This window comes from Chelmon rostratus, chromosome 17 (genome assembly GCF_017976325.1).
Source record: "Chelmon rostratus isolate fCheRos1 chromosome 17, fCheRos1.pri, whole genome shotgun sequence".
Lineage (NCBI taxonomy): Eukaryota > Metazoa > Chordata > Actinopteri > Chaetodontiformes > Chaetodontidae > Chelmon > Chelmon rostratus.
In genome coordinates, this window is record NC_055674.1 from 13,047,224 (window position 1) to 13,185,662 (window position 138,439).

General features: G+C 41.7%; 13 protein-coding genes across 38 annotated transcripts in view; 6 read left to right on the plus strand and 7 right to left on the minus strand.

Annotated features, from left to right (window-relative positions):
* Positions 1-18,813: 18,813 nt before the first annotated feature.
* On the plus strand, positions 18,814-41,287 carry tnrc6c1 (trinucleotide repeat containing adaptor 6C1). Of its 3 annotated transcripts, none has more exons than XM_041956287.1 (17): positions 18,814-18,899; positions 20,712-23,225; positions 26,052-26,246; positions 26,961-27,127; positions 27,217-27,294; positions 27,867-28,085; positions 28,447-28,596; positions 28,910-29,029; positions 29,334-29,417; positions 29,868-30,108; positions 30,195-30,359; positions 30,845-31,021; positions 31,370-31,519; positions 32,505-32,723; positions 33,408-33,481; positions 33,593-33,732; positions 33,833-41,287. In XM_041956287.1, exons 1-17 carry the CDS (start codon positions 18,875-18,877, stop codon positions 34,224-34,226), a joined length of 5,112 nt encoding a protein of 1,703 aa, XP_041812221.1. In that variant the 5' UTR covers positions 18,814-18,874; the 3' UTR covers positions 34,227-41,287. The 3 variants fall into 3 exon arrangements, with proteins under 3 accessions (XP_041812221.1, XP_041812222.1, XP_041812223.1); XM_041956288.1 differs by having other exon boundaries at positions 33,411-33,481; XM_041956289.1 differs by having other exon boundaries at positions 28,450-28,596.
* Positions 41,066-44,136, minus strand: cd7al (cd7 antigen-like). Its single transcript, XM_041956290.1, has 4 exons — positions 44,016-44,136; positions 42,919-43,266; positions 42,715-42,821; positions 41,066-41,685 (listed from the first exon to the last, which is right to left on the minus strand). The coding sequence occupies exons 1-4, from the start codon at positions 44,062-44,064 to the stop codon at positions 41,473-41,475; spliced, it is 717 nt and encodes a 238-aa protein (XP_041812224.1). The 5' UTR covers positions 44,065-44,136; the 3' UTR covers positions 41,066-41,472.
* Positions 44,137-45,772: 1,636 nt separating this feature from the next.
* LOC121620425 (zona pellucida sperm-binding protein 3-like) lies at positions 45,773-49,066 on the plus strand. Its single transcript, XM_041956464.1, has 10 exons — positions 45,773-46,135; positions 46,206-46,321; positions 46,407-46,510; positions 46,578-46,752; positions 47,638-47,755; positions 47,834-47,916; positions 47,993-48,162; positions 48,372-48,533; positions 48,698-48,799; positions 48,891-49,066. Exons 1-10 carry the CDS (start codon positions 45,773-45,775, stop codon positions 49,064-49,066), a joined length of 1,569 nt encoding a protein of 522 aa, XP_041812398.1.
* Positions 49,067-50,301: 1,235 nt separating this feature from the next.
* Positions 50,302-52,811, plus strand: LOC121621384 (zona pellucida sperm-binding protein 3-like). Its single transcript, XM_041957824.1, has 8 exons — positions 50,302-50,688; positions 50,808-50,923; positions 51,006-51,094; positions 51,169-51,346; positions 51,504-51,621; positions 51,727-51,812; positions 52,198-52,310; positions 52,665-52,811. The coding sequence occupies exons 1-8, from the start codon at positions 50,302-50,304 to the stop codon at positions 52,721-52,723; spliced, it is 1,146 nt and encodes a 381-aa protein (XP_041813758.1). The 3' UTR covers positions 52,724-52,811.
* Positions 52,812-54,790: 1,979 nt separating this feature from the next.
* On the plus strand, positions 54,791-62,695 carry LOC121621463 (sterile alpha motif domain-containing protein 9-like). The gene is made up of 5 exons (XM_041957939.1): positions 54,791-54,881; positions 56,245-56,306; positions 56,444-56,507; positions 56,594-56,634; positions 57,356-62,695. Exons 4-5 carry the CDS (start codon positions 56,610-56,612, stop codon positions 61,987-61,989), a joined length of 4,659 nt encoding a protein of 1,552 aa, XP_041813873.1. The 5' UTR covers positions 54,791-54,881; positions 56,245-56,306; positions 56,444-56,507; positions 56,594-56,609; the 3' UTR covers positions 61,990-62,695.
* A 164-nt stretch (positions 62,696-62,859) lies between these two features.
* Positions 62,860-70,077, minus strand: LOC121621315 (BUB3-interacting and GLEBS motif-containing protein ZNF207-like). Of its 4 annotated transcripts, XR_006007625.1 has the most exons (13): positions 69,968-70,077; positions 69,444-69,570; positions 69,211-69,349; positions 68,954-69,136; positions 68,425-68,500; positions 68,277-68,347; positions 68,018-68,172; positions 67,714-67,812; positions 66,292-66,519; positions 65,943-66,081; positions 65,528-65,715; positions 65,192-65,272; positions 62,860-64,599 (listed from the first exon to the last, which is right to left on the minus strand). XR_006007625.1 is itself a non-coding variant. In XM_041957736.1 (12 exons), the coding sequence occupies exons 1-11, from the start codon at positions 70,006-70,008 to the stop codon at positions 65,552-65,554; spliced, it is 1,422 nt and encodes a 473-aa protein (XP_041813670.1). In that variant the 5' UTR covers positions 70,009-70,077; the 3' UTR covers positions 62,860-65,272; positions 65,528-65,551. The 4 variants fall into 4 exon arrangements, 3 of the variants coding, with proteins under 3 accessions (XP_041813670.1, XP_041813669.1, XP_041813671.1); XM_041957736.1 differs by having other exon boundaries at positions 62,860-65,272; XM_041957735.1 differs by having other exon boundaries at positions 62,860-65,715.
* Positions 70,078-70,591: 514 nt separating this feature from the next.
* c17h17orf75 (chromosome 17 C17orf75 homolog) lies at positions 70,592-76,192 on the plus strand. The gene is made up of 10 exons (XM_041957867.1): positions 70,592-70,902; positions 71,374-71,448; positions 71,918-72,043; positions 72,242-72,370; positions 72,581-72,641; positions 72,758-72,877; positions 73,688-73,752; positions 73,916-74,055; positions 74,148-74,251; positions 74,571-76,192. The coding sequence occupies exons 1-10, from the start codon at positions 70,760-70,762 to the stop codon at positions 74,784-74,786; spliced, it is 1,179 nt and encodes a 392-aa protein (XP_041813801.1). The 5' UTR covers positions 70,592-70,759; the 3' UTR covers positions 74,787-76,192.
* On the minus strand, positions 75,821-80,967 carry LOC121621404. 6 transcript variants are annotated; one of them, XM_041957864.1, is made up of 14 exons: positions 80,830-80,967; positions 80,668-80,745; positions 80,419-80,451; positions 78,841-78,927; positions 78,423-78,520; positions 78,088-78,260; positions 77,854-77,943; positions 77,588-77,707; positions 77,411-77,500; positions 77,145-77,264; positions 76,968-77,057; positions 76,778-76,864; positions 76,635-76,700; positions 75,821-76,470 (listed from the first exon to the last, which is right to left on the minus strand). In XM_041957864.1, exons 1-14 carry the CDS (start codon positions 80,890-80,892, stop codon positions 76,322-76,324), a joined length of 1,344 nt encoding a protein of 447 aa, XP_041813798.1. In that variant the 5' UTR covers positions 80,893-80,967; the 3' UTR covers positions 75,821-76,321. The 6 variants fall into 6 exon arrangements, with proteins under 6 accessions (XP_041813798.1, XP_041813796.1, XP_041813797.1 ...); XM_041957862.1 differs by having other exon boundaries at positions 77,645-77,707; positions 78,031-78,260; XM_041957863.1 differs by having other exon boundaries at positions 77,202-77,264; positions 78,031-78,260.
* A 192-nt stretch (positions 80,968-81,159) lies between these two features.
* Positions 81,160-99,203, minus strand: rhot1a (ras homolog family member T1a). Of its 5 annotated transcripts, none has more exons than XM_041957962.1 (21): positions 98,480-99,203; positions 96,427-96,485; positions 96,130-96,211; positions 95,986-96,029; positions 95,830-95,883; positions 95,602-95,654; positions 94,906-95,014; positions 93,545-93,646; positions 92,671-92,769; positions 92,388-92,496; positions 92,118-92,238; positions 91,024-91,108; positions 90,670-90,815; positions 90,371-90,471; positions 90,007-90,137; positions 89,635-89,718; positions 89,365-89,487; positions 89,064-89,266; positions 87,191-87,313; positions 83,608-83,751; positions 81,160-82,318 (listed from the first exon to the last, which is right to left on the minus strand). In XM_041957962.1, the coding sequence occupies exons 1-21, from the start codon at positions 98,514-98,516 to the stop codon at positions 82,201-82,203; spliced, it is 2,127 nt and encodes a 708-aa protein (XP_041813896.1). In that variant the 5' UTR covers positions 98,517-99,203; the 3' UTR covers positions 81,160-82,200. The 5 variants fall into 5 exon arrangements, with proteins under 5 accessions (XP_041813896.1, XP_041813893.1, XP_041813895.1 ...); XM_041957963.1 differs by lacking the exons at positions 81,160-82,318; positions 83,608-83,751 and adding exons at positions 84,695-84,940; positions 85,910-85,996; XM_041957959.1 differs by lacking the exon at positions 83,608-83,751.
* A 380-nt stretch (positions 99,204-99,583) lies between these two features.
* adap2 (ArfGAP with dual PH domains 2) lies at positions 99,584-104,748 on the minus strand. 2 transcript variants are annotated; one of them, XM_041957964.1, is made up of 11 exons: positions 104,441-104,740; positions 103,756-103,880; positions 103,545-103,636; positions 103,197-103,285; positions 102,772-102,884; positions 101,789-101,938; positions 101,588-101,671; positions 101,306-101,368; positions 101,100-101,177; positions 100,763-100,991; positions 99,584-100,105 (listed from the first exon to the last, which is right to left on the minus strand). In XM_041957964.1, the coding sequence occupies exons 1-11, from the start codon at positions 104,526-104,528 to the stop codon at positions 100,077-100,079; spliced, it is 1,140 nt and encodes a 379-aa protein (XP_041813898.1). In that variant the 5' UTR covers positions 104,529-104,740; the 3' UTR covers positions 99,584-100,076. The 2 variants fall into 2 exon arrangements, with proteins under 2 accessions (XP_041813898.1, XP_041813899.1); XM_041957965.1 differs by lacking the exon at positions 100,763-100,991 and having other exon boundaries at positions 104,441-104,748.
* Positions 104,749-104,968: 220 nt separating this feature from the next.
* Positions 104,969-117,300, minus strand: atad5a (ATPase family AAA domain containing 5a). Its single transcript, XM_041956775.1, has 22 exons — positions 116,973-117,300; positions 116,334-116,397; positions 114,441-116,224; positions 114,068-114,152; positions 113,763-113,921; positions 112,904-113,048; positions 112,558-112,818; positions 112,014-112,162; positions 111,502-111,652; positions 111,009-111,356; positions 110,381-110,474; positions 110,104-110,186; positions 109,860-109,993; positions 109,598-109,775; positions 109,263-109,430; positions 108,906-109,133; positions 108,714-108,778; positions 108,249-108,438; positions 107,416-107,570; positions 106,424-107,307; positions 106,105-106,263; positions 104,969-105,880 (listed from the first exon to the last, which is right to left on the minus strand). The coding sequence occupies exons 2-22, from the start codon at positions 116,385-116,387 to the stop codon at positions 105,802-105,804; spliced, it is 5,553 nt and encodes a 1,850-aa protein (XP_041812709.1). The 5' UTR covers positions 116,388-116,397; positions 116,973-117,300; the 3' UTR covers positions 104,969-105,801.
* A 1,578-nt stretch (positions 117,301-118,878) lies between these two features.
* Positions 118,879-125,523, plus strand: LOC121620802 (far upstream element-binding protein 2-like). Of its 3 annotated transcripts, none has more exons than XM_041957013.1 (18): positions 118,879-119,079; positions 119,949-120,051; positions 120,225-120,284; positions 120,517-120,553; positions 120,693-120,745; positions 120,869-120,940; positions 121,064-121,121; positions 121,417-121,600; positions 121,775-121,873; positions 121,960-122,058; positions 122,147-122,249; positions 122,481-122,602; positions 122,718-123,011; positions 123,126-123,241; positions 123,374-123,462; positions 123,845-124,051; positions 125,053-125,240; positions 125,389-125,523. In XM_041957013.1, exons 1-18 carry the CDS (start codon positions 118,951-118,953, stop codon positions 125,395-125,397), a joined length of 2,022 nt encoding a protein of 673 aa, XP_041812947.1. In that variant the 5' UTR covers positions 118,879-118,950; the 3' UTR covers positions 125,398-125,523. The 3 variants fall into 3 exon arrangements, with proteins under 3 accessions (XP_041812947.1, XP_041812948.1, XP_041812949.1); XM_041957014.1 differs by having other exon boundaries at positions 121,432-121,600; XM_041957015.1 differs by lacking the exons at positions 125,053-125,240; positions 125,389-125,523 and having other exon boundaries at positions 123,767-123,985.
* Positions 125,524-129,207: 3,684 nt separating this feature from the next.
* rfx1a (regulatory factor X, 1a (influences HLA class II expression)) overlaps positions 129,208-138,439 on the minus strand; it is a 13,320-nt gene continuing 4,088 nt past the window's right edge. For 5 of the 9 annotated variants that reach the window (XM_041956995.1, XM_041956994.1, XM_041956991.1 and 2 more), the window contains exons 6-18: positions 138,167-138,439; positions 137,279-137,460; positions 136,394-136,513; positions 135,969-136,102; positions 135,635-135,753; positions 135,221-135,327; positions 134,937-135,088; positions 134,008-134,105; positions 133,229-133,378; positions 132,568-132,776; positions 131,698-131,851; positions 131,558-131,603; positions 129,208-131,473 (exon numbers count right to left, since the gene is read on the minus strand). The exon at positions 138,167-138,439 is cut by the window's right edge and continues 151 nt beyond it. In XM_041956995.1, the coding sequence (XP_041812929.1) occupies positions 131,313-131,473; positions 131,558-131,603; positions 131,698-131,851; positions 132,568-132,776; positions 133,229-133,378; positions 134,008-134,105; positions 134,937-135,088; positions 135,221-135,327; positions 135,635-135,753; positions 135,969-136,102; positions 136,394-136,513; positions 137,279-137,460; positions 138,167-138,439 (1,905 nt within the window). In that variant the 3' untranslated portion in view covers positions 129,208-131,312. The remainder of the gene's footprint in view (positions 131,474-131,557; positions 131,604-131,697; positions 131,852-132,567; positions 132,777-133,228; positions 133,379-134,007; positions 134,106-134,936; positions 135,089-135,220; positions 135,328-135,634; positions 135,754-135,968; positions 136,103-136,393; positions 136,514-137,278; positions 137,461-138,166) is intronic. The other 4 variants (XM_041956998.1, XM_041956996.1, XM_041956997.1 and 1 more) reach the window with 3 other exon arrangements.

Below are 138,439 nucleotides of genomic sequence, written 5' to 3' on the forward strand. Positions count from 1 at the left end.
ACTACTACCCTTCCTCCTCCTCACATTTTCCTTCAGTGGGTCATCTGTTTTCAGTGCTAGCTTAACACTTAGCCTGTTGCTCTTAGTAGAGCAAACAGATTTGTATCATTACATTATGGTTGGTATATCCAAATGAGCAATAGTAAACTTTCTTCATTTTGCCTGCACACAGATCTCCCTTCTCATTTGTGTGCATAAGTCCTGCTGGCTCCACGATTGTTGTGCGAACCACATATTGTGCTTCAACATTTTTGTACGCTTGCCTCCACACTAAGAGTGTATAAGTCAGATCTCTTTATCATGTCGAGAGAGGGGCAGCTCACCAAACTCAGATCAAACCATCAAAACTAGGCAGCACTGATCAAATATGAATGAAGATTCTGTTTTAGCATTGCATATCTCACCTCAAATGTTGTCAGCATATTTTAGTGTGAACAGGCAGCCACCATATTGTTTCCTGCTTCGACCTGCATGAGTCAAAACCAAGCGCCACCCAACTTGCAGTATGTCACCTACCAACGGGAGCGTGCGTTCTGCTTGTTGTAGGTTTGCTAGCAAAAGGGAATACCACCGTCCTATTTCTATGTTCTTTCTGGTCATTTAGCGCCAATTTCAAAAATATTGTGTCTTTCTATTGCATAGACAGCCCAGTTTTATGAAAAAAAAAAAATTCAGCTGTAAAATACTCCTTTAATGTATGAGAGGAGCATTTACGATATCTGTTTTACTCCCTCTCCAGCTAAATGCCCAAAGAACCCTTTCACCCTGTCGAGCTGTAGGAATGAACATGAACCTCTTAGCATTTCAATAGATGAGCAAAACCAGCCCCTGAACATTTTGTTCCGATTGCCCTGGCTAGTTTCTCCAACACTGTGGTGCAGCCGGTGAGCCAGCCAATACAATTCAGATGTTGATGCAGCATTAACATTTAGGCCCACAATTTTAACTTGTATATGGAAAAGCTGCTTATTTCTTCATTCTAGCTTACTCTGAGTCATCTTTCTATTGCTAATTTTTTTTCCTCCTTTTTTCAGGCCACAGAACAGATAACCAAAGGTGAGTTGTGCCTACTTGTATTAAACTATTCAGTGTGTTAAGTATGTGTTTTTTTGCGTGAAATGATGAATTCTCATTTGCTTTCTTGTGTTAAAACATGCTGAATATGCAATAACACAATATTTCTCAGGGCGGGCAAAGTTTTCTGCTATGAGTTTGTGACATGCTGTTTTCAAACAGTAGGGAGACACGTTGTGTGGGTGTGTTAAGTTGTGTATCCTCATAATTAGTTGGATAACTCATGTGCAAGATTGCTTTTTTTTTTTTTACCTCAGAGTCTCAATTTGCCCTCTGTTCACTGCTGTGCAATTTGGATATGAAGAGCTAGCTTCTATTAGAGTTAAACATCTTAAAGTCAAAACATTAGCAGCCAGGTGGTCCATGCTACCTGAGCCAAAATGGAGGCCAGGTGCTCATACAAGACTAATAAGGAGCATTGGGATGGTTCAGCTGCTCCTTGGGCCTCCCTGTGGGCTCCTCAGGCATACCTAGGAGGGTAGAGGTGAGGAGAAATCTCAGAAGAGAAGAAAATAGAGCAAAAGAACCACAAACCAAAGAGAGAGGTGAATGAAGTTGACTGAAAGGTGACTCGTGTGAGGACGAGTGTGCTCAACGTGCATGTTTTGAACTCCTCCGTTGTGGCAGCTGCAGACCCGCTCTTCACTGTGTCTCCCCAAGCCAATGCTCTGAATGACCGGAGAGAGGCGGGTAGACAGTCAGCCAGCCCAGGAACAGATCTCCTGGTCGAGATGAGCAGGCAGATGGGAGAGGGACTTAATGTCTCACATGGGATGGTCAGGGCGAAATCTGATTAGAACTTCTGGTAGACTTTGGCAGCATGGCCTAAATGGCAGCAAGAGGACACACACCTAATTACAGAGTGAGTGCCTTTGTGTTTTTGTGCCTAAAGCTGTGTTCAGACAAATGTGTTTGTTTAAGTTTGGTGGCTAATTTTGTTAAGATCAGTAAAAAAAAGAGTGAGTTGACGTGTGTTCTCCTCTTGTGGGTGCATATAACTGTGTACTCCCCATCATCAAGGGTCAGTGCCTTAACCTTCCACTCTCCCTGAAGGATGAGTTAATGAGGCTGTAATATCACAGAGGTGCCCCCCCCTATTCCTCTTGTCTGAGTCACCCTCAGCCCCTCACAGTTTGCTGCACTAATGAATGCGATCTGGGTTAGCTGTGTTAGTATTCCCTTTGTCTCTTATCTACTTTGTGTTGTTTCACAGCATCTACAATTTGACCTATATACTATGCTTTTCTCCTCATCTTCAAACTAGGCTGTGAGATGCACAATTATTTTCTTGGCTGCTGCTCATAACAGCAACATGCCATGACCTTATTTTACTGTGATCCTCACCATCTTAAATGTCACACTTGACTTTTAAGCACATGTTGTATATTTGGGCGCTCTTGTGTGCTCTTATCCACCGTCTTCGCTCACTTGCCTCTGTATTTCTGTATTACTATTGAAATACCACCTGAGGATTAATCAGTTAGTTAATTTGACTGTCTCACCACAGATACATTTCAATCATATGCAGAATCATCTCCTAATATCTAGATCTCATTTGAAATCGAAGAATATTTATAAATATTATTGTGATGCCAGAGATGTGTTATTTTATATTTGGCATCTAATGGCTTATTCACCACAAAAAGGCCATAAAAACAATAAATTGACAAAAAACTGATTAATTGACTCATCAAGCAAGAGAGGCAGATTGTTTCTGATACTAAAGCAGGGTACACTGGGAACTAATTAGGGAACAGGCATATCGCAGAGGCTGAATAAACAGGCATCGATACACAGGAGATCTCAGGGAAGACCCTAAGCGCCACAGTAACATTACACCACCTCCTGTCTGCTTTGGCAGAGAGGCCCAACCTGGGACCAGCAGGAGGGAAAAGGGAGCAGAAGAAGGTGGGCTGCAGGGAAAGAGATGAGGTGAACTGTTGTAGTTGCATTTGTGCAAAGTGTAGTAAGGCGGATGCTCAAACATGGTGCCTTTGGTTGATTTCAGAGGGCTAGAAAAAGGCATGCAAGAGCAAAAGAAACAGACAGAGCCATGTGAAACTGTGAGAATGCACAGCAGTTTCCTGTTTGCCGGCACAGCTGAGGGGGCCCTTTGTAGGATACTTCTACTGGCTCACTTCTCTGACACACACACAGTCACTCACTCACTCAACCAACCAGTCCCCTTTTGTCACAGGCAAACACAAGAAGCATATGCAACATTTTGTGCCTGTGCAAACACACACATGGTTTTGCTCATCGCTACTCACAAATACTACACAGACCCCTCTGCCTCACTGAAAATGTTATAAATTTCATTCGCAATTGTTGCATATTAGCCTCCAAAATACCTATAAGGGTGCTTTGATTGCTAAACATGTTCGGTTCAGTTAAGACGGTCTCAGGTGTGTTTGCCTGGTTAGTACGGCTTGTTTGAACCGTTCTGAAAGCTGTCTAGACACTGTACTAGACAATGAGTCCAAGACAGCCTGAAAAGGAGGTCTGGAGTCTCTGTCCAAATCCAGTGCAGTTCATTTTGTGGTTGAAAAGCAGAATGGACCAACCGCAGGAATTTATGATAGTAGGTATGTGTTTTTAGCATGAATTCAAAGGGTGCAAACAGCTATTAAATCCATCTCCTGACCATGAACTGTTCAGGAAGTGATACTATGAGATATCTCACGCATCCTGGAAAACCTGGAAAGCAGTTAAACAATTTTACAGTAATGGAAAACACATGGGAAATGAGAGCAAAAGTAAAATGTCCTGGAATATGTTGTGTTCTGCAAAATTATTTCAACATTCTCCTCTTTCCCTGTAGCTGAGAATGAACCACTACGCTATCTCGCAGAGCTCTCCAAAACAGATAACATTGTTATCTGAAAGGACTAAGTTGTGTTCAGGATCATAGTAGCACTAAAATAGTAGTTTATAGATGAGAGTATTTTGAATAGGCTGCTCTTGGTCTTCGTCATGGAAGCACTGTGAAAACACCTCAAAGTCGTTTTGTTTGGTTGCACATGCAGGATGGTTGAGATTAGAAAGTATGTATGTAATAGCTTGTTTTGCCAGCAAAGGTTTGAGGTTTTTGAGTCAGCTCTCTCGGAGCAACGGTTTCAAATGTGTGTTGAACATTGTTGAGAGAGTTGGATAATAATATATAGGAAGCAGGGGCATAACAATGAATGGGAACCAGACTGTAAGTGAGTTAAATCCTGGCTAACAGTTTTTTTTTTTTAACTTTGGTAGCATTGTCTCTTCAAATGCAGTACTGCATGTGAAGGCAACATGGACCATAACAGAACATGAAATATTTAACTTTTGCAGTGGTGGAGCCTAGTAAAAGACTCCACTTAATATTACTAGTAAAGGGGCTAATGTATGGTGTGATAAATCCAGGAAAGCTCAACTAACTTTGAATTGTACATGTAGGTGTGTAAAGTTCAGTCTAGAGGCAGGAACAGTAGGCATTGCAGGCTACTATTTGTGGTATTGGTGTTCAGGCAGTAATGGTTAACATAATACCTAAGAAAAAAAATGGATTCAGGTTATGAATTAATAATAATGATAAGGATAAATTGTATTATTTTATTAAAGCACTTGCCAAGCATAGACCACAAAGGTCTTTCTAAAATTGACAAACACTGTCAAAACATTGACAGATTACTAAAAAAAACAAAACCAAAATATAATAACAATATTAGTATTAAAACAAGGCAAGTTTAGCCCATGCTCTTTTAAATAAACTTCCACAGAAAGGCACATATTAATGTATGGCATGATCCCTGTCATACAACCTAGATCCACACTGAAATGTCCTGGAAAAGTCCTCCTAAATGATCTCTACAAGAGTGGGTCTCCTGTATCTCTATAAGTGATCTACATATTTATACAAATAATTAGCAACCATGGTGACACATGCGCATCAGCACATGGATAAAAACAAGTTCAAACAGGTGTGTTGAGCCTGTAACCTACTCAATGTGTTTTGGCAGTTCTTCATTAAAAGTGAGTGAAACACAGTGACCACTCAGTAACCATCCCCATGTAACAGTATTGTAAATGACACCTTTTTTTTCCTTTCCTCTTTCTACCTGGTCATCAGGAGGTCATGTAGCAGTCTCAACAATAATCAGTTATTTCCTTATGCGCTCTTTGTGGCAAAAATTAAACACATATGGCACAGTAAAATGCAGCATGACTCGCTGTCAGTGACCTGAACTGGGTTTTTCTCTGTGGGTCCATGTAGCACTGATGATATCCAATCAATGACTTACTTGTGAGTCTATGCAACTTGTTTACAGTGGTTGGATCATTTGTAAAAACACAGCCTGAACTCACACCGGACCGTCTGTTATGGACATCTACTAATGCATACGTTTTTTTCAACTTAAAACCCACACCTGAATATAGTTTGGTAGCATTTATGTAGCTTTTGCTCACTCTGTTTTCCAATCAGTGTTGAAGAAGTGTTGACCATCAGTGGAATATTTTGCCACCTTGAAGTATTTGTCAACCTCAGTTCACTACTTCTACAAACTCATGTCAGTAGTGGAGATGCTGTTTGTCACCACTGTGTCACAGTACAGGTCACTGTCACAGTAGAGCCAAACCTTGATAGTAATAGTGATAAGTATTGGCCCCGTGGTAGCTATTGTGTGCAAAGGCCTTCTGCCATCAACAAGCTGTGCTAGAGTTAATTTGTAAGGGTTAATGAGCTATTGTGTTTCTGTTCATGCTGTGCATTTATATCCCTATCAAAGACAGGGCACAACATACATACACATCAAGGCACACATTTACATAGTGCAATGAAAGATAACATTATTATAAAGTAGTGTCGTGGCAGTAATTTCATAACAGATTAATTTGCTGTTTCACATTCGCTTAATTACGCCCAGCGCTTTGTGTTGGAGAGTCATAAATTGCAGTGTGATCAGGGGGGAATTTATACCAATGTGCCTCTTGTCATCGTCACCGCCTCTTCTATGTCTTGAGCTTAAATGGATGCGGCAGTGGTGATTATAAACCACATTTTATGAGCAACGGAGGTAACGGCTGGATTCTGCTATTGTGGAGTGTTATGCTATAAATTGTGTATATGAGCTCATTGTCATTAAATTTATTGTCAGTTCAGTCATTTAAAACATCATGAACACAGCTTTCAGGTGGACCTGGTTTTGACACAAGGTCTTTTCAGGATAACCTGACCAAAAAAACAGCCATAAGGGCAACACGGATGTTAAAGAATAAAATTAATCTGGTGCCTCAGAATGATGGATCTGTTTTTTTCTTTTCTTTAACACAGTTAAGAGAAAACAGTTAGTGAGAAATGTAAAAGTGTTTGTGTATGTTACGGTAAGTGGTCTCATAAGATGTGAATTAAAGGATGTTATGAGAATTTGTGGAGCTGACTATAAAGGGAGCTGTATTGTGGAGGGATGATGCATTTGGTTATGGCAGAGAGAAGTTGGGTTACACAGGGCTAATCTACAGATTGACAAAAGTGGACCATTTTTCATTGCTTGCATGTAGGAAAAGGTCAAAGATATATTCCTACTTAAAAAGTTTGAACAAAGCAAGTATTTAACCATTAGGATATCTCATATGTGTGTGTGACATTCATCCTAAAAAGGCAGCCTCTTGCCGTTTCAATCATTTTTCAGTGAATTGTGTTGGCCAAGCATGTGCTGCCCAGGTCAGGAGGACAGGACGTTCCACTCTCTTTCACTCATCGCTTCCTCTAAATCATAACAGACAGTGGAATCTGGTCTGCCTGCAGCTGTTGGCACAATAGGCTAGGGACAGGGGAGTGAGTCCAGAGCTGTCTGTCTGTCTGTCCTCCACCTGTCTTCTGAGAACAGCGGGCATACAGGCAACCTTCCTATAATCTGTGATCCAGCTCTTATGGTGACACTTCTGCATGTTTAGAACAGGCTAGAAACCACTGATGAGAGAGATTTTGGTGATGATAGTAACCAGCAACCAGCGATACTAATTTAGAGCATATTTTACCACTCAGGTGTATGGCTGTGTTGCAGCATTGAGATATTGAGCTGCCATTTGTAAAATACTCTGACCTATATAGTCTTGTGTTCTTCACACTGTGCTGTCAGGCATCAAGTGCTTTTTAAAAAGCATTTTGTCTGTATTGAATGTGATGCAGTGAGGGAGGGTTTTCCCTCTTAAATACAGTGTCATATTTATTCACTTCTAATTAAGCCCTTTAATCTTCTCTCTTGTGAGACATTTTAAAGCCCACAGGAGGAAAGAGATGGAGAACCCTAAAGACATGCCTCCCTTCCTTGCTCATGATTCGTTGATAGTTTTTCTGCTGCCTCCGCTTTAATAGACGTCTGATAGGGATCTAGGTATTTCCATGTTTCCTTTTAGACTTCAATTAGCGAAGTGTACTGTGAGACTTGGGAAGCAATATCAGATCTACAGTACACTTGAAATGCAGTCCGCTAAGGAGATGGCGTGCATCATGGTGAATGTGTAAAACTTGGATACACATGAATGAAAGGCCTATATGAAATATGATGCGTTTTTGTGTTTATGTATGGGTTTTCATCTAGTGTAGTAACTAAATCTGCACCCTCCATTGCCCATGATAATGATGGTATCATGACACTGCAATTGATGGTTGATTCATTGCAAAACAAGAGGCAAAAGGCAAAAAGCGAGAAATATGTATTTGTTCACTGCATTGTGGTTTCAGTTTTGCAGACTTTGACAACTGAGATGAAACAATGTACAAAAATGTCTTAGCTTAGTGCCTGTTTAACACACACGCAGCTTCTCTATGTCCTCGTCTCGTGACTCAAACTGGCAGTGGAATCAATATAGAGCGCCTACATGTTGTAATAAAAATATCGATATTTGGCACAAGAGAAATTCATACGATACATTCCTGTATCTATATTTGGTCCCACCCCTAGTTTATGCAAAAGACCATGTCTTCATATTAATAGACTATTGTCTAATTTCTGTTGTTTGATAGAATGGCAGTAGCTGAAGCCGGCGAACCTGACGGTTAGAGTGGAGGTATGCTTCCTAATGGATTTTGAACAACAGCTCAAAGGCTCAGCTATGGAGAGCTTATAATCACTCACAAACTGAACTTGTGCATGTGTATCTGTTTACACTCCACCCAAGAGCAAGATCCACTTCACTGAATGGAAAGTAGTCTGCATAGTGCTATTATTAAACCTCAAGGTATAAGTGCACTGATAAGGCAGTAATCCGTCTCTCAAAAACTTGTAAATTTGAAGTAAAATTTGAAGGTTTGCCAGTATCAGTTGTTAAATGGCGTGCTCTCTGCAGAATATTGCATTTTCCCAGCATGAGGAAAGTGCATCCTGACTGCTTTATGAAGTTCATATGAGCGGCACCTTTTGTTTAGAAAAATCCCTTGCTAAGCAGGGTGTTCTGTTTTACTGTCATGTTGTTGTAAGCTATCAGAAGGCTTGCTTTCAATTTAATGTCAGTCATCACTAATGGTACTTGCATGGGCCAGTCTGCCTATGAAAGAATAGGTTTCTCTTGTGGGTCCTGAGCAGTTGTTATCTATGGACCTCCACTCATAAAACGCATGCACAGAAAGGATCCTTTACCTTCAAGCTCATGTGGTCTGTTTTTCTTTCACCCGAGAGGGAGCATCAATGTTTGTTTCCCCCTCCTTCTCTTCCATGTACCTTCAGCTCTCTGGTATCTTCCCAGACAACCTCTCCCCAACCTCTAGGTCTCGAACAGTCAGGCAAGCATGCTATCATCTTTTCTCTCAGAAAATTAAGTCCCCTTTTAAAGTGGAAAATGGGATGTCTTCCTCTGCGTGAAGCGCACACAGCCCCAAGGCCACGGTTTGATGTGTATCTTTGATGAACTGGGAATTCTCCTGCACACCCACACAGCTGAGGACTGTTTTTTGCAAATAGGCTGTCAGAGCAAGTGGCTCTGATCTCTTTTTACTCTTTCACTTTTTTCTGCAAGGCGCATTGTGCATTGTGGGACTCCTGCTTGATAAGCCACACCTTGTTAATGCTTGGGGTTTGTTTGTTTTTGTCGCCTGATCCCCCATATGATTTTTATAATCATAACTGCAATTATTGGAACACTTTGCTTTAATGCATCAGTCATTTTGATGTCACTAAATTTGTAGGACTTGCGTCCGAAAGTAGAATACAACACAGCTTGGCATACTATAGGCAAATAGTGTTCTAATTGTAAGCGGATTTAGACCCGAGCTGGTTTCAAGCACTGAGACGAGCTCACAGTGGAGCGCGCAAGGGGGTGGAGACCGTCTTACACGCACGCACACACACACATACACACACCATTCTCTTCATCACTTACCCTCCCTGGTCTACCTCTTTCCCTTCCTCCTGTACGTCAGCTCTCTCTTTCGCTCTCTCCCGCTCCCTCCCTCTCCCTCCTTGTCTCTTCCCTCTGATTGGCTGACAGAGCAGCCAGCCAGCTTTCCCCTTCCCCCAGCTTCCAGAAGAATCTACGTCACACACCAGAGAGTCCCAACTATATAACGATTGCCTTCATGACCATCATTACACATTGTGGCACAACCACAAAGTCCTCTGTTTTTAAGAGGAAATCTCCTCTTAAAATCAGCAGAGAGAATTGTTGTGTCCATCTGCCGCCCCTAATACAGTGATAATGACAAGAGGATAATAGTAGATCACAGTGAATGAAAGAGGAGAGAAGAGCACAGGACGGTGGGGAGGGATGAAGCACAAGAACGGAGAGGAAATGGAGCAGATGTAGAGAAATCCGATGAGAGGCGAGCTCAAGCTCTAGAGCTTCCCCTCCTGATTCCTGAGCTGAAGGGAGAGGGAGACACGCTGACAGATGCATGTGAAACTAGATCAGACCATGCAGTCAGTGGTTGTAGCCCATTGAGGGAATGTGGTACTGGGCAAAAATTACATAGGAAATCCCCACCCCTTCCACACACACACACACACACACACACACACACACACACACACACACACATGCAAGACATACACAGGAAAATGAGGAAGCGAAGGTGAGAGAACATGTCTGTCAGTATTTACAAGGCTTTGTGAATGTATATTCTACGACACCATCCTATCCTCTCCCCTCGGTGTGGGCCTCAGCATTACATAACTCTTTGTTTTCGTGTGTGTCGGGCTGGCCGCATGTGTGCGAGTTATTCATTGCTTCACTGCACACACTCGGGATGGCAGCCAATGGCGAAGCACTGCTCTTTATAACTCATTTAGGCCACACAAAGATTTTCTTCTTCTTTCGGTTGCTGCCTTTGCAAGGTTTTTTTTGTTCTCTCTGTCCCTCCTGTATTTTATTACCACCAAGTATTCAAATACCCTTTTGGACAAGTACGCATTATGTCCGATCAGCTGATGTTTTGGTTTGCTCTCGTACAGTATGTATAGGTTTTAAACACATTTTTTTACATCCTGTTTGCATTCTAGTTTACCAGCTTATTTGATTATGTAATGAAATGTGCTGAGGCGATTATCCAGTGTGCTTTGTGTCCCATAATGCATCACACCCAGCCACAGCTCTGTGAACCCAAGGTGATCATCCTGTTTGACTTAGCAGTGACCTCTAACCTTACACTGACACGTTCAGCTGCAGTATAGTGGCCTGGTGAGGCCTTTACACTTTACAGCTTCTCCTTTGTTTGTTTACAAAGTAAAGAAAGTAAAATTATAAAAGCTATACTCAACATTTTTATGCTAGCAATTTATGAAATGGTTATGTATGTATAATGATTGTGGTGATGAACCTATGGAGAATTATCACCTGATTCTGCAGCTCCCTTTGGCTTTACAGTGCTTTATAGTGAGTTACAGTTCATTGTTGGGCTCCTTGCTCAGCACCAAACAGCAGTAGACACAGTTGGGGACTAGCTGGGGGAAGTAGTGGAGCATTTAGCAGCTAAAGAACCCGATATTTCCGTCTGGAGTTTGCAGACACCAAAAATACAGCAAAAATATAGCAAATATTGAACTCAAATTCATCAGGTGACTGGAATCAGAACTCCAAATGAATGATAATGTTGCTGCTGGATGTGTAAATATGCAAATGTTAGCTAACAAGTTGTCCTTACCAACTTAAGAAGTGGTATGTCAGTGTTGTTTACACAACTTGTTTCTGCTGCCCCCAAGTGGCCAAAAAATCGGTTAGTACATGTTTAAGAAGGATGAGCACAGAAAACTGCATTGACTACTTGTGCCTCTCTTAAGTTTGGCTGCTTGGCTGAAATGTTGCAACAAGATAAGAGATCTCAGACAATGGGACATGGCTGGTCAGGGCCAATGTTTGTGTGTGTGACAGACAGACAATGAGAGACACAGTCTGGTGGTAGAGGTAAGCAAAGATAGTGGGACATTAGCACTTGGCTTGCACAGCTATATGAGCAGTTAATAACTAAACAGCTTTGGTTGAGCACTGAGAGGTGATCGTTTCAGAACCTATGACCTGCCACAAACCTTGAATAGCTTATGCTGATGGCACTTAGCACTCTTTGCAGTACTGTCCTGATGGAGACAATAGCCCACAATAATACAGCTAGCAGATCTTGGTCCATTATCTGGTACTTGACCTCCTCATCACTTCTAATCTGTGACCAGGCACCGTGGCAGCCTGTGAGAGTTGTGTGTCTTGGCCATTCCTAAAGGCTGAAGGTTTATTACGGTACCACCCTGAGATTATTACAGTCCTCTGTTTCTCCAAAGAGCAGTCATGTGTTTAGACTGACCACTGCCTAGAGTCAAGCTTCAGGCAGCCAGGAGAGTTGGCGAATCTTGTGCCTTTATAGACACCTCCTCATTTGCCTTTCTGAATTTAACATTATCCTTGTCCAAAAGTGACCGTGGCTTTGAAAAGAGGCAGTGGAGGGAATGCTTAGCCACAGCAGCTTTCTAGAAAAGACTTGTACTGGTGATTGTGCTGCACATATAGGGTATATAAAACAGCAGCTAACAGTAATCTATAGGTTTTTTTTAGCTGACAGATGACAAATGCAATTAAATAATCATTAAAAGTGCAACTCATCAACTAATGAGTCAATAATTGTTTTGGCACAAGTGTGCGCTCAACAGCTCTGCTTTGCCTAATGCTCCTTTACCTCCCTCATCCCTGCATTTATACTCTCTTGTTCCCTGTCTCCCCCACCACCACCACCCTCCCACCTCCACAGTGCCAGACTCTGCCAAGCTCGACCCCACCCCTCCTCTTCCCCCCGTCAACCCCAGTGCCGTCCCGTCTGTACCCACGAGCAGTGGCAATGGCAAGCGCGCTCCCTCCGGAGGTCAGCCGCAGACAGCACAGCAGCCCCAAACTCTGCTCCAGCAGCGCTACCCGCCCAGAGAGGTGCCCCCGCGCTTCCGCCAGCAAGAACACAAGCAGCTGTTGAAGAGGGGCCAGCCACTGCCCTCCGGGACCCTGCTTCTCACCACCACGGGACGTCCCACCGCTACTGAACCTGCAGCAGCAGTAGCCATACACTCCTCTCCCTCTTCCTCCACAACCAGCCTGCCTACAGGTCAGCCTAGACACTCTGTTGGCGAGTCATTATCTCTTACTCCTGTTTTTTTTTTTTTTTGCAGAAGGTATTCAAAGGGAATTGTTATTAGTGTAGTTGTAAGCTGTACAAATCTCTGTATCTCTGCACAAACCAACCGGGGGTTGGTTTGTACAGAGATAATTCTAATAAAGTTTATTCAAGCAAGAAGTCTGCAGTTTTAGCCCACATTTAAGATGTAAAATACTACTCAAAAAATAATAACGCAAGCTCACCACAGTTTGTCACTGATGCCTTGACAGCAGCATGTGGAAATTCAGATTGTGCAACTGCTCAGACTGACAGACAGCCGACCAGAATTTCTGACATGCCAGAAATCCAACTCACACACAGCTACACCGCTCCAGTAAATGAAAATGTTCTTCACTGTACTTCAGTAATTCCTTTATAGATAGATGCGTAGGGCAGTTGATAAAGGTCTCACACAGGGTATACACATAATGTCACCATTTTTTTTACAACTCATCCTGACAGCTGTTTGACTTATATTAGGAGTGCACAGAATAGTTGTTTTGCATATACTGGAATTGGCATTCTTAAATGACACTGGCTATATCTACTCTTGGTTTTTTGCATGGTACTGTGATTGTAACAGTGCAGTGTACCTGTAGAGCAGTGTGAAGACACTTGCATCACATGTGCTGCTGACTGTTGTTTATTTTCACTCAGCCTCTGCCTGGTTGGGAATTAGAAATGGGGATAGAGGAATACAGGGGTAGAGGATGGAGAGTAAACACAGCTGTGTGTGCGTGTGTGTGCGTGCGTGTTTGTGTGTGTCTGTGTGTGTGCGTGTCTTCCTGAGGCTCTGCATGTCACAGTAAACCAGGTTCTCATGAATTTCCATGTGATAAAGGTCTGTTCTTTTTTAATAAAAATAGTCATTAGCTCTTTGAAGATGATCATGTTGAAAATTATTTTTTAGGGCACTTGGCACTTCTCATTATCTGGAAAGGAAAATAAATTTCACCATAAGTGTGTTGTCTGAGTGTCGCCCAACCCCTCTGATGCTGTTTGAATGCAGCTCTATCTCCATGGAGATGAGATGTTTTTCCTGTCCTCTCTTTTTCCTCCTCCTCCCTCTCATCATCATCCTCCCACTCTTTGTTGAGCGCTGCTGACCGGCCCCTCGGTGTTTCCTGTTTTTGGAGGAGGAGCCTTATGAAGCGAGCTAGTTGGCTGGGCGCCTCAGTGGGCCTGACCTGGCGCTGATAGAAAGACTGAGTGAGAAGGAAAGAAAGAAAGAAAGAAGGAGAGAGCGAGCATGGCAGAGGTCCAGTACTGTGGGCTGAAGTGACTCATGGCTTACGGTAAAAGCTGCTGCTTCTCTCCGCCCCTCTCTGGCGGGCCCTCTCTGCTCTGCTTTTGCTCTCTGTACGTCTTTGAACTGATTGATTACATTCGGACAGACGAACATGAAGACCTTCCAGGCTGAAAGACAGTGGGAGGTTTTTGTGCCGTATATACCTCTACACATACTGAAACAACTCAAATGGGATCAGAGAGGTTTTGTAGATGACACTCCAGTGAATTTCCCTTTACAGTTCTTCATGGGTCTCTTAAGCCATCAAATGTCTCCATTTTAGAAACCTCACAGTTTCTTGTTTGTAAAATATGCCGAAATGTAATTTAACACACATGCAGTACGCCACAGGTAAACGCACCTCCATCACTCTGTCCCTACAGCCTTGTCTGCTGATTATCTCCCTGCTTTCATTTCTTGCTGATAGCTAACAGTAGAAGCACACTAGCTGCATTCATTCTCTCCCCTCTCCCTCTCCTCTCCATCCGCTGACTCCCCTTCACCTCTCCTCGTCTTTCATTACATGGTCACATGTCGGCTCTCTTGAAAACTAGGGCTGATAAAAGTGGTCTTTGTGTCCATATGTGTATACATGTGCCTGTATGTAAACACAAACATTCTCTTCCTCTGCCGGCTTAGCTTTCTGTGTCCCTGCTCAACTTGACACATGCAGCATTATTCCGCTGTAAAAGCAAGTAGCGGTAGCCACTGCTCGGTTTTGATGGCTGACGTTCATGACAAGATTTCAGATTTCATATCAATATTAATGGATACCCTTAATGAAGACAAACGTTATACTCATTGAGAGTTTTTAGTTTAATGACATATTAAAAATAATCTAATGAAAGAATTAGCTTGTTGTTCTATAATGTCTTGACTATAGCACTTAAGATTTATAGCTGATCCCTTTTTTATTTGTCTCACACTCCCTAGTTAAAGCTGATAAAGTAACAATAAAGGTTTTATATACCCACGGGCATTGTACTTGCTAAGCACAACAGGGACCGACACCAACTAAAAACATCTTAATGTAAACAGGCCTTGTCAAGTAAAAGAACAGTGCAGCTAAAGTGCTAATAGCTTGTCTTGTGGAGAACAGAGAGAGTGTATGCAGGCTAGACTTGATGTGCTCTTTAAGTCTGCTGATGATGCTGTAAAAGAGCCTTGGGAATCCCCTCAAAGAGGACTGGGACGTCTTGTGATGTGATTAAACATCAGCTCTCTGTTAACCACAAATGTTCAGCGCTCGCTCTTTCCTTTTTCTATCTCGTTTCTCTCGCTCCGTGCTACTGCTCCTCTGGCTTTCTCTGCCATGCTCGTCATTCTCTGATGCACGTGTTCGCCTCCTACACCTCTGCTATACCAACACCACAGCTCACTCAAACCCTCATTGGCCCCATGGCAGCGAAGACTAGTCAGGCGGTGCATACCTTATGTACCTATGTCTGTTGGTTTTCCCATTATTATAGCCCTCTCCCGATGTTGCCTTTTGCTTGGCTAACAATTCATATCCCAGGGCCCTTTCATGTAGAGGAGGCGTGAGAGAGCAAGCTATTTTAAGACTGGCATGCTGGAGAAAGCCCTTGACCTGGTTTATCCTTTAGAGGAGGAGGAGAAAGGGGATACTCGCAGGCAAACAGGACGACCAGATGTCTTAGATGTGTGCTTTTTTAAAAGACACGTTTTGTCCCTCTGTTTGTCTTTTCCCTTGAGATCATGTTGAGATGATAACATAGCATTAACAGCAAAGCAGCAGCAAGAAAAGCATCCATATGAAACAGAATTTCTTGCATATATTTCTGCACAGTCCCTGTCATTAAGCAGCTGTTGTTTGTCCCAGGAAGAATACAATTTAGCCAACATCCAACAATCTGTCTGTGCCACTTTAGCATTTTCCCAACAGTAGCAGTAGGATAAAATCAAGTGTTGTGTGTGTGCAGAACCTACAGAACTCTGTTGGTTCGGTGTACAGCTGATGGCTGCTATTCTGCTTTGTCATATTGCATCACGCTGGGCTGGCAAACAGGCAGTGCAGTTCGATTTTGTAATGCTGCCCTGACCCTACCTCACTCTCAGACCCTTAATCTTAGTAACATAAAAATCAGCTGGTTCGTTTCAGTGTTCAAGACACACTAGTAGTCGTAGTAACTTTTTTTATTTGCCCCGCAGGAATAATACTTCAGAAGACAAATGCTGTTTTGCAAAGATGTTTGACATTAGGGGTTGCACAATCGGATGATTATTTGATTATTCAACACTCTCATTCAGTGCCTAAGATTAAAAGCTGTGAAAAATGACTGTTATATTTCCCACATTCAAAATTGGTGTAGACAAGTTGCTTGTTTTTTATGACCAACAGAAGAAAAAAGAAAAAAAAAGACAATATTCATTTTACTATCATGTATGACAAAGAAATCATGATCATGTCTGCTCATTCTCTGATTAGTGCACCAAATCAAAAACAATTGAGAATTGTGACCATAAAACAGAGAGATAGCACATTCCTGGTAGGTGCATGTTCATGTGTGTATGTCTGTCCAAGAGCTCGTTCATCTGGCTGGCAGCATGCATTGTCAGGTCTGTACCATCCCATCTCTGCCCCCTCAGGGACTTCATTAAGCCGGGATCAGTCCAGCTGAGGCCCGCACAGCCCTCCTAGATTACTTCCTCCTTCCATCTCTCAACATCCATCCTGTCCTTCATTTTCTGTCCAGTCTGTCTTTGTTTTCCCATGCTTCAGAATCCCTCTTTACATGACCCTTGTACCCCCCCCCCCCCCCCCCCCCCCCCCCCCACACACACACACACACACACACACACACACACACACACACAGGCACACACACCTTACCACACCTGTATTTTGTACATACGTGTCGACTTACTATGGTAAATGTTATGAGGCTGCTGGAAAGCATGAAAGGAAGGTTTGCCTGCTGAGCATTCAGGAAGTAATGTGTTTGTTTTTTTTTCTGTTTGCCAGCATGTATGTATCCACACAGTAGATGCAGTGTCTGCACTGTGTGCACAGTATGTTAACACACAAAGGAGCGAGTGGCCATGCAGTAGCGCAGCATGACCTCACCACATGTTAGGTCCTCACAGTAAAGAGGCACAGTGGGCCGAACCTTAGCCATAAAGGGGCTCTTGTTCTCCACCAAACATTGACTTATTGTGTTGTTGCGTGGGCGCTGGGATCATTTGTAAACAATACCAGCCTTGATCCAGGGGACTGCTGCTCTTTTTTTCTTTCTTTTGCCAAACTCCCAACCCCTGCTATCCTCCTCCCTCCATATCCTCTATTAAATCTCATGCATGTCTTCCTCTGTTGTCTCTGTATACAACCTCTTTCCCCCTTGTAGTTCCAGTGCCATGTTTTGGATCAGATCACTGGCCCCTTTTCATGAACTATGTATAGATCCATATGAGTTTGCTCATCTCATGTCCTTGCCTTCTGCCCAGAGAGCCCCACAGTGAACTGGCAGTTTTCTGTCCAAAGCTTGCTGCTCAATCATGGCATTCCAAGCTAGTAACCATAGGCTACATCCACACTAATACATTTTGGTTTTTAAAATGCATAACTTCTGCTGCGTTTACACCGAGCATGCACACTACTACTCCAGTGTTTTAAAAATTTGAAGATGCTGCTGACAGCGTTCTAGTTTGAAAACTCTGGGGTTGCGTTTAAGTCTAGATGAGCAGAAATGGAGACATGGAAACCATGACTTATCAGTCGTGACGTGTCCGTCTTTACAGGAAGAAAATAAGCGACATTAGCTTGACTACTAATGGTTAATTCAACATAGATAATGAATTACAGGTGTTGCTGAAGCCATACCTGATGAAGGAATACCCTAATGGTGGAGTTACCCCACAGCAGAAATATTATGGGCCATCATTTTTCAAGGCACACATGGTGATCGAATGTTCATTCAGATGTTTGAATGCACGGTTTGCAACTTTGAAGAGGGCAAGAGACATAAACATGGACCGCCTTCCTTTTGTCATCTGTGCTTCTCTTGTTCTGCACAACTATTGTGAAACTATTGTAATCGAACAAAGCATAAATTCTGCTCTCCAGTATGACAGGAACTTCCAGGCACCCAGTACAACCACTAATAACATAACAGACAACAACGAACCAAGGGGAAATGAGTGAGATGTTTGTTCACCAAATAGATTTAGACAGAAAAATACATATGTCATCATGTGTAATCTGATGATATGCCTGCTCATACAACCACATGCATGTGTGAGAAAATTGTTATGCCAGCACCAGGGGTGCAGCAGGCCTTTGCGGGGTTTCTCTTGCTCTCTCTTGCCCACCACTGTTATTTAAGAGGCCTTCCATTGTGGGCAGCAGTGCTAATTGCAGATGGAGTGGTCTTGGCTAAATATTTAGTGACAGTTTTGAAAGGTTGAAAGATGTGAGGGTGGGGGGAGGTTAGAGGAGTCCCCCTTTTGTTTTGTTTTACCTCATGCCTTTTGTGTGCATAATGAAAGTCTCCAGGCTTTATCGTTCAGCTGTTAACCGAGCCCCCCCCCCACACACACACACCAATACTGCCCCCCATTTCTCCAGTGCTCCCATCCCCTCCCCCAATCAGCCTTCTTTCAGTGCTTTTCCACAGAGGGAGAATATCCTTCGTCAGGATAGGAATAGAGCACGATATAAATAAAGCCAGAGGGAGGCAATAGATAGAAGAGAAGAGACCCAGCCAAAGCAGTGTTGGTGGGAGGGACCGAGCATGAGGGGTGAGGAAGGAAGGGAGGGGGAGTTGTCTCATGCCGCGCAAGAGCTGTGCAACTTCTTGGCAGCATTTCAGAAACGAGCCTCAGAAGCTTGGCGAGCCGAGCAGACATATTGAGACAAGGATGGTCGCTGCGTCGCACAAAACCTAGCTCTTTACAGGATGGTTGGGAGGCACCTCTCCACAGGTATTTCACTACTGTGCTTCACATCTCCCCTCCTTCCCTCTTGGTCTCCCTGCTTTTCTCTCCTCTCTGCCTCTTCTGTGTTGTTTTGGTAGATCGTATTTGCACACTGTGTGGAAGAGCACTTTTAAACATTAAAGCTGCAGCGACAGTGCATTGTGGGCATGCAGTGTTGAGTTCTTATGTTTTGTGTTATTGCGAGTGAGACATGCGTGCTTTTAAAGCAACGATGTTCGAGATACAGATGGTAGCTCTGAGCTTTTTTGGCTGTAGTTCAGGACTGAGAAAATGGCGGTCCTGCACTTCTCAGTAGAGTGACGCTACAGAACGACAGCGCTGTGTGTGTGTCAGAAACACAGTGCCCTCTTTTTTCCCTCCTGCTCTCTCACTGCCTCCTCTCTCTCCTCTAGTTGCAAGCATTGAAGTAGCTTGAAAACAAGGGGTGGTACACAAATGCTGTCACTTCCCTCATGTAGTTGTGACACTGTAAGTCTTTGCATACAAACTAAGCATGCATGTGAAAGCACATGTAAACAACAAGCCGCTGCAGCAGCAGGGACAACAGAAATGAGGCAATGAGATGGTAGCAAGTTCATCAATGCAGCAATCATGATCTGCAGCTGGGCTTAGTGTGTACCAACACGATCCACATTCAGACTGGAACACCAGGGAGCTTGCTCAACTCACTCCACAGGGATCTAAGAGAAATAAGTCAAAGCATTACTCTGTATTGTCAGTGCAGTTGTGCAGGCAGATGGATGCTGACGTGTTGGTGAGGAGACATGCTGCCTTGGGCGAGTGTAGAGTTTTTGTGCTTCATGTCAAGCAGAGGACATAATTTCAGTGGTTAGGAGGTCAGAAGTTAAGGATGACTCAGCTGTATGGCCCCTGTCATTGATTACTTCCTCGTATGTGGTTCCCAAATGTCACAGTCCTTTCTGGGGTGACCTGTTATGAAGATACAGTACTTAGCTCTGAGGGCTTTTCATTTTGTACAGGACAATAGCATGCATTATTTAATGACTTACAACAGAAAATTTTGCATGTGGTACATATTCCCATTTGGTTCATTTTTAACCCTATTTACTTAAGATAGCCCCTAAATTTTACCTTTATTAGTATTAATAGTATTGTGTGCAATCTCAGTGAAATCTGAAGTTTTAATGTTCATTTTTGGTGTTAAAATTTGATTTTATATAGAATTTTCTAGTCTTTTCAGCACAAGCAATTGGACTACAAGCCCCTTCACAATTTGACAATATCTGCAGTGATGACTATAAAATAGCTTCAGGGATGTCTGACTTTCTCCAGTCTCAGCACAGTTGATTTTAAGAGTACAGACACAGCATACACTCTTGATGGCAAGTCAGATAAGAAAAAGCCAAATCAACCAAGCAGGTGGGACCGATGAATTGTGAATATCATCTTATCTTAGTTACATCATGGAGAGCATTGGTCCTGTCTTGAGTCATTGCGTATTTGGAAACATATATACGAAAACTGTGACCTATGAAAATATATAGTGTTCAAATGGAGTGCAGAAGTGTTGCATTTATTTTCTAATTAAAGGTCCCCCTGCTATCATATTAGTCATTCTCCTCTCAGTGTTTGAATTTTCAGTGTGGGTGGTATTTTCATTAATAAAGCATATTGTGAAATCTATGTACACATAAGTAGACACCTTACTGTTGCCATGGTATTTCAACCTTAATAAGCATACTGTATGTGGGTGTGATGACGTTTTAACTTATACCTCTCTTCGCTCATCCTCTTGCTCATGCTCATGTCCTGTTGTTTTTCTTTCCTCCCATACAGAACTGCCCCCACAGAGTGGTCAGGGAGCCCAGTATGATAATCCCCTCTGGGGACACCTGCCAGCCAACAGGAGTGCCACAAGTGCTGCATCTTCCACCAATCTCAGTGACTGGGATCAATTGATCATTGACCAGAAGGACACAGAGGCTTGGCCTTCAATTACCCTCAGCCAGAGCCAGGCCCCTCCAGGAGGATGCCCTTTGGACACTGACCCTGGTCGCCTGACCAGCAGCAGCAGCAGCAGCAGCAGCAGTAGTACTAGTAGTAGTTGTAGTGCAGTGAGTATGGCCACAGGGGCCAACAGCCAGACAGGCCACTTCCCTGCCAACCACCTTAGCAGCAAGGCCAACAGTGGGCCCAGCCCTGCCAATCATACTGGAACCAGCATGCTCTCTAGCCAGGTTGCATCCAATCGCAGCTGGGGCTCTGGGCCTGGACCTTCCCACTGCCCCCCTCAGTCCTCAGTGGGGAGTGAAGGGAAGAGTGACAGCCCAGTGGGGGTAGGAGGCAGCAGGGGCTGGGGCTCTTCTTCTTCATCCTCTGCCACCAACTTTAACTTGAACCTAAACCCTAATGCCAACCCTTCTGCCTGGCCCATGTTGGGGCATGATGGAGGTGGCACAGGGGGAGGCAGCTCAGGGGGAGCCAACACCATTTCACCTCCTCAACCTACACCCAACCTCTGTAATCCACCTGGCCCCCCACCAGCCCAGACCAGCACCTGTACCGGAGCCAACACTAACAGCAACTCCTCGGGGATTGGCAGCGCCTGGGGTAGCATAATGGCCTCTGACACTTCAGAGCCACACCCCTCCCCGTCCACGAATGTGTCTTTCAGTTCAGAACCTCAGAACCTTAAAACTGATGGACCAAATCACACTAATAAGCAGGAACCCCCCAGCCCCATCCGCAACTTGCCTGGCTGGGGTAGTGCACCTGTAGGCTTGGGTTCCATGGGGCAGCCCCCACAAGGGGGCCCACAGGTCAATGGAGAAGATGGTACCTCAGTATGGGGTAACAGTAGCGACTCAAAGGCACCTTCTTCTAAGGAAGCACCTGGCTGGGACTCTGCCTGGGGCCATGGAGGAGGTGGAGCAGGAAACTCTGGAGGCTGGGGTGACCAGTCTGGTGGAGGCTGGGGGAAGCAGCACACTGAAGAGGCCCAGGGAGGCTGGGATGCCCCCAGCTCTCCTCCCCAGGATCCACAAGCTAGTCCTTGGAGCAGAGCTGTGAGCACAGCTGGTGCCAGTGAGGGGAGCAGTGACAGCATGGAAGGACATCCCCGGCACAGAGACTGTTCATCCAGAGATAACCCAGCTCCTCTGCTGCCTGCCCAGGATCTAGACCCCAGGGTGTTGTGTAACACTGGCTGGGGACAGACCCCTGTTCGCCAGCACACCTCCTGGGACATGGACGATACTAAACGCAAGAATGATGTAGGCACTGAATCATGGGGATCTGGCCCAACCACTCCAAGCGATGCCCAGGGGCCCTCCAACACTAACATGGGCCCCTCTCAGAGGACTGAGCCTGGGAGCAAAAATGATGTGCCTGGTTCTCAGGGAGCTTCAGGTTGGGGTGGAAGTATAGCTGCTACCAACCAGCCTAGCTCTGGCTGGGGAGAGCCACCCAACAACATTAAGCCCCCAAGTGGCCCTGGTGGCTGGGGGACCCCTCCAACAGGAGGCTCTACCGCCAATATACCCAAGAATGGGGGTCAGTCCTGGGGAGAGGAAAAGTCAGCTGGGTGGGATGATTCTCACATCAAGGCAACATCCCAGGGCTGGGGAGAACAACCCAAAGCATCCCACAGCTGGGGCAATAGTGGAGGGAGCAATAATGCAGGGGACTGGAGAGAACCAGAGGAGAGCAAAAAGAGTCCCACCAACCCTGGGTGGGAGGGAGAAGCAGGAGGCTGGAAGGAAAAACCACGAGGCTGGGGAATGCCTTCTTCAGGACCTGGGATATCTGGAGCTGGAGGAAATGGGAGCTGGGGAGAGCCAGTTTGTCAGCGCCCCAGTGGCCCTCCCCAAGGTTGGGGGGGAAAGCCTCAGGATGGGCCCAGTGGTAGTAGTGGAGGAGGAAGCATGGGCTCTTGGGGTGGCTCAGGCACAGTGAAGCAAGGTGCAGGCTGGGTTGGCAGTAAGCAGGAGTCCTCAGCTGAGCCTACAGGCTGGGAAGAGCCCTCCCCACCATCAATCCGACGTAAAATGGAGATAGATGATGGGACTTCAGCTTGGGGTGACCCTGGTACCTACAACAAGGCAGTCAACCTGTGGGACAGAAACAATCCAGGAATGTCCCAGGCTAAAAGTACCACTGGAGGCAGTAACCCCCCGGGCCCCAACAACAACCATCCCCCCTCTCACAATCACCCATATCATGGCCCGCCTGCACCTTTACAGAATCACACCCAAAACTCCCAAAACCAAGGACCCAGCAGTGGGCCAATGGACCCTATTGTCCAACACCAGTCTGGGCCAGCTCACAACAGGGGTCCCCTGATAGCTCAAGGTAAGAAAACATAATCCTCTCATTTTGCAGTGTGTACAGCCTACACCTCCTATGTTGACTTAAGTTGGTCGCATTCAGTGGCTTATAGTAACAGATGAATCGTATTGTCAGCATCGAAACTTACAAGGTGTTTTGACTTCACTGAAACACTGACTTATTCAAAATGCTACTTAAAGTAAAGTAGATTTATTCTAAATTTTCCTTGTTTTCATTTCATCCTCTGTTCAAAGTTTGGATGTGAAACATTGAAGTTGGTTGTCGGTTAGTTAGCACAGTGCGCTGTTAAGCTCCAATCTGTTTATCCACTTAAAGGTAAAATCTTGACCTAGTTTACCCTTCTTTGGATTTACATCTAATCAACTATCCAAATGTGTTAAGCAGCGCCAGCCCTATCCTTCCATAAGGCTCCTCACACCGGACAAGTCTGTGTGGGTAACCCTGGCAACCTCTCATGGGTACCCAAAGGAAGCACGAGAATGCTGTTTACAAAGTCTCTCATGAAAATAGCGATTCGCCACAAACTGTTTGAGACTGATCGGAAGTGTGTGATTATATGGGAGCCACCATCTGTCAGTTGTTGAAGGGAGGAGGTGGAGCAAGCCCCTTTGAGCTGAGAGGGGTCAGACGCCCCCTGCTGTCCCTCACTTGACCCTGCATGCTGACTCCACCATGGATTCGTTTGCGTCCCAACCTGAATGGAGTCCCATTTGCCGGCATAATGGCCATTGAGCATATAGTGGGTCAAACAAAGAGGGTTAACTCCTTAATACTATTTTTAACTAAGGGCAGAAAGTTAGAGGGAAAAGTTTGTTTTATCACACTGTGCCATTTTTTAGATCAGTGTAGCACATCGGCCAGTCATACAACTAAAAGGTTGAATGTTAACTAGAATTTTGGAGCCTTTAGGACTTGACCTCTGCCTGGAGAGAGAGCTAAGCTGAGCCTGGCACTGCCACAGGCCCAGAGACAGCACTGTGTCTCTCATGCCAAGAGGGACCAGGCTACGCCAAATCTTAAACGGGCATCTTCTCCCTCTGTCAACCATTCTGCTGAGCCAAGCCCAGGTTCCTGCCATGTGTGGCACTTCACACTCCAAAACAGAAGGATAAACGGGGTGATGGTCTTTACCAGAGTCTCAGTTAGGTTTAAGGCTCAGTTTATATTAACAAGAAACAAAAAAAGAATTGAAGTGGTACGCTTTTGTAGGTTTAGCAGTTATATACATTGGAATTTAAGACATACAATTATTAAAGTGATTAAAATAAAAATTTTAATCCAATTTTGAACATGTGGAATATGCAGACAGACAATCTCGCTTGTCGGTCTTTTACGTCAGGCATACAGCAGGCATATCTAAACTAAACAGTCAACTAATCAGAAGGTTTTTTTTTCTACATATTTTATTTTTCTTTTATGTAGTCAAATTCCATTTTGCTTGTATAATATGTACATATATATAGTGTACTTTTTATTTTGTACTTTGTTTTCTCCGAATGTTCTCTACCTCTGCTGCTATTTTTTTTTCTTCCCACTGCTTTCAATGCTGCTGTAATGCCCAAATTTCCCCGACTAGGGATAAATAAAGTTTTATCTTATCTTATCTTGAAATTGCCTGATAGCATCTGTGGGTGGATAGCCATTTAGCAAAGAACAATGAAAAGAAGACTTCCTTTCTGGGAGAAAGAACTGTGATAAAGGCACTTACATTAAGTAAATGAAGATGATTTAGTCCTAAATACAGTATTCATGAGAGCATGAGCGCCACACACTCTTGTATTGAGCACAAAATTATGCTAATACGAGCCAGCACAAACAATTTGACCCAACACCTCATACTTTGCCATTAAAATTTGTTGTTTACATATTTAGTAAATTCGACAAACCAATAACAAAGCACTGTAAGGTTAGTCGGAAATGGCATGTGAAAATGCAGCAATCTTTTGATGGCTGTGTTTCTCAGTTCTTCTAATATTTGGAAAAAAAAAAGAAAAAGCAGGCTTATTTGTTTCTCTTAATGTTATCTTTTAAGTTTGTGATACAGTTATTTTAGGCTTTTACAATATATCTTTTGTTTTATGACAAAATCTAAAAATAGTCAAATGAGACAAAATGCTCGAGGGCCAAAGATAATATTAACAAGGTCTGTACCGAATAGATCAGAGCTTCAAAGCTTCATTCATGACGTTGACATTTTAATTCTAAACACCATTCAAATACTGGGCAGCTTTTTTTTATTATTATTATTGAAAAAATGTCTTTCGCACACAAAGGGAGGCACCTGTATTAACGGGACAGGATAACCAAAATAACAAAAAAGATAAATAAATCTGTTTAGGCTCTATCACTATTTAGTACATTAAAGTAGTAAGTGAATTAGATTACTTAAGTCATTACCAAAAAAAGCTCATTATGTGTCTGCATTCACCTGGCCCTCCATCAAGACATCATCACTGTCATACCAACAACGACTGTAGAAAGAGAATCACTAGTTGAGAAGCATTTTGTTTTATGCCTTTACTGGATTAACTTGCTTCCGACATGCATTTATATTCATTACAAAAAGAAAAAAAAAAAACTCATTTGATCCACTGATTCACTTCATTCAAATTGTGGATTTTGTTCAAAGATTTTATTTAATTTTTTTCTTTTAGGGTGATGGCGTCATAAAATATCAAGACAGACATTCAAAGCTTCTTTTGAAAACCTAGAAGCGTCAAATGTGAAAAAATGTTTTTGGTACAGCCCTAATATTAACTTGTTTTAGATGCTGGTATTTGTGCATTTAGTATTTTTGTTTAAGGGCTCTTATCCTTCTGTGTCTTCCAGGTTGGGGAGAAATATCCAGCTCCCACACAAAATCAGAGAGCTCTTGGGGGGAACCTGCACCCTCTCCGGTCAGTGTGGATAATGGGACATCTGCCTGGGGCAAACCTACTGGGAGCTGTGGAGGCTGGGGAGACAGCAACCCGGACAGCTATGGCAGGGGAAACCCGGCGATGGCATCTGCATCTTGCAAACCTGGTAAGTAGTATAGAATTATTATCAATTCAGTGTGTTAATCTTTGAGGAATGATGATACCACATGTGTGCACTACTGAAAAAAGTTTAGTAATACTCTCCTAATGAGTCAAATCAAATACGTCAATATGGTAGAAGGGAAGCAAGAGCACTGTAAATTTTACCCAGAAATCCACACTGACCCCTACTGGCCATCTAATATTAGTGTTCAGGTTACTTTTATGTAATAATGTGCAACATGTTACATTTTCAGTTTATGTAACCAATGGTTGATTATTTTTCCAGGCTCGAATTTTGTTGCTTTTATTTTCCTTCACCAAATAGCTGTTTTAACCTTAATATACATGTATTAAAAACTGAAAGTGCATTAGCAAAAGGACAACAGCTACACTTTAATGTGAACCAGCTGGAGCGGGTCAGATCTTCCAAAAGAATACATACATACACTCATGCAGCTGAGGTTATATCGCTGTTTTTAGGTTTTGTAACATATGGAAGTGAAGAAAAATATATAACGAATATACAACTAAACTCATTTGATGCTTTGAGTAATGTGTGTGATATCATATGCTCTGTGTTTTATTTAGTTTTTGCTTTTATTTAGTAGCTTTTTTGAATTAAAGTCTAACATCATAAAGTTAACACATAAGGCATGTGTCACAGTGTGTGTCCTCAACGCTGCTTGGTTTACATCCTCTCTTGTGGTTTGTTTTCCAGCCCCCAAACCTATGCAAGACGGATGGGGAGGTGGAGGTGAAGAGCTCAACTTGTCAGGGGGTCAGTGGGACGCTGAGGAGGGAGACATGTGGAACAGCACTGCCTCCCAGGAGAGCAACTCCTCCTGTAACTCTTGGGGCAATGCATCCAAAAAGGTCCCACAGAAGGTGTTAAGCAATTTTGATATAACATTTTTATTGTGAAATATTATTTAGTTAATGTGTTAATAATACGTTTCTGTCATTGTCTTTCCCAGGGAAAAGTCCCAGGGAAGCAAGAAGATGCCTGGATCATGAATCGTCTCATCAAACAGCTGACAGACATGGGCTTCCCTGTGAGTTTAAGTCACTAGAAAATGCTACACTTAGTCAGTTCTTAGAGGAAACACTGATTTCATTAAAGCGTTTTTGTTTTGTTTTTTTACCTTTTGATCAGTGATTGTTGTTACAACTTTTAAGAATTCCCCCTCTTAAAGTAGGGGAATTGAAATGGGAATTTGAACATTTCCAACATTGGTGCTGCTCAGAGTAAGCATAAAAACATAAAGAATCATTTTGAGTTGTTTTTGAGAGAAATGCTGCTATTGTTTAGTTCCAACATTTCAAATTGCACTATTTTCTGGTTTTGCTACAATTTTCTGACATTTTATAGACCAAATTATTAATCTGGAAAATAATCAACATTTCAATCAAAAATGAAAGTCATTAGTTGCAGCCTAATTAGGATTGGTCATTCAATGCACAGTGGGAGTATATGTGCGAGACCAGTAGCCCAAATCTACATATTCATCAGGCTAAAAGGTCTTATTTGTATTTATAACATTTCTAATCGTGAGAACGGAGGTTTTCCTCCGTTTTGGAATTGATTTGTTTCTTCATTCCTGATGCTTTTTGTTTTATTCTCCAGAGGGATCCAGCAGAGGAGGCTCTGAAGAGCAACAACATGAACCTGGATCAGGCCATGAGCGCCCTGCTGGAGAAGAAGACAGAGCTGGACAAGCGGGGGATGGGGATAACTGGCCATGACTACAACAACGGGCTCATCAACAAGCCCATGAGCTGCCCTCGGCCTCCGCTTCTTTCCAAAGACCCCTCAGCAGAACCCCGTTTGCCCTTCATTGATAAGGTGATTCATTCCTTTACTTAAAAAAAATATTTTAAATGAACTAGTTTTTCATTTTCATGGTGGTTAACAGTGTATATGGTGTAGAAAAAAATTTAACTGGTGTGTTTGAATGGTATCCCTGGCAAAATGTGTTCAAATCAGTGTCTAAACATTTATTTGACCACCTCTGCCTCAGTATGTGATGAAGGACAAAGTTGTTTTGGACATTATATATTTTGATGCAACTTGACATTTGAAACTCATGAATGTAGATAATTGATTTCAAGATTTTTTGAGGACTTGCTGGCACCGGTGGAAACAGCCTGTGTGTTTGACTGAAGCAGGGGTTGATTATCTCTCTTTTGATTCTTCCTTTGTCCAGCAGATGCAGAGTGGAATGTTTGGCGGTGGTGGAGCAGCACAAGCCCGGGCCATGCAGCAGCCGCAGCCGCCTCCTCAGCCGCCAGTGCCGCCTCTCGGTTCCTCTCAGCCTAGTCTACGTGCTCAAGTGCCTCAGTTTCTCTCCCCTCAGGTACACATACGCACACACAAACTACACTTGTAGCTTCATTTCTCACTTACTACGCAAACATATTAGTATCCAAAGCATTTTAATGTTTGTATATATAAATATTTTATGTTCACATTCCACTCAAAATGTTCCTCATTTATTATGTATCACTTCAGGACTCTTTGAACTTCTATAAATATCAATAAAGAGGCAGATTATTTTTGCCATTCAGACCTTATATTGTGTATGCACCAACCTTAAACACATGCTGTGTTTTTACATGTTAAATGTGTTAAAATATTGTGTTTTCAATGTTTTGTTACTTTGCCCACAGGTTCAAGCACAGCTCTTACAGTTTGCAGCAAAAAACATTGGTCTGAATCCTGCACTTTTAACCTCACCAATAAACCCTCAACATATGACCCTTCTGAATCAACTTTACCAGCTGCAACTGGTGAGTCTCATTTCTGCCGTCTCTGCTTTCACTTTATTTTGTACATCAGATATAACTGCAGTAGAGTGCACATGGGAAACATCTAGGACCCCAAACCTACAAAGACCAAATCCAGTAGGAGCATTTTTAATTGGACTGTAAATGTGTACTTTCATGTTTTCAGCACATTAAATCAAACCATTAGTTTAAACAGTTTTATTACATCACATTTTTATTATTTTTGGGTACTGTTGTGTTATAACTGCATATTCAGACACAGTGACGTCTTTTGATATTGAAACCATGCCTTATACCTGATTGACAGGCATACCAGCGTTTACAAATTCAGCAGCAGATGTTGCAGGCGCAGCGCAATGTTTCTGGCCCCATTCGACAACAAGAGCAGCAAGTAAGTTTACCCTCTTACCTTTCAGTTGTATTTTCTTCCCTGCTCTCTGTTACTCACTCTGATCACTGAAAAACCTGAATTTACTGACATTATTTTACATCATGTAAAAATGTCAGTTTTAACTTCATCTTTGTCACGAATTAGTGGTGATTTGTCAGTAAACACAGATGTAGTTCAGTTTCTGCTCTCGCAGTCAGTCTGTCAAATTTTCATGGAAAAACTAAGAATGTTGTTGTAATCCCAAATACATTTTGTACAAATTCTGTCTTTAACTGTCAATGTTTGTCTATTGACATGTAAAATAATGTCAGTTGTTCTATGCTGACTGAAGTGAAATCTATCAAGGCCAAGTTTGTTTCAGTTGTTCTACCTTGCACCTGCTTGCTATGGATCATATGTATATGCAGTGTATATAGATATAAATATACCTCCATTGTGATATCATTCCAGGTTGCACGTACAATCAATAACATGCAGCAGCAGATCCAACAGCACCAGCGTCAGCTGGCCCAGGCTCTGCTGATGAAGCAGCAGCAACAGCAGCCACCCCCCTCCCACTCGGGCCTGCATCCTGGCGGGGCCAAATCCTGCCTGGATTCATTTCCAGGTCACCCCCAGGCTCCAGGCCTCCCTGACCTGCAGACCAAAGAGCCGCAGTCATCTCCCAACACCTACAGCCCCTACTCTCTCTGTGAGTGGCATTAAACTTAATGGAAAATAGACAATGCTGCGTTAATCCTCATGGGCTTGTGTAGTAACATCTCTCTGTCTTCTCAGCTGGACTGAATCCAAACATGAATGTAAACTGCATGGAGGTGGGAAGTCTGTCAATGAAGGAACCCCCCCAGCCTCAGTCGCGCCTGTCACAGTGGACACATCCCCACTCCATCGAAAGCCTCTCTGGAAACTCCTCTCCTCTAGAGCCCAACATGGGCAAGCATGGTGAGAAAACAACGGGAATCCTGGGTAATGAAAAATCCCCACTAGGGAACACTTTGTTTCATATCTGAATGTATGTTCGTATTACAAAGTTTGTATTTATGATGACTGATCATTATCCTTTAAAAGCAACAATAACAAGGTATTCCTCTTTTAAATTAATCCTCATTTCCAATTTTCAAGCCCTGTTTTCACCTTTTACACTTTATACCTGTGTTCAACCTGCAAGATACAGATTTGGAAAGTGGGTCAGCCGGGAAGTTTCTACTTATTAGTGACCAGCACCATAACATATGCAAGAAAAAATGAAAAAATTTAAACATGTATCATAATCATAATTTTAATATAATCACACTACTAAATGGAAAGTATGGAAAGTAGTGTGAATAAGCAAAGTGTCTAAATGTTTAATTGGCTGGGAAAAATCCAAAACATTTCCCTCATTTCAATGATTTCCATCTCTACACCTTTAATTGAACTTTTCTCAGGTGCCAACCTGGGCCCCCCTGGTAAGCCCCATCAACTGGAGGACTCATACAGTCCCTACAACCTGATGCCCAGCTCAGAGTCACCTACCAGCCCACTGGTCCCCCCAGACAGCTGGGGGCAGGGCAAGAGCAGCAGTGACAAGATGGCCAATGGGACCAATATCAACTGGCCGCCAGGTTAGGAACACGTGAAGCACTCATTGTTCGTGATTTGTCAGTTTGGCTTCGGGAGACAGATGTAGATCACTGTCAGCCAGTTTGTTCATGTAGTCAGCCATATTGGCAACAACCATTATCACTTTCACTTTCCTGTCACTGAAATATCAGGTACAAGGGACTATTATCACTCCTCTGTAACAGTTGAAATGTAGGATCCATCCAGTTAAATGTCGGCAACCAAAACCTAATGCCTAATCACCAGCTGGTTGGTAGCTGTCCATTACTTACAGATTTTAGGTCATCAGTGGGTAATATTTAATACTGGTAAGAAAAGAATGTTTTTAAAATTTTTATTTTGATTTTCAGAGTTCTGCCCCGGTGTGCCCTGGAAGGGTCTCCAGAATATCGACCCTGAGACCGACCCCAACGTGACCCCTGGAAGTGTCCCCAGCGGGCCTACCATCAACACCAACATCCAAGATGTCAACCGCTACCTGCTGCGGGACAGGAGTGGAGGTGAGAGACCGGTCAAAGAGTTTCCAAGCAAGGGCTGAGAAGGTGTCCTAGTAAAAGACACCTAGTAAAAGACACTTAGTGAGAAGTTTTTGTGCTGTGGTCCTGGCCTACCAGTAAGGGGCAAGAGCCATGTCACAGTATAGCAAAACACAGTGAATCCAAGTAGAATTTTAAAAAAGTTTAGACAACAAGCTGTATCATCATGTATTGTAAACCCACTTAAATTGTCTGACAGTATCACGCAGCTGCTGCCACCAGAACGCCTGCTTCTTATTCTTTTGTTCTTCATTTTCCTACTTTAACTGCCTCTGTAATCATTGTCATTTACCAGTTTATCCTCTTCTCTTCTAAACGAGCTTACTATCATCATTTGTTGTGCATTTTCCTTTACTCCATTTTCTCTCTCTGCTATTTTTTCCTTATTTGTTTGTGTCTTGTCTATTTGTTTGTGTTGATGGCATCGGCTTAGGCTCCTCTCCCACTTCATCTCAGAACGAGGCTCTGCCTCCCTCCACTGATTGGCCAGTCAGTGCCTACACTAGCTCGTTCAGTCTGTCGTCCCCGGAGACGGACGATGCAGGTACATGGTTTGTCCATAACGTCCTTCCCCAATATTGCAGTACCTGAATCACTGCAAATCAACATTATCCTCTCCCTCCTGTTACTGTAACAACCAGAGCCTCAACCACTCACTGGAGAGCCATGTCTCCTGTTCATTCATGTCACTGCTCATGATTACATATGACCCTCGTTTGAGCTCTCTCCCTGTCAACTTTGCCTCTCATGCAGTGCATATTTCCTCTGTGGTGTTAGTGTATCTTTTTCCTCCTTGTGTGTGGCATGGGAAGTGTTGTCCTTTGGGCAAAAATGAGAGAACTTTTTAGTCTGATCATTTTGCTCTGCAGGACTCCCTCCTGTGGGATTAGCTGTCTTTTAGTCACTTGGTTTTTCATGCCAACCTTCCCCTCGCTTTTTATACATCCAGGTAAACTGTCAGAGATGAAATCTACTTGGTCTCCAGGCCCCATTTCTCACAGCCAGGCCTCTCTGTCCCACGAGCTGTGGAAGGTCCCCCAGGGGCCCCGGGGCAGCAACACGGCCCCTTCCCGCCCCCCGCCTGGCCTCACCAACACCAAGCCTTCCTCAACCTGGGGTGGCAACTCCCTGGGCCTGGCCCAAGGCTGGAGCAGCTCTTACACCACAGGTAGTCTTCTAGTGAAATATTTATGGTGAAATAGTGCAGGCTTAATAGAGCAATCTAAAAGGGCTCCATCATTAGTCAAAACTATAACTTTAGAATTCACAAGAAGTAGCTTTAAAAAGAAAATAATTTCAATGAAAAGCATCTGCTCTGAAATTATTTACAACACTATCACTTCATTACACAAGAAAAGCAGTTTGTTTGTTTTAGTGGTGAAAGAATAGGCTGTTTTTGCACACATATTACACATAAGTTAATGTTTTTCTCCTGTATATGAAACATAAAAATAAAAAAAAACTGAAGTAGCTGAGAAATACAGTACAGAATACCTATAGCACAAAGTTCAAGACATTTCTTTTGCTGTCATGAAATGTGAGTTGTCTAAAGGTCAGATTATGGAGCCAATGCGTTAGTGTATATGGTTATGACGTTTGCAGCGTGAGCGCACTTGAAGAGCAAGCAGCATCTTGATGCAGCGTGCAACCACATTCCAGTTTTGAAGTACAGTGCAGGCAGGATCGTCAGTGACTTAAGAAAATCTTGTGGTTAAACAGATGTCAACTGACACTGGCTGTTTCTCAGAAATCGACACCACCCATTGAGTTTAAGTAACTGATTTTGTTTTCAGACGAGCTTGGTTAGCATAAACTTCATGCTCACAAATGTCTGTGTCTCTCCTATGCACAGCAGGTACCACGTGGAGTACAGACAGCTCCACCAGGACCAGTAGCTGGCTGGTTCTGAGGAACCTCACTCCACAGGTAACAGTTTACAATCAGCTGCTTTCAGTTAGTGTTTAAGCTTTTAAGGCTCACAGAGAGTTAACTGTGTCTCTCCACTAATGACCCTCTGTGGGCATGTTTGTGTCCCAGATTGACGGTTCGACACTGCGTACACTGTGCATGCAGCACGGCCCCCTCATCACATTCCACCTCAACCTGACACAGGGCAACGCTGTGGTCCGCTACAGCTCCAAGGATGAAGCTGCCAAGGCTCAGAAGTCCCTGCACATGTATGTCTCCTGAAGAGCTGCATCAAAGTGTTTGGCTCGGTTGCTTTTCAAGAAGTTTTAACCCACACTCACCTGTGTTTTTCCTCTCATCTCCATCCAGGTGTGTGCTCGGGAACACCACCATCCTGGCAGAGTTTGCTGGGGAAGAGGAAGTGAACCGCTTCTTTGCACAGGGCCAGTTGCTTGGCGGAACAACCAGCTGGCAGGCCACACCAGGCACCAATCAGACAAGGATGGGTGGGGCCGGATCCGGAGCCTCCCATCCCATAGGTCACTCACCGCACTGGAACAACAACAACGGCAGCAGCAGCAGCAGTAGCAGTGGCCTGGGAACAGGCGGAGCAAAGACGGGTGGAGAGTTGCTGTGGGGTGGTGTGCAGCAGTATTCCAGCCTGTGGGGACCCCCGAGTGGAGAGGAGGGACGAGTCATGGGGAGTCCCACCCCAATCAATACGCTGCTGCCTGGGGACCTGCTGAGTGGGGAGTCCATGTAGGATGAAGAGCCCAGGCTTGACAGACACCAACAGGAGCAAAAACCTTGCAAATCATTGTGGAGATAATCAGTGTGGGTGTTAACGGTGAAAAGGAGAGACTAGAGGAGGACGAGGCTACATCCTCGCTGCTCACCCTCGCCAAACTCCTCTACTCCTTTTTGGTTTTTAATGACATTTCAGTCACAGTTCTTTTGTGAATCTCAGTGAGAGATTTTGCTCACAGTGTTCAGCTCTTACTTTTGGAGACGCAGGAAGGAGTCTTTCATTCAACAAAGAAAGAGAACTTTTCACAGAAATGAACTTTTGAGAACTCGCCGTGTGAAACATGTACTTTAGTCAAACTGACACAGTGACGAGCTGCCATCTTTAAACTTGCATAATCCCTCTCCGCCTTTTGAGGCAATCATACTGCACCTCAGAGATCCATTAAAAGGCATCATTCCCAAAGTAAAAAACTTTCAATCAGAGTGGTTGTCGAACTTTCAGCTGGTCCAGACTCCAGACTCAACATTTGTTTCTCTCAGCACTAATATTAGCCTTAACCTCTTTTCCTGCCCTGCTATCCTCACTCACTGTACTTGGTGAAGAAGCATACGGACACTTGCACACCCTTATTTCTGAGCCAGTGAAACCTGAGTGGAGAGTACATGCTGCTGAGGCTTATCATTAGCAACCACAGCTCACAACTCCAGTGCATTTTTGCAAGCAGACTGATTTCCCCACACGACGCTCAAAGGGAATGATGCAACTCTGTTCGCCGTGTTCAAGCCATTTATTTTTGTAGTGGTTTTGGGTTTTTTTTGTTTTTTTTTTTCTTAAACCATTGCAAACAAAGCTAAGAACTGATATTATTCAAACGTGTCTGTCAATCTTACCTGGTGGGGGGAGATTTTCGGGGGTCGTCGCATGTACAGTTATAGACGTGATGGATGACAAAATGAACCACTGCTATTACTATGGAACTGTAAAGACAAATACTTCAATGCACCTCAACTCATCTGCGGGGGAACTCGCAGTTTGGTCTCAGTCTCGGACCCTCTCACTGATGTTGTGGAAAACCTCAAGTCGTAAATGTTTCCCACCAGTGTGTAGTCATTGACCCCACCCCCCACCCCACCCCTGCTCCACCTGCAAAAACACAATTTCAAGTGACGTGCAATATAAGCCTACCGTCCAAGGCCATGGCCTCTCACAGAAAGAGAGGAGACTATAAGGAATGATTCAACTGCAAAAGCTCTATCTGCCCTGCATCCCCCCCCCCCTCCACCCTAAAACTGCCACTACTACCCTCTCATGCCCCCCCCCCCCCCCAAGAGTGTGTGAGCTCAGGAGAGTAGCAAGCTGGTCTTCAACCACCTTCTGTCCAAGATACAAGGACGTACACACAAAGCACTTCTTCAGCCAGCCTACTCTCCACACTTATGCCAGTGACAAGTTCTGGGGGAGAAGGAGGGACAGGTGTGTGTGTGTGTGTGTGTGTGTGTGTGTGTGTGTGGGCGCGTGTGTGTGCACGTGCGCCCGTGTGTGTGCGTGGGCCCGCGTGTGTGTGTGTGTGTGCGTGCTTGGGGAGAAGGCATCAAACCAAAATGAGAGGAGCCTGTTTTCCTTTTTACCCAGAAGACCAGATGACTTTTTTTCTTTTTGCCCAAATTTGCATATGTAGAAAGGTATGAAGCAAAGATTTGTGAATAGGTGGTCTATCATAGCACTTAGCAAGAGCGTTGCAGCTCGTTATACCCTTAATGCCAACGAATAGAAGAAAGGAGAAGCAACACTGGCAAATAAAAACTGAAAAAACAAGGACAAAAAAGCAATCTGCTTAGTGGCTTCTCTATATACTTATTTTTTAACTTAACATGGATGTGAAGATGTTTTTTTATTTTATTTTTTTCAATCCTTCCCTCTTCCCTCAAGTCGGTGGGACCAGGAAGGATGTCAAACATGGTAGCAAAGTGAAGGGAAATACAAAGAAAGAACTAACTCAACTGATCATGGGTGCAGCAGGGAAAGACCCCGAAGCACTCATCCTCACCCTCTTTATCAAAGTAAATATCACTGTTACATTGCATACTTTGAAATCTTTAGCCTTGGTGTCTGGAAACGCTCGACGTGTTTATGTTTTACTGGGTCCAGCAGGGAGGATCGCCATCTTTGTTGTCCTTTTTTTTTTTTTCTTTTTGTCTTCTTTCTATTGGAGGCCCTGCCAACCTGTGTGATAGTGTGGCCACTGAGTGCCTGCCTGCTGCAGAGTGCAGAGCTCTGCAGCAGCCCTCACCCCACCCTCCCGCTCGCTCGCTGCCTCCCTGCGGATCCCTACAGACTGGCTTCCCTCCTCTTCCTCCCCCCGGCCTCCAGGCCAAGAGCAGCTCTTTCAGAACTGGCCCACCTGTATTAAATTTACTACTACTGCTGCGCCAGAGTCTGTCCTCAGCAACCTCCAACTCCACTCTGTCTCTCTCCTGCAAGGATCACTTTAGCCAGAGATGGAGGTGTTTGATGTGTTGTTGTTTTTTTTCTTGGTTTCACTTATGGAATTGCCAGTGTGCATTTTTATTTTATTGTTGTCATGAAGTTTGCTGATATTGTTGCTGTTATCATTGATGATATAGATAATGATTGTTTTCTGATGATGATTTCATGGCTTTTTAACGTCGGTCTTTATGCAGTGTTCAGCTTCTCTCCTGCCCCTCCCACTGCCTCCGAGGCAGAAGCAGTGTGTAGTTTAGAGGTACGCCTCAGCTGTGCAGCAAGGCCATATGAAACACTGCAGATCTCAGTAGAAAAGGCTGTTTGGGGAGTTCCTTATGTGGGGTCGTTGGAGTCAGATGGGGTTTGAAGAGTCAAATCAGGTGGGAAGGGTTGTGTAGTCAAAGGTTCTCCAGGATAGTGAGCCAACTTCCTCTGTCCATCCTGGAGAACCCACCTCCACTCTATGTTTGTCTCCTAACACACACATCCATTAGTGTTGATGGGCCTCACTCACACTGGTGCTTTATGTTTAACTCTGGGAGCACTCAGTTACACTTAGAACCACCTCAACTGATAACAGCCTTCCATTTCTATGCAAAGACAAGGAGGTTCATTCACAGCCATCTAGAAAATCACAGCCATCTCCCACATCTGCCAATCTTCACTTATCTCTTGACCTTTACTACCAGGCAGCTTCCCTTGAAAACCCCCCTTGGATCAAATGAAAGGGACACTGAAAGAGCCTCTCTTCAAGGGTTTAGTCACCCACTGTGTGGACAGAGTTACTAGATGACACTAAATGACCTGCTGGAGGCATTAGTGGTTGGCAAACAGAGTCACATCTTCAGTCTTGTGCCAACTGATCTACAAATATCTTCTTCCACCTTGCCATATCCTAACTTATCTTTAAGGTGATGAGACTTAAGTTTCTTTTGTTGCTGCAGGGGCGTACACCACAAGCTCCAGCTGTAGGAGGCTTGAGGAGTTGAAGGGCAGGACAGATGAATGGTGCTGGTCTTTCACCAGCAGGGGACTGGAAATTTAGTGGAGAACCAGGCTGCAGGAGGAGGAGGAGGAGGAGGGGGTGGGGGTGGGGGTCCCTGTATGTGTCTGTGCACTGTTTATGGGTCACATCGGGTACATCTCTTTAAAAACCAAAAACATCTTTTTCTTTATCATCAAGATTTTCGCAAAAACTAGAAACAACGAAAAAAAAAAAAAGCTGTGTTTCAGCTGTGCACTCCGAGGCTGAGATGCCTGTGTTCTGTTTTTCTGCAAGCTGCCGCCTTCTCACCCCGTCTGGGCTTGTTCTCTGGGCCACAGGTGGGGAAGCTGTATCCAGGTGGTTCATTTTGGACCTCCAACCGGAAGGTCGCGCCAGCCAACATACAACAGGTCATTTCTGCACATCTGGCTTTGGGGTCAGGGTCCAAGCAGGGACCCAGTGTATCAGCAGAAATAGGGACACACCTCAAGTTTGGTACCAAGTCTTAAAACTTTTTGGGATTTGCCCTCTTCCAGAGTCACTTTAGACTCGCATCATTCAACAAAACAATCACTATTGCCTGTGTTGTCTGTTTGTGTGTTGTTGTTCCTGATAACCTGCATTTACTCCACACTGGACTTAAATCAAGGAACTGGCGTTGAAGTGGGGGAGTCGAATAGAGTGGGAGGATGGGTGACTGGGACGGAGGTCGAGTCTCAGATGTGCCCTGGACTTCTTGGCGCAGCACCAGCACTGAGAGCCTCAGCCCCTCCCACACCCCTCACCTGCACTCTTATCTACCTGTCTAGTGTTGGAAATCAGATGCTTTCCTTTTTTCTTTTTTTTCCTTTTTTTTAAGTCACGCGGACTCGAAGGCAACTGGAGCTTGAGCAAAATCTGCTTCTCAATCATGGATCAGACAAGGGTGTTGGGGCAGGGGCCCCAAAAAGAGTTGAATTAGCAAATCTCTCTTTAAAAAAAACAAAGGCCTGGGTTGAATATGCACATGCTAGTTCATATACAGTACACAACCAAGACTACATAATGGGTGTATATGTGTATATGGCTAGATCTTTCTGTTTTCCACTTAGCCTGAGCCCCCTCCCCTCCCTGCCCTGCCTTCAGCCTGTACCCTGTGTATCCTCCTCAACATTATATTTCCCAGAAGACAAGATCATAAACATATCAGAGTAATACAAAATAATGAAAACAAATACTTGAATCAAAAGAAGCGCCAATAATGTAATGTGAACACTTTTTGTAGTGGTTTTTTTGTCTCATTCATACACTTCAGAGATTTTTGATAGCATCGGTTCAGAGTGAATTAAATTTGAAATACGAGTGTTGTTGAGAACAAAGATCGATATAAAGGCAAATTTACATCTGTTGTATTTGAGTGTTTGCACAAGGCTGCTTGTACTGTATGTTGTATGAATGACTGTTTGGTGCGTGAGGTGAAAATATGTATGAGAGCTCGTGATTACAGCGGAGGATTTCCGCCTTGTGATTCTTTTTCAATTCAGTATACTTTTGTTGTTGATTTGTTTTTGTTGTTTTTTTTCTTTTTGCTTGTCAAAAATATATTCTGATGTTAATTGTTACTAGCCTCTAGCGTTGCACTGAGTGTCGGCCTCACCCCTCATCCAGCTAAACGAACAACATGATACAAGTACTGAGGGGAGACGGGGACAGTTCATGTGTAAATGTTTACTCAAGGACTAAAATAAGTGTGTTTTTAAAATGTAATGTTTATCTACCTTAGTGGCTTTCATTGTGGAATAATCCAAGAAAGTATGGATCATAATTGAGTATTGCACCATTTTTCAGACTGTAAACCTAAAAAAAACAAGAAAACTGAAAAAAAAAAATCACATATGTATAAAAAAAAATGCAGCAAAAAAAAAAAAAAGTATTTTGCAGACCTGTGGCCATAGATTGGGGTAGAAGGACTTCAGCTCTCCCGAATCTGAGCAACGGAGAGAGTGAAGGACAAGACATCAGACTGAGCCTTGGCTTCTAGGGCTCACTTCAGAGGTGCCTACCTTTTGGTTTGTTAGCTTTCGTTCTGTTTTCACTTATGTTCAATTCGCTCATGTTGTCATTTTGTTTTCCTGCAAGGCCACTGACAGTTTACAAACACTTTGTTTTTTTCTGGAGTTCAGAAAAAATCAGCAACACAAAAGAATTAAACCATGGGAATGTTGGATAAAGAAAAAAAGGACAAATGCTTCCATTTTTAAAAAAAAGTGCAACACTTCACAGAATGAAGATTTATTGTGCTACTTTCAGAACTCTGGGATTGAACAGTGTTGTCTTGTTCTGTTTAACCTTCTTTGCTCTGTGTTAATGTTGATTTCATGGACTATCTGAAGCCTGTATGTTTTATGTTGATTATATATATTTTTCTTTTATATAAAAAAAAGAAAAGAAAAAAAGACATAATTGCTCACTATCTTGCACACACACGAAAAAGTGGATCTTGTCTCAGGAAGGCCAGGGTTCCAGAGTACCAACTCCACGCCATTTTAATGTACATTTTTATGATGAGTTTAAAAAAAAAGAAAAAAAAAAAGAATGATTTAAAAGAAACAATTCTAAGCACTGAAAGTTATGGATTTCAGAAGAAGAGAAAATACCTTTTGTTTCTAAATCCGTAGCAGTTACATAATAACCAAATAATGGACTTTAAATGAAAATGGAGTGCTTTATATATAAATCTATATATTGAAATTGCTTTACATTTAAAAACAAAAAAGGTCAATGATTTTGATTGTTAAAAAAAGACCGTGAATAACATGCAAAATGCTGTATGTTTGAATCTTTATTGTGTTTTCTTAATGAGGTCCCGTCCTGACTGAATCAGGAACATTGTGCATTACTCTTTCTTTCCTCTTTCTCTCTTTCTCTCTTTCTCTCATTCTCCCACAGCGGGTATTATTACTAGATAAATCAGACTTTTGTGGAACATTTTTCACATTTTGGAGGATGTTTGTAAAACATGAGCTGGTTGTAAAGGATCATGAAACTATGCACAAGTGTTTGGGGGTGGGGGGTTGGAAGATGGGGATTTTATGGCCTACTTCTACATGGCTGATCTATTGCAGGGGTTTTTGGGATCCAATGTGTTTTTATTTGTTTTCTTTTTTAAGGGGGTGGAGGGGGGGGTGGAGAGGTGATTCATGTCGAGCCCCCCGCCTCCAACTTCCTTCCCCTGATTCAGATTGACCTAGCGCTACATCGCCATGCTGTGTATTCCTAAAACCAATGAGCGTCTCACTCTTTAGCACTGTGGGATTCTAGCCTGTCACCCTCAAGGGTTTTTTTTCTCAGTTGTTACGGTTTTCTTGGAGGGTGGGGTGGGGTGGGGAAATGGGATTAGGGCTGCTTTTTTTTTTTTTTTTTTTGGGCCTTTTTTTTAATATTAAGTAAAAATGTCTGTACTGAGATTTAATGAAAAGTCAGTGGCTTGTAATGTTTTATTTTTTCTCTGTATATCTCTTTCTCCTCATAGAATGTGATTGTTAAATGACATGCACCGAAACAAATGTTTTCATGAACTATGGAGCTTCTTTCAAATATTAATAAAATAGCTTTTTTTTTTCTTGGCTGTTAAAGATGTGCCGTTTGGTTATTTGGTGTCTGTCTTCCGTCAAACAGATCCTTCTTATTTCCTGAACGAGAAGTCCCCTCTCGCTCTCATACTTCTGCGGTAGAGCTGGTGTTGCTTGCTTGTTGCTTGCTTGTTGCTCAGTACATGTTTGCTGCACCATTAGGTCAATGCCAGAAGTCACGTCAGGCTCTGAGGGCGAGCTGTCTGGGACAGGCGTAGTAGTTGTCCTGTGGCTGTCGAATGTTGGGGTTAGTATACACGGGGAAGTTCACTTCCTCCAGGTGTGAGGGGGCCTCGTGGTTATTTTGGGAGATTCCGGCGCTCTGCTGCTTCCTGGTCATTTCCTCATAGATGGGAACAGAAGGTTGCCGTCTGTGATGATGCCTCACCTTCACCTACAACACATAACATTATTTCTTACTTGTTTAGAATTAATTTCTGTTCAGTATGGCAAATTAACAAGCTTCTGCACATTATACTGTATTTACCCCAGCGTGTATTAATTATTGTTAACTTTGGTGATTGGCAGTTAATCTGCAGATTGTTGTCCCGATTAATCCGCTAATCTTTATGTCTATAAAATGTGAAGATAGTGTGAAAAATGTGCATCACAGTTTTCGAGATGTCACATCTTAAAAACTCTTATTTTGTCCAGACAACACTCCAGAACCAAAAGATATTACGTTTACACTCATTCAAACAGTAATATTACCGTCATGTATTTATAGAGAAGCTGGATTCAGTCATTGTAGCATCTTTGCTTAAAAAATGGTTAATCGAAATTGTTGCAGATTAACTTTCTGTCAATGTTAGTGCATGTTAAATGGAGTGATAGCACTTTTTAGATTTTATTCTGTCAGATCAGCAACTTTGTCCTCTTCAGAGAAAAGACATTAACATGAACAAAAAGTCATTTGTCGTCTGTGGTCTACATAACACATTGTATGTCTGTCTGTCTGTCACTATTGGTGAGGTCTCGTGTGATTACTGATCATGTGTTGTGCATTGACTTTTCCTCTGGGATATTCAGATGGATTTTTACAGTGTTCTCTCTGCCACTTTACATAATGTCACAGATTTTTTGACTCATGCACCAACGATCCCAGCAGTAATTACCAGGCCTCAGTTGCTCACTCACTAAAGCAGATGTCGGCTTGTCAGGCCTCTATTAAAGCTGACACATTAATTGATAGTCAACTTAATATGTCTCACTTGTATGGCTGTCTGTGGCATTTTGATTTACAGCGGTTGCTGCCTGAAAAGCGAGTGAGTAACTCAGAAATGCTGCAAAATGATGTGACAAGAAGAAAAGACATGTCAGATATGAGAGAAATGTGGCACAGAGCCTGAGCAACAGCTGCTCACAGTACAACACAACCGCCCAGCAATCCATCGAGTTTAATCTGCTACGTCCAAATACTCACACATTTCTCTACAGCCAGGCAGCTGAGGGTGAGCAGAAGAAGCCCTGCTGCTGCAAAGACGGTGAAGAGCAGTGGAGGGTACCTGGGGGAGCACTGGCATGACCTCCCTGCAGTACAAATACACAAGTACACATTCAGATCTGAACTTGGATTTAACTGCAGCAGAATGTAAGCACTGAATCGTGAGGTGTGTGAGCCACGTACCTGTCCCTTCAACCAACAAGAAAACCTCTTCAGTGCTGAGGATGATCTGAGGATGATCTCTGTAGGTCAGCTCCCATATGTAGAGGCCAGTGTCACTGGGCTGTAAATGGGTTACGGTCACATTGACCTGCAGGGAGTCCAGCCCTCCACAGAGCTGCAGACGCCCCCTGTGCTCCGGGTCGACCCTGAGCTCTCCATCCTCAGCCATCGACAGCAGGGTCGTCTGGCTCTGGACACTTCGGTGGTAAAGGTGGAGGCCCGTCAGGCCGCCATGCTCCTGCTGAGGGGAGCAGGAGAGCTCCAGTGACTGGCTCTCTGTCAGCTGCCTGAAGGTCAGCTCTCCATGGACTGGAGGAGAAATAAAAACAGGTTTGAAGCTCTGGTGAAAATACACACAAGGAAAGGTGTTCTTGGATAGGAATGCCTGCTCACTGCACCACATTTACCCAGACTGAAATATTATTTGATGGATTGTCATGAAATTTGTGTCTATGGTCCCCAGATGACCAATCCTGTGGATTTTGGTTAATCCCTGGCTTTTCATTCAGTGCCAGCATGAGGTTCACATATATCCGAACAACAATTTGATGGATCGCTATTGAATTTGGTTCACACATTCATGTTCCCTTCAGGATGAATTGCAATCATTTTGTTGATCACCTGACTTTTTCATAGAGGCTGGAGCTGATATCAGCTCATATCAGCAGAACTCACGGGCAAGTGGGTTCTGACCCAGTCGACCATAGAGCTATAGAAAATGCACATCTGTGGTCTGTGGGAGGAAACCCATGCAGGCACAGGGAGAGCGTTCTCAGCGCTTGCCTCTTTGGCTTATGACTAAATACCAGCGAAACTAATGATTGTTAGGTGAAGAATAAAAAAAACTCAACATTTAAAGACATTGATGTTTAGTGCTAAATAGGAAATAGCAGCATACCATGGTTAACATTATACCTGCTAGCGTGCTGATGTTAGTATTAAGTTGTGCCTAAGTAAAGGCTACCTAAAAGTATACCCAAAATTCATGCTCTCATAAGCATGAATTGTTTAACAAAAATCAGTTTGCATAGTTTTTGTCGAATGTGAATTTTACTTACCTTCAAAGAGCTGAATGAAGATGAGAGTGCATGCGAAGCTCCACTTCATGGCCTTTTCAGTTATGAAAGCACTAAGATAAACCCAAGCTAAGTCATATTGTACTCCTCCAGTTTCCTTCAGTCTCTTGTGAGACGTTGTGGACAGCCTCAGTAGTTATTGTTCTCCACCTCAGAGCAGGAAGGGGACTTCAAAGCAAGAAATGCTGCTAAGATACTGTGGTTGGTCTTGGTACACACTGAGACTGTATGCATGAGTTTTTTAATGTTTTTCCACACTCGGGACTTTAAAGCCTCCTCCAGCTACAGGATGCACACCCCTAATGCACATAATTAAACAACATTTAAAAAATGTAATAACTTAATTACTTAATAATATCAACATTGTTCCACTGGCAGAGTACTTTACTTTTTCATTGAAGGCTTTGTTATATAGGCTGATTCTGAGAATTGTGCAAAAGGTTTAAGATGCAACTCTTCTGGCTGCTATCAACTGCCAGGTTGTGATATCATGTAGTTAGAAAGGAGAAAATAAGCATATCAGTTTCATTCTTCCTCACCACATATGTCTGGTGTGTGCAAGATCAGTCTGCACCTTAGAGACAGTCGTCAGCAGCAGCAAAGGGATGTCTGTTGGTTGTTGATCTTCGGGGTTTCACATAGACTGTACACACCTAGCAGTTACTTTCCAGCTGAATAGTTACTATTCTGTGAGAGTGTAGATAAATGCACTGACTCACAGTCCAATACAGCATTTATTCCATTTTTCTTTAATATATATATTCAAAATTTATTTTTCTTGTGTAATATGTACATATATATTATCTACCTTTTATTTTGTATTTTGTTTTTTTTTTTTAAATGTTCTCTACCTCTGCTGCTATTTTTCTCCCACTGCTATTAAATGCTGCTGTAATGCCCAAATTTTTCCGGCAAGTTTTATCTCATCTTAGCAGCCCTGCAATAAATATATAGTAGATAATAGATAAATATGTCTTTGTGAAGCTTATGATGCTTCATTTTTTTGTTTTCAGGCACTGTTTTTATTGTGTTCTTCTAGCAGAGAAAACAGAGCTCTTTGTAATACAATTCAACTCATATGAACAAAAAAAGAAAATGAAAGGAAAAAGAACAAGAGATAAATGGATAAGTGCATAGCTCAGCAAATGTGCTGACACCATCAGTACAACATTCATAGGATTTATTGCAGGATTGTTCTGTTGGATTCTTTAAATTGTACAAATGGGCCTGGCCACGCTGTGTCTTTGTGCAGTTCATGGTTCCTGGTGCTGCGATGACAGTGAGGACAGACAAACGTGATCCACATGTAAACACAGGTTTTAGCTCTCAAACTGCTTGACATGTCTATTCAGTCACAGACAAGCACAAGTAAATGGCTGAATATAAGTTCAAGACATCTGTATTAGTAATGTTTTTTTTTTCTAACTTCATACAGACTTCCTGAGTTTTTATTTCACAGAAACAGAACCAGATAACAATAAATTCAAAAACTACCAAAGAGTGGGAAAACACAAGGATTTTCACCCTCACTTTGCTTTGGAAAAACACACCGTCAATCAGGCTTTTGAGTCTCAGTTGGCGGCTGATTAGCAGAAGATCAGCCTCAGGTGTGCGGCGCTGCAGTCATGAAGCTGATTGCATAAAGTTTAAATGCTACCCTGCTCAGACCTGTTTGTTGCCTGGTGGCTCAGACGAGAGCTTTTACATTCAGAACCAGTTTGCTGTTTCGAGTTATATTCATGGAGAGCTTGTATTTGTGGGTTAACCTCCTTGCTGGACTCTTGCTGTCAGGAATCTGTGTGAGATCGTCTTTTGCTTTTCCACCCAAACATCACACACAACATGCTTCAAGACCTCAGATCACCAAACACCCGGCGCACAAGGCTGAGGGCCGAGTGCAGGTGAACACCGTCAGAGTGACCTGCCATCCAGACTCGTTGGAGGTTGTGATCAAAGCTGACTTGTTTGGATTTGGAGCTCCTGTTAACGGTGACGAGTTGCGCCTTGGAGTGGAGCACAATGACTTCTGCAGAGCAACGGTGTCTTCAAGAGACGTGTACAGAATCATTGTTGGACTAACAGACTGCGGCACCAAACACTGGGTACGTTAATTTATCGTAACACTCATTATACACTAGAATTTGTAGTTCTAAACATGTCTACTCTCTACAGATGACTGAAGACTCGCTGGTCTACACGAACCTCCTCATATTTTCTCCTATGGCCTCTCCAGATGGGCTGATTCGACTGGATGAGGCTGTAATTCCAATTGAGTGTCATTATGAAAGGTCTTCCTGCCTTTTTATAACGCTCTTCTTTAATGATCTGTAGGCAATGTCTCACTTACTAAAATGCTCGGTTGCTGTTTCATAGGAAGTACAGTTTATCCAGTTCTCCACTCATGCCTACCTGGATCCCCTTCATGTCTACTCAGGCTGCAGTGGAAACATTGGACTTTGACTTGAGAGTTATGACAAGTGAGTTTCATTCACTTGTTTTTTTGTTGTTTTTTTTCCTGTGCTTACTATTTTGATTTTTGTGCAGACGACTGGCTTTATGAAAGAAGCTCTAATGTGTTCTACGTCGGTGAGCCCATCAGCATCGAGGCCTCCGTCAGAGTTGGACACCACATGGGGCTGCGAGTATTTGTGAGCAGCTGTGTGGCCACTCTTTACCCAGATATATACTCTGTTCCCAGATACATCTTTGTTGAAAATGGGTAAGTGCTTGAAACACTTGAAGGCTCTAACTTGGAAGTTAAAGGATGACTTTCGTTTTTTACAACCTGGACCTTATTTCTAGCATTAAATATGACCATTTACTCACCCAGACAACTTTGGTGGCATTTGGAGTCGTTTTGAAGAAATTAGCCCCAGAGGAGAGGCGCGTATATCCGTATAATGCGAGTACTCGGGGCACCAATGCGTAGCCTCTATAAATGCATAATCTGCGGCGAAACTCATTCATATTCCAACATTTTGTTATGATATGCTGGTGCTATTCCCCTCTGAGCCCGTGGTGGCATGTTATCAACATCCAGCGTCTCTAGGCAACCATCTCTGACGTGGATGATGGAATTTCCAAAGCAGCCAGCCACAACACACGTGGTGTTCAGAAATGACATCAGCTTTTGTCCACATGAGTCAATGATCCAGGGTTGAATGTTCAAATGCATTTTAATTTTAGTTTAAAGGTAGCTTAACCACACAAGCCACAGACAGCTGCCACTGCTACTCTGCTAGGCTAGTTTCTTTTTTAGCAATGATTTCATTACAAAGGAAATGGGGGTCAGGGGTGGAAAGACGCTCGTTGTGACGAGCTGCATGTTTTTTTGTTTTTCCAAATATGAAGTTAAATGCATTTTCACGTTGAAGGGCAGACTAGCAGCTACTAGCATAACACATCTGACTGTGTAATCAAACTGTAGGTGCTCAAGTTGCATTGTGGGTAATGTTTGCAGAATGGAGTAAAATGAATGATCTCTTCTGAATCAGTTTTGATCCCTTTAAAACTCGAGTACAGTAATATAGCAGTGCAGTGATAAATCTGTAGTGTACTCTTCAGGCAAATGCACAGAAGTGACTTTTTTTACTCTCCTTCATAGGTGCTTGGTTGACTCCCAGCTTCCAGGTTCAAAGTCTCACTTCTTACCCAGGACACAGGATGACAAGCTCCACTTGGTCATTGATGCCTTTAGGTTTCATAATGAGGACAGAGGGGAGGTGAGGCTGTCCTGCAGCTGACTTAAGTCATAATTGCACATGTGCAGTTCTTCATACTTGCCTTTTCTTTTCTTACAGCTCTACGTCACATGTCACTTGAATGCTGTACCAGTAAACGATGCCGAGGCACCAAACAAGGCGTGCACTCTCATAAATGGAAGGCAAGTGTGACCCACTCTGCAAAGTGTCAAATTGCACTCGATATAAAAAGTTAATGGGGAAATGTGTCCTTTTCAGATGGAGGTCAGCTGATGATAATGACTACTTATGTGGCCACTGTCAAAACCTAAATGACCTTGGCCAAACCCACAACAAGCCCAGCAGCGTTGGCAAGTTTGCTCCTCGTGGGTTTGGGAAGCCGGCTGATTCCGAAACCTCCTGGAGGAGCGGACTGAAGACCAATAAAGGTAGAGTTTCTCATTCAAGGTAGGTCAGCTTACAACAAAAAGGTGTCATCCATCAGCTGGTCTTGTGTATCCAGAGTTGCATCACCTGCAACCAAGACCAGCCAATTTTAAACAAGGAATTCAGTTCATGTTTTTCACCGTTAGATGTCAGGCTTCACACGTGGGTTTGGGCTTTTAACTTTAAAGCTGCATCATGCTTGTCTGTTTAGTGTGGGAACAGGAGGCAAGAGTGGGTCCAATGCTGGTTTTGCCAGGCATGCAGAGAAGTGGGCCCATACCTGTGGAAGAGCTTCCTCCTGTTCTCAATAAAATCAGCAGACCTGCACTGTATGGCAGCCAGTGGAGGAGTGGAGTGAACGACAGAGGAGTTGGTAAGGGTTGAACTTTAAGTCAGAAGAACAAGGCGATTATCTTTGCCAATTTAAATCCTCTTCTGGCCACTATGATTTCGACTAAAGAACTTTCTGCCCAGAAAAGTGATTGAAAAAGGTTCAGCGAAGACAGATCTTGATGCTAAATTGTGTATTTATCCTAGATCTGCAGAAAGGACTGCTTCCATCCACAGCAGACCAGGTGGAGCTTCAGACTGTCGCTTCTGAACAGAATAAAGACGTTGAAAGTGGCACAGACCTCAAAGGTGAAGTGAGAAGAAATTTTAATGTTTAACAGTTTTTTTTTATTTTTTAAAAAAAAAAAAGCTGTTTCTCTAATTCCAGACGGAGATGCAGAAAGTCGCGTTGCCGCTCCTGTGGTCGCCTCGAACTCGAAGGCGGCAGCAGCGGTGGCCAACAACAGCACAGCGGCCCTCGGTGACGTCAGGCCCACTGCTCAGTTCACTGTGAACGTGACAAGTGCAACTGCTACACAATCTGCCCTTTCAGATACAAATGACCCAAAGAGATAATAAACAATTTAAACTACACGTGTTTGCTTTTTGACTACATTTGGGTCAACTGTCTTAATGACTGTAAAAGAGAAGTCTGCAGCATAAAAACTAGCTGCTTCTCTGGCAAAGTGGGTGTTGAAGAAGGGATTAAAACAGGTGTCCTTAATCCATGTCAGGATGTTGTTTTCACACTAGAAAAGCAACAAAGTACTCAATGCAGGCATTACTTACATGTATACTAAATACTTTTTTATAATGTACTTTTCTGATGGGGAAGAAATGGTGCAAAACTAAGACAAAAGATTTACATCTTAAACATTATGTCAACTGAACTTTGGACCTTCTGATGTCGCATGTACTGTGATGTCATTTCTATCCTCCAGAGCGGCAGCAAAATGTGCCACCTTACCTTTTTGTTTTTCTAGAGGTGTTTCACCATCAGTGCAATATGTTTTTCCAGCTGTAGTTTCCTGTTTCCACTCAACCGTTTTCAGTATGCTGAGTAAACTCTGCTGTCCATACTCATCCTGCTTCGAATTAAGTATTTGGGACACACCTAGTGGTCGTAGCTATTTTCCACTATGACTGTTCTGGAAGCAGATACAGGAGGAACACCAGAAGCCAAAGCTGCACAACAAACCCAACTGTCTGCAAGAAATGTGGTTCAGTAAAAACAATACATACAACAATACATTAACTTCCCTGTCTGCTTCCACCTGCTGTGCAAACACTGCAGGAATCCACAGGACCGCTCAGCAGTGGTACAAGGGGCAATATGAATATGTGGCTAACTGTTAGCATATTTGTCTCCTTAGAGATGTTCTTGTGCTTGATGTGGCCTCAATCCTGCTGGTCCTGGCCTTGTTCCTGACTGATTTCTGGACTAGATTTGAAGATTTTGATTAGTAGTCAAATCTGTGTGAGGGTAAGTTTGTCTAACATGATGAGTCAGGCCAAACCACTCAGGTTTATTATCAATAACAGAAACTAAATGAGGAGCTATAGTACAGCTGCATGAAAGATCTCCTAAGAAAATCAGACTAATTTTCTATACTGCGGGCCAATCATATGCATGTGTGTGATCAGACAATCAGTAATTGCTCCCAGCTGGGCTCTCTTTGTGATTTGATTGGTCTGAACTGGGAAGTGTTTGAGACACTGGGAGGATCTTCTCCTCTGCACTGTTTGAATCCTCAGCGTCTCACTGTAAATACAGTCTAATTTGGACTTTCCTGTTGTGAGAACTGAGCACGATGTTGATCGTAGCTCAATCGGCCTCTCTGGTGCTTCTGCTTTCGGTTGCTTTTGGTGTCACAGATGCCATTCGATCTTTAAAAGATGGCCCCATGATCGACGATGAAGGGAGGCAGTATAAATCTATGACATTAAGATTCGATGAGGAAGACGTGAGCGGACCACAACTCAGTGACAGATCCACTGTCCACGTACAGTGCACAGAAACGTCCATGATCATTGTGGTAAGGGCTGACCTGTATAAAAATGGCCGCCTTGTGTCTCCTGGAGAGCTTTTTCTGGGAGAAGCCGAGCACTGGCAGAGCAGTCAGTGCCGAGCTGTTGCTGCCGGTGACACAGAGTACGTCATTGAAGCTGGACTGCAAGACTGTGGCTCCAAATTAACCGTAAGTTGTTGATGCCTGATAGTATCACACTGGTGGATTAACCTGTGGCCCCTTTGAGTGAAAGTCTTGTCTTGCTGTCTTTCAGAAAGATTTTCATCTGCTTTTATGTTCACCTCTAGATATCTGAGGACTCTGTGATCTACTCAAACAAGCTGGTGATCTCACCTGCTGCCAATTACCATGGCATTACAAGAATGAGCCATGATGTAGTTCCTGTTTCCTGCCACTATCAAAGGTGACCTTTCTTGCAGGACGAGGACATGTTTCAGTGTTTTAGACTCCTTCATGTTGGCTGACGGGTTAACTCTCTGGGACAGGACACACTTGGTGAGCAGTGACGCTCAGCTTTCTGCTTCTGCACAGTCTCCAGCGGAGCACTCTGCTTTCTCCCTGAAACTGATGAGCGGTAAGTGTGCACTCTCTTGGCTCTAATGGCTTTTCTTTCGGTGTGCATGTAGTGACGTTTGTGTTTTCATGCAGATGACTGGACAAGTGAGATGTTCTCCACTGCCTTCTACCTCGGAGACCTCCTGCACCTCGAGGCATCTTACACTGCTCCTGATTCAGGACAAAGACGACTCTTCATCGATAGCTGTGTCGCCACTCTGTCGCCTGATGCTACATCAGTCCCCAGATACTACTTCATTGAAAACCATGGGTAAGAGTAGCTCAGTATACAGCATGAAACAAACTGACTTAATTGTTGAGTGAGTGGGCCTGTTAATATCAGGATCCACAGTAAATTAACTGCTAACACAAACTCCTGTAACTGAACTGTTGGCCTTTGCCATGCATGAGAAATTGATGTATGTCAGGTGCCTCACTGACGCAAAAGAGGGAGGATCAAACGCTCTGTTCCAGCCCAGAACGAGGGCTTATTCGCTTCAGCTGCAGCTCGATGCTTTCCTGTTTCGCCACGATTCGAGGAACTCTGTGAGTCACTGATAACCTATAACCTGCATGATTTAAAATGTTTGGAAATGCTTCAAGGTTGTATAATGACATTTCTGTGATCTCCTCCTGTATTTCTTTTATTAGGTATTTATCACTTGCCATCTGAAAGCTACTCCTAAATTGTGGGAAAGTAGCCTGGTCAACAAGGCCTGCAATTATGTACATTCAAGGTGATTTATTCCTTTTCTTTTGTAGCTCCTTACTTTACCATACAAAGCCCTGTACAGTTAAGCCTGCACTGTAGGCATTTATATGCTGACTCAGGATTACTGCAGATGACAATGCCCAGCCCTGAAGACCAAATCTGTTTTAATCAAAGGCTGATATTTGTTGCAAAATTAAACATCAACTATGTTAACAAGTTTTGTAAAACTAAAGTAACTAAGAGTTCCCAAAACAATTTTTAGATTTACAGATTATCTGCAGAGAAACCATGAACTGCAGGCAAATATTATGCTAAATCACAACTAGAGTATGTCTACTGCAAGTACATTAATAGCCAGATAGTCAAACTGCACAGCTTTCATAATTAGTTCTATATACTTTTCTCATCAGATGGAAAAATGTGGATGGGAGTAATAATGTGTGTCGATGTTGTGACACTAACTGTTACAAAAGTTCTCCCAAATGGAACGACAAGACAAATCTGAGACATCTGATCCGTGAAGGTAAGCTGTTGTTCCTGACTGTAGATCAGGCATGTCAAACTGATTCCATAAAGGGCCATGTGGCTGCAGGTTTTCGTTCCAACCAAGGAGGAGCACACCAGGCCAACCAATCAACATCAAGGGATCACTTAGTTATCAGCTGAAGACTGAGATCAGCTGATTAATTGATTCCAGCCTGGTGTGCTCCTCCTTGGTTGGAACAAAAACCTGCAGCCACACGGCCCTTAATGGAATCAGTTTGACATGCCTGCTGTAGATCCTCCTACTGAGTTTCATAACAAGCAGACACCTGTTATTTTTGTGCAAACATCCCAAAGAAATGCTCTCCTATTAACAGTTTGATTAATGTTTCAGATATCATGGCTTGTGGCACTGTAACTCTTGGACCTCTGATGATTTTCCCCAGCAAGTAGGCAAAGAACAAAAATCTGGACAATAAACAGTCAATATTTCAATCACATCATTTTAATTTTCTTGGCATGGTGACATTAAAAATCAGCTTTTCTGATGGTCAGTTTCAATACTGAGTAAGTTCTTTGTGGCCTTTTCAATAATTGCATTACATGTAATTCAATATAAGAGCAGACTAGTCTACAATGGCAAGAAATCCGGTCTTAACTTCTATTAACATACTTGGCAGTGGAGTATTTAAAAAAACTAGTCCTTTTTATATCGAAAGTTTATACCAGAAATAGGTGCTGGTAGGTAATGTGTCTGCCTCCGCTGGAATGCAATATATTACAATCGTGTGTTCACTGCCCTCCGGTGGTCATAGTGAAGAACTGCAATACTAAATTAGAATGTTCAATCAATTTTATACATATTGAATATTAGTGTGGTTCTTGCTATAAAATGCTAAAGTGCTTCTTGCTATAAACCAGGCATCTCAAACCGGTTCCATAAAGGGCCGCGTGGCTGCAAGTTTTCATTCCAACCAAGGAGGAACACACCAGGCTGGAATCAATTAATCAGCTGATCTCAGTCTTCAGCTGATAACTAAGTGATCCCTTGATGTTGATTGGTTGGCCTGATGTGCTCCTCCTGGGTTGGAATGAAAACCTGCAGCCTAACCAAAATCACTTGGTTTACTTTAATGAGTGTGCTGCCCTCTTGCGGTGACGTTGAGTAAGTACAACTGCACTCTAGTAGCATCAAGCTAGACATAATAGCACAGGGATACTTCCGGTTTTAACATTCAAAATAAAACTTCCATTAACAGCTGTAGTTACGCGCTTTGACATATCGGAGGGCAGTGTATATTCAGGATTACAATTATAAAACCCAAGTGGGTCTGATTACTCACAGGTTCACCTGAATAGCAGTTATCCCAGATGTATGTCGTGTGATGAAGACAAGTTATGTCGGCAACGACTGACACTGGTATGAATTTAGCTTCTCACAGCAGAAAAGACATAAGAACAACTCAAAAGTGCCACATATACTGATGATTGTTTGTGATACTGAAAGCATAATAAATAGTAAATATTCATAAAAATTGAGGTGAAAGGTAGTATATCCGCCCCTGCTTCCAGTCAGTCAGAACTTAAGAAGCCTTGGGTGAGAGGCGCAAGTCCAGCTGCACTGGATTCAACCTTCCTTCGATAACCATGACCTGACAACTGAATCTTCATTTGTTAACCGCGTTTGCAATCAAAATGTATTTCCTCACTGTGGCCACTAGATGGCAGTGAACACTCATAAGTTCTCACTCAATTGTTCAGACCTGGTAGTTGAAGCAAGACGTCCACCTGTCAAGGCGGACAACACTATAAAAAATACTTCCGGCGATAACTTCCAAAATAAAAGTCAATATACATACTGTTTATCACTACATCTGACAGGCGACCGCATGATTTAAGCTTTGTATGCCACCAACGTTAATTGAGGTTGAGCCTGGAAATAACTGCATTCAGAACAAATTAAAAAAACATTTTTGAAAAGTTAAACTGAAGGTAGCAGAATGGAAAGATGGGGTTTCCTCCTCAGTGGTTCAACTGACACTACAGACTTAATGGATTTTTTTTTTCATTGACATTGCATTTGACAGCTGATAAATATGGATAAGTGCATAGAAACGGAGGTAAATGGATTGTTAAACGATCGGTTCCAAGTTTCTCTGGCCAACAACAAACTGTAGAGCATCATAATGAGACGACTGACTGTATGTTGCAGACTGAGGAGACGCAGCTCCGCATAAGCATGTCACTTCAGTTTCTGTTAATTCAACTTCTGCCAACCGAGGAGTCTGATATGCATCTCATGTGTCTGCAATTATTATGATCAGAGTACTTTCCCTCTATACATAAATGCTGTTACTATTAGTTAAATCGAGCAGTTACTAATTAGTTTCCAGAAAAACGACGAGTCCGTAGTGGGAGAAATTACAAAGGCATCTAAATTATTGAAATGGTTAAGTTTCCATGAGGGAGTGGCAACAGAGCGGGTGACAAAGGAGGCTGCTGTTTTGTTTTTGGGAGAGGCAGCAACACCAGGAGGAGCGCAGCACAGACCCACAGAGGCATGAAGGAAGTGGGCTGTTGAACGCAGTCTGCAAGCGACATCACAGCACTGGTGAGAGTTATTCGTTATATAACCTCTGAATCTTAAATAACAATCTAAAAACCCTGTTGTGGATTTGTTTAATGTAAGTGGATTACTGGAGGCTACAGATGTAGAAGCTAAATGAGGCTATTGGGATGATACATTTAGATAATCACAAACAAATAAATAGCGGGTTTCCTGAAGTTCATACTATTATATTCTATATATTATATACTATATTGGTTCGTGCACTTTCTTCTATTACATTCTCTGAGGCTGGAAGTAGTATTTAAAGACTTGTTCAGATGGTTAGTGTGTTACATTTTCCTGGAAAGTAAGTGAAACTGCTTCGCATTTTGTTCACACAGTGACTTTAAATGCTGGTACCGAAAACAAAATTTGTCATAGAAAACAAAACGTGACCTGAAAAAAGGAAATACGGCCTCTGAAACAAACAAAGAGAGAAAGTCTCTTCTTTCTATTTCCGCGGTCTGTTTCTATCAGTGTTTTAGGTTTCGATTCTCTGTAACTGATCCGGACTAAGAGGAGGGGTTTGAGGTTTGAGGGGAGCAAGGAGAGAGTCATCTTCATACAATCTTTCAGTCTGCACGGCACTCCACCTGAACCTGCCGTCCAGGACCTCTGACGTCACCACGCACCTAGGGCCGTGGCATCCTCGCGCTCACCTGAGACTGCCGTTCTCTCGTTACTATGCAGATTATATGGAAATATCTCTCCTTACCCCTCCCCTCAAAGCCCTCCTTGAAAGTAGAAAACCACAGACACTGAATAGAAACTGTCCTCAAAAAAATGTTGGTGAAAAAAAGACTGAAGAGAAACGTCAGAGGATTGTCTTTGAAAAAACACCACAATGCAAAGCACATAAATAATAATATATATATATTTTTAACCTGTCTTTCAGTATAACTTTTTCAGTTTCAGCTTTTCAGTTCAGCTTTAGATTTCAGTGTCCTATTTAATTCCCCAGAAATGTTAAATCACTGTCCAGGCTCCACGGGACGCCTCTTGTCTCGCCAGGGCTGCAGTTAAATGCAGTATTACCGTATCTCAGTTCTGTCGTAGCAGGGCTGTTTCTTGTGAAACTAGATAGACTTATATGGCTCAGGAAGAGACACACCCAAGTGAAGCCTTAACCAGAGCATTATCTAAGTAATTCAGACATTCAGTCAAACACACCAAAGTATTCTTTAAGATGGTTAAGACGTGCACCGTTTAACAGTCAGTGTAAATTAGGCAGACTTTTTTGTTACCAGTAAATAATTGAATACTTTGTTTTGTCTTGCTGTGTCACGGGGAAGTAAGTGACTAATCCATCTCATGTTTTGTTTTTACTGGCTTCAATACTGATTTAAGAATTTTCATATTTTTGCAGAAAGCCATTTTCATTGCACCACCGTTTCTTCGGCTGCTAGGTTCTGTCTCAACTGTCTCTTGGTGAGTACATTTCCAGCATAACCAAGCATGATTGCCTTCAGACATGCAGAACGAACAAAACTGACAAAAAACTGATTTTAAAAACGCATCCAGTGTTAAGAAGTGAAGGTGTGTTAACGCTGCTTTGTCACCAACAGAGACACAGAAAGCCTGAACACTCATTAACAGTGATGCAGGTGGTCTAGTCTTGTGCTCCACATGGTAAGAGTGATCTTTGGTCTAGTGTGCATGTGCATGTCTAGTTACAATAATACAGATATTTAAGTTTGGTCTTTTACTGTCCTTAGAAACAACCATAACAAAATGGAAAGCGGCTCTTCGGAGGCAGGTGAGTATGAAATGCTGCATATCACTGTAGTTTAGCAGAAATATGGCCATGGTTTGGTGCCATTAGGAATCAGTGACAATTCAATTCTTCTGTGTCCAAAAGTTGTCAAATAATATTGATTAAACAAAGTAGCCATTGCTAATATAGTTTGTTTCACATGTCAATGTAAAGCCATCACGATGCATGTTTGTTTGTTTTTATCATTCTCATAAAAATAGAGAACAATTCAGAATAACTGACAGTAAAATAGTTGGCGGGTCAGTTCACCCAAATCACACAAGAACAAAAATCTCAAATGCAGCTAACTTAAAACTTTAGTAGATATGTTGCCAGATAGTGGATTTACACACTAATTTGGGTGAAGTAACCCTTTAAACCAAACAGCTACTTTTTAATACAAAACAACTTATACATCAGTAAAACCTGCTCACATTTAGCTTTCTAACCTTCCTTGTTCTCAAATTAGGAGGAATATAATGAAAATCATGTGTCTAATGAAAGTAACCAACAATGTGCCCAATTATGACGGTTTAGTATTGACACACAAAGATGTGGATCTAAAACTAAACTAGTTTTTACTGCAGCGCTTTAGCACTGTGTGTGTTGCAACAGAATTACGACCTGTAGTTACAGACGTTCTTCACAGTGAGATGCTCAAAGATACATTAAACTGCTTTTTTATGACCCTTTTATGACTTGACTTGAACATTTTCTTCTACAGGGTGGCGTGATCTGTCCTGTGACAGATGGACAGAGATTCATGTGAGCGCCTGGTTGAGATTCATTGGAATGAAAGACAAGTACGTTACAAAACTGGAAGAGGAGGAGGTGACAGGGCCAGTTCTCACAACTCTACAGAGCGAATACCTCAGCACCACAATTGGAATGAGAAGTGGCCAAATTGAACACCTACTGAAGAAAAGAGATGAGCTTTTACTGTCAGAACAGAAGAAACAGAAAAAAGGAAGTGATTTAAGTAGTGAAGGTGGAGGTGACATGAGAGAAAAGGTGTTACATCTAGGACAGGAACCGAACCCCCCTTCACAACAACCTGCTGACCCAGCAGAAAGGGAGGATATTCCTGTGGAGTGCAATGACAGCTCAGCGTCTGCAGGAGCACCTTTATCTTTCTGTGACTATCAGAACTTTGACCAGCCTGAAACAAACTGCAGATATGTCAAACACAATGTGCTACTTCCAGAGACAGGAATTGAAAACATGATGATTCCATGTCATGAATACAAGTCTCTAGAGACCGCGCACAAACTCGACTCAAAAAAGCTACAATCAAAAGTAGGAAGTGAGGTGTTAAGATTTGCGTGTGCATGCATGAACATGCGAACCAATGGGACGATCCATTTTGGGATTATGGATAAAATTAAAGGCAAACATAAGCATGGTGAAATAATAGGAGTGCCTGTCGGGAGTCTACATGATTATGTTGACGCACTAGACTACATTGAAAGATGCTTCAAAGATTCAAATCAACAATGCGATGCCAGGAAGTGCATAAGGAACCCCCGATTCGTTGAGGTCTTTGACAAGGAAGCTACAGAGAAAACATGGGTCATTGAATATGATGTCGTCCCAAAAGCAAGCATTGTGAAAGGCAAGCTTTACTCTGTCGGTGTCCCGAAATTCTCTGAGAAGGCCAACAAAGTCATCTATGAAAAGAAAGTTGCTTATTACAGAGTAGGAGCTAACACACCACAAATCACTGATGACAACCTCGTTCATTTCATTCAACAACTGAGCGAGAAAGACCAACAGAGAGAAGAGGCAGAATGTTCACGCAGTCAAACAACTGTTGAGTGTGTAGAGGATCAAAGCAGGAAACTTTCCATCCTCTTAACATGCGGGAAAACACACATGGACAACTCTCTGTTCTACATCATAGTGACCAACAAATTTCAGCCCGAGCATCTCGGCAGCATAAGCTTCCTTTTTCACATGAATCTATTCTGTGTGTTTGATTTTGACCCTGATTCAAAAACGTCTGGTCTTTGTGGTAAATATAAGGAGCAGAAGGTTGTAACCCTCCACTTTCTTGAAAACTATGCAAATAATGATGGGCTGAAAACTGCCGAATTCGTTAACAATTTGCAGCTGTTTGAGAGAACAAGCTGGATCTTCTGCAACGGGAGAAAAGACTTCCCTGGTGGCGAGGAAACCTGTGATGAAAAAACCTGGATCAAAACGAGAAAGAAGAAACTGAAAAAGGCAGTGTCCGTCATCTGCAATGACATCCTTCCCAGGAGTTCATTTGTAGTCCTCTTCCTGCTCATGTCTGACGTTGAGCAGCCACTTGTTGATACGTTTCATGAATTCTATGCAGAGATGAATGGACTTGATTTTTTGGCAGTCATATCAGAGTCAAAGGAAAACTACAAAAAGTGGTCAAGTCTTGCCAAGGCGTCTTGTGACACGTCTTCACTCAAAGACATCAGCATTGTTGAAATGCCACTGACTCACGTGGATGCCACTGTCCAAAGCATTCAGCTCTCGAAGAATCAACCCACGAGAACACTGCCAGTCTTAAATGGAGGAGTGTGCTTCCTAAAGTCCGTTGAAGAGGCCATGCTGGATTCTTTGGAAGTCATCAGTGTTGACCAGTGTGATGATACAAAGCTGGAGGTCATGAGTGAGGACGAAATCCAACAAATTGAGAGCTACTTCTATCGAGGTGGAAAGATAGACTGGATCAATTTCTGGCTCGCTGACAAACACAGATGTGGAAATATCATACAGAGGGATGCCTTTAACGAAGCAAGCACAATCCTGGACAAGATGGCACATCTTACCAAAGCCATACGTCCCATTGAGAGCGTGAACATATACCATCATCCTGGCAGTGGTGGAAGCACAGTGGCACGACAGATCCTGTGGAGTTGGAGAAAAAAAGTACGATGTGCAGTTGTTAAGCAGTGTAAGGAAATCACAACTGTGTGTGAGCATGCAGTGAGACTGAGAGAACATGACGAGAAAGACAAAAACAACTGTCTGCCAGTGCTCTTGCTCTTGGAGGACCGCAATGCAGATTACATATATGATCTCAGACGGGAGCTTGGAAATGTCATTGCGATCAAAAAAATAAGTCCCTCTGTGTTGTGCTTTATCCTCCTCATCTGCAACAGGTCGAATGATCCGGGAAGAATGTGCAAAGCATCACCTTCTCAAACAGTAGCAGTCACACATAAGCTTTCAAGTGTAGAGAAGCAGTTGTTCTCAAAAAAGCACGAGCAACTCAAGCTGCAGTTTGAACCAGACTTCATCCTCACGTTTGTGCTGCTGAGTGAAGGGTTCGAGCCGAGTTACATTGAAAATTTTGTGAAAAACCTCCTGGATAAGATTGATCATTCGTCACCTACCACTCGCCTCATCAGATTTGTGGCTCTCTTGAACAGCTATGTTGGAGATTCATACCTGTCAGTATCACACTGCGAGGCCTCTCTTGGCATGGCCACCCATGTGGACAGAGCTCGGTACCATGCATTTGTGGATCACCTCAGTGAGGAAGCTAGGCTTATTTTCATCCACCTCAAAGAGGGTTCGACACATATCTCATCAATACGGATTATTCACACGCTGGTGGCAAAGGAAATTCTGAGTCAGCTGTCCGCAAATTTGCCTCAGAGTGATATTGCCATGGATCTCATCAATGACAAAGTACTCATCAGTCATAGGTTTGGCAGAGATGAGTTCCTGAAGTTCATCAGAGCTCTTTTCATCAGACGCAACAAGAAGAGCAGAGGAGACCCTGTAGACACAACTTTTTCACCCCTTATTGAGCATGTCAGCACCGAAGGAGGCGGTGTTCAGAAGGCTGTTGATCTCATGAAAGCTGCCCACATAGCTTTGGGAAAAGATCCGTACGTGGCGCAACAGCTTGCCCGGCTGCTTTACACAAATTTGAGATTTGAAGAAGCCCTAGAATGGGCAGAGGAAGCAAAATCTCTTCTTCCATATGATACATTTGTCCTTGACACCCTTGGACAAGTTTACAAGTGGTGGTTTTACCACTTGTATGACACCCTTGAGGAGAAAGAACCATCCCCTGAAAGGGCAGTTGAAATCATAAGCACTGCACTCAAAGGAATTTCTGCCTTTCGGGCCTCAGAGAAAACACCAAAGAAAGAGACCGTCAGCCTCAACAGTTCATACCAGGGGGAAGTAGATGTTGGCTGCAGGCTGCTGAAATTTCTGTCAGGAGTAGATGTTTTTTTAAACAGTACTGGCAAATCAGAGTTGATGCAGTACTTGTTAACAGACTACATCCCAGCAGAGGTCAAACAGCCCTGGCAGAGGTTTCATCAGCAGTTGAAAGGATTACAGAGGAGCTTGGGCCACGCGCTTGAGTGCATTTCTGAAGACCTCAGCTACTTTCAAACTGACATCAGCGAAGAGGTCGAAGAGCTTGATGCAAGAGATCCAGAACAAGTATACAATCCTAGAGAATGGCTGACAAGGAAGAGTGCTGTATATGCTGGATTTTTTTGCGATACATCAGATGAGAGTGACCAAGGAGAAGAAAGCAACAGTGCTGACATCAGTTCACCTGAGAAGCTTTCTGCATTCCAGAGACAGATGAGGACCTATAAGCTTGGTGGAGGAAATTTTACATCCATCCTTTCATTACTTTATGACAAGAACCCGCAGAGGGCAGGAAAAAAACTTGAGACAATAATTGGCATGTACCCAGAAAACCTGACGAGGAATTGCTTGGACCAGAAAGAACTTGCAAACTATATCATTTGCCAGATAGCTCTGAACTGTACTCTACCTGGGTCCTTAAAGCTCATGTCCCTTGAAAAGCTTCAAGATCTCAGCAAGAGATTTATTACAAAGGGGAGAAACATGTCAACAGCAAGTGCTCTCTTCCTTCTTTCCCTTCTGTTTTGGCCTGAGACGAGAAATGAGCTCAATACTGCTGATACTCAGATCTTTTTATCAGCCATCGATGCACTTCAGAAACTCTGCTGGCAAAAAAGCCAAGATGCTTCTCAGAGGAAAAGTAAAATCATGACCCACTTCTTTCTGGCAAAGGCAAAAGGTCTCAACAAGATTGTCCACAGAACTGCCATCGAGAAGCAGATTAAAGGGACTCTAAGTGAAAGAAAACTGAAATGGCTTGGAGGGGAAGTATGGAAAACCAAGGAGGTTGTGCAGCTACTGCAACGCGTTGAAGGATGGACAGAAAACGGAGACTTGTTTGTGAAAGGGGGAACCAGAGACAACAAGATTAGGGTCTTTCCTCGTTATTCTGCCTCCTTGCCTAATGGAAATGAAAATGTCACCTTCTACCTTGGCTTTTCATTTGATGGAGTGCTTGCCTTTGACATCCGAGTAATGGAATAATGTTCCCAATCAGCAAATAATCAGTCATACACTGCAGTGGTCATTGTATAATCCTGAGCTACAAAAGCTGAGGCAGACCTTTGTTTCATATAACACATAAAAACAAATGAGGAGAAATGAAAATTCTAGAGACTTTTCAAAAAGAAAGGCCAGACTGAGGATGAAGATTGAAAAAAATGGGTCCCATATTTAAATGGACTATTAGACAGCTCTTACATGTAAATATGTTCTGCTATACTGTATATTCAAGGATGCTTCCAGTGACACAGCTTTCACTGGGATATGACTCTCAAACAGCACTACTGGTGGATCTAGCTGGTGGTGAAACTAAGAAGCACAATTTTTTCTCCAATTCAGAACAAAAGATTAAGAGCGGAACCTTGCACTGATGTAATGGAAGTATGTTTAGTATTAATGTTTTTTGTTTTTACATAGTATTTACACATTACCATGTTAGTTCAACAGTTTTATGTATTTGGAATGATCTGATAAGTGTAACTGAATTGCAACAGAAACAAACAGAAAGTCTGCCTCATGTTTCTATGTAATAAAAACCAGACAGTTTCAGGATGAGACTGCAAATGTTAGATTTTAAGATAATTTGAGGCAATACAGTTGTACAGATTATGTGAATATTGATGGAAGCCATATTTCATACTATCTCACAAGAATTTTGTATTTTTTTATGAATAAATATTTGATAACATTTTTCCTCTAATTACTTCATTTCTATTCATTCTATAATTAGATCTCAAAATCTAGATCTACATAAGTTTAGGAACAATGAAATAGAACTGCCACAGACTGAAACAGGGCTACACTGAGCCATAGCCTTTTTTAAGATGTATTTATTTTGCATTGACCATCAGACAGCATATAAATATCTACTCATGTTCAATGTTTCAGAGAAACTGACTGTTAAAATTAGACTTGTAGAAATGTAGAAGAGTGATACACCTGATCTGACTGAAATGTAGAAATACCTCATGACATACTTGTATTTACATTGAGTATGTTGCATGCTTTTGAATAACAGTGTTTGCAGTTAGTGACATCAATACTGCTTTGAAATATTCTGAGAAGTGCAGGGTAATGCAGTAAACACAGGTGAGATGACACATGCCAGCTTTCGGTAAATGATAGTTTTGAGGAAATTAAAATTTTCTGCACTAACAGGACTTTCAGTCATTTCAGCAATCCAGGGTTTTCTTTACCTTTATAAATAAACCGTCTCTGATGCTGTATGAGTTTTTATGTCTATAACAAAACATTCCAAGTTTATATTGAGTGCTTATATTCAAAACATTAAAAATACACATTAGAGTTTAAAAACTCATTTATTCAAGGAAAAGCAGTAAACATTCAGACTTTGGTACAGAAATCACAAATAAAATCCTGTAATGTGCTTTGATGGCTCAACTTAAAGGCAGAAAAATATCTTTTCCAAATCCAAGCTTTCCCAGTACCATCATATTCTCAGACAAGGTATGACAGAACTACATGTCGAATCTTTTCATAAACTGCATTGTTCAGCAGGTAAAAGCTTTACAGGCCTTTGTTGTGATATTCAATTAACCATATCATCTTAGCACATTTTCTTACACAGTGGAGAGTTTAAAGAAAAAATAGTTCAATATTAAATGGATTAGATAATTAACAAAAGTGATAATGGGCCCATACTTACCGGTGAAGACTCTGCCGGTATTACTTCCTTAAAGCATTTAATCATTAGTTTAAATCCTGGTTTGCACCAAAAACTATGGTGAGATGCTGATCGCATTAAGCAGAACTAGTGAAAATATGTTGCGCACTCAACTATGATTGGCCAGTTATTTCTCAAGGTCATACTGAATGATTGCCTATCATTATTGTGAAATGCTTGAGAGCTGTTGTGGGCTCACTGTATGTTTTTTCAAAAAATACTTCTGAGTGATCGCATTAATATCTCATATGGTGTGTGCACACAAAACACAGGTCGACGGATATTAAAATTGCAGCAGTGGTACTTACAGCTTTAACTAACCTGTTACTGGCAGAGATTCTCCTTCATGTAAGTAGTTAAATTCAAATGATCAAGTGAGGAAAGCTGATGAAACAAACAGGATTAAGTGGTAAAGCCATTTACAAGCATATGCAAAGTCATTTGTTCATCACAAACCTCCCAACAAACATTTCATGTATAAATGGCTGTAGGTGACAGACTGTTAATGGTGTCTGTATGTGGGACTCTTCACAAATGATTTGACTTTTGGCCAAGCCATCAATATTTCAGACAGTAAACTGCTGTGGACTGCAGGACTAGTTAATAAAGCATCAAAAGAAATAAAGTTTCATTTAATTGCTCTAGACCTTCAGCATAAAGTTATTAAATGAAAACAAGAGAAGAATTTACATGAATTAACATGCCTGAAGAAAATGGTGCCTCAACGCAACAACACAAACAAGGGCCTTCACCAAACTTGCTGCAAGTTTGGGGACATTGAGATCCAACAGCGTGTAAGCTGTGAGGGCCCCTGGCAATGAATGAGAAGACAGAAAATGGTGAGACTTGCCTCAGGCTGAAACAGGGCTACACTGAGACAGGGCCTCAGCCAGTCCCCCATGGCATCGCTACAGGGAGAAGAGAAATCTGGGTTTTAGCACTACAGCCATCAGCGACCCGGAAGTTATGCAGCTGTACAATACACTCAGTGCGTCAAAGGCTAGCCTGCCGGTGCCATGTACAGAGCATCAGTTTTAAAAAAATCAACACACTGCTTATACCAAAAAGAAAATATTTACCAACATTTGTAATTTCAACTCAGCAAAAACTTGAAAGCACAGATGCACATTTCTGTTGATATTGTTCATCTTCAAGACAACAAAAGGACAATCACCATGTAGTTTATAACTGGAGTACAAACCTGCCGTGACGTCTCTTTTCCCACCAACGTCCCGCAAAGAAGAGTCTTACATTTTTGCCACATTTTATTACAATACAGTTTTACAACAATACATATGCCATTTCATTTAGTATTTCATCTATTTAAGGTTGAGGGGGTATTTCCTCATTTAAACTATGAACATAAAACAGAATGAATGCATAAACAGTTATTTGAAGCCCTCACCAAACAAAGTTGGGGACACAAAGTCCAACAGCACTATGTGCTGTGAAGGCCTCACTGTTAAGCTGAGAACAGAAATGTATTTACATAAAACTTGCCTTGATACAGGGTGGGTACTGCCCATGTAACTCCAGCGCCTTCACAACACTACGAACCATATCTACTACACTTCTATACACCTAAATGAAACATGAGAAGGAAAAAAAGCCACAGAACAGAGATGGTTTGAAACAACAGTTCATAGTCTTGGTTAGGTACAGTGTAAATATTTCCCATGCGCTCTGTGATGCTTTTATAGCTCTTTTGTTTGCTGTTTATTCAGTGTCTCTTCCTCATAGCTCAGTAGTAGAATAAACAGTACGTCGTCGTACTAGAATACCAATTCTGGTTTGTCTAGCAGTTGAGGACATTAGAAAAGGGTTGAGTGTCCAAACCTATTGAAGAGAGGAAGGCAGGCTTCAGTAGCGGCCTCCAGGAGACATGACAGGGGGTCTCATACCCATGGGTGGCCGTGGAGGGGCTCCCTGGTACCCTGGGGGAACCACAGGAGGGGCCTGTCCGTATGGAGGCATCCCTCCTGGCACGTAGCCTGGCATCCCCTGGGGTGGACCACCATACTGACCTGCAAGAACACAGGTTCGTTAGCTTTTCATTTGGAAATCACTCGTTGTTCAGTAAAAATTATATCTATGGATGACATAGATGGGAAAGATTCCCATGTTAACGACTTGTGAGACTTCACGTCATCAAGATTGTTGTATGATTACAGAGTTAGTTGTGTGAGGATTAAAATACTTTGCATTTACAATAAAACACCATATGTCTGAGCTAGAGGCACACAGCGTATACCAGGTATGGGATGCCTCATGCCAGGCTGCTGAGGAGCCATCATGCCACCCACGGGACCCACTGATGGGGCTGCAGGAGTGGTCTGGCCTTGGCGTGGAATACTGCGTTGGTACCTGGGCAACTGCGCCCGCAACTCTTCCTACAGGACACAGGTAGGAAAGAAGGAAGTACAATTTGACACTGAAATTCTGTAGCTCAACCAGGAGAAATAAGCAAGAAAATTAATAAACCATTTTAATTTTTTAAAAAGCCATTGATTGACTTTTGCTATATCCAACCATCTCTTTTTATGAAAATGCTACTTACTGTAAAAACTATAAAGAGAGACTGTTGCAGCTGGACTACTTACCAGTGAGATATCCTCATCAGGGTGGATCAACTTACTGGTTGCACTGGAGGTGGTGAGGGTGGCGGGCTTACTGGTCACAGTAGAGGGAGGTTTGGAGACCGTACTGCTGCCAGAATTGGGGCTGGCCACAGCTACGGTGGCCTGAGTGTAGGCCGGGAATGTGGGCTTTGAGGGATCAGAGGAGGTAGAGGGAGGAGGGTGGGGGGACCCTGTCACTGTCTGCTGACTCTGATGGGGGAGAGAGGAAAACACATTATAGAGACTCTGCTAAATGGAATTTAAATTTGTCATGGGGACACCTTAAGTCATACTTTAAGGTTACTCCCATTATTTAAGTTTATACTTAATCCAGTTAAAGCTTGGCATTAACACTAATGTTTATACACAGGCTTAACATGGATTTGACTGGACTTCCTCTGGATTCATCTTTCCCTTGCACCTCATCTTTCCCTTGCTTTACAGTGTCAGTTCACCAGGGCTCCAGACTCACGGTGTCCTGTTATTCCAGGCAGGGTAGAACTGAGCCCAGCACTGACTACAACAGCGTGCGTCTTCTCATGCCGTTACCATAGTTACTATCACCAGCTGGCTACAAGACCAACGAAAAATATGATGCGTTAATATCCAAAAGGATGCAGTAAACTCACTATACACTAGGGCTGTCAAACGTGACCAAAACTGACGTTCAAATCTTCCTTCGGTTACAACTCATAGGTTCAAACCAATTTATATTGTGTACAAATTAAACAAAATGATGTCCTATAGCTTAACCTACATGTCATTTTCAATCAAGTGACATTGTGTACGCAGAGTTCAAGCTCATTACTTGGATTGCACGTCGCTGGACAGTACAAAGATTGTGTTTCGAGAGATTATAACGAATAAATCAAACTAAAACGTTAAAGGTGAAGGGGACATGTTGTGTGCCGTGCTGTGCCAATTTGTACTTCCACTACATAATGACACGTTAATGCCAAGTCTATAAACTGGAGTCTTAGTTATCTATGTAACATGTTAACACAACCATTGTTACCCAAATGGTAGAGTAACCACTCAGTATGACTGGAGTAAAACATGTTTCATCAAGCCTGCAAGAAAACAAATCCAAAAGAGCATGCTGTGCTATATTGCCCTACAGCAGTTCAGTGCAAAACCACTTTACAAATCTGCATAACTCTCCATTTTTTTTATTTTGTTGAGGTGTTGAAGCAAATTTTTTCAACAGTATTCTATTAATGCAGATTTGTAGCAAAGGAAAAAGCAAACAAAGGCATACTGCCAGAAATGAAAAAAACATTATATTATATAACAAAGTACTAATCTGACCAATTACGTCACAGGCAAACTATACACAATTGTGTGCATGCCAATTGCCGATAAAGCTGCAGGTTGCCAAAGTAGAGCAGACAGACAGCTCCATACTTGTGATGTGATAGGGAACAGAGCTTTAGGGGAGGCGGACTGAGCGTCTGCACTTGATGAGCCTGCACTTGTACTTGTACTTGCAACACGATTGCCCATCTGCAGCACAGAAAAGAGTAAAGAATAGGAAACGTAAATAAAATAATTCTGGGTAAAGTGCTGGGTAAAGTCTCCTTTTGATTAGCCTTTGTGATATACAGAGAGCTACTCATACATCCCTTTTTCAACAGGAGATGGCAATGTTCAGCCCCGTCGGAGAGCTGAGGGAGATGAAAAGTGGTAAATGGTGTCATAAAGATTTTACCTGTCCAGCAATGGGGAATAGAGGCTTTGTGACATCAGGCTGGGCTGAGGGGGCAGTGGCAGCAGGAACAGCAGGTCTAGTCAGCACGTTTGCAGCAGGGGGGACCTGAGCCATGTGTGTGATGCCTGGACGGTGGCCCACAGGGGGGGGCATGCCTGACACCAGCAGAAGAAATTCATTATATAGGTGAACAAGTCCTCACCACAGCAGTGTTACGACATATTTACAAACCTCCAGGTCTAAGCTGGCAGGGCATTACCTGGCGGCACACCTGGCATCATTGGAGGCATCCCTGGGCCCGGAGGAATCATGCCACCCATTGGAATCATCCTAAATGCATGGGGAAAAATATAATCAGGGCAGGACTCATAAAAAAAACTTCTTGATTAAGAATCTTAAGTATTTACCCTGGAGGCATTCCTGGCAGTACAGGGGGCATTCCTGGCATCATTGGTGGCACACCCGGCATCATTGGGGGTATTCCTAAAACAAAGAGATCAATTTTTACAAAATAAAGTGTGTTTCTACACAAAAAAATGTTCATGTAATTTTTATTGTGCTTTTGTTGACATCAATATTCCTATTTTAACATGACATAAGTGACACCTGAATTTTACAATGACGGTTGAAAGAACATATTCTTGTGATTTTAGGAAAAATACAGCAAGTGAGCTCGGCTCAAATATAAAGGGGAGAATACTTAATTTTGAAGCAGAGTAGTTAGGGACAATTCAAAGAAGATACAGCACAGGGGTCTGAGGTTAAATACTGGATAAAAGCAGGGGTTGTAAAAACATGGGCCTGCTTCAACAACAGTTGTGTATCGTGACCGGGGATACGAATAGCAAAGCTGTATAATCACTTCTATATCAGTACAACGTTATTAAGGACTAGCTGGATCATTTGCTTATCGCTGTTCAAGCCACTGTTTCCCACCTGAGTAGCTGCCCGGTGGTATCCCTGGAGCACCGGACCCCGGAGGCATGCCAGGCTGGGTCATAGGGGGGATGAAGCCTGCCTGGGTCTGGCCTGCAGCAGGCTGCTGGAAGGAGGGTCCAGGCTCATCATCCTCATCATACTCATCAGAGTCATCCTGGTTCTGCTTTTTCTTTTGAGTCTCTGAAAGTAGGGAAGAGCACAATATGAGATACACGATAACAAGACAGGACATTAAGATATTTTGATTCCAATACCTTGGTTCTTTTGTTCTAGCACTCTTCTTCTCTCTTCCATGTCTTTTTCGGGAATACCCTCCATGCCATATATTTCCAGCTCAATATCTGTTCTTCCAGGTATTGCATTAGGAACTCCATCAATTGTCTCTTTATGTACCTATGATAGAAGTAACACATCGAGGTAATTTTACCATATTAACAACTGATTTTCTTTGATTTTATGAAGATGGTTTGTATCATTGTTTCCTCACCTGCATACAGTGGATGGCAAGCCCAGGGCCAGTGTACAGCTTTTTATGACAGATGTGGCACTTGAAATGCTTGGCCTTCTGATGCTGAATGAGAATCTTTTCATCGTCGAAATCTCTGTTACAGTACCTTAGATTACGGTTTAGGAAACTATTCCTAAAAAAAGACTCGACCATTGTAATTCCAGTTACTTCACGGCTAAACGTGACGTGCATTTGCATACTCATTAACACCGTGCTAATATGACCAACACATCGTAGAATATCAAAGACTGACATCGCTTGTTTTTAATATCCTCATGTCATGTTTCTTCAGAGCTGTCCATTCAACTGAAGCAACACCAAGTTCAAAATCTGTCCTGCTGGCTACATACTGTAAGCACGCTAACATTTACGTTATACATTTATTATACAAAGCTCGGATTGCCTTACAATTGACATTAGCTCAGTAAACAGAGGATAACGCCATCAAAGACACAGCCCCCGATAACATTATAATATTGGAGCTAAAATATGGAAAAGGATACCAGCACCAAGGCTTCATTTGCTTTTTCTTCTTTCTTCCCATGATTTCTGTACTGTCAGTTCAGTGCCTGCTAAACCACTAAAATAAAACAGCTAGCATACCAACCAGAGCGGAAATGAAGCAAGTGAAGATGGCGTCAGGTCTCAAGCACCTCAACAAGGCTTTGCCGCCTCAGGCGCCCTCTGGTGGTCACAAAATATTGTTGATTTGTTTGTTTAATAAAAAATGCCTTATAATAAACTCAAATATGTTTGCTTTTACTACTACTAAATGAACCTCTGCACCTTCTCATGCTATATATACTTTTACCATATATATTTTCAGCCATACACAACTCAACTTTACAATGGATTTTGCAATGTTAAACGTTACATAGGTTCACAATTCATACGACAAGTCAAAGCACTTAAATTCAGATGTATAAGACTACATATTTACACAGCAATTTTAACGACGTAAACGTCGTAAATAAGAAAAATAATTAAACACACAGCCTGAAGGTTTACCATTAGCGATGACTGTCCTTGGAACCGGCATATCAGGTTAGTATCACAGTCGGACATTATTGAGAACGTACACGGACAGATCTTGCGCATGCGCATAGGGCATATAGCCGAGAACGTTTTATACTATTGCAGCTGTTGCAAATGTGCTTTGCAATTTTAATATCAGCCAGCGATCACAACGTCAATAAAAGCAATCCACCAGCATAGCACAGCTAAACGATACAAACACGCCCTTGTTATCTGCCATTTTAGCCGGCTCCTAGCTCACTCCGTGCAGCAGTAGGATCATGTTTACCTCCCAAACCTCGTCCTTCCAAGATTCAATTGACGTGGAAGAGAGGGACGACTTTGACAGCGAAGAAATTGCTGGATACAGCCAGAAAATACAACTGAACTGCTACTACACCATCTATCTCTATCAGGGCACAAGGTAATGGTTGATGTGACTTGTCCCAGTTTCTGTTTAAAAGATGCCTGAAAATGAAAGCAAATAACAGAAGTTTGCGTTACATCCACCGTGTAATGATAAATGTGTCAGAAATATTGATATTATGATGTAGTCAGTTTATAATGCGATTTTAATTTATTATCCAATTATTGTTTTTTTTATTGTTGGGTTATTTATTATTGTTCACAATTGTTACCTTATCCTCATCCTGCAGGACATCACCCTACTTTTTTCCTGAATACAGCCAGGTCCCTGGTGTATAATGAGTGCTTCCTTCTGTCTTACTGTTTTCATTTTTTTTTACAGTCTATGATTCCTCTTTACATAAAGCGCTCTTTAGTATTAGTATTTCCCTGTTCCTGAACCTGCTGATAGTGGCATCATGCAGGTAAAACCAGATTCATACAGTAAAAACTAAACAGGTGATGACGAGTGAACTGTCAATTGTCTTAGATCTGAGGCGTCTGGGGAAAATGTGGCATGGAACCAGAGACGAGCAGACTCCACAACAAGTCAGGATGACTTTAGGTAACAAAGGAGCCATCCACCTACCTTCTCGCTGCTTTCAGTGGTCGTTTCTCTTTGGCTTTCACTGTTGTGCATTGGTGTATCCACGGGCTGTCACTGGAAATCCAATCAACATGGAATCAATGCTGGTTTCATTCGTGATCTTGTTCTGATTGGTCTTCGCTGTGCTGCTGAGTTACATGGCCTTTAGGTCTCTCCTAATTTGAACTGGGCTCCACTTCCATGTGTCATGTGGAGTTGGCAAAAAGTGAATGAAATTCCTCTGAATGTCTGGACACAGTGTTGAGTGGTGGTGGTTTTTGACACCCAGCGAGGCGGCACAGTTGCAGCTATGTGACTCAGTTGTGTGTTGTGTTGATTGTGGCTAATGATCATCAGCTTTCTCCATCTGTTCTCCATTGACTTGAGTGGCTTCCAAATTATCCAGTGTACCCATAGTATCCATATTGACTTTCTGCCCTGCCCACAGCCTGACGTTAATTGACAGCAGCCTGCCATCAGAGGCAGAACCAGAGCTGCGGACCTACATTTCAAGGAGGCTGAGCAAAGGAGCACTGCTGGGAGGCATGGGCAACATCGCCACTGTGGAACTCAGGTAATAACTTTAGTCTAAGTCTTCTTGGACTAAAGCAGTGCAGTGCTTCATTATCATGTTACAAAGGTATAAATGTACAGTGGATGTAGCCTGTTTGACTCCATCACAGTAATAAAATGAATTTAGCAGGAAATGATGGTTCACATGTGGACAAATGAGTAAGTTGGTTCATACAAATGTATTATTTCCTCTTCACAGTATCCCAGAGCAGGCAGTTGGCTGCTACTGCTGTCTGCTGGAGCAGGAAAGGTCTCCTGAGCAGCCTGATGCTGATGGAAATGGTTATGTCATCTGCTTTATGGGTGGCTCTGAAAAAGGACTGAACCTATATCCTTTGCGCATAGTTGTCAATTGCATTGCGTCCTTCTAAAATCAACCTGAGTTATAAACATCATCCAAGGCCCTCCAGTATTAACTGTATACATAATTGTCGCCATTACAAAATGTTCTTTCCTGTATTGTTGTATTGTTTTCTGCATTGTCTGTAACTTTGTACAGAGAAACAGGCAATAGTTCTAACTCCTTGACCTGATACACATTTAGATTAGAGCTTGATAAATATGTCCAAGGCCTGCATAGCAGCCTGCAAACCCCAGAGGTATGAGAATATAATACCAGTGCAATTAAGTTAGATATATTTGTCATTATGTTGTTAATATTGATCTGTCTGTCTGTGTTTTTGTGTATGTGTGTGTGGGTGTGGGTGTGTGGCAGCTGCAGAACCTTGAGACAGTTGTGCGTCCCTATCTGAGCCGGTGGTACGAGGAGTCTGTGATGCACATCTATCGGGTGGTGCAGCTGGTCCAGAGCAACATCAGCTTCTTGCTGCATGCTGTGAGTCACTTTTCATCTCTAGATCATGTTCTATAAAAATAGGTGCCCACCAAAAAAAGCCTTGTCAGAGATATTGGAACTAAGTTACGTTAAATAATGACAGGAAAAGCATCCACACATTCTGAACTGCACAGTATTAATTTTATAATATATTTATAAATCAGTGAATGATTATTATTATTATTATTATTATAGCATATCAATATGCCATCATGACCCTGACTACAAACCCCTTCCCTGGAGCAGCAGCTCCTTTCGAGACCCTGTTAAAAAGACTGTAAACATTATTATTTAAGACTACCAAAAGTTGTAGTGTGAATATATGTCAATTTCTCTACATAGGAATTCTTTCGAGGGTTTTTGCTTCATAAAAAGATTCTGTCAATAAAAGAAATCTGCATAATATGAGAAACTAAAAATCATTTTAAAGGACTTAACAATTCCCTTTGATTAACTCAGCGCCAGTGTTTTTTTTATAAGACAGTTAATTTGGGCTCATTGTGAATGGTTTCTATTTCTTGTAGGAAAGTAATAGAAAGTGTACTACCAACGAAACTTTACAATATGTTTTCAAGCGGTACAAGCCTTGCTTAGTTACACCAAAACTATCTGGATGCATAGAGAGCGCCCTGGGTAGGAGCAAGAGTAAACATCATCGTGTTTTTTATTGAACTTTTTCTTGAAATTCTGTTGTATTAAAATGCTGTAATCCAGCTGATTTATTTTGTTATCACTCAAATTTTGCATATGTGCAAGACACAACTTCTTTCTAGAAAAATTCATTTCAGCCATTACAATTTCTGTATGCAGGCTCTGAGTCACACACATGTGGAGATTAATAATTCAGACGAGAGGACAAAGGCCGATGTCTCCAGGTGAGTTTGGCAACAGCCCCTCAGGGACTCACTAACACATCGATTAATCCTCAGACTACTAAAAAACAATAGCAGGTCAACCTGCCAGTTGTTTATTTCCATGTAGTACAGTATGTAATTATCTGTTTGTTAGCTGTTAAATGTCTGTTGAATTCTGTACTAGGTTCATCAAAGCAGCCAGTTTGCAGGGCCTGTCCCAACAAGACACTACAACAGCTTCTCTGTGTAAGGCTATCTCCGAGGACACACACTCTGACCTGATCATAGACTGCTCCACCAGCCCACCCACACTCTCTAACACTGGTAAGTCATGCTCCATGACTCCATGGCGTAATGAGGAAAAAACGATTTTGTATCTCAGTCTAACAGTCTAACAAAGCTGTTTTCTCTCCCAGTCAGTAATCGTTTCTGTGATGACTGGATTCAGGCATTTCTAAACGCTGCAGAGCGTTGTAATCCTTTCCTGCTCAGACAGATTCTGGAGAACTTCAAACTTAAGGTGAGAGAACTTACACACAGACAGAATATAATAGGGTTTCTTAAACTTTTTATGCCTCCGTGCCAGCCACAGCCATGCCCAGAGGCATTACGTTTTCAGGTTTTACGTCCATACCAATCTCATAAATGCGAAATTTTTAATTTCAGCCTTAAAAATTCCACAACCCCACAAGATAGAGAAACCCTGGACAATCTTTCAGTTCCTCTTTGCAGATACACACTATGACATTTTTTTCCTGCTGTCTCATTCCTTTATCCTGATTTCTTCCCCTTTTTAACTTGTTTCTTCTTCTCTATCAACCATCGCTTTCACTCCGCAGGCCATCCAGGACATGAACAGCCTGAAGCGTTTTGTGCGGCAGGCAGAGATGAGTCACTACGCCCTGTTTCGCTGCTGCCAGTTCCTACAGGGCTGCGGAAATGGGGATGTATTGCTGCAGAATGCCAGGGCGGAGCACAGCGACCTGCCTGAAGCCTGCAGCATCATCACTGTCCTGGAGGAGTTCCTCAAGGAACAATCTCAGGTCCATGCCTGATTCCATTACAACTCCTAACTCCAAGTTGTTGGAGCCTGAATACTTTCTCTGTAGCCAGTAAGACAGTCTTCTCTTACAGCCACAAAGTAGGTAACCTGGTACCATTCTAAACCTAGCACTACATCCTATGTTTAGCATCACATTGCCAGATAAAAATTTGGCAGTGGGCAAATTGTGAATCAACCAACTTCTCAATGGCATATTTAAACTTAAGTTATAACTCATAGGTTTTGTCTACTGGTACAACTGCTGCTTCTCAGCTTGAGGAGTGGTGGTCAGATCTTATAATATGTCGAAAAGGCTGACAACTTACACTCAGATTCTGTGTCTTTTTGGGAGCTATTTATAGTTGATTGACCTGACATCACTGCACTAATCTTAACAATTAAAGTTAGTTGTTAATTGGAGATGATTGTAAAGTGAGTGCAGATCTGGTTGTAGAGTGAAACTTTCCCAGTCTTTTCCTTTAGCAGTTTGTCTGCCGTGTGAGTGTGTGAAACATTACTGAACCAAATATTATTACTAGAGTTTTGGTAACTGAAAATGATCACAACACAGACCTGATCGAAAAGCTTCTCCTCATTGAAGTGGAATCATCTATTTCTCATTTGATGTCCAAATATTATTTTATTATTGTTTTGTATTGTATTTGATTGTACTAGGTTTATTTTAAGAAGAAACATATTGAGAATGCACAAATCACTTTCATGCATTGCTTGTTACATAGTCCTTTTTGCTTATATTTCAACCGAATACCTGCACTACTATATTGTTTTTGTTGAATGAATACTGCTAATGTATGTACGTATGTCTATCAAGTGATATTAGATGTCAGTGTGATCCTTCTCTGGGAATGCAGTGTTGTAGATATAGTGTGATTTTTGGATATCATTTTCTGTTTACAAAAATCCTCTCAGTGTCACCAGCTGAAGACCTCATGAGAAAAAAAAACAGCTCTGTGACCAGTCACTCACTACATTTACTAAGCATTTGTTTAGTTTAAAAGCTTCTGCAATGTTAGTACCCACAGAAAAGTGTAAGAAATTAAAATGTAAAACAAAAGTAGATGGTATATAAAAGTGCACACAGTAAATGTTAGCAATTTTCCTTTCATTGTGTACCTGCAAAACGTTTTTATTTCCTATTAAACCCATAAAGGGTTTTAGAACCAAGCTCAAACCATTCCCATTCAAACCAGTCCAAAGTGTGTAATACAGCAATATCAACTTGGTGTATACTTTCAAACTGTGAAGCAGGTGACATGTAAATGAGTCATTTTACTATTGTGAACCATAGTTTGACTGACCCACAGTGTGTAGATATTCCTGTACAGCGTGCTCCCTCTAGTTATAAATGTCTATGGGGTTTTCAGTCTTGTATAGGAGCTGTAATAAATACCACAGTTGAACCTTTTTGTTGCGGACGCACATGTTGTCTAGCACACAAAAGTTTCTCAAAGATGACAGCCATTATTTACACTTGTTCTATAAATACCATTTGTTTCTCATAAACGTGTAAGAGAGTTAAGCACAAAGCTACAGATGTGAGGCAGATACAGTCTTCGGTATTTGTGCCTGGTGAATCACTGGGGTCTGCTGCTCCAGTCTGTCATGTGTCATGTGACATGTGTCCTCAAACTGGACCTCATGTCCTCCAGCAGAGTCCGTCCAGCTGCTCTCCTGAGCTGAAAGCATGAGACATATAGATGAGAAAATGTTTGCAGCTGTTGCACATGTGGCTTTTGTTGCATAAATCATTCTGTGTACATTTAAGCAACTGTGGCTGAGAATAAGTGAGAGGAAAAAGACACATCAACAAGGTGAAACAGTAACATGAACCAGGATTTACCTTCAGTGTGATCAGACATCGTCCTCAAAAGAGAGCATGGTACATCATAGATGCTGTCTGTGCGGTCTGGAAAGCACCAAACAATTATTATTTTGGTATTTAAAAGCTAGCCACTGGAAAAAAACGCAAACATGTAATCTCACCTGGATGCTCAGGAGCCCTCCTGTAAGACAGAGGAACATCATACATGTCCTCATCCATCTCAGTTGAAGCATTGATTTCACATATCTCTACAGAGACATAACCCATGATAAGGCCAGTTTGGACCTTTAACCATCATCATGCAGTTTGTTATGTTATAAGAAATGGTAACTTTAAAGAGAGAGATCATACTTTGTCCAACTGGTAAAACATCATAGTCTCCTTCTTGTCCCTCTGCATTGCTCAACCCAGAAGACCACTGACAACTGCTGAGACTATCACCTGAAAACAGATTGGTTAGCACCATGTTGCTGAAAGTACAGCTCAACTGAAAACTTAATTAACAAATTAAATCAATTTTATGTCTACTCTTGTGATGCCAGCAGGTATAGACTGGCAGTGTGGTTTGGTACATGGTCTCCTCACTGTTCAGCTCCTCAGTCTGGTAGACGGGGGAGGCGATGATCCTGGTCTCATCCTGGATCTGGCCTGTTGGGGCAGAGAGGGGTCGAAGCATTGATCTCACATATCTCTACAGAGACATAACCCATGATAAGGCCAGTTTGGACCTTTAACCATCATCATGCTGTTTGTTATGTTATAAGAAATGGTAACTTTAAAGAGAGAGATCATACTTTGTCTAACTGGTAAAACATCATAGTCTCCTTCTTGTCCCTCTGCATTGCTCAACCCAGAAGACCACTGACAACTGCTGAGACTATCACCTGAAAACAGATTGGTTAGCACCATGTTGCTGAAAGTACAGCTCAACTGAAAACTTAATTAACAAATTAAATCAATTTTATGTCTACTCTTGTGATGCCAGCAGGTATAGACTGGCAGTGTGGTTTGGTACATGGTCTCCTCACTGTTCAGCTCCTCAGTCTGGTAGACGGGGGAGGCGATGATCCTGGTCTCATCCTGGATCTGGCCTGTTGGGGCAGAGAGGGGTCGAAGCATTGATCTCACATATCTCTACAGAGACATAACCCATGATAAGGCCAGTTTGGACCTTTAACCATCATCATGCTGTTTGTTATGTTATAAGAAATGGTAACTTTAAAGAGAGAGATCATACTTTGTCTAACTGGTAAAACATCATAGTCTCCTTCTTGTCCCTCTGCATTGCTCAACCCAGAAGACCACTGACAACTGCTGAGACTATCACCTGAAAACAGATTGGTTAGCACCATGTTGCTGAAAGTACCCCTCAACTGAAGACTTAATTAACAAGTTAAATCAATTTTATGTCTACTCTTGTGATGCCAGCAGGTATAGACTGGCAGTGTGGTTTGGTACATGGTCTCCTCACTGTTCAGCTCCTCAGTCTGGTAGACGGGGGAGGCAATGATCCTGGTCTCATCCTGGATGTGGCCTGTTGGGGCAGAGAGGGGTCGATATGGACCCAACTCCATCACACTGTTGCTGTGTGAGCAGGTGGGTGCGCTGCTATTTATTCTCTCAAGCTGCTCATGCACTTCAAAGCTGAGGAGAAGAGAAATAGTCAGTGCCTGGCATGAAGGTGACTATTATAACAAGAAAAATCACCTAAATGCATGTCAAGAGTTCAAGTCCAGTTGACCCAGCATGCATTATTTTAGGTTTAGTTCAGATCTGTAGTGAGAGGAAAATCATTGTCTTACTTACTGAGTGCTTCTGGGCTCAAAGATCCCAGAGGCAGAAAGATGCATGGCTTGCCATAGATGTCCTACCCACTCCTGTCTGAGAGCTGCTGTCTCTGCTGCCTACACAGACGTGCACGCACACACACGCAAGGCTGTGTTTCCATCACATCAGAGGACTTGCCTAACTCTAACCCTTACCTTAATCTAAACATAACCATAACCCAGGTCTTTACCCTGAAAGGAAATGACTTACATAATAGAGAGACTTGCATTTCATCCCCATAGGGACAGCAATGTGACTGTGTAAGCATTTTATCTATGTCCCCACAAAATAAGTAATAAACGTCTATATATACACATACATGAGTGGTTTGGCATATGTGGCCAGAGCTACAGATCTTAAATGACAACACAGCAGTCACACCACAGTGGTAACTCACCAACAGTTTTCTTTTTCCATTGGTCATGATGATCTCAAACATAAATCGCTTGCTGTCAGCTTTCTGAACCTCTCGCACTGACTGCACCTGCCCAAAGTGGTGGCCAGACAGGTGGATACGGCATTAATGTAATTCAAGTCTAATGTTTTCTGACTAGAAATAAAGCAACACGGGTGGAGGAACTTCGCTTTTACCTATGTAAACATAGCAATATCACAGTGACAAATAACTCGCCATGTATTAAAGTAGTAGTAGTAGTAGTCAAGTACATTAGAATTAGCGTCGGCATATGCTTAAAGTTCATAAAGTACCCAAAATGCAGTATGGCCCATTTCAGAGTAATACAGTATATTGTTGTGTTATAATCACTTTGTTGTAACATGTTGTAATGTTGCAGCTGGTAAAGGTGGTGCTAATATTAACAACTTTATAGCCTAATCTCTAATAATACACATAGTGTATTTGTTGATTGTATTTCATATTTATAATCTGAATAAGTACAATAACTGGTAACTAAAGCTGCCAAATAAAATGTAGCAGAGTAAAAATACAATTTGCCACTGACATGTACTGAAGTAGAAGTAGAAACTAGACAATTCTGGCGCCGCCGAAATTTTGACAGTGGCACGAGGGGGCTGCTGGTTTCTCAAGCCTGGTCCTGGAGTAACACTGCCCTGCGTGTTTTAGATGTATCCCTGCTCCAGTACACCTGATTCAAATGAATGGCTCGTTATCAGGCCTCAGCAGAGCCCAGTAACGAGCTGAGCATTTGAATCAGGTGTGTTGGAGCACGGACACATCTAAAACATGCAGGGCAGTATTGGCTTACATGGAGCAGCAGAGCAGGGCAACTGGTGCAAAATCCCTCTTTATTTAAATTTGGTGGGGGCTAACCCTTTAAAATTTAAATCAGAGGCGAGAAAAGGATCCAAAAATTATGTGTCTCCTATTCACCGTTTGGAGTTTAAATGGCAATTAAAAAAAAAAATTCAGGCAAATTCTCACTGCCTCTCCCACTCTAGCTGATGACATCACCCACTCTAGGGGCAGAAATTCTGAGCATTTTTTGAGAAACTTTATGGTCTTCAGATGGTCAGGGATTGAAAACGTAAGAGATATCAAAAAGTGAGCCGAGGTTCATTTTGAGCTGACAAAATTATCTACGTTTTAAAGTTTGAATGAAGTCTCTAGGAGAAAGTATGGCGAGGCAGCGGAAACTTGAAAAAGGCTGAAATTTGAGGAAATTTCCCATTTATTTCTTATGGGATATTTTTTGCAGTTTTTTTGTGAATAACTTTGCAAATTATTAACAAATCCTGTCATAAGTACAGAGTACACCATTCCCGATCGAGCCGCACGTTTTGATATATAGTTTGCGAGGGCTTTCTCAAAGCTGCGGGACTAGCGGAATATGAAAAATAAGAAGAAAAAATGCAAGAAAGCCGAGTGCCTCATGCATTGCCTCATGCCACTAATTAAGAATAATGACTTCAAATATGTAATTAAGTAAAAGTTCTACTTTCCACAGTTGCAAAGCAATTCCCATATATCAACTGTAATAAATGGTGGAGGACTTACTGTGTAAATGTAGTAATTGCCTCTCAAATGTGACTGTGAAGAGAGCAAAGTGAGTACAAAACAGTCATTCACATCTCTAAAAGGAAAAAAAAATAGAAATGTCAATTTGTCAATTTATTACTGCAACCATCCTTAAATTGATAATGTTGGGCTTCGGGAACTAACAGGACATTGACAAGAAATTTGATAGTCTGACTGTAATTCACCAGTGTGGAATTTAAGGAACTACACCACAGCATGTGTACTTACAGCGCTGCCATTCTTCTTTGTGTAGAAGAACAAAGTTGTATTTTGAAGTCTGAACCAATACGTCACCCATCTTATTTTCTAGAGACAGAAAACAAAATAAACTTTTTAATGTTTTTTTTTATAAACATACCCACATTAAATACCAGACAGTTTCTAACTTACCATTGTATCTTTTCTTTTCTGCAGGAAGCCCTCAAACAATAACTTAGTCCCATCTATAGACATGTTGGCCCTCACAGTGCTGATTTCACTGTGGCTGAGTCATTTAGAGTCTATTTGTGAATCTACCTGTGTGCGTGGTGTGACTTCCTCCTCACACAAGTTGATAGCAGTATTGTTCACAGCCACATCATTTACTCACTTCTCTATTCACTGGCTTCACAGAAGTCCCGGTTGTTCACACATTAATGTCACACATCTATTCTTGAAACAAGCACTTCTACTACTGGTGGTATCAAGGACACACAAGCACAGAGACATCATTGGGTGTAAATGTCATTTATTACAGATATTTAAAACCATTTTATTTTCCATGTTGCTGTTAAATTAGCTGTCATGTCACCCAATAACACGCATAAACAGCTGTGCCAGATATTTTTACTTGACTTTATTGTAAATGCTGGAAAAGAGAAGAATGAGAAGAAACACTTTCATAGTTTTTAAGGTGGGAGAGGTGTGCTGAATGGCTGTTAATAGCTTGCTCTACAGTGCCTCTAACTTCATAAAAATATAATGAGGGACAAAGCTCTATTTGAAAACCAGAAAATTAAAAACAGAAGCAGAAAGTCATGAGGACAGCTTTGATAATACTAAATACAAAAATACATGGAAAATGTAAATCCCTCCATCTGTTTCATGCAGTGCACTCAAAACAGACAAGAAAACAAAGAAACAGGTTAATAAATTAACACACAAAATAAACAAGTGCATGACATCCATGACCTTTCTAGTGTTAGATGAGCACTAACACCTCCTGCAGGTGTTGCTTCTGGCTTGTGATGCTGTCTACGAGTCCAATCCTAAAATTGTTGAGGAATACATACATAATATACTGCATATACACATCTATAAACAGAAGTCCCTTTGTGTCGTTTCTGTATATGGCTGCCTCTCTCTGGTCTCCAACCATCTAGCTAATAATACTGACCTGAGAAAAAAAGAGGACTGGATCAGTTGAAAACATCCAGTGACTAGTAGTGTCTGACCTGGACTAGACTAGACCAACAGATCACAGAATGTCAGCATTTACAAATTGACTGATGGACAAGTGATATTTCAAAAGTAACCCGTTCCTCTCCCCACAACATAAAAAAAACTAAACCACACTCTGTATTTTATAAAATGTACCTATGATTTTGCTCATTTGTTTCTTGCTCATGTTGTGGGAAGGAGATGAGGTGGAGTTGGGGGCTGAGGCAATGGGCCTGGTTGGTTGGTTGGTTTGTCTGCCACTTTGAGTCTTTCAGGTAGGAGGGAAGGGGCAGAGTCAACAGAGGGACCAGGGGGAGGAAGTAGCTGTCTCATGCTGTCCGATCACCGCTGCTTGAGAAGTGCTCTGTACATGGCGAAGCCCAGCACAGCACACACTGTGGCACCGACGCTCGCTCTCAGCCAGAAGGTGGAGTTCTTGAGGTCTGCCTGAGCCATGTGCCTGTGAGAGGAAGCAAGAGATGGAGGGCAGGTCAGGGGCAAAAATCACTATGAGCGCTGTGGCACTACTTCTGTTAAAACCACAGTGGGATGAGTTGCCAAATGACCAGACAAAGTCATGTGCTCTCTCTGATGGAAACTCCCTGCATCAGGACCATAAAGGACAAATATCAAGGCCCTGTGATACCATCTTGAAACAGGAACACATGCTTTCTCTTGACATTTGGTTTAGTTTTGGTTTTAGGAACAGGAAAGGAGAATAAAAGCAGTTGGTTGAAAAGAAGGAGAGGTTTTGGACCATGAGAAGGAGCTGCTCTGATTCGTGCTGGGAGGCGGATAGCTATAAAAAAAATATATATAACTAACGGTAATGGATCATTAATATTGGGTTAACACCTGCCCTACCAAACACAGATCCAGCTGATCAAAGATTGGGACACTATGCAGACTGCAATAAAAGCAAGCAATGAAAAAAGAAATGAAGGAGACAGCAAAGTGTAAAAAAAACGGAAGTCAAAGTGATTTATACTAGCTTCAACAGCAGTTTTGACCTTTAAATTAAATCCTTTCAGCAGCTGATTTAGGCTCAGCACTGACTGGCCTACAGCTAAGCCTGCAACACACACACCAGTGCCCTCATACTCAATTATGATCAGGAGAAAAGCCAGCCTAAAACACCAGTGTCACACAGGTTCCTCGTGCTCCCTTTACTGGGAAGAAAGAACGTCCTATAACTCAATCTGCCTTTAACCTTCAAGGAAGGCATTTTGAAAAATTTGCTTATTCACTTTCTGGTGGAGAGTTAGCAGAGAGGATCGCTATCACTCTTATATATGTTCATTAAATAAAACAACTGCTGGCTAGCTTAGCTTAGCACAGACTGGAGACAGGAAGACTATTTCTGGGCCCTGAGCAGCTGCCAGGCAACCAGTGGAGGTTCCAGGAAGTTATCCCTCCTAGTCAGTGAACAGTCCTTCACATACCTCACTATAAAATGTTGCTGTTCCCCCATTTCCTGGTGTTAAGCTAAGCTAACCTAACCAGGTTCATGGTGATATTGATCTTCCCCTCGAACTTGCCACCAGAACGTAATACGGAGCTGTTCCTGTATAGACTCCAGAGAGTCTCTCTGTAACGCTTCAGGATATAAATACTAACATCGGCAGTTGAAATATTGACAATCTTTTGCTGAACAGGGGTTGTTGAATATATCCAACACAGTCTCGCCCCCCCATCCACATGATTAAAATATAACATCCGTCTCTCTGTGGATGTGGTTTCTGGCTTTACCTTTCAGAGGGAATTAGCTGCTCAGCAGAGGCCTCCATAAAGATGGACCCCTCCACGTTGGAGACGGCTGAAACCTGCTGTGTCAGGTTGAAATCCTCCTCTGACAGCAGGTAGCCCCCCACAGCCTCCACCCAGCCCAGCAGCCTTCCACACATACACACACACCCAGTCACAGAGTTGCCCGGGGTGTGCTCACATATTCTCTGATACAGAAGGTAGAGCTGGGAGATACTTAATATGAAGTGGAATCTACTCTGATATCTGATTTCATCCATATCACCCAGCTCTACCCAGCCCGAAAACCACCCAAACCCTTAAAGCGCAAGCTCAACCATGACTGCATACCTGGTCAAACATCACCAAACACTTCAAACAATGACTGCGAAAAGGTACATACACACACACACACCACATACTGTACACACCACATGGCAGCCAGACTGGAAACGTTTAACTACTTTCAAAGTAAAAAAGTAAAAGTAAAATAAATGTCAGAAGATGTCATTTTCTTCTGCTTCCAGTTTCTTTGGAAACATCAATTTGTCTTCAATCAGTTTGTGTTTTTTTTCTACTGTCTCTGCTGCTGAAAATTCTTTTAAATCATTTTTAGTCATTGGATGGCAGCTTTCATATACTTGAATTTTCATTACAAATTAAACAATTGCAATAACAAATTAAAGCGAGAAATTATTAATTCACCCTGCACTGGCTTCCATTAAAGTCAAGTTTTTCAAGTGGCCTGATGCTTGTTTGTCTAGTGACCACAACACAACAACTTAATTTAACCCAGTCAATCAACCCACTTTTCTGAAATGCGTTAGGCCTTCAATGTGGTGTGTCAGCCCCTTACATACTGCCAGGGCTGGCCTGTTAAGTGTCATACTATTAATAGTGCCAACAACTCACCAGAGGTTAAACAAGCATCAACACAAAGGGTTAGTGCTGGATGCAAAACTACAGTATGTCACTCAGCCTGCGTCCATGATGACCAGAAGCCCTGCACTGTATGCCATTGTTGGGCTTTAAAAAAAAAAAAAGCAAACACACAACACACTTCTGCCCAATCCAACATCAAACCCTGCATTGTAGTTCAATAAACTTGCCCCATCTTACTCAAAACACCAAGCTGTCTTCACTGTACAGATGGACAGATGAGAATTCTTTTAACAGCTGCCAGTAGCTGGCAATATTTTGCCGAGGGCCGAGGCATGCCTTTGGTTACCCAGAGAGGGGGAAGGTGGGCCATGCAACATAACAGCAGGCAGATTAGCAGAGAGTGAAAATGTGCAAAAGGAAGAGGAACAGGGGCAGCCAAAAATATGTGACTGAACACCTACAGAGGAAAGGAGAAACACAAAGACAGAAAATTCAAGACAGGAAAAACAAGATGAAATGATGGGGTGATTGGTGCAGCACAATACAATCAATGTAAACATCAAATGAACACATTTTAATGTTAAACATCAGCCTCTTAAGTTTATCAAGTCTCAACCCACAGGAGAACAAGTGAAAAGCAGCTGTTATTTTGGTATATGTACAGGAGGGACACAAATAGTGTCTCTGCTTTTCAAAATAAAGTGTCTCCTGTAGGTGTAGACTTTACAGTTAAGAACAGAAATATGGAGACAGAGGGACTGAAAACATCACAGATAATCAATTAAGCACTCTTTGATAATTGATGAAGGTTTGTGCCATAAAGTAATTAAAAGAGAAGAATTTTAATCCTTTTATGTGAGTGAAAAGAAATCACATAGCAAACATGCACACATGCAGACTTCAGTGAGGTTTTCAGTTTGAAACACAAACCAGAGATAATGGTTGTGTTTCTCTCATTTTTCTGTGAAAATTATTTGCTTGTAGGCCAAGATTTACAGTTTGCATATCCACTGCAGGACTAGAGAGAGCAAGCATAACTCTAAGGAAAAGAGGTCATAGATCAGTTTTTAACAATTGTCAAAATTCACATCGAGGTTTGAAGTTCAACTAAACTGAAAACATTTTTTTATTTTTCAAGTGCCCTATAATTTTATTTTGTCAGCATAATTAACTTGCTGAACACATGGATCTGGTGTTTTACAGTTATTTAGAGCATTATAACATTCTATAAAACAACAGGTTTTGCAGATATATAAATACAAACAACTATCCAGAGCTATCCAAAAAACAAAAATGTAGCTATGCCTCTGAAATTCAATTAACTTCTGTGTCATGTTCATGTTACACACAGGAGTCAGTATTATGAGTAAAGTTGCACTGCACAAGCATGCATTTTTCACACTGTTTCAGACACACTGTCACCTGCCTGGCCAGCAGCCCGTGTGTTAGCTGCCACAGCATGGTCACACTTCGCTGTGTCAAACTGTACAGAGAGCAAATGGGCTGGCTGGAGCTGGAGTAGAGACCAAGACACCTAACATGACTGATGGGTTATAGGTATATGACCAAGGTAGTGAATTAAATCGCAGCTCACTTTTGATGTGGGTGTAAAGAAACATGTGGCCACATTCACAAAGTGTCTTATCTTAACACTAGGACATCTCTGAAATGGCGCTAAATGTTCTTAACTAAAAATTTCTGAGAGATTGAGAGAACTTCTAAGTTGAGGAAAAGGGTGTGGTTGATGATGCCATGGCTGACATCATGGTTTAATCATGTGTATAGTGATTGATTGACGTGTTTGTGTCAGAGAATGTGAAAATTCATCAGTAGCACCAGGAACAAATTATATTGTATAAAAAAATATCATTTTTAATAAAAAATAAACAATAAATTAAATTGTTTGTTTAAAAAGTTATCAAATTAAATAAATTAAATTAAATTAAGCCAAATCAAAAATGTAATCCTCCAACTATTCTCAGATTCAAGAGCCAGTTTTAGGGCTAAAATACTTCAAGAAATACTCTAAGATCAAAAAATTGACAGTTAGAACTGACACTCTATTTTTAGAAGTTTTACCTAACTCAGCCAGTTAGGGGCTACTTTTCAACTAAAGATGTTTTGTGAATTTGGTTCCTGGATAGATAATACATTTCTAAAGAACTGAGTTCTGATTGTAAGTTAGGAGAAATAAATTAATCACCTGAAACAATGACCTCCAGGACAGATGGGTGATGTTTTGGTAAAATACAACCAAGAATCGCTCTTTGTCAACAGGCATGAGGAACAGTTGATCAAAACAGTAAATCCTACAGGTGACATCAATGCTGCAACACAGTGGCGATAAAATGGAGAAATCTCCACCCTCAAAGTAAACACAACAGTAACTATTTTCATGTAATCCAGCATCACAAATGGAAGACTACACTATTCATTCAAACGACATGTTTTGGCACAAGGTATCATCACCATCAGTTTCATCACACTTAACATTCCCCGTTCCCTGCTGTGGATATGCAGCGTAAACCTGACCACTGGCAAGCACTGAAGGAAAGCAGAGGAGCTGTCACCATCACCAGTGTTAGAGAGCTTGGGTGCAAAAGGGGCCTCTCTGTGACCCATCCTGGAGGTCCAACCCGAGGGTAGGAGACACAGAGAGGAGGAATGGGTCTATGTTAAAACACTAGACATTATTCTACATATGAACCTGTTGAAAACGACCCTGCGGAGTTGGGCCTTAATACTGCGCAGCAGCTCCGACTTGAGGAGGTTCTGACACAGGCAATAGGTGCACCTGTTGCAGGCGCACATGCAGCGGAGACGGGCGTGGCTGCGGAAAGACACACAAAAATGCGTGTATTCACCACGATACGAAGACAACACGCACCAAACAATACACAGAGGAGGAGGAGGTGGAGGAGGAGGGGGCCAAAGCCAGGATAAAAACTTCAGCTTTGTTTTATCATTAGGCTATATCAAACGACCTGAGCAAAGAGAATAAATACTTTTCTGAGCTAAAAGCTGCACAGGTGCCATTTACCTTTACCTCCTTAACTCAAAGTAAACAAATGTGTTGACAAGGAAGCATCTACAATGAACAATGAAGTATAGAACTTAATGGAGAACAAACACAAGGAGACATAAGGAGATGAACGTTAAAGAGAAAGGAAGGGAACAGTCACAACAAGCAAAAAATTCTGAGGGTGGTAAAACAATTGCAAAATGCACAAGCTCCTTAAAATCTGTTCTAATTCTGACCACAGAAAACTTTCTGTGACCAGTTTCCCCAAACAGTAACTACAACCAGTTTATGAACATAAAGCATCAAGCCACCACTAAGAACAAAAAAATTAATTATTTTTCTAAGTCATACACTTTTACAAAAAAGTGACTTATTTTAAGCCTGAAAAGTTAGCCACCCTCACATCAGGCTAACTCAGTACTAACAGCCATGTTTCCATGGTAACAATCAGCAACAGCTGCAAACCAGTGGCACCAAATTGCAAAAAAGACAAAAAAAACATGATTCATAATTTGTGATTTGACATGTTGTGGAGCAAATAATGGACTGGACATTTTTATTCTGTTATCTCTTTTTCCCAGTTAAATGGGAAACATTTTCTACAGGAGTGAAGGGAGCTGAGCAGTCATAGTTGCGTGGTCAGCCATATTTAGTTTGAAAAAGCAAAGTAGTCCCGCCTAAGATAGTGAAGTTAGACTATTAGTGTGATCTGAGTCCTACTCAAAGTATATTTGCATAAATTAAACCGGTTTCATAAAGGTAGATGAAATTATGTAGTCATGGTAATGGTATTGCTGTATGAAAATTATTTTATACAAGACATGAGGCTTAGCTCAGTTTACACTTTGACAAATAATTAATATAATGCATGAAAACGTCAAAAAATGAAAACCTTTTATATTCAAATAAGTATCTGAGTTGACATCTTAGACAACTAGTTTTTGACTCATCTATACTCGGTTTGAGCCAGAATTCACCCTAAATCAACAGATTCATTTACTCCTTGTTAAGTATGGGCAGTCATTGGACTCAGAAGCTCGCCTCTCAGCACTTTTCTTTATATCAAAGCCTTACTTACTTATTACTTATTACATTTCCTGAAATGCAGCAGCTAAAAATGAGATTTAGTGCTAAATCTACTTATTTATTAATCTACTCTGAAATCTAATCTGATCAGAAAGTTTTGGGAAGACAGAGAAGTCAAAGGATTGACCTTGGAGAATTTCACACAACTCCAATTGACAAAGAAGGATACGAATGCATGTGCCTCTAATTTGTTTTGAGTTCTAGTTAGCAAGGTCAGGACATCATCCTCATCTACTGACTGAGTGTCTGGAGGAGTCCAAAGTTTATATGTTGCACAGTATATAAGAACATGGTGGTTTTCATACATTTTCCCATGCTGTAACCTCTGAATAGTAAGGGCAAAATGTCACTGCCTGACACATATATCCAGGAGAGCAGTAAAAGTGGAAACACACAGGAAAAGATGGGCTGCAGGACTCACGGAGGTGTAAAGGGTTAACACGATGAGACCACAAAGAGTTTTAATACTCACGGATACATGGCCATGGTCGTGAGTCTGGTGTAGATGTCTTTGTTGGGTGCGTCCGTTGTGTTGCATGTGAACGGCTGAGGTGGGTGGAGCTTGTGCTTACGACAGAACTCCTGTGGTGAGAGGCTGTAGTGCTGCCGTATTTCGTGCAGGTCCGACTTGGCAGCAATCACCACGCATGGCGTCTTACTGTCAATGAAGTATTGCTGCCAAACACAACCATTCAATGTTATTAGTTAGACTGTGGCAGAACTTAGAAGCCTTAGTGAATGTGATGGCCATTTCTCCATCTTCTGAAACATACCTTGTACACTTTGGCACAGTACTCAAAAGAGCGTGGATTGTTGATGTCATAAACCAGGCAGACCACATCACAGGCTAGGTCTGCCTCTGACAGGAAGTCAAAATCTGGCATTACCTCATGGAGCTTGTAGCAAAAGAGAGCAAGAGAAAGACAGAGTGTGCAGATGGAGGGATTAAGGTTTTGCAGAGTACTAATGCTGATACACAGTAAAATGTAGTACACCCAGATTATGTAACAGTAATCATCAGATGATGACTGAATGGTTCTTACCAGCAGGTACTTCTCCTGACCATAAACATAGGTCGTACTGATGGCATAGAAGGACTTGTGGTCCTCTCTAATCCGCCTCTGTCGCTGTGGTGGATAATAAACAAGGTCAATAAAAGACACCCATCAACACTATTGACATGTTTATAAACTGAGGGTTGTAGCACAAAGTGAGATTAATGGGTTAGTGATCAAAGAGTTTTCAGTGTCACAAAGGTAGCTCTCTTTTAACCTGCCTAGGTTGATATAAATGTAAAACATTGACCCCATGGAAGTAATCCCACGGAAAACTGAGCGTGCGTTAGCAAGACACGCTGCTAAAAGTACTGGTTTAAAGGGAGTTTAAAAGGCTTTGCAGCCATCATTTCCACTGACCTGCAGGTTCTTGCCCAGAAATGCTTGGAGGAAGCCACTCTTCCCGCTGCCCCGGGCCCCCAAGACATTGCAGCGGAAGACGCTGCGCTGGGTCTGTTTCTTCTGTAGATCAATGCGCTTGTTACGCGTCACTGAAAGAATAGGAAATGCATATTTTTTACATACATACATGAGCAGTGGCATTATGCAGTAAAATTCATGCAGTTCTTTTGTATTCAACTTAAAATAAAAAAGCAGACAAGGCAGGCACTGGTCATTGATACATTACTTTTATGCTGAACAGAAGTGTGTCTATTAGCATTTACTACTTGTTTTTGTTAATCTGCTTACAGTGCTGCTAGGCAGTTGAATTAAGTTCTCTTACCTGTAATGGCAGCTGCTTGGGACTCCTGTTCATAGATGATAGAGTAGCCCAGGTAACCTAAGTATTCCAAACTTCGCTGTACGTCTAGATATGTTGTTAACCTATGACAGGAAACACATGAGTCATGATGAGTACAATGCCATGAGAGATTTACATGAGAATGATTTTGAAAAATTGTCTGTGTGTTCTACATAATGTTGCACGTCCTACAGTAGTATGAATATATTCAGGCTGTGTAAGACTAAAATAGGATTGAATGTGCGTCTGTGTGCATATTAATAGAAATATTCCACACTCACGTCCACTGAGAGAGGTATCCCTGGTATGTTATCCATCCCTGGTCATTAGTGCAAACCGTGTTGTTGACATCCGGACCCCAGGGCATGTAGGGAAACACTTTAAACAAGTCCTTCACCTCGTCTGGCGAGAGTGCACAATCTCTGTCCTGGATTATGCCAAGTACATCGACACACAAATTTAGACATTAAAAAAAAGAAAAAGAAAACATAACAGATAAAATACATTAAAATATAACAAAAATACACAATACACACAAGTGTCATAACTATCCATCCTTAAAAATATGAACATATACAGTATATAAAAATAAAAATAAAAAGAAATTTTTAACATTAACATCTCTAATCACTCACTTTGTCATGTTTGTCAAAGACACTCTGGAGGAAGAGGTAAGCGTTGTGGTTTAGCTCTGTGGTGCAGTCTGGGGGGATCTTTATCCTGCAATTCAGGGACGGACACAAACAGGAACTGAACAGAAAGCTCTAGAGCATCGACTGAGGATCTGTGATCAACATGAGTCCATTTCAAACGAGGAAAAGGCATAAATACGACTATGATACAACCACAATTCCAAAAAAAGTTGGGATGCTGTGCAAAACACAAGTGAAATAGAATGTGATAATTTGCTCATCCTCTATACTCAATTGTAAACAGTCATAAGAAAATATACTTAATGTTTACCTCATCAATTTCATTGATTTTTGTAAATATGCTTATTCTGAATTTGATGTAGCAACATGTTTACATCTTACCACTTCCTCATCCCTATTATTTGAGCACTCTCAAAATTAATAATTTCTAACAACAATTTTGCTACAATGATATTGCCCTTATTTTGATGATCAATTAACTGGTAATTTTTCAAAGTAATTGCCAAACATTTTCTGGTTCCAACTTGTCAAATGTGAGGATTTTATTAATTTACTTGTCGACTATGACAGTAAACTTTGGGTTTTGGGCAGCTGTTTGAATCAGACAAGCAATCTGAATGCATCTCCCCCTCAGCTCTGGGAAATCATGCCACGCTTTTCTCACTATTTAATCATTATTGTCCATTTATAGACAAAACAGTTCAGTGATGAATCAATCAATCAAAATGGCCTGCAAATGATTAAATTAAGTGAATTACTAATAAATCGGTGACAGCCCTGCACATTTAGTCAAAAAAATATGTATTAGAGATGGCATATAAGTTGATGTCAAAGAGCTGCATTACGTTGAATAGCGACTGCAGTTTTAAGTTGAAGGTGCTTTATTCAACATATAACAAAAAACAAAAACAGTGCTTCATAGCATCGTGGCCATTTTTATACAACACTTGTATCATCAGACAGGACAACCTGCTTATTTAGCAAGATGAAAGTTCTGCACAGACATCTACCGCTTTCCTTTCACAGCTATACTTAAAAATAAAATAAAAAAACATAACCTTTGAGTCTGCACTTACAAGGGGAACAGGTATTCCTGTGTGAGCTCCAGGTCATCGTCATAACCAAACCTCCTAAGCACAGTCCAGGTGGTCTCGTGTCGGCCTCGCTGTATGAAGAGGGTGTGCAGGAACAGGAAGCCTGCAATAAAGATCCAATGATGGAAGAATGGATGGGTTCAGTAGTCAGCAATTGTAAACATACTGAAAAGACAAGCAGAAAAGAGGAATTGTTGAAGGGACACGAGAAAGGATAAATCATGTAGGAGGAGGCGGGAAAGAGTGTCTGACCTTTGAGTGTAAGTCCGTTGTCCTTGACTCCATCTGTCATGTTCCTCCTGACCACATTCTTTACATCCTCTAAGGCCTGAGGCGCTAGTGGTGTATTAAAACACGTCCTCTATAGATATACACAACAAGAGATACATTGATGTGTATATTCCACTACACAGCTTAATGAAGCCCGACACAGATCAGGTTCTCCAAGTTGTGCTACTGATGAAAACTTTCACAATTTTCAACTGCAGCCATGATAGTTATGTTGGCAGTGACGCTATTAAGTGGAAAACATTACCTGGAAGAAGTTGAGCTCATTGTCATTGAGGATGCCGTCGTTGTCCAGGTCAGACACTTTAAAGATTCTAGTTAAAGCCTTAATGCAAGAGGGCTTCAACTGTAATAAAGAAAAAAATAAGTAATCATTTAGGTTGGTTATGTGCACTTATACAATGCAGAAAGACATCAATCAGCAGGAATCATTGTGGTAACTAACTTTAGCAGCAACCCAATTTTTTCTCTCCTGATACGTTTCTGCCGGCCACTTGTGGAGCTTCTGCTTGAGTTAGGTGCCTGGTGAGCTTCAAACAACCTACTAGCCTTCAGTTTGTTTCTTTTAGTCACTGGTATTTTCTTTTACACACAGGTACCCATTTCATGTTGGAGAGTAATTGTAACCCAGACAATTACCAAGAACCAATTCTCTTTCATATTTAATGAATGTTACTAATGGTGGGTGCACTGAATTTTATGATGACATTGACAAAGAAACTATATTTAACAGCATATCAGATATATGCATTCCAGCAAATTTTACAGAATGACCATTTGAAACTTTTGCAATTGGTGTAATGCTGTCTGACATGACACAGAAAGAAAAGCACAGGCGTACACAATAACATTAATGATGGCTGAAGTACATTTAGCTGCCTCAGTTTCAGGGTCCCGGTGTAGGCCTTTTTCAAAGCAGATATTTTGAATTGTCATGGCAGGAAAAGCACAGGTTTAACTGATAACATTTATGATGACTTTGTTCTATTTAAGTTTCCCAGTAAGTAGAGCAGAGGCATCAGCATGCAGAACACCACAGCCCCAACACCTGCACACCAAAATGTAACACAGACATCACTCATTCATACACCTTGTTGTTGTTGTACCTACGTAGACCTCACCTCTTTCTCTTCTGGGCAGTACAGGGGTCCTGTCGGGTGGAGAACAGCCTTCTGGGCGTAGTAAAAGAGTTCAGAAATGTTCTTCAGGTTTTTGGCAGAGCACTGAGGAAACACAGGGCACGCATGTGTGTGAGAGTGCACTGAGCAAGGGCAATTCTGGAGCCTTTAACCTTTACATTCACTGAAGTCCAGTACTTAAATTCAATTTTGAGGTAATTTACTTAAGCATTGTAATTCTATGCTACTTGTAATTCTATGCTAATATGGTATTTCTAACTACATGTATTGAGCAGCTGTAGTTACAAGTTAACTTGCAGATTAAAGCATATAACATACTTTGCATTGTTAGAAATTAAACCATCCAACAGACTCTAAAATCAGTAAAATTAACTCCAAAATGCATCTTACATGTTACTGCATGAATGATAATAATCCTAAAATTATCTATATATATATATATATATAAATTATCTATCTATCTATCTATCTATCTATCTATCTATCTATATAATATATATAAATTATCTATCTATCTATCTATCTATCTATATATATATATATTATATATATATATATTATATATATATATTATATTATATATATATACACACACACACATACATGTATGTATGTATGTATATACATATATATACACACACATGCTGCTGTTTTTGCTTAAAAAAAGATCTTAATACTTCTTTTGCCACTGTCAAAGAAAAACAGGAAACCAACAGCAAACCATGAAGGTAAGTGACTTAGAGAAGCAGGACATACAGGTCAACACTGATTGAACACTGAGTCAGCAGTAAAACATGCTTCACATGTCTATCATGACTCTAACTCTCACCAGCTGTGTGACTGTGCTCCAACTGTTCACTCTGTACGTGTCTTCTCTCACGTCCTCATCATCTCCGTATTTTAACCTTGTAACTAATCCGCCTGAGGAGGGCATGACTGAGCTGTCTCATGCGACAGAGGGAAATTTGAATTTAACAGTAATGCAGGCAGAGGCCAGCTTTCTCCAAGCCGCTCAACACACTCTCAGCCCATCAGTCAGCAGGCCATGGCCTTGGAGCGCAGGGTTCAGTAATATAAATCTATTAATGACTCAGTCAGGAGCTGGATGGCAGCCCAGGAGCAGCAAGGGGCCAATCTGTCCTGCAGACAGCCATCCTCACTCGGAAGAGTCCCAGCTAGTATTAGATTTCATATTTCACTTGCCAATTCTTCACTCTCAAGTACTTCATCAAAGTTTACTTCTGGGACCTCCAAACAGCCCTGCCTCAATGGATCCAAAGTCTGTGTGAGTGTGTGTGTGTTGTGTGCGTGTGTGTGAGAGAGAGAGAGTATCGATCCCTTACCTCTACACAGGTCTCGATATCCTGGTATTGATTCATGATTGGCAGGATGGTCTCCATGCTGCTGTGTTCCACCAGGTCCGACTTGTTCCCCACAAGGATTAAGGGTACCCTGCAATAAAACCTTTCATTACTACATTATAGAGATGCAACAATTAGTCTATTTATCTTTTAAGCCATGTTTCAAGCAAAAATGTAAAAATTCTCTGGTTGCGACCTCTGTAAAGTGAGGGTTTGCTGAGTTTTCTCTGATTCAAATCAACATAAACTGGATATCTTTGGGTTTTGGACTGTTGGTTGGACAAAACAAGACATTTGATGACGTCAACAAGAACTCTGGTTAAATATGATGAGCGCTATTTTCTGGCATTTTATAGCTGAAGCAGAAAATCGATTGAGAAAATGGTCTGCTGATGATTCGCTGATGAAAATATTTATTAGTTGCAGACGTACTACAGCATGTTCTCATAATACCACAGATTAGCTTCATCACCTTCATGTCAATTTCAGGTAAATGCATCAAATAAATTCACATTCATTTGTGTGATTTACAATAATTCTCAAAGGCAGAAATGGACTTATGATTTTATATTTCTTAGTTTGCCATGGCTAATTACCTCCCACCAACACCAACCTGGCTGACACAAGGGAGACAAACATATACACAAACACACATGTATTTCAGTAACAGGAACACACCTGCTATCCTTGTCTATCCTGTCATTTATGAGGGGGATCCAGTGGCTCGTCACCTAGTGGCATACAGCACAACATCAAACACTTTAGTCAGGCAGACATTCATGCCAAACACAAATTAATTTTCTCAGAATCGAATGATAATCATATGCAGCATCCTGTTTGAAATTGCAGACATACTGCAGTTGTGTATTTGATGAACTGCACTGAGCAGACCAAAAACATGCTCACCTTTTCAATTGACTTCTTGTTGTTGACTGAGTAAACTATGCAGATAACATTTGCCTGTAAAGACAAATAGCAATATCAACTTGTGACGCACACAGGAAATACATGGGGTACAGACATTGCAAGACCAGATGAGGGTAAAAATGATGTTAAACCAACCTTTGAGATTTCTTGGTACAGCTGCTCGTCTGACTGTTCAGCCTCTAAAGGTGTCAAAAAGGCACATCAGTACAGTGTTTACATGTTATAAAGCCTTACTGTTACCAAATCAACCTATTCCAATTAGTATGGAGTAGGGATTACCTGAGTAGTCCACAATGTGTGTCGGCACCCTCTCTGGGGTGACATCAGCTGGGATGGTGATTTCCTCTGCTCGGAGAGGAACCTGGAAGACAGCAGACAATGATCCATATTTTTGACAACAAGGAAGCCTCAATAAATATTACATATGTCCTATCACCTTATACCCTCAAGATCCTCACATATCCCAACAACTGTCAGCCAAATCTACAGTTCATCGTCAAGGTACATGGTCAGGAGGCAATTGTATTAGCTACCATGATCTACCATAGCTATCATCTGACTGGTGCTGATACATACCTCATCAGGAAACTCTTCACTGACCAGAGACATTATCAGTGATGTCTTCCCCACCTTGGCTGTATGGGCAAAGGAAAAATACTTTTTATTACAATCTGACAATGGGTCATTAACTCATTGGAATGTGTTGAATGAGTGTTATTGAGCGGTCTGGTTAATATATTAAGTGACAGGGCACAGATAAGCGTAGCTGAAGAGGTTTAAGAGCTGCAGTCAAGAGTCATAGTTCTCAACTGAGCACTCCAGTACAGACCAAAGCCATAATAGTAGGTGGAATATGGGCTGAAATTACGCCTATGATAGACAGATGGGCCAAAGAGCTGCACTGTTATTAAAGAATGACTTAGACATGTTCTTAATATATTAATATTTCAGTGATATATATATATCCCTATGTTACTTCTACTACTACTACTACTACTACTACTATTACAGTTGGTTTCCATCAAATATTCAAATATTATTCAATTCTATGTATATTTACAGATAAACATTTTAACAGCCACAATTTATAAGGTCTTTTGTATTGGAGGATTGTTTGTTGCAGGACTTAAATTATTAGATGATTATTAGAGTAATATCCCATTATTTTGGTAATCAATTGCTTAAGCCATTTATCAAGCAGAAATGCCAAATAATTGCTGTTTCCACCTTATGAAATGAATAATTTGCTGCTTATCTTGGTCTTACATTATTGTTAATTGGGTGTCTATGTCTGTTGGTTGCCCAAGACCGGCAATTTGAACTCTTTGGTCTCTGGGAAGTTGTGATGGTCTCCTTTGACTATTTAACCACATTTTAGGGACCAAGCATTAAAGAATGAATCATTAATGAAAACAATCCTTTTTTGCAGCCTTAGTCTGCAGTACCTCCAACCCCTCAGTGTCTTAACAGTCTATCTATGAACCCCACATACTGTAATTTCATGACTCTGAAGTAGGCACGAAGCATTTTGGCTGCACTTTGATCAAGAAGTCAGTACCAACAAGTCCACCCTGCAAAATAACATTTGAAATATAAATAGTACTGACAACACACATGCTTTAAAGAGAACAGATAGACCAGGTGAAACACAGTTAGGGGAGGATGGTATCAGTGGCCTTTTTGGCTTAATTTTGCCCTCACGCCAGGTCCCTGGAAAAGTTCTCGTAAACACAAACCCATGATTTTGCCTAATATACACCCTGTGCCACCTAGAGGTGAAACAATGAGTTTATTATCAACTATTTTCAAAACTGAATGATCACTTACATCTCTCAATTAAGAGGATTTGATGCGTTTCCTTGAGAAATGTGATAGCTAACTATTTATTTGGGGGTTTTGGACTGTTTGTTGGGCCAAACAAGTGATTTGAAGACATCACATTAGGCCTTCCCATTTCTTTTTTTTCTCCAAACAATCATGGAGATGAACCGATATTTAAAATAATGCATTTGTTTCAGACCTAGTTCCTATGATGCTTTTATAAAATAAACTTTGCTGTTTCACTAGTCTTTTGTTTTCTGTTGATTTTTGTTTGGATTCCAGTTCATATCAGGTATCCTAGTACAATGTAATCCAATCCAATGCAACGGGCCTGTAATAAACACCTCCTTTATAACGCTTATCATATTTAGCTTTTCTCGTAAACCATTTGGCCATTTGCACCTGGGGGAATTGTTATGTCGTACTATTCAAACTACAGATGTTGCAGCATCGTCCTCACATTAAGTCTGGTTATGAAAAGTAGTGTGCTGAGTATCAAGCCATGGCAGTACGTGGAAATACTAGTGAGATAGCTATCATGCACCATGTGATAGTTAATTGGCTATCTATGCCAGATAGAAACCAAAACCATAGATGTTTGTTGTACTCATACACTTTATGTAATTTACAATCACTGTGCATGATTCGTATACAGCATGGAATAAACCAACCAAACCCTCACTGCACACATAACTACTGCTAGTTTGTAAGATTCACTGAGTGCATCTGCTAGCTGTAGCCTATAGCACTAGCATTTTAGCTAATCAAGAACAGAACCGCTTAGGGATTAAAAACACCTGCTACTTACGTTCCCCTACAAGCAGTATCCTCACGTCCTTCCTCATGTTTAGCTTGCTTCCTTCTACAGAAAGGACTGTCTTTATTGTTTCATGTAGTACTTTGGTTGCCCTCCTCCTCCGGCAGTTTACCTAACGTCAGGCCTGCGCAGTGAAGTCCTGCCGCTGTCAAACTCTCGGCGCCTTTGTAGGACAAAACGGACAGACAGTTTTCTGTGCTCCTTCGTCTTTTATTCACGCTTCTTCTCAACTTGCGACTTATCAGCTCAGCAGGAATGCAATTTACAAAGTAGTCCGTGGCACATTTCTCTGCAATTTCATGTTAATCACAGTCTTTTCGGCGGGTGCATAGCATTTCGCAGGGGTTGTTCCATGAGCATGCCCGACCTCCAGTACCCGGCAACTACAGCAAGCCGTGCAGGACAAACTTGACAGCAAATTTTGAAACGCGTTATGCTGTTCTCTGGCGCCAAAGACATGAACTGCATTCACGTCACGGTTGAACTTTTCAAAACCAAGGACGATTCTTGAAAAAACATTGTTTTGTTATACATGATGTTAGTAGTTTGTTTGATTTGATCAGATTTTTTATTTTTTGTCTTTGCATGTCGGGCTCTAAATTGAATTGAATCTGGCTTGCTTGTTTTTCTTTAATTTGTTGTATGTTTAATTTGTTATTCCTGTGAATAAGTGTGTCAAATAAGATCTAATCTAATCAAGTAACTTTGTATATATTTACTATTTCATTCTAAAAAGGAGAAAGTTAAATAAATTCAAGAAAAATCATTTAACATGTCCTTAACAATGTTGATCAAACATACAGTTTTAGATCAAAAAGAGAGAATAAAATACTGGTGTAAAGAAGTGAAAATATCCCCTAAATTTGGATCTTTTTGAATTTACTATGCATAACATCAGCATAACTAGCAATCTTATTTAGAGTCACAGAGCAGTGAAAATTTCTGTTCATAATAATAAACATATCCATCATGGTTGCATCAAAGTTCTTGACATTATTACAGTAACACAGTCATGACTTATCAAGTTCCATTTGTAGTAGAATTCATAAATGCCGCAGAGGTCAAGCAAGCTAAACATGACATGTCACAACTGTAAAAGGGCAGAGAGTAAGATTTAAATGAAAGTTTTATCCAACACATACCCCACATGTAATCTATGAATTAAACAGCATTTTTTTAAAAAGTATTTTTTCTTTTTGGGCATAGTGAAACATGTTTAGTACAAAAGGTAAAATTATAAGCTTGTTCATTCAGAAATTTAAAATTCAAAAAAAGAAGAAACATCATAAATACACCATGATGATATGCAATGTTTGTAATCTTCTATTACAACAGTGCTGATATTGTGACAGTGGTTTATGGTCAGAGGAGTGATTTTACATAATGATGCAATACTTTCTGAAGACTAAGACTGAACATCAGATCTGGTGTCAAAGGAGGTGGATGGAAGTCTTTAATCCACACTGTGGTACAGAGCATTGTTAGAGTCATAGTTCGGGTTGCTTGCAGTAGTTCTTGCAGTACCTCTTCGTGTTTTCAAGCACAGTGTTCTTCTCCCTATCATCCTGTTGATAGACCTCTCTGGAGTTCATTTTTTATACTTGATGCTGGCTTCAACTGGAATGAGACACAAGAGTAGAGTAGGGTCACACATAATTCAGTGGTTGAGTATGACAACTTTGTGTGGAGTTGGGTACAGGTTTGTGCCAGTATGAACATACGTGAGTACAGGTGAATAGTAGACAGAGAAAATCTGGAGCAGATAACCCAGACAACTCAGTAACCTTGCTTTTTTCTCATTAGGCATGCTCGTGGCATGGCTCTATAGATGAGCAACGTCAATCTATCCACTGCTCAGTCCTCCACATTGGTCAAAAGTGAAATACCTCAACAATTATTGGATGGATTACCATAAATTACCCAAAATGATGAATCCTTCTGACTTCCATGTTACCCTGGCTTTTCCTCAATTTTGTGTTTGATGCTTATTAGCAAATGTCACATGCGAACATGCTAAACTACGATGGTGAACAGGGTTAACATCATACCAGTTTAATATCATTATGTCAGCATTTTCATGGCAAGCATGTTAGCTTGCTGTTACAGACTCTACAGACTCTTAGTGTTGTAAGAACTGGTCTCAGAAATATGGAAAAAAAGGCTTTCACATTACAGGAATGACTAGTATGCGGTTGTGTGTGGGGGATATTAGAAAGCGCTTAGATATCTGCACTATACATTGACATGTTCTGACTATTTTCTAGGCTTGCTTACTGGTATAATCCTGCGGTGCCATGGGCCTGTGAAGGACCTGTCTGAGGGCATCCAGCCACTCTCTCTGCTCCCTCTCCTCCTCACACATGAAGACAAATTGTCGCTCCGGCGTCTCCACCATAACACCACACTTCCACTTGTTTCCCCGAGCATGCGTTGGGATACACTCCCTCACAGAGTAACCATTGCTCTCTGTACCAATGAATATGACCCCTAACTCCTCCGCATCCTACATTCACACATAACAATGAAACACAATAAGTGCTTGACAAACACTGACAAATCATTACAGCAGTGTTGAGAATTGGGTTAAAAGGAGAAGAGGTTTTGTCCTCACCAACTGGCCTTTGAAATAGAACAACTTCCTGTTTTCCGAGTCCAAAATAAACCACCTCTTCTTGAATGGCTCCTTCTGCTGTTAAGAAAAAAACACATTTAACATTTTCCATGAAAAGTTGCAGTAAACATTTCATACATAATTGTGCAAATAAAGTAAGAACATGTTTCTGTATATGTTAAACTTTTTGTTGTTTAATAACTTACCAATGGCCCTGTCTTTTCCATGTATCCTTCTTTGAGGTAGGTTCTTGTTATCTTTGGTATCAGCTGACAAAGAGACGAAGGCACACTGTATTGAGCTTGAAAACATAAAAGTGAAAACAGGCAAGTTCCTGTTCCTATTTCTGATGACTGAAAGTGAAAGCTCCCTGAATAAATGCGTGTTGTTCTTATGTTGTCTGTTTAGAGTGTATTTTGAACATCTAGGAGTTACTTAAAGGTGAATATGACCAAACATTTTGTCAGTTTATTTGGTTTGCTGCCTACTTCTTCGTCGCTTCCAGTTGGGTACGCCGTTTTCAGGTATGCATAGCGAGCAGCACGGATGACGTTGTACCACGTGACTATTTCCTAGAGGAGAAGAAGAGACCCTGAGCTTCTCCATAGCACCAAAATACTGTATGACATTCAGTATAACAACTGCTGGTTACTGTTACTGTTATACTTTGGTTGATCGTGAAGTCCCACCTCAGGACTCTCATGATAAACATAGAGGCTCCTGGTATGATCGTCATCTTGGTAGGTGATCTGCAGCCCATGAGGATGACCAATTTTCTCAGGCTGAAAGGTGGCGTTTAGGTCCTTGATAGAGATCACAGCTTTAGGGCCTTTGGATTCCTAGAACACCAATATGTATATGTATATTGATGGTTTTAATTAGCATGCTGCTGTTTGTAAATTCATTCATTGGATGACAATGTCAGTTTGTCCACCACTTTGGTCTAAACTGAAATAACTCAAAAACAACAACAAAAAAAAAAAACTATCAGATGGATTGCCCTGAAATTTGGTGCAGACATCCATGGTCCTCAGAGGATGAATCTTAATGACTGATCCCTTGAGCTACCAGCATTTAACAGTTGTTATTGCAATGTCTGGACAACTACTGGATGGACTCTCGTGGACTTCAGTACAGACATTCATGGGCCCCAGAGGATGAGCTGTATACATTTTGGTGATCCACTGAGCTTTCCTTTAGTGGCATCATTAGGTGTTCAGTGCTAATTAGCAAATGTTAGGATCGCTAAACTACCTAGACTAAGATGACGAACGTGGTAAACATTATACCTGCCAAAATCATCATGCCTGCATTGTCCACATGTACATGTTTGCATGCCGACATTAGCATTTAGCTCAAAACATCACTGTGCCTAACATGACATGGCTAGAGGCTCTTAGTCTTGTTTTCCTTTTTTTCAGTTTATGTCTCTGCAGAGCAAAAAGCACCAATGATTAACTAACACTGGAATTTTTGATATGAGGAGGGAACTAAAGGCAGTTAAAACTCTTGTAAGTTACAGAGAAAAGAGATCAAATCAAAGCAATACACATGCCTTTACATCACACACTTAAGACACATTAATATCAACTCCACATTCACATTGTTTAAAAAACTCAGTGTTATTTCATGTCAGTGCAGTTCAACTGTGAAAGAGCTGCAGGGAACTCACATTTTCCTTGTTGTAGTAAGTCAGGGTAAATTCTCTCTCTGACAGCACAAACTTCCTCTTCAGAAAATGTGTGTTCTCTTTCCCTTTCTTCCACAGCATCCCTTCATAGAACCCTGGATTCAATTCAAGAAATCCAATAACTCAAAGGTGCTTCAATACATACAGGTCTTACTGAAAAATAGTATGTTTTTGGCTGCATGGCTAAACGTAGCCATAAGCCTTAACCCTTTTGCAAAGGGTGACAACCCAGCCGGTTTTCACTTCCTGTTTCGTCATTCAAAGAACAGGTTTTTCTTGCACAGTTCTGTATGTGTATGAGGAACCATAACGCTCATATTCGTTTTACACCAACTGGCTAATGAATACGTATGTTCTACAGTAGATAAGTAGAAATTACAGAGTATACATGTGTTAGAAAACATCACCTGTGGTATATGAAATGGGTGGATACTTGGTTTCTCCTGTGAATTCCATCCTTTCATATTTGGCCCGAATCCACTGCTCCCTTAAAACACTGTGGTTCAACAGCAAACTTATTAATATTCTTAGACAGGCAAAACTGTTCTACAACAGCTAGTCAACGCTTTGATCCAGTTGGACAAATTCATCCATGTTTCACTTCTACAGTCAGTAGTTGCACTTCTGTCTATTTTTTGAGCCACTGCCTGGTCAGCACTCTGTGACTGTGAGAAACAAACATTCCAACATGAAGACATGAGCCAGTCACAAACACAGTTTTCTGATGAATGTCAAGATTCTGTAAAAATACTTACACACAGTCATTTTCCTGAGGCCGATAGTAGTACGGTGGAACAGCTTTCTCATACAAAGCTCGAGCGCTGGCATTGCCATTGGTTTTCATGAACTGCAAGGGTGCCAAAACGACACACATAAAGATTATATATGGGCACAGCCAATTCGTCCTTCTACCCAAATAACTAATATGTTATTATAGCAATAATAACATGAAACAGTTTTCCGTACCTCCATCAGGTCATCCTCCCAGAAGTCCAGCTTTATGGATTTGACCCGACTGGACAGGCTGCGGTGGATGCCAGAGCAGTTCAGACACACAAACACACCCAGCTTATAGGATGCCCAGTCTGGATCTGAGGTGTACAGAAGAGGAGGGACTCAAATGCAACACTTTGCACTCAAGACCAGGTTACCCTGCAAGTGGGCCCCTACTTAAACCCCTCTCCCTCCCATTCGCCTTGTACACTGTATTCCTATGCTGGAATATTATAAAGTCCAAGTTTCTAAGTGTACTTGGAGTAACAAAGAGATAATTTAGGAATATAGACCATGAGAGCATAATATCACCTTAAAACTACATTTTGTCACAGTTGCCTTCATTTATCATGCATTTATCACACAGGTTAATATCATGCATCATATAAGTTAATTTTCATATCAAATTATTATTAATAGTAATAAAAGTGTATTGAACCAGCTGATCATTAGCAAAACAAATCTTAAACTTTATAAATCACATTAAAAACAACTCTTTGATTTTGATACCAAATCTTATGAATTTAAGATTATATTCACGCCACTAAAAATGATGTACGAGAGTTTCTGACAAAGCACATTTGAAATAAGCTACTTGTAATGCAATTTTACCGCATAAACTTTGTTTTACATGACCAGTACCAGACACATTGCTTACCGGGAGCGCCGCAGTCAGCGCACCGGCTGTTGTCCGCCTGCTTCACGAGTTCCAGTAAGATCTTTTTGTTGCGTTCACGGTTCGCCATTGCGGAACAAAGTCTCTCTTCTCACACGGTGATGTATCCCACTGTGGACACGAAACATGGTGGTCGCATAGCTTCACACGCGCGTAATGAAACCGACAAAATGTCCATTTGAAAACTGGAACTTGTGAGTTTTGGATGTCACAACACAAAGCAGGCGCGGGACCTCCCTCTCCAGCTGCACGGTAGGAAACAATGAGTCGTGTTTGGTCCACAGGGTTTCAAATACAAGCGCTGACGAGGTAATCATTCACGCCTTTGATGACAACCCAACCTGAAACCAGTCTAACCACAGTGCAACGGCAAAGGTATTTACAATGCACTCACCGCAAACCACCATCATGTTCTGCAAAATATCATGAGTCCGTCAATCACACTGAGGTCAGGATGGACACTTCTCTGGAAATTAGCACATAAACGGTGAGACATTTTATTTATTTGGATGTGATAAACCTTTATTTGGTCACAACAAAACCCACTGTGAATAAGGCTGAATAATCAATACCAAAAGAAAAGACCAAATGTAAAAAAAGTGAACAATGTGAATGCGAGTCAAAACCTGTCTGCCTTTGATGAACAGAAACAAGATCCCAGGTGCTTCAACAGTACTTCGTGAAGAGAATGATAATGTACACACAGCCTTTACAAATACAGAGGCAAATTCTATTTTACATGTTCAAATCATTAATGATATATATGTGCTCCTAAAAAGCAATGTCTACTTGATAAAAGCACTTTGCAAAATGCAAAGCATATTGATACATGTAACTTCAAAGTATTAAACACTACTGTACAAAAAACAACAAAAAACTGCACACTCCAGCACAGCTAAATATTACAAAAATCATATAAAATAGTCATCTTTAGTGCATTCTTTGAAAGCACCAAAATATGTGCTGAATCAGAGAACATTTGAGGTTAGTTAGCTTTGTGCCCTGTAGGTGAGAACACCATTTCTGGTTCAGTGATTCCGTCATTTCCGTATTTGATGAAATACGTGGAAGCTTCACCCGAGTCCTTCGTGTGCGCACACCTCTGACCGGCTAGACACCTCATCTCATGCCAAGGTCAGGAACATTAAGAGACACCAGGCAACACTGATTTATACTGTTGCCTGATGATTTGTCCTTATGCCACAACACAACCTGTAAATGTGGTCCTTCTTCCAATTTAATAGCCAAACCTTATGGACCTTAAAAGTGTGACTACTCTAAGGAGAGTTTTTGTTTAAGGCCTCTGTGTGATCATGGAGGACACATCTGATCTTCTCTATGGTTTAGGGGAAATCTTCAGCAAGGTGCTGTAGAGTGCTCTTTCCAAGACCCACGTGGATTGCGTCGAGGTAGTGCAGGAACCTGGAGAAGGAAAAACAGCTGTTTTTTGCAGACCCATTCCAACAGACTTAAGTTGCACACAATTGTAACTCAGCTTAAACTTTAATAAGTTAGTAGCTTAGCGTTAACACAAAAACAAAATGCAGTGCCTGTAATGAGGCACATACCCACATCCTACCCCCTGTTTAAACCAAGATCTCCAGCTGACCAACTGAAAAACTAACTATGGTGTCGTGCATGCTCACCTTCGTTTAACCTTGCCCTGCTCCTTAAGCTGCTCTGATCTGCAGATGGTGCGTAAGGCTGGCAAGTAGTCCAAAGCAGCTGCTGGTCTGTTGCCCAGAGTACCAAACACTCCTCTGAACGTCAGACTCTCCATCACTTCTCTCCTCCGCTGGACCCGCCTGAAACATATCAAAATGCATTACCTTTCTTTGAACTGATTTAACTCTTTCTGAACTGGTCATGGTTATAATTCATTCGTTCTGTGACCAATATCATGCTGACTGGGTTACAGTGCAGGAAGTTGATAGTATTATGTAAAGAAAGATAAGTAAGACTCACTGTGGTTGACAGGGCGCATCCTGAGTGAAGCTGTAACCTTTTCGATGGGCGGCAACAGGGAGGGTAAGCTCTGCTGCTGCCTCCTTTCCCAGCTCACCTTCTAGTTGTTGTGCTTTGTCCCAGGCCTCCGCTACTGAAACCCTACACTTGTGGAAGCTCATAGCCTCCACAGCAGCCGGGATCTCCAAGGAACACTCTCCTCTCACCCAGCTCCCTCCATCAATTTCAACCCTCGGCTCATCTGTCATCCCATCTTTCACCACTGCACCAACTGGTAACATTCTGTGATTGTCACCACCTGCTGGACGAGTAGGCAAGGAGGAGTCCATGTAGGACATGTTGTCTAAGAAGTCAGCTATTGATTCTAGACACTGGAAGACTGGGACACTTTTTAGCCGCTCCTCAGGAGTCAGTGGCTTCCTCTTCACTGTCTGTGAAACTACACTCTCTCTGACTTCCTCCTTCGCCTGAGGAGCAACCTGTGGCTTGCAAAGAGACAGAAAACCGTCTTCTGAGTCCGAATCAGAGTGCATTCCATCCTGGTCAGGGAGACAGTGCCGCTTCTTGGTCTTTCTCATTGTGTTTGACATTTTGACAGGACTGCAATCGTCTGAGCAATCTGCTGATTCTGCTGTGTGCAATAACCTGGCATGGGATGGCAGCATGTCAAACTGCAGACAGGTGGACGGCAGCTCTTTTGGATTAACAGAAGGATGGTCTTGTGACACAGAAACAGATTGCTCAGGTTTGTAGGTGGAGGTAGTCAATTGTGTGAGTGGTAGATGCAAGAGTGTCTCCATATTGGAATAGAGCAGGTCGACTCCTTGACGCCTGCTGTTTGTCAGTAGCTCCCAGCATAACGCCTCCTTCACTGGACTCCGGCTCTGTTGAGAACACATACCCGTGCATATCTTAAATCAAGTAATATATGAATCAACAAAGAAAAAACAACCATACACACTGTGAGCGTATGTGGTAAATGAAGAGTTTACCCTGAGCAGCTCCCAAACATCTCTCTCAGGTTCAACATTCAGCAGGCCCAGCATGCTGTCAGTGCAGCCGGTGTCACAGGGAGGGAGGGTGGCTGGGGCAGTCACTGCACACACAGACATGGCGGCTGCCTCTTCAGTCTCTGACTTCAGTTCAACTTTTTTTAAAAATAGGGGAAAATACCATTTAGGTTAATGGTCTGTTATAATAGTAGCAGTTACAAAGTGCTTTAAATAATGATAAAACAGACATGAGATCATAATAAAAATATACAATAAAAAGTAAAACCAGATATGACAAAATAATCAATATAATATAGTCTTGGGGCTCTAAAAATCATCTAGTTTAAAAAAGGTGCATTTTAGGTGATGTAGCTGTATATAGCTGTGCAGATAGTCTTTTCTGCTCTGTGCCTTTGTTTTATGGTTCTAGCAAGTCAGAGATGTAATCCGTTTAATACTTTGAGAGCGATTAGTAAAATTTTTAACTCTATTCTGGAAGCAATGCTAAGCAAACAAATGGATGCTAAAATTGGGGAAATGTGTTTTGTTCTCATGATTCCAGTTAAAAGCTGCATTTTTGACTAAATGCAGACAATGTTTGTGTTATTATAGTTGCACAATTTCTCAAGTTACAGGTAATTCTAATGGACTGAAATAAAGACATGAATATCTTTCTCCAGGTCAACAGGCAAAAGAAATTGTTTGGTTTTAAAAATGTTTCTCAGATGATAAAAAAGACCAAATTATTGACATTTACAAACATAAAATAAAGAAAAACTGACAACATTACTATTCCAACTTCTTCATACACTTCCTCCAGCTCATCTCTTTACCATTCTTGCCAGTGTGTATCAATGGCCTGGTTACGTAGTGGCCTCCTCCGCTGCGAGTCCAGAACTGCAGCTGCAGTAAACTCTGCCTGATATCACAGCCATTGAGTCTAAGCAGAGAGTTGACGTCCCATTGGTCTGTCCTCATGTCCTCTGCCAGACATAACAGCTGCAGGAAGCTGCTCACATCCAGCTGCAGCAGGGAGAGAAGGACAAAACTGACTGATGACTAAAGATTTACTTGACAACTGAGCCACAACCCATTCAGTGAATACGGTGGCAGGCCTAGTCCACTCATAAACAGGTATTTTTTTAAAAACTGTGTTTTTCCTCTGAGTTTCCCAAAAGCTCCTTTTTCTGTACCTAAAAACTGCATTTGTGTGTGGACTTAAGACCAAAATGCACAGACCCATGTACGAGTGGAAGGCAGAACAGTGAAAAATGTACATTAAGAAATTGTCCACTCACCAATGAAGGTGTTTTGAAAAGGATCTCTTCAAAGTTGCCATCGAACATGGTGCTGAAAGCAGGATCTATAAAACATACAAGATTTGATTTAAACACACAAGACCAGACACAGATAATAAAGTATATAAAGCAAATACATTCAACACGACCAAACTGCAAGTTATTGCCTTTGACTTTCCACTTTCGACTCACCACTGGTAGTGAGGATGACCGGCCTCTTGGTAGTGGTCATAAATGTCTTGATGGCAGCTAGAAACCCTGAGTCATCGTCAAAAATAACATCAACTTCTTCAAACAGGATAAGCGAGGTGGCTGTCTTCTTGCTTTGCTCTTCATTGGTTTTGTCTGTTGGTGATCTGACTGCAGGGTCTTTATGCTTACTGGCACACTCTTTTGCTTTTATGACTTTCTTGAAAGCAGCTATAGAAAGAGATGAGGGAGACAGACGAAAATAGCAAAACACTTACTATTAAAGTCCAGATAGAAACTTTTCATGAAGGTAACATTATCATTTTAATAAACAAATCGACACATTGAAGGTGGATTTACCTGCTTGTTCAGTCTTCTTAGTGTTAGGTGTCTCCTTGTTGGTGGGTCGCCCCATTTTGAAGAAGTTAGCTAAAGAGGTGGGGGCCAAGCCTCCTCTTTTAGCACCTCTTGGGGACTGGGGATGTTTCCTGGGAGATGAAACCACCCTTCGAGGAGAGTTTACCTTTCCTGGAAGATGAAGAAAACAATCCACAATCAATTTGCAACAGTCTGCGTTCCTCTTGTAATATTCCTACTGTATGCAAATCCAACCACATACAAAATCTGCATTAAACAGACCCTCTCACAAGCCAGAAACTCAGAAACAGTGCTCTCAGTGTCAGCTCTGTACATACTGGGAGAGGCTCCAGGCCGGAGAGTGCCAGCGCTGCAGCTTGTGCCGTAACTGTTGAAGTAGGTGGGTTTGTGGGCGTTGACCCCCTGACTGTCCACCTGGTGTGACTGAGTGGCTTCCTTCAGCTGGGACAGAATTAGACGACCACTCCGCTGAGAAGAAGCATTCACCTCAAACACCTTGAGAGATCAGAGGGAAGTTAGAAAATGAGGACACTAACTCCTACACAAATGTCACAGATGTGTACCTTGAAGCATTTGTACCTTAAAGCCAAGCTCCTGGGCACAGGCATAGACTGCAGCTGTCTTTCCAACTCCAGTGGGTCCTGTGATGAGCATTGTATTACACATGTCCTCCCCATCCTGGGAGCCCTCTTCTCCACAGTCCCAGTCTGAGTCTGAACACAAAGAGCCACCATGCAGTCAAAACAAACACAAGAGTGAACCCTTCAAGTGAACAAAAGAAGTTATGGAGAGAAAAAAGATCTGTATTTTTCTAATGTCCCACCATTGCTGTCTTCCTCTTGTTTCTTGTCTTTTAGCTTTTTTCTCTCTTCACGGTCTGCACGGAGTTTCCATTCCTTCAGCCAGCTGAACCCAAAAAAAATAAAAATTAAAACATTAATAATAAATAAATAAATAAATAATTCACTTCCATGTTCCTGATATGTTGTGTACATTTGCATAATGAACTTATACCATTTAAGAGATACAGTATAAAGCAAATACACTGGCCATTGATTTTATAAAGGTTTAGTGAAATTAAAACAATTTTAGTTCTTCACCTGTGCAGCCTCCTGACTGAGGCAGTGTTGCCGATGATGTCGCTGGAGTGCTGGGGTTGATATTTGTCTGTCCATAACACATCCTCCTTCACATCTGTTGAACAAACTAGAGACTGAGTTTGAGGCTTTAAATATTTGTTACATGGCAAAACATATCAGAGCCACTGAGGTTTATAAACACCAAATTACCTGATTTAGAAAACGTGTATTTTAACATGCGTGATAGCACCAGTGATCTCTTTCTAACATATTATTGAGGATGTTGTATGTTAGTTGTTATGCCAGCTTGGTAGGTGTTTTCTTCACGTGGGTGGCGTTTAAGATAATTACACATTATTGTGGTGGAGTCAATGACAGCAGCTCTATTGATAGTACTTTACTTCAAGCACTAAATCTTTTTATTTTCAGTTTGTCCACACTTCACTACCAGAGCCAATCAGGTGCGGCATTGATGAAGACACTTACGCAACAAAAGCAAATACTGGAGGATAAGTTTAAAAAACATCTCATGTCATCATGCCAGGTTCCTAATAGGATGATACATTATCCTTTGACCCCAGTTTAAATAGTGTTACAATAAAAAATAAATAAAATAAAATTGTGTGATTTAAACCACACAATTCAATACCTTTTCCAGTGTCTTCTCCTAAAAGTAAGTCATCATGAACAACCACACAGTCATCTTCAGACGGGATGGGAGCAACTTTGACGGAAGGCTTGGCTTTCTCATTCTCCTCCTCCTCCAGCGTGGATCTCCGAGTTCGTCTCGTACGCCCTCCCCTTTTTGTTGGCTCAGGCTCAGCTGTGGAAATTTTCTCTTCTGACGAAATGGTCCGTTGTTTCTTAGCCACCTTCACTGTCATTTCCCCTTCATCATCCATCCTCTTCCTCTTTCCTCCTCCTTGTTCTGCTGGTAGTGTGGTGCTGGTGAGTCTGGTTACATCCTCTGGTCCTAGAGGGTAACCTGCCACTGATGCTGAAAATAAAAACGCAAACAAATATAGGGTAAATGCTGAATACAGTCAAGTCAAGCTTACTAACAGCCTACAGTAAACTGTTACTGCAACCTGGTGCTTTGCAATACAATATATCTACTTTTGTTTCAGTGCAGTAAGACTGACCCGAGGCTGTGTGCTGCTGCTGGTGGTCAGCACGTCTCTTCAGGAAGCGAGTGATGAACATCTGAACAGGGAAAAGAGGGTTGGAGGTGCTGATCTCCTCCATCAGAAGCTGACGAACACTTTCAGTGATCTCAGGCCTCCAACCAGAACCCTTCAAAAGGAGAAACACCATTATTAAATACTGAGTCTGCTGTTAGAACCCACTATTGCTCCACGGGAAAAAAGCTTTTTTATTTCAAAGTGCACTACCAACCACAAACTGCACAAAAAAACTCAAACAAATTAGACAGGAATAAGCAATAACTGTGTGATTTTATGCAGACTTTGTTTTTATAAGCCTTTTGAGAACATAGCTTTACTAGCAGACAGGTAACAGCTCTAGATAAATGTGTTTTGAAATATCAATCGAGCTTAACATGCAACCAATTCCCCAACAAGCCGACATGCCTTGGTCTGGAGTTGACCTGAACAGGTGCTAGGAGAATAAAGTCTTGACAGGAATTTGAACATACCCGTTCACAAAAGGCTCTATGTGCTGGTTCAGTCGTCATACAAAGGGAGCCACTAACAGATGGAAGTGGGTTGGATGTTTGGCACCAAAGCTCTTTCAGATGACGCAGTAATGAAGACTCAGGCCACAGTAGACTCCAAAGAGGGCAATCTGTCAGTACACGACAAAGTCAAGTTTTACCGGCTTCTCGTGCCTCTTGATTTCTCAGTACCTACCACTCCTTCATCACAAAAAATAAAAAAAACTTCAGCATTTGACTAACCCTATTAGATGACAGTGGTGGGTAAGGTACTGATATTGTTTACTTAAGTTAAAACAGCAATTGAACACTGTAGAAAAACTCTTGTTACAAAGTCAAAGTAATGAAATGCAAAGTTTCATGCAAGTACAAAAGTATTAGCATCCCCAATACATTTTAAGTACCAACAGTACAAAAGCACATTATGCAGAATGGCTCATTTCATAATAATGTATATTATATAACTGGATTATCAATGCTTTCAAGTGTACATCACTTTAATATTGCAACTGAAGGAACAGCCTACCGTTTGGTGGCTGCTTCGTGTGTATAACTGTTTGAAAGGAGGAAGAGGAGAGAGAGTACGCCTCCCTGGTGGCAGTCGTCCTGGCTATCTGTTTCCTAAAGGACTCGGGTAGACCACTCTTCAAGAACTCTCTGCGTGCCCTGAACTGCTCATCATCCTGGGAGTTTTCAGAGCCCTCACGGCTGCCCTCATCAAAGATGGAAATCACTGCAGACACCTTCCGAGCAGTCTTTTCTTGGCCCAGCAAGGCCACTTTGGAGCCTGTGACAAAGAAAATACAGCTTCATTAGATGAGATATCAAACAAATGCTCAACTGTTAGGTGATTTAGGAGTGGGGCAGACTACCAGGGATAGTCTTGGTTTCTTTGCCAACAGGTATGGCTTTTCCCAGAACATCATTTAGACTGCGTAAAGACTTCTGGGGTTTACTCTTTTGTGGTGCTGTCTGAGGAGTGGCAGTCGGGTCCTCTTCCAGACAGATGACAGAATCCTGACAAAACAAACCACATAGTGAGGAAAAAAATGAATGAATACACCAATTAGTTTTTGTCAATATTTATATGAAGGTGGCCAATGGGCCATTGTGGAGGTCCCTTGTGTTTATGTCTTAGGGTTGAAAAGTGTTCAGATTTTATCAATTTCAAAACCTGAACAATTGCCACATCCCTAACAATCTTTGAATTGGTTACTGTGGTCAATTTTGAAGGCCTTTACAGCACTCCATAGACACTGATCTGGAGCTGGTTTCATCATATCCGGTGCAAACAGGAATGAAACACTTATTCTTCATCACGCTATATTAAGCTGCTTGAGGTACTTGAGGACGGACTGTGTACACTTGCATTTCAGTGAGTTTACCGGACCACTCAAACAAACTGAATATGAACTATAAATTGTGCATGTTAGAATAGTGTCTACGTCTATGACAAGGTTGCTAGATAATAAAAGATCTATGAAGAGAATCACAGTTACACAAAAGATGCTTTATTATATCGTAAACATGTAAAACGCTGTGCGTTATTTTGTTGCTAAAATATTTTTATGGATCCACTTTTGGATGACAGGCAAGAAGAAATGGACTGCAGGACTGAGCTCATGTTCATGTCACCAACATAATGGCCCTCAGCAACTTTACCAATCCATTCACTCTTTTCCAACACTGTGAAAATTGGGATTTATCTATTTTGTTGGCCTTTAACTGTACCTCATCTTCACAGTAGCTCTTCTTGGCAGAAGCCTCCGCTCGTGCAGAACGCCTTAAGGTGCCCTTCTCCTTGACAGCAGCTTTTTTACTCTGCTGAATCACTTTGGCTTTCTCCACCAGTTTCTTTGCTTGTTTCCTTTTTTTAGTGTCATCTGATGTCTGAAAAAGATATCAAAGTGAGAGTATGAATGAGTATTTCATCATCTTCAGCCCATCATTTTGATATTTAAATATGTTCTTTGTCAAGTCAAAACCAATTCATTAAATTTAGAAAGTGTCCAATCTGTGAAATATATCATACTCACTTTAGTAGTCAAAGAATTGTTTATGCCACTTCCACCTTCAGGCTTGGTCATGGAAATATTTTTATGGACTCTAGTAAATTTAATCCTTATGAAAAAGAAAACATTTGGATTAGAACATGAAAAACATGGGCAATCGCACCACAAACTACATCCCCAAAAATTATGATAAAGTTGAATCAGTCTGAACCAAAAAATGGACATTATAACCTTCATGAAGGGTGGATTTATTCCAGGGCTGTAATACTTATAAGACTGTATTATTTCGGATAGGTCTACCTAATAAACTGGCCAAGTATATAAATGCATCCATAGTGTTTTCAGTGACTGTGTAGTAGTATTAAGAAACATGAATAATATAATGTGGATATATCACCTGATTGGACTTTGCTTTGTGTCAGGTGGGCACACCATCTCTGCTACGAAGACTCCATGTTTGGACTTGCGAATCTTTGGGGTGGACATATTTACAGGACTGCCATCAGGTAAAGCAGCAGTAACATCCTTTGAATCGTGTTCCCTGGTTTTTCTGTCAAGAGTTGGTGGGATCGCTTGCCTGACTACAGCCTCTCTTCTGGACCTCCTCACCACTAGGACAGATGGAGTTGAGGTTACAGGAGGCTCCTCCCTTTTATCATCAGCCTCAACAATTGTGGCTACTGTTTCTTCCACAGTAGTAGCAGCAGGTGGAGTGGTGACTGCCTCCTTTTCTTCTTTAGCTCTTTTTTTGCCTTTTCTTGCGAGTTTCTTTTTAGCTACTTTGTTTTCCTGAGAGGACGCAGGGACCTGCTCAACGGAGGGTGGAATTACAGTGTCCTCATCAGCAGCTTTGTTTGCATCATCCAAAACCTTCTCTTCCTGTTGCTTCTGCTTGCCCTGGCTCTTGCCAGGCTTGTTTTTAGATCCATCCAGACTGGGCTGTTTGAAGGCAGCCATGAAGTGCTTCCTCTCTGCCTCACTGCACTTGGGCGTGGATTCACTCTCAAGCACAGCCAGCTCTAGATCTTCCTCTTGAAGAACCACATTGGATTTCCGCTTGGCAGTCACAGAGGTAGAAGGAGGTTTGTGTCCAGCCTCTATATGGGGAGATAATACTCCTTCTAAAGGGCTCATTGCCCCTTTTCTCCTATTAAACATAGAAGCTAACTTTCCAACTGCCTTGGCTTCCTGTTTGGGTGAGGCTACATGCACTTCAGCCTGGATGGTGACAGTGCGGGGTGAGACTTGGAGAGGTGGCTCCTTACAAGCTTCATTTTCTTCAGCTTTAAGGTTGTTCAACTGATTAATGTCAATTTCTTCTGCCTCTGTTGTGATTTTACTTTCATTTTCTTTGCCCTGTTCATCTATGTCATCTTCATCCCTGTCCTGGCTCTGACTCCTCACAAATTCTTCGAAAGAGACTGTGACTGTGCTGCTGTTTAACTGAGAGGCCTCATCCACATTGACCTCCATACTAACATCACACAATGAACTCTCGATTTCTTTCTCCTCTGGTTCTGTATGCTTTGCCTCCTGTTGCTGTTTCTTTCGAGAATTTCGTGCCACAGTTTTAACCGGTTTTTCTTTATATTTTGAAGGTACAATTGGAGATAATTCAATACTCTTCACTTCTGGTTGAAGTTTGACATTGTTTTCGCATTTAGAAGCATCTTCGTGATGGTCAGCTTTTTCACTGACAGTCTTAGTTGGATTCCTCTCTTCCTTTCCCACAGTAACACAAGCCTCAGCACTAAGCTGGACCAGCAGGGAGGCTGGATCACTGCCAAAAACACCACAGCTCCTTATTGCTTCTGCTGAGTCCCTGTTATCATCTGGTTCGTCTAGGATCAGGCAGTTCTCCTCCGCTGTGGAGCCAACAGTGTCAGCCTCCACAAGTTTCCTTACAGCTTTGCTGGCCTTTCTAGTCCGTTTCTGAGATGGCTGTTTCACAGCCACCTCTGAGCTGGTCTGTTTTTCTGCAAGCTGACGGTTCTCTTTTGACTGTTCTGGTGATCTGGTCTTTTCTTTGGAGGACGGGGCCTTTCGGCTAAAGTAGTCCATAATGTTGTTGGTGCGGGGAGGAGAAAAGGGTTTCTCCACAGGCTTGGGCACAGGTGAGAAATAGTTTGTGATTGTCTTGACCACAGGACTGCCACCATTTTTGCGAGATTTCTTGCAAGGCTGTTAAAGGAGTGACAAAGTATTATGAGAATGCTTATCATTGAAGAAAAACACTTCTGTAACAGCTTCTGCATGATATAAATAGCCCAAATCACTATGACAGAAATACCTGAGTGTCAAAGTCCTCAATGACAGATGCCATAGCCACAACACCAGCCATCATCTGAAAAGATCTAAAGCAAAAGGACATATCATCATGCACACTGAGTTCTGAAAGAGCAGTAAATCACTAAAAGATTAATCGGTGGTTCAGTTGTCTAACCACCGGATCAATTGCTGGGAAGCTTTGTCACCTTCACCTTTGTCTCCCCATCTTTCCTGTCGCTCTTTAAGAGAACCATTGAATTAAGGCAACATTTCTGTAACAATTATCTTCAGGGAAGGCAGGATACCTGGCACAAGGCCCTATGCACGTGCAAATAACCACTTAACGTTCTATAATAAACGTTTTCATGCTTCAACAATTGAGTTAAAAACACAACCTTGTCTCAGAATGTTTTAAACAAGCAAATGTCCCTAAGAATGTAAAAAAGGATTACTGTGAAACAGCATTACTCCCATTTATTGTAACAAGTGTTCTGGTGGAGTCGATAAATGGCAGATTTATACAATTTCCCATATAGGTCAGGGACAGTAGGTAGGATAAAAGTTTATACTGTTGCTGACATGGCGCCCAATATCGCTTACACTTCGTGTGCATTATGACAGACGGGCAACCAGAAAAACAACAGTCCAGGAAAACACTCACCGTTAATGCTGAATCGGTTACGTTACAACTTCAGAGACTTGGCTTATTCACTTGCCCGTGTGTGCGAATGAACAAGAGGCAAAGTTCATTGTGTGAGGGGGAGAGCTGTCTGTTGCCACCACACATAAATTTCACTGTATAACAACAAGCTAGCAGATTTCGCTAGATGCTACTCTCAGAGCAGTCCCGCTCCTCACCGGTCCCAAAAGTGGTCCATACATCCTCCACTTGTCAGCCACGGAAATACAAAATAAAGTGAAAAACGTTACGCCGATATGTTCCGAATTACTCCAACTACGAATTCAAAATACATGTTTCTAAGCGTATGTTGCGCTTTCAAAAACGCGCCAGACTGGACGTGAATGAAGAGCGCCAAATATACGCGACCTTTGGCATGACTGAATTCCACCAATCACAGGAACAGAAAATGCTTCCGTCATCGCCTGACGTCGGTCGCCCATAACAAAGATGGCGTGTGGTGTCGCATTTAATGTAGACCAAAAAGTGACAGCTACCTCTACTGGCTGCGCCAATTCAACACGACATTTTTACTGATATTCACTCACAAATATGAACTTTGTATTAACACATGATCTTTACATGAGGGGAAATAACTTACAATGTTAACAAAAAAAACTGTGAACTGTTTTCAGTTTTCTGTGTTTGTTTTTGCTTTTACATTAGAGATTAGATTAGATTAGATTAAAACTTTCTTAATCTCACAATGGAGAAATTCACTCTTACAGAAGCTCTTCAGAACACACAAGGGGGGTGCAAACAGCAAGTGGCGGTGCATTGAATTGGTGCCAGCCTATGCTTTCATACAGTAAAATTACCTCTGGAGAAATTATTTTCATTTTTTATGCATCTGACCATCATTTTTTAGATTCATCTGGTTTATTCAGTCTATTGTGGTCAAAAAATAGTGAACAATGCCCACCACTATTTCCCGGCGCTCAAGGTGATGTCTTCAAATGTTTTATTCTCTCCAATCAATGTGTTACCTTATTGATTTGTGTAGTCTGACCGCATTACATTTGACGTGAGCAAATTGTTTATAGGTGACTGGCGGTATCATCATCATCAATAGTAACATCAGTACCAGTAACCACAGTTAATTTAAACACAAGATACTTGTGCTCAAAAAGAGGATTCATTCTCAGTGAAGAACCTTGGAGCTCTAATCTGCCTCTATACCTGCCAAAGAGCAGTGATTCCTAACACGTCTCTGGGGGTCATCAGGTGGAAACCTCCCTTCAACAGTGTTTCGCCTACTTAGTCCCACTACACCTCCAGGAGGTTAGGCAGTGAACTCCGGCGTCCCAGAGTCACCCCCCATGTCATGTGTTTGATTCCCACTCCATCAGATGTATCTGATGTTTGCAACAGACTGCTGTTGATTTGGCCTTTTAAGTCAGTTTCTTTCAGAAAGGCCACAGTATCAATGGAAATAATGGTTAATGTACAAACTGTTCCCACCTCTGGTAAGTTTACTCCTGTTCACATACCTTAGGCAATAATGCTCTCCTGCAACATCTTGTACAATTGCTTATGCAGGACACCACGGTCAAAATACATAGTTGTGTTATTATGTTAACTTAACAATCCTAACATGTTACATCTGTATAGAATAATTAATTGTATAGAGGTTATGTAAAATATAAATGGAAATGTCAACATATTGTAGATGTAAATTGGCCATATTTACAAGTGAAAGTTGCAGGTGTGACCCTGCTGTATTGTTATACTATAAACGTAACATTTCCTCTTAAATAAATAATAATAATAATTACCAACCGCTCCAAGGTTTTAACTATGATGTTACACAGACTAATACGGACGCGAATGAACCTTCCCGGCCGCCGTCGTGTCTCCGGCGCTTTTCTTGCCCCGTCAGTTACTTGACTTTGATTCCCACTCCTGCGCAGCTCTGATCCCCGTTGTCCGTTCCCTTTCCCTCGCCTGTCTTTAGGTCAGTATGTCGGAGTATAATGCGGTGCCGCCACCCGGATCCGGGACTCCTCTCGGCGGACAGTCAGCTCTTGGGAACGGAGCAGGAGGCATCAAAAAAGATGCGTTTGCGGACGCGGTGCAGCGGGCCCGGCAGGTAAGGGATGTGACAGGCAGGAGCATGTTTGGAAGGTGGGCTAGCTAAATAGTTAGCCTCAGGGCTAACATGGTTGACACAGTTTTACACACGAGGATTAATGTTTTGTATTCACACATGTGTCCGAATCAGCGGTGTTCATTATAGTACAATTAAGCCAGTTACGTCATGTCACTGCTGGTTATACATCAGCTAGCTAAAATACTACCCGTGTTCCCCAACAAACCCACAGTGTGTGCTGTGCATTATACCGTTAGACAAAATAGAAGTTTTAACGTCATTCTAAATCAACGAAGAGACGGTGTCATGGTACTAGTTTAGTTAGTTTAAGATGTGTGGGGGTGGTTCACAAAAAATGTGTTAACGTTAAGTAATGCAGGTGTGATGCTGGCCAATAAATAAATAAATATATAGATAGATAGTAAGGCACCAGTGCATCACTGTATTATAATAACTAAAATCCTATGTAAAAGACTGTACCCAGTCTTGTGATATCCATATTATAGTATTTGATCTCCCTAGATAGATAGATAGATAGATAGATAGATAGATAGATTACTTTTTTAATCCTAAAGGGAGAATACAATGCTACAGATTTCACTATGCTATATTTTATTAAGTCTATCTGCTAAATAAAATAATAATGAGAATAAAAAAAAAGATAGGACCACAAAGTTAAATATGTGCTGAATACAGACTTTACAGTGACAGTAACATACTATAATGTACAGTAATGCAGGTATTGCTAAAGACTGTACAGTACATGTAGCTTATACATGAGTGTTAATATGTGGGCATGCAAGAGGGGCAGAGTAGAACACTCATGGTTTTTCTCAACTGTGATGGTGAATTTTACCCTTGTGATTCAGATTGCAGCAAAGATCGGGGGCGATGCTGGACCTCCCCTGAACAATAGCACTCCATCAGATGGCTTTCCCTTCACTGCACAGAAACGACAGCTGGAGGATGCAGGTATGGTGGCTGCGGCTCCCTGATCAACTGTTGCTCAGCTCAGAATGTACCTAATTTCTATGTTGCTTTGGTCAAAACAATTTGCTTTTAGATGCAAAAGGTATTCAGTCCTCACAAACACGTCATACGGACACCCAGTTACAGTAGATATCGGTCGTTTCTTTACCTTACAGATGAACCAGAGAGCAAGAAAATGGCTGCACAGAGTGACTTGGATTCCGCCAAAGCACTGTGTGAGTTCATCCTGCTATTTCATGTTGTCTATTCTTTTCTTAATAACTCACAGTTGACAGTATTTAATATAGATTTCCAGTTGTACAGTGTTCCTGTTTCATCAGTTTGCCTCTTTACCCTTGTATGGCCGGGTGTCCCCTCTGTCCGTGTCTCACAGTCCATCAGTAATCCAACACCTCTCCCTTGCTCTGCTTTCTCACTTTGTTTCTTTCTGTTGATGTCCCATCTCAGCTATTGGTGCACAGCTAGCTGCTCTTGCACAACAAAGGTGAGATCTCAGAGCTTTCACTTGATTGTGTATTTTGTATTGATGAGATTGTAGCGAAAATGCGGTTAGAAAGCCTACTATTGCCTGATTTGTTGCCTTTTCTTCCCTATATTTCATCCTCACTTGCTGATGGTGTCAGGCCTGCCTCCACCACAGAGGAGTACAGTGTACCAGACAGCATGGTTGGACTCAGTGAGTGCAGCCCAACTCTGTTTAGCAACATATTGATGCCACTCTATTTCTGTCACATAAGACAGATGTGTGTGACAGTGTGACCCACCAACAACACACAGCTTGCTCTCTCTTTGTTCTCAGTCATTGGTCGTGGAGGTGAACAGATCAATAAGATTCAACAGGAGTCAGGTTGCAAGGTTCAGATAGCTCCAGGTACTGTCTGCACTTCTTTGGAGTTAGCCTAAACAGTTTTCCACAGCTTTCCATTTTTATTACAGTTTACTCTGTTTTCCTTTTGTTGAACTTTGTTACATATGTCTCTACATGTGTGTCCAGACAGCGGAGGCCTTCCAGAGAGGAGCGTCTCTCTCACAGGTTCCCTTGACTCCATACAGTAAGTTTCAGACTTTATGCAAATTTTCTTTTTTTCTTATTTGGAAGCACCAGAAATGGTCACTTATGATGAAGTCAGAAGCTGTGTGCATGGTATGTATTTACATACACTTTTTAAATGATGATGCACTTTGTTCGAATTCTCGATTCTTTAATGCCATTTTTAGATAAGTTCTCTATAATAACCAGTTCTTTCATTTCACAAAAACCATGTGATGTAATATTAGGTCAGTGTCACTTGATGATAGCAGGTTGATGACATGTTTTTGTGAAATGGATGTGGAGTAACTGGTCAGCTCTTCCCCGGCTAGGAAAGCCAAGATGCTGTTGGATGAGATAGTGTCACGAGGGAGGGGCACGCCCCCTTCTTATCACGAGTCCACCAATGGGCAGAACGGCACAGTGCATGAGATGATGATCCCAGCTGGCAAGGCTGGCCTTGTCATTGGCAAGGGAGGAGAGACCATCAAACAGCTGCAGGTACATTGCATGGCTATTGCCATTTTTCAAAGCTTTTTTCAACTTTCAAAAAGTTGTAATTTTAGATTGATTGTCTTAAGTTTTAGAAATTAGAGCCAGAATAGAGAAATAGAGATTTTAGGGTCAGTCAGGTAGACATACATTACCATAGTGTTTAATTGTGCAATATTCCAGGAGCGTGCAGGGGTGAAGATGATCCTGATCCAGGATGCCTCTCAGGGACCCAACGTTGACAAGCCCCTGCGCATTATAGGCGACCCGTACAAAGTGCAGGTTTGTGAAATCATCTTATCAAGTTCAAGATAAATGTGTGGTTGCTGAGTTGCCATGTACAGTAACCACCGCGTTTTCCTTTTCAGCAAGCCCAGGAGATGGTGCAGGAGATTCTTAGGGAGAGAGACCATGGTGGCTTTAGTGAAAGAAATGACTTTGGCTCCCGCATGGGAGGAGGCATGGATGTGAGTTTGTGTGTGCCAGCAAGATTAGAAGTTGGATCAGCTGTCTCTGACCCATCCAAGTTTACGAAAGCATCTGTTTTCCATTCAGATACCAGTACCACGACACTCAGTAGGTGTGGTCATTGGGCGCAATGGAGAGATGATCAAGAAAATCCAGAATGATGCTGGAGTTAGGATACAGTTCAAACAAGGTAGGAGCCTGTGATGACTTTGCTGGCATTCATACATTTTCCACTTATTTGTTGATGTAATATTTTGCGTGAACAGTACATTTAGGTTCTTGTCAATGTCAGGTACCTGCAAAAATCTAGTATTAAAAGGACAGCAGTGGCATGAGAACAGCCTGCACTGTAGCCTACACCTGGCTTGTTTGAGGTCTTGAGTTACAAAGTTGGGTAAAAATCTCAAAATCTGTCGTACAGATGATGGGACCGGTCCAGATAAGATTGCTCACATCAGTGGTCCGCCTGACCGCTGTGAGCACGCTGCCCAGATCATCAATGACCTGCTGCAGAGCATCAGGGTCAGGGAGGAGGGACAGGGGGTATGGATCACTCTTTTCTTAAGCAGTGACAACTTTTCATTTATTATATAAACGTGTATTCACGCATAAAGTGTTATGCTGTAATACTGAGGCTGCCTCTCTCCTCTATCCACAGGGTCCCTCAGGTCCTCCAGGTATGCCTGCAGGAAACAGGGGCCGAGGTGGGGGACAAGGTGGGTGGGGGCCCCCTGGAGGGGAAATGACCTTCTCTATTCCTGCCCACAAGTGTGGGCTCGTGATTGGCCGGGGAGGAGAGAACGTCAAGTCCATTAACCAGCAAACGGGGGCCTTTGTGGAAATCTCTCGACAGCCGCCCCCCAACGGAGACCCCAACTTCAAGCTGTTCATCATTCGGGGTTCGCCGCAGCAGATCGACCATGCCAAACAGCTCATTGAAGAGAAGATTGAGGTTCTTAACATTTTTGGTCTTAGTTACGTGGAGGAAAACCAAAACTTCAAATATGACAATTTGATGCTTGTCTTTGTACATTCATTTGATGTGTGTTTATGTCATGTGTTCCAGGGTCCTCTGTGTCCTGTGGGCCCAGGGCCAGGTGGGCCAGGTCCTGCTGGTCCAATGGGTCCCTACAACCCCAACCCATACAACCCCGGACCACCTGGAGCACCTGGACCACCTCAGTGAGTAGCTACAACTTATGTCCAGCTGTTTTTGTAGCTTAATAGAACCATTTAAGGAGACTGTTTTTTTCATCGTGTCAGAGTGATGATCCAGAGAAGTTTTTAAGAATAAACCATTTCTACGCTCTTTAGTGGTGGTCCTCCAGGTCCTCACCAGTACACCCCTCAGGGTTGGAGCAACACCTACCAGCAGTGGCAGCCCCAAGCACCTCATGATCCCAGTGAGTCACCTTTGACAGCACACCCTTTCCTGGTTTTTCAAGGATCACTGTTTATTTTTGCTAATTTTAGCATGCTGGCTCTTTTTATTAACGCATCATCCCTACTTCAGTACTTTCATCCCAGGCTATAGGTCTTACTGTACACCCCCCCTCCCAGTCATTTCAGATGAGGAATGACATTTTTTTTTTCTAAATCTGGGAAGGTCGACAGGAGCACTGATGGAAATGTTGTGATGAGATGCACATGTCTTTACCTTAAGCAGCTCTGGCTAACCCTGTCTCTGTTTCCCCCCTGGTCTCCAAGCCCGGTCTCCAGGCCAGTAGCAGGGGCTCACCCTCACCCTATGAGGACCTCACCCCCTCCACCCTGCATCTTTTCTAGGCAAGGCAGCAGCCAATGACCCCAATGCAGCCTGGGCGGCCTACTACGCTCAGTACTACCAGCAGCCGTCAGGGGCTGTGCCAGCCCAGTACCCCGCTAACCCAGCTGGAGGTGCCCAAACTTCAGGGGACCAGACCCAGCCTGCACAGACGCCGGGGGGCCAGCCAGACTACACCAAGGCCTGGGAGGAGTACTACAAGAAGATGGGTGAGATTGCCAAAGACAACCATCTTTAACTTCACCCTCTGTTTGGAAATGATTTGTTGGTTTAAACAATCAATCAACAGAAAAATCAGTCACTTTGTTTCTCCCCAAAGGGCAGTTGACTGTGCAGCAGTGAAACACAAGACAAAAACACAAAGCACATGAGCACATCAAATAAATAATAACAAAACCAAGCAATAACTTTGTCAGTTTTGATACTGACAACTTAATAATAGATTATTTGTAATCATTTATTAAGTTAAGCTTTTATCGTTTAATGTATGTATTTGCAGCTAAAACAAACTGATTAATTGAGATATGAATGTAGACTGAAAATAATTGTCAGTTTCAGTGCAAATTTTTAATTTTGTGAAAAGATTCTCATGTTGATGTCTAATGTTTGATGTAGTTTTAATATTATTGATTATGATAGACTTATTTGGATTTTATTATATTTTTGATCACTTAATTAACTAATTGACCTATTCTGGTCTGTATCTTTCCAGCCATAAACTATATTTGAGGCACAAACACCTCAAATTTATTCTCATCAAGAAAGAGGGGAGAAAAGAAAATAATGTGCAGTGGGAGAGTTTCAGAGTGTATCCCAAATTAATCCTAAATATTAGTACAATAAAGTATACTACACAATAATCACTGTAGGATTCTGTTTTCTGCTCTTCAAAGAATTAGCATGCTTTCAGTTTAACTTCACAAACAGACATCAAGATGTTTTTCCTTGGATGGCACTATGATCTAGCCACTTTTTTTTCTCTAGCTATTCCGGAGCAGTTCTTCCATTTTCTTTTTTGCATTGCGGAAATGTATTATGCATTCTGTCTGGTTTGAGTACACTTTTTGTTGTCACTTAAAACAACACACTATACTCAATTGGATGGATTTGGGACACTTTTAATTTTTCCCATGTGAACTATTGCTGGTCTTATAGTCACCCTGATTGTAGTTGTGAACTGGGTTACGTCTCTTTTGTCTGTCACCTCCAGCCCAGGCAGGTGGCCCTGTCCCTGGGACAGCAGCTGCAGCCCCAGGACCAGCAGGGGGAGCAGCGTCCACATCAGGGGGCCAGCCGGACTACAGCGCAGCCTGGGCGGAGTACTACAGGCAGCAGGCTGCATACTATGGACAGACAGGACAAGCCCCTGGACAGCCAGGCACTCCCCAGCAAGGACAGGTTGGTACAGAGACTACAGGGACGTTTTCACCATATAGATGTGGAGGTTTCCATTTTATCTATCTCAGGTAGTGAGTAATACATCCTTCACTGATCCTTCTGCGGTTTTCACACAGGATGTGCTTCCTTTTACTTGCTCGCATTTTAGACGCAGTGAGAGTTCATGGCAGAAGGTCTCCGATGCTGGAGAGAATCAGGAAGATGGGATGAAGAAGATGACCCTGAACTTAAGGCCAGAATATAGCCTGTTAAGATTTTTTTTAATTCCTTGTGAGGGGAAACAAAACCCTTCCCCACCACCAAACACCACCTGGATACTTTTTAATAAAAATGTGAAGTGAACAAACGTTCTAATGCTTTGCTGCTGAGGGGAGGGAGAAGACTGATAATCCTGTCATGACAGGTACACAGCTTCTCAATACCCCAACATACATTTATATATGCTGTTATGAACGTGGAAACCTTGAAGCGCTTACCTCATTGCGGAGGACACTGAGTTGCCAATAAATCTATCTCATCTTCCTTTTATTAACTTCTAATGACTTTTACGCCTGTGTTATATTTACTGAGTTGCACAGAGCTATTAGGACTTTAATCATATTGGGTATCTGGTACAGGTAATTCATCAGAGAAATCCTTTTTAAAGTTCATTTGATTTGCTCCGTGTTTTGATTTTTTTAATTAAATTGTCAAATTACTCTCTGCTGTGGTTTGCATGGTGTTCCAACTTGTGTACAGTATATTTGGATTGTTTCTCTTTTGCTTATGATTGTGTTCACTTAGGACCTGTTTATACCTGGCATTAACGTGTTTTGGGTGATCAAGTCACAAGTGGACAAGTGGAAGTACAGGTATCCATGAGGCAGCAAGGACGCATCGAGTGAGAGGTGGTCTGGTTTGCATATGGCCACATTATTTTAGCAGTGTGTACGCAAGTGTGTCCTGGGCCACATTGAAGGACCACCTACTCAACTGACGTCCTCTGCGCAAATACACATGAAACACACATTTCCATTTGGTTCACTGTAATGCAGATTATATGTTTGTACTCTTACCTGCCAAGATAAACAGCAGATGTTTGTAAACACCCCATCTGTTTCAACAGATTTCACCATGGAACTAGAATCTACAATATCCCTACACTGGGAGTCTGGGGATAAAGGACCACTGTGTAGGATTTAGGGGGATCTATTGGCAGAAATGGGATATAATAACCATAATTATGTTAGTGTGTAATTATCTGAAAATAAGAATTGTTATGTTTTTGTTACCTCAGAAAGAGCTCTTAATGGCTCCAGAGGGAGCAGGTCTTCTTCCACAGAGTCATGGTTGAGATATGGTGCACCGCTATGTTTCTTCAGTAGTCAAACCAAACACTGGTTCAACAGAGTAGCTTTTGCATTTGTTGAGTGAGGACAAACTTAAACTTTGCTAAACCGCAATGGCAAATTCTTAATCATTCGTGCCTTCTTGTAAATTCAGCATCAAATGCAAGACATGAAATTGTTTCTTTCCATGTGAAAATGTGTCAGTTTGTCGCAGCATTGCTGTACCAGCCTGTCAGCACTGCATGCCTCAAATGAGTCTTGTCATGTCAAATTTTTACAAATGCAGTAAATGGTAACTGATGTGGGCTACTTCTTTGTTGCCCATGCAAAAAGTCTCCATTGAAAGACCACACAATTTTGTGAGTTGTTAAGTTAGGACAACAAATTCTTAATTATTTGGACCTTGGAAAAAGTTTTTTCTTTCTTTGTGTGAAAAACATTGTGTCTGTTTATCCCAGCTTGCTGGATACTACTCTAGGCCTGCTCGTAAAAGAATGAATTTGGTCCTTGCAAATACAAATAATGTTTATTTGCATGTAAAGAGGGAAAGTGAAATCTAGTCACAGGTGGTCACACCTGTGGGGATGCCAGGTGTGAGCTGACGTACTGAGTGAGTGGATCACCCAAGACGTACATTAATGCCAGGTGTAAACACGGCCTTACAGTATTTTGTACAAGTGAGACAGTTTTCCAGTGTATAAAAGGAACGCTACATTGTTGATTTATGCATGTGGGATGACTAATAACTGTTGAAAGCTTTTAGAGGTAAATGATAAAACCTTTTAACTTTGTTTTTATTGTTTTCATGGAAATGAGAACACAAGAGATAACAATAGTTGACAACGATTTGATAAAACATTTAAAAGTAAGGCCCCTGTGTGTTATGATGTAAGATGATGCAAGATGAGAGATGGAGGCGGAAATCTGGTTTTGCACCCAGATATTCATGTTAGGGTTCAAAGGTTAAAATTGTTTAATGCACGAGGCTAAGACGGGTATTAGACATGGTCCCAGATGGTTAAAAGACAACTTTTTTTAAAAAAATGGCTCATAGGTTCCAGGATTTAAGCGCTGTACACCAGGTTTTGCATTTTTGTTTTGCCGTTAGATTCAAGTGGCTTCCAATAAACAGCCCGTCCATAAATACTCATCAGCGTGAGGATCACTACATAGAGCAGTATGTTTTCTCCTCACTTCAGTTATTTAGCATTTATGTCACACACCCACCTGCTGATCAGGCACATCTTTTGCATTTTGAAATATCTATTCAGGAGTTTTCTCTTCACCTGAGAGCATTTGTTTTCAGGCAAGAAACATGCCGGCTTACTGTGGACAGAAGGCCAAAATGGAAATAAAAAGATGCCTTTTTTAAAAATTTGGCCAGCTTGGTGTGAACAATCCTACTTATCTCACATGGCACGGACAACTCAAAAGCGACTGTCAGACAATTCAAAACCAACACACACTGCTAGTGGGCATTCACCTTGAGGCAAGTGCATAGGTCTCTGTCACATTAAAGTGTGGTGACTCACATGTGAAGGTTTTTGTCACCCTCTGTAGTTTATACAGCTGCAGGTTATTTTACAATGTGAACATATGATGTAAGACTACATTCAGACTATCAATATGAATCATGCTGTGATTAATTTAATCTCAAGGTTGCATGTGATTACTTTTTCCTTTATATACCTTGGTTTTTATGGACGCCAACAAGAATCTGTTGCGCTTTTGCCTTCCCACAGCCATTGTTTGTGTGTAACAGAATTAAATTTAGTCTTCCAATGTGTCCCATATATATTGTACATGTACATATATTCAGCAATATAAGGCTGTTGGTTTTGACTTACAGAGATGTATCAGGTATGATTCTTGTATTCTGAATGGCAGCTGTGAGCCTGCCTTTGGCAGCAGTGTTGATATTGTTAATAGATGACCACCAGCAGCAATACTCTGAATTAAAAGGGGCAAATGTCAGTTACTTTAAAATGTGTTGAACATTTTGTTATCTCATTCTTTTACAAACAGTATGCACATACAGTTAAACAGCCTGCTGTCACCAGATATAAGCAGTTGAGGTAAATCGCAGCTAGATGTCACTATTAGCCTTCCTCAGATTAATATGACAGCACCACAAAGCTGAAACCCAGTTATTGACAAAAAATTTTTTGAGATGATCTCTTTTGAAGTAAGTAATTGAATCTACAGTTAACATAATTTAAAAATCTGAGGATGATTTTGTGAGTCTTACATGATCTGGCAGCTCATGGTGGCCCAACACCTTCTAAAGACACATTTTTTTCCCAGCCATCTGTATATCGCTTAGAAATTTGATCCCAAACTTCATAAAATCTGTGGTTTCTATTCCCGTGTCATTCATTGTACAGTGCATCAAAGTATGTGAGATTGGTGTGTGTGTGAATACAACCCAGGACCACAATCCAACACCACAGTGTAGATCAAACTGAAGGATTTGATAAGGTTGTGGCTGCATGTCAGGCAGCGGCCCTGTCTATCTCTTAGCCACAAAGATTATAAATACTGATGTACTTTGGTGTGACTGACTATACTTCCTCTTGAAAACAGACACTTATGTTAAACTTCGAGGAAAAAAAATGTACAAGAGGGAACACAAGTGCAATTTTAGAAATTCTTTAATTTATATCTTTAAAATTAAAAACATTTGAATTGCATTCTACCACCTCCAAAGGCACAGTCATACTTACAGCAGACCAAATTCATAAAACACTGCCACTGAACATCTTTTTTCTCAGTCTGTTTTTTACATAAGAAACAATGCACTATAAAAATGACTAAACATTTTTCTTACTGGGTAAACAATGGCCATTCTATATGCTGCAGATCATTAAAAGACTGGAGTGATATGTACTCAGCTGTGGTAGCATTGGACTCCATATAAAGGATGATGTGCTGGTTTGAGGCTGCCAATGCCTGTTGAAAACATGCATTGCAGCTATTTAAAGATAATGTATGTAAAAATCCAAAAATGACATGTTTACAACAACCAATTATTACTTACAGTGTTTAAGAATATGGATGTTTGAAGCAAAACAAAGCCATTGGCAGGAAGGCGGCAATGCAGTGAGATGAAAACACAGTGGAGGGAGATGAGTGTTGGTGGAGGACTGTGCAGAAAGAGTCATCAGATCTCTCACCTCTCACCAAATTCTCGCAAACATGTTCAGTGGTATGAGGCTTCACACGAAATCTGAGACCTGCACCCCCACCATTAAAAACATACCTAAGACTTAAAAGAATAAAATAAAAAACATTTCAAATAACTTTGTTGGAGTTTTAACGACAATAGTCAACATGTGCAAAGAGGCAGGGCCTTAGCCTGTTTGTGGAAAAGTCATAAGATATGATATAGATTTGATAACTGAACCTACAATCACAAATCAATAATGCACACAAAGGTTGCTTACAATGTGTGACAACACAGCACCATACACTGCACAAGAGGTTCACTTAGTGACAACAAAATTCAAAATAGTGGATAAATATACAGTAGAATATAAGTATATCACCGTTCTTACTCAGGCACAGTCCTCCTGTGATCTGGGATAAAAGCAAACAGGCTTGGCACACACACACGGAAAAATATATTGAAATAAGGCAAGAAAATGATATGTCAAAGGAAAATGAGGCCAGAGGAATGTGTTGAATGAACAGGAATGGAGCACTTTGAACATAAAAATATGACACATACAGATACAGTACCTCTCTCGTGGAACCAGATGTTCAGTATAAGAGGATTTTTTTGCAGCAACTAATGGGAGCCCCAATTCCACAGCAGTAGCTTTATCTTTACAAATGTGTGTAGCAGCTGCGACAGGCACTCCAAGAACACTAGAACTTTTTTTCTTGACCGGTGAATAAAATCAAACAGGAAATCTACACACGTCTGAACACCTTAGAAAATATCTACATGAGAAACAGTTCACACTTGGCATTACTTGCAATCACACAACCAGTCACACATGTATATACACACCATTGTGGAAAAGCATGCTCAATTAGCCTCCAGAAATACAACAACGGAACAGTGTGACCCCAGCGCTCATACAGAAAACACACACACAAACATGACAAATCCACCCCAAAATCCCAACCGCCTGCTTGCTTTCACAAACGTCACTCTCATCTGAGCAACAAAGCTTCCCAACAGCATTAACTAAATCAGTAACAACTAAATTCAGCAACCATTTATTGTTAAAGGTCCACACACACACACACACACACACACACAACAAAGTATTTTCAAGACCACTTTGATATGGCAGTGACAGTTTTAGGAGGACCTAGGGTGAGCAGAGGCTATAGGCTGCAATGCAATGAGAGACAAAAACAAAACCAAACAAAACAAAAAACATGCCCGGCTTTAGTTCATTTTTACATATCAACACAACTGAGGGTTGTTTCTCTTTGCATTGAGAGTCTGGTTTTTGAAGCCACATCCTGTTGCAAAGCCAGTGATTGTGTATTGAATCAGTGGTGTCAACAGGTGGTTGTGCCATCCAGGCAGCAGCAGTACTGATCGAGTGTGTGTTCTGACTGTGAGTGCGTAAACAAGTGGGACAGTTAACAGTATGCAGCGAGAGTGTGCACACACATTTACAAGATCTATATACATGTGTCAAGTGTATAAATTAGTGTTCTTTGTACATCTGTGTGTGTGTTTGTATAATCAATATATCAACCCACGTCTTGTAGTGCCACTCTGTGATTAGTTGTCAGCTGATCCCGTTGTGAAGAGGACTCTCTGGTCCGTTCTGGCCAGCTTAGCAGGCGGCTCCAGAGACTCATCTCCCAGCACGGCCCCGTCTGAAGGAAGGGATAGCTCCTGTCCTTCCTCATCGCTCTCCTCCTCCTCTTCCTCTTCCTCCTCTGGGAAAGACAAGGGTAAATGAGTTAGTTACAAACAATGACTGTAGTGAAGTCTGAGATATAGTGGAAAAACTGTGTAATTACCTTTGTCAGGATCCAGCTGGCTTAGACCTCGGCCTAAACTGGCAAACTAATGGCAAGAGGGGGAATGCATTAGTACTGTAAGTATGGTTTGTATTTCTTAGTTTATCTACTGTATACGTGTGCGTGAGTTGGTTTGGTACCTCTCCCATGACAGCAATGGGGGTCTCTCCTTTGGCCTGGGCCACTCTGTGCTCTATCAGGTAGTACATGTACTCATCATACAGCAGGCGGATCAGGTGAAAGGAACCAAAACTGGCTGCACTCCTCAGGGTCAGGTCCCTGATCACCATGGAACTGGAGAGCAGAGGCAGTAGGAATTAAACCACTGTTACACACACATCCTGTCACTGTAACACTTCTTCTCTTACCACAATAGGGAAGTATTTGTCAGTCCACATTGAGTTCCACGAAGTGCTGAGTATGAGTCAACTCAGTGTTGATTTCTCAACAATTAAAGAGAAAGAGACCTCACTTCTCACAGTGAATCCACTAACACATTTTTATATCAATTTCCTCATTTCTGTCAATAGAAAGCAAACTCTCCCACCTGTTCTATTATAACTAAAGGTGAACAAGCAATAAAGACAGGACATTAAGTTATTACTCTCCTTTGACGTTTTTTCCTTTCTTTTTTGTCTTTTTTTTTTTTTACATCTTTTGCCCTTGTGGTACCATCTCCTCACTAACTTCAAACTGGTTCTTTCACAGTGCTGCCAAGTTTCATTTTCTTTGTGCATTAGAGATGAAGACTGAGATAAAACATTTATTACAGTGGTGGTGTTGCTATCTGGTAAGGATTCTATCAAACTGATATCTCAAGATAACGAATTCATACCAGCCATATACACTAATTCATTCATTCATACACAACAGTGATTTACAGTTAGTGACTATGAGAGAATCAAATGTTCTCATTTCTTGTTTGACAAAAGCTTATAGTTAAATCTCACAGCATCAGTAAAGACAAGAAAGTAGAACAGAGATGAAAATGTCCACGCTTCCCATCGCACCTGTAAAAGGACCATTTGAGCAGGAAGAGCTTGGCAGCCTTAGGAAAGGCAGGACTGTGCTGGTAGGGCTTCAGGACCTGGGACACCACACCATCCAGCCACGCAGCCCACTGCTCCAGGGAGTTCTGCTGCTGGAGGGTCAACTTGAAGTCCTGCTCCAGCCGCTGGACAACACGGTCTTCACACCGGCACACCCATGAGGCCTGCTCCTGCACAAGGTACACAGGATGAGGGCAATGTGTCAGTAAAAGGCATTAGTTGTAGCAGTTAGGGGCAGCAGGGTGACCTAATATTTGAAGACATTATGCTTCACACAGAAGACTCAGGTTAAAGTCCTTGTGCAAACTAGTACATCGTCTTCAAATTTCCTTAAAGCAAGACATCACGTCACCATCACATTTAGGGTTCTGTGTCTAACCACATGCTCATCACTCACCGGAGTACTGAGAAACACAGTGAGTTTCTGAAAAAAAGCAAGAGGGCTTGGCTTGCATTTCCTGGGCAGGAAATTAACTAACACATGAAACTTTGTTAAAAGCACAAGCTACAGCAGAAATAGTTGCATACGCACAACACCTAAAAAACAATGTAAGATTAAACTACAAACACTGAAATTCATTTCAAATGCTGCCAGCGGAAGGCATTCAGAGACCAAACCAACCTGGACGTTAGCAAAGTCGACACGGTTGAGATCAGAGAGCATCTGGTTGATCTGGGCTGTGTTCTGGAGGACCGCGCGGGCTGCCTGGGCGAGGTGGTTCAGACTGGTGTAGCGACGCAGTGTCTGGGCAAATGCATTGGCTGACGTCACCTGAGAGAGCATGAGGAGAAAAGGATTAAAGGACATCAAAAAAAAAAAAAAAATTGGGGTGACTTGAGGTGAGCAATGTATGCTCAGCTCCAGACTGGGCTTTAATGAGTAGAAGGGGCAAGAGAGAGGCATGTCATTGATCAAGTGTTACAGACCTACTGTATATTTATCAACATAACCATGTATCTTCACTTAAGCACATGTCAATGTCTGGATCAATAATCCTGGTGAAGTGGTCCATTTACACTGTGAAAAAAAAACTTAACAATGAGACTTCTATAGGAAATGATCATTCAGAATAGGCTATTTTCTATTCATAATGATTTGCATGATTGACCTAGAAGTGTTGCTGTATTTATCTTCACAAAAGCTGAACCACGGAGCTGGCAAATAACAGTTCTGTTTTTTATGTAAAATCAGCTCTAGCTCGTGTTCACACAACCACAATAAGGAAAACTCCCACACAGAAAATGGGTTTTAGTTTTGTTATGTACAGTTTCTAAGCTCACAATCAGTCTCATAAAAAGTATGGCTTTGTAATGGCTGTTTCTGCAAGACTAAAAAACAGCTTGCTTCATGGCTCAGAAAACACATTCCACCAACTGCAAGCCAGCACAAGGGGACTGTACCTTGATGCGGACCATTTCCTCAGGGATGTTCATCATGGCATTGGTCAGCCAGCTCTCCAGGCTCTTGGCAAAGTTGCGGATGGCTTGTGTTAAGGCACCTGGGGCAGGATGAAAAAAGGGATAAGAGACTTCAATACTGGTCACTTCAGATTAAGTTTTCATTTACTTAAGACCTGAGAATATAAAGGATAAAGGATTATCAAACACCTGGGAAACATAAATTACTGCTCAAGAAAAATATTTTTCCTGGCTGCGTATATGCATGACCAAACTTCCCATGTGATTGCAATTTACTTGGAAGACAAAGACCTAGGACATGGAAAATACTTCTGTGGCAGCAGTGCAGCAGGATAAAAGGAACAATCCTTCCTTTGTCACAGCAATGTTAACAGAAATGCAATTAAACATCTGACTAAAACTGAAACTGAAACACAAAGAAATAAGTCCAGGAACTTTCCACGGCAGAGCAGCAGGAATACAGAAACAAAAAACTGCGTGCTCTCCTACTACACAGTTAGTCTATTTGTCCAAATGTTGTAAACAAGAAAAAGAAAATACTTACAGAAATGTAAAATTGCTCGTATATGTGAAATGTCAGCATTATTTTTAATCTCTCTTAGGTTCATTTTCAATAAATTCAATTGGCACTGAGGTTAAAGAGCTCCTTATCTGTCCCTACATATGCTGTGGGTGTGGCCACTGGTGTACACTGGTGTTGCCACAATGGCAACTGTCAGTTTCTTAATTGAAATTGATTTTCGATCTAAAAATGTCTGATATGAAATTTTTTATTTTTTCTGAAGGATCACTATTGAAGTGAAAAAATATTATTGTATGACATTTTGTTATTTGCATATTAATCTCTGCACCATACTGTATTTGACAGTATGTTATTTTACTACATTATTGAACTTCTTGTAGAGCCTTACTGGGGATGGGCCTGAGGACATCAGGGATGAGGATCTCCACCAGGCCCTGATACAGGCTGTTATCACAGTCACGGCTCCAGCGCAGCACTGGGTCATACTTGCACAGCAACACCAGGCAGGACTTAGGGAGACGCTTCTCTGACTCGTCGTGACTGCCAACACATACTTTTTTAATTATTTGCATTCTGTATAATGGTTCTGCTACTGCAATAAGAGATGTTTCTTACCATATTTAGCAGAAAAACTGAATTTTGAATGTTTGCCTATAAGTCTTGACCACTCACACGGCCAATGTGGCATCTCCAGCCTGACTCTGGCTGAACCTCCAGAAGGTCTTCCACAGAGTCTCTACCAAGGTAAACTGCAGGTTGACCATCACATCTAGTATAGCCTGACAGAACACAGAGAGAACATCTTGTTCATGCATGACTGATAATAAAGAACTGAGCACACAACAGATTATCAAAGATCAATTAGACTAACACAAAATGAGGAAACTGATGACATTAAGAGATAAATGAGCCTCACTTTTAATGTTGGTTGTGTACTTTTAAGTCAATCTTCCCCCACAGTTGTCTAACATGACTTTTCCTTTTCTAGTACATTTTCAGTTAGTACTGTCCAACCCCAAATGTTATACTGGGTACTTTGATTCTTCCACTGACAGCTAAATAGAAAAGGCAACCTCAGACAGCTACCTCACAGTGTTCTCTGTACAGCAGCTGAAAGCTCTTAATGTGCTCCAGCTCAATGCCCTCTGGTAGAGACTTTCCCTGGAGGTCGATGTCTGGGAACTCTGGGAGAGCTCTGGATGCATCTGGAACACAGGAATCAAGAACACTGGATAATCAAAGATAAATCACATTATATACAGAGAGTGATCAGTATTAACTGTAGATAATATTGTATTATATGATGTTTGTATATTCTATTTTCAAAGTAATACCATCAGACTCATAAATCTTCTTTTAGGCAAATTCTTGCCATCATTTTTATACCTCTAGGTATTGGCCCACTATTCAATGAACTCACCTAGGAACTGCTGGTACTGCTGAACCTGGGTGCTGATATCCACCTGCCCTGACCCCTGCTGCTGTTGCTGCTGCTGGCCTGCTCCTGCTGCTGTGCCATTGGTCATCCCCTCTACTTTATGCACAGGCTTCAACCTGATATGAAAAGGGATAAAATGCATAACGTAAAAGAAACATTCAGCTTGAGGAAAAGATGATGAATAATAAAGTGAAACAAAATGGCCATTCTTATTTTTCATATAGCAGAAATCTGGAACATTGATAGGATTTAAAAGAAAACATATAGTGAGAGAGAGGGGAAATAAGAATGTGATACAACTGTATATATTCAGAGTGAAAAACTGAAAAACAGATACTTAATGGTTTCAGTGGTGTAATGAGAGACAACAGATGTGTGAGAGTATGTAGGGGTGTTTATGTGTGTACCTCTGTTTCTGTGAGAAGGGCTGCTGCCTCATTGCCAGATGTTGCTGGTCTTCCATCAGACGGAGAAGAGAAGAGCCTGCCTTTATCCTCAGCCCGTAATAGTGGTATTTAGAGTTACCCCTGCCAGGAAGAGATAAAATACTTGTTTGTACATCAAATTGCACCTGTGTTGGTGAATCTGTAACCCATAGTAAATCTATGGCAGGAGAAAACAAGAAGACACCAGAGGACTGTTTATGTTGCCTAAACAAACCTATGGTAACTCCCCTAAAGCTACATACACACAATAGTCTCAATATGGACTGATTTTAAAATATGCATATCTAACTTCATAAAATGCAAACATACTGTATTGTTTAACTTAATCCATATTATCAAACACGTTTAAAAAGTCAATCTCACTTGCTTACCCTCCCCTCCTTTGTCAAACTCACTCACCCACACACATGCTGTCTGTCTTCATCTCTACCCACACGTCTTCCTACACCAGGCGAACATGTTGCAATGCTCCAAAGAGCTTTATAGATTATAGATCTCCTGTAGGAAGCTTTGCCTGGGTGTCCACTAATTGAGATCTATATGCATGTGAATGATGCAGTGTGAATAAAGTCTGATATTTGTGCTGATAACATGCATCACTGAGGTAGGGAGAAAGCACTTATCTCCCTCTCTCTCTGTGATGTCATGTTGATGTCAACATTTTCTAATTTGTTTCTGTCAGCAGAAACACATTTGACAGAAAAACACATTTAAAAACTGGCACATTAGTAAGGGCATCAATTTATACAACCCTGATGTTGTGTATGAAAGGGGTATAAATGGGTTTGATTTATATGTGTATATATCTTATATACCTGAGTTTGGGTGTCTGATGAACTGTCTTACCTTGTGCCAAGTCGTCGTGTGCGCAGCCCCATGAACACAGATCTAATGAGTTTCCCAAAAGAGGCAGCATTAACAGGCTCTAGTTTCTGCTCCTGGCAGTGCAGCAGATAGTGGCAGTAGAGGGTGGAACGTGGCAGACTCACTCCTTCAGCTGTCTCATAGTTGTCCAGCAACCACTGTACCTGACACGCAGGCAGTGAAAAAAAGAAAATAGCTGGAGCAGTTAGCAAAGCCAGTAGATACAAACAGGAAAACTCACCTTAACATATATGCCCACAAATGCTGTATACGCACGCTTATTTGCATACACATTACCCGCATTTTCAGCACAATATACAGTGCATGCACACACATTTTTTTATCAATAAATTATACAAACAAAAAGAAATTCATTCACATTTACAGTTCTTCACTCAATTGGGAATGAAAACACAAAAACATTTGTTTGCGTGCCGTGGCATACAACTTTGGTATGCAATGAATTAATGACCTGGAATATGGGATGTTTGCCAAACATAGGTTGGTTACCATTATCATATGGGGTTCAATATGATGAATTTGGGATGAACAATATAGTGTTGGGGCATTTCAGATAAATTAAATGCCCCTCATCACATGCACTGTAATGATATGAAAATGATGAGGTCATGGTTTTGTTTTTGTTTTTTGGGGACTAGGAAATCACAGTTAAAAATATTGCCTACTTCAAGGTTTAGTGTGATCAAAACACAAGATATTAACATTTTCTGGTCCTAATATAAATCTCCACATTTTTAATTGTGCTTTCCATTTGACAAAACTATGACGTCATCGGTGTGCGCCACCAAAGGGTTGTGTGGATGAGAACAAAAACGAGAAGAAATTCCTGCACTTGGAGCCTCTGCATACCTTCTTGTCTGCCGACGGCACGCTACTCTCCTCGCCCTCTGTAATACTCACAGTGGCTGGAGAGGCGCGGGCGGTGTGTGAGTAGTTCTGACTGTTGCCAGCTGCCCCTCCGCTGCTGCTGCCCAGCATGTAACCCCCCTGGATCACATAGCTGCCTGCTGCGCCACCATTGGTGCCTGCCCCTTCCCCTGCCCCATTGGCAGTGCCACCTGTGGTCACCACTGTGGCCCCTCCCCCTGCTGCACTGGTGGGCTGGGCCACAAACATGGACAC

Bases quoted from the DNA above. Each gene is read 5' to 3' on its own strand.
- tnrc6c1 (XM_041956287.1), top strand. From the start codon at position 18,875: ATGGTTGGGAGGCACCTCTCCACAG. The intron at 28,086-28,446 runs GTGATTCATTCC...TCCTTTGTCCAG, and splicing joins GTTTGCCCTTCATTGATAAG to CAGATGCAGAGTGGAATGTT. The intron at 30,109-30,194 runs GTGAGTGGCATT...CTGTCTTCTCAG, and splicing joins CTACAGCCCCTACTCTCTCT to CTGGACTGAATCCAAACATG.
- cd7al (XM_041956290.1), bottom strand. From the start codon at position 44,064: ATGAAGTGGAGCTTCGCATGCACTCTCATCTTCATTCAGCTCTTTGAA. The intron at 43,267-44,015 runs GTAAGTAAAATT...TTTCTCCTCCAG, and splicing joins CTTCATTCAGCTCTTTGAAG to TCCATGGAGAGCTGACCTTC. The intron at 41,686-42,714 runs GTGAGTATTTGG...TATGTGTTGTAG, and splicing joins GCCTGGCTGTAGAGAAATGT to GTGAAGGTGAGGCATCATCA.
- LOC121620425 (XM_041956464.1), top strand. From the start codon at position 45,773: ATGGAGAGCTTGTATTTGTGGGTTAACCTCCTTGCTGGACTCTTGCTG. The intron at 46,511-46,577 runs GTGAGTTTCATT...ATTTTTGTGCAG, and splicing joins TGACTTGAGAGTTATGACAA to ACGACTGGCTTTATGAAAGA. The intron at 48,800-48,890 runs GTGAAGTGAGAA...ACGGAGATGCAG, and splicing joins AAGTGGCACAGACCTCAAAG to AAAGTCGCGTTGCCGCTCCT.
- LOC121621384 (XM_041957824.1), top strand. From the start codon at position 50,302: ATGTTGATCGTAGCTCAATCGGCCTCTCTGGTGCTTCTGCTTTCGGTT. The intron at 50,924-51,005 runs GTGACCTTTCTT...TCTCTGGGACAG, and splicing joins GTTTCCTGCCACTATCAAAG to GACACACTTGGTGAGCAGTG. The intron at 51,622-51,726 runs GTGAGTCACTGA...TTCTTTTATTAG, and splicing joins GCCACGATTCGAGGAACTCT to GTATTTATCACTTGCCATCT.
- LOC121621463 (XM_041957939.1), top strand. From the start codon at position 56,610: ATGGAAAGCGGCTCTTCGGAGGCAG. The intron at 56,635-57,355 runs GTGAGTATGAAA...TTTCTTCTACAG, and splicing joins AAGCGGCTCTTCGGAGGCAG to GGTGGCGTGATCTGTCCTGT.
- LOC121621315 (XM_041957736.1), bottom strand. From the start codon at position 70,008: ATGGGAAGAAAGAAGAAAAAGCAAATGAAGCCTTGGTGCTG. The intron at 69,350-69,443 runs GTGAGGAAACAA...CTTCTATCATAG, and splicing joins TTGCCATCCACTGTATGCAG to GTACATAAAGAGACAATTGA. The intron at 66,082-66,291 runs GTAAGTAGTCCA...TGTGTCCTGTAG, and splicing joins CTGATGAGGATATCTCACTG to GAAGAGTTGCGGGCGCAGTT.
- c17h17orf75 (XM_041957867.1), top strand. From the start codon at position 70,760: ATGTTTACCTCCCAAACCTCGTCCTTCCAAGATTCAATTGACGTGGAA. The intron at 72,044-72,241 runs GTAATAACTTTA...TCCTCTTCACAG, and splicing joins ATCGCCACTGTGGAACTCAG to TATCCCAGAGCAGGCAGTTG. The intron at 72,878-73,687 runs GTGAGTCACTTT...TTCTGTATGCAG, and splicing joins TCAGCTTCTTGCTGCATGCT to GCTCTGAGTCACACACATGT.
- LOC121621404 (XM_041957861.1), bottom strand. From the start codon at position 80,892: ATGTCTATAGATGGGACTAAGTTATTGTTTGAGGGCTTCCTGCAGAAA. The intron at 77,708-77,853 runs GTATGATCTCTC...CTGCCCCAACAG, and splicing joins TGTTTTACCAGTTAGACAAA to GCCAGATCCAGGATGAGACC. The intron at 77,058-77,144 runs GTAGACATAAAA...ATCTGTTTTCAG, and splicing joins TACCTGCTGGCATCACAAGA to GTGATAGTCTCAGCAGTTGT.
- rhot1a (XM_041957962.1), bottom strand. From the start codon at position 98,516: ATGAGGAAGGACGTGAGGATACTGCTTGTAGGGGAAC. The intron at 92,239-92,387 runs GTCAGACACTCT...TCTTTATTGCAG, and splicing joins CAACGGACTTACACTCAAAG to GCTTCCTGTTCCTGCACACC. The intron at 91,109-92,117 runs GTAAGTGCAGAC...CCTGAATTGCAG, and splicing joins CAGGAATACCTGTTCCCCTT to GATAAAGATCCCCCCAGACT.
- adap2 (XM_041957964.1), bottom strand. From the start codon at position 104,528: ATGGCGAACCGTGAACGCAACAAAAAGATCTTACTGGAACTCGTGAAG. The intron at 103,881-104,440 runs GTAAGCAATGTG...TGTACACCTCAG, and splicing joins CGCTGACTGCGGCGCTCCCG to ATCCAGACTGGGCATCCTAT. The intron at 100,106-100,762 runs GTAAGCAAGCCT...GTCTCATTCCAG, and splicing joins GGCACCGCAGGATTATACCA to TTGAAGCCAGCATCAAGTAT.
- atad5a (XM_041956775.1), bottom strand. From the start codon at position 116,387: ATGATGGCTGGTGTTGTGGCTATGGCATCTGTCATTGAGGACTTTGAC. The intron at 108,779-108,905 runs GTGAGTCGAAAG...TATGTTTTATAG, and splicing joins GGTCATCCTCACTACCAGTG to ATCCTGCTTTCAGCACCATG. The intron at 107,571-108,248 runs GTAAAGAGATGA...TTTTAAAAAAAG, and splicing joins GATACACACTGGCAAGAATG to TTGAACTGAAGTCAGAGACT.
- LOC121620802 (XM_041957013.1), top strand. From the start codon at position 118,951: ATGTCGGAGTATAATGCGGTGCCGCCACCCGGATCCGGGACTCCTCTC. The intron at 120,941-121,063 runs GTACTGTCTGCA...ATGTGTGTCCAG, and splicing joins CAAGGTTCAGATAGCTCCAG to ACAGCGGAGGCCTTCCAGAG. The intron at 124,052-125,052 runs GTGAGATTGCCA...TGTCACCTCCAG, and splicing joins GGAGTACTACAAGAAGATGG to CCCAGGCAGGTGGCCCTGTC.